The sequence below is a fragment of the Diorhabda sublineata genome, chromosome 3 (genome assembly GCF_026230105.1).
Source record: "Diorhabda sublineata isolate icDioSubl1.1 chromosome 3, icDioSubl1.1, whole genome shotgun sequence".
Classification (NCBI taxonomy): Eukaryota; Metazoa; Arthropoda; class Insecta; order Coleoptera; family Chrysomelidae; genus Diorhabda; species Diorhabda sublineata.
The window spans coordinates 792,302-936,480 of record NC_079476.1 but is presented as its reverse complement, the minus strand read 5'-3'; the positions used below and the strand labels follow the sequence as shown (position 1 = coordinate 936,480).

The 144,179-nt window shown below is 32.7% G+C and overlaps 4 protein-coding genes across 6 annotated transcripts; all 4 read left to right on the top strand.

Moving 5' to 3' along the window:
• Positions 1–51,253: 51,253 nt before the first annotated feature.
• LOC130442143 (general odorant-binding protein 83a) lies at positions 51,254–73,595 on the top strand. Of its 2 annotated transcripts, none has more exons than XM_056776223.1 (7): positions 51,254–51,390; positions 63,106–63,175; positions 65,346–65,474; positions 65,543–65,578; positions 67,612–67,726; positions 67,880–67,947; positions 71,627–73,595. In XM_056776223.1, the coding sequence occupies exons 2-7, from the start codon at positions 63,110–63,112 to the stop codon at positions 71,642–71,644; spliced, it is 432 nt and encodes a 143-aa protein (XP_056632201.1). In that variant the 5' UTR covers positions 51,254–51,390; positions 63,106–63,109; the 3' UTR covers positions 71,645–73,595. The 2 variants fall into 2 exon arrangements, with proteins under 2 accessions (XP_056632201.1, XP_056632200.1); XM_056776222.1 differs by having other exon boundaries at positions 67,877–67,947; positions 71,627–71,761.
• A 1,725-nt stretch (positions 73,596–75,320) lies between these two features.
• LOC130442141 (uncharacterized) lies at positions 75,321–86,680 on the top strand. 2 transcript variants are annotated; one of them, XM_056776221.1, is made up of 8 exons: positions 75,321–75,424; positions 80,871–80,940; positions 82,343–82,471; positions 82,533–82,568; positions 85,442–85,556; positions 85,714–85,727; positions 85,762–85,784; positions 86,517–86,674. In XM_056776221.1, the coding sequence occupies exons 1-8, from the start codon at positions 75,351–75,353 to the stop codon at positions 86,551–86,553; spliced, it is 498 nt and encodes a 165-aa protein (XP_056632199.1). In that variant the 5' UTR covers positions 75,321–75,350; the 3' UTR covers positions 86,554–86,674. The 2 variants fall into 2 exon arrangements, with proteins under 2 accessions (XP_056632199.1, XP_056632198.1); XM_056776220.1 differs by having other exon boundaries at positions 75,336–75,424; positions 85,714–85,784; positions 86,517–86,680.
• A 1,075-nt stretch (positions 86,681–87,755) lies between these two features.
• LOC130442139 (juvenile hormone esterase-like) lies at positions 87,756–107,407 on the top strand. The gene is made up of 10 exons (XM_056776218.1): positions 87,756–87,927; positions 88,928–89,050; positions 89,969–90,097; positions 92,535–92,865; positions 94,730–94,911; positions 96,650–96,860; positions 100,028–100,197; positions 102,258–102,384; positions 104,626–104,743; positions 107,189–107,407. The coding sequence occupies exons 1-10, from the start codon at positions 87,859–87,861 to the stop codon at positions 107,379–107,381; spliced, it is 1,653 nt and encodes a 550-aa protein (XP_056632196.1). The 5' UTR covers positions 87,756–87,858; the 3' UTR covers positions 107,382–107,407.
• A 1,677-nt stretch (positions 107,408–109,084) lies between these two features.
• LOC130442140 (uncharacterized) lies at positions 109,085–116,715 on the top strand. The gene is made up of 6 exons (XM_056776219.1): positions 109,085–109,214; positions 113,114–113,245; positions 115,321–115,356; positions 116,217–116,328; positions 116,387–116,457; positions 116,546–116,715. The coding sequence occupies exons 1-6, from the start codon at positions 109,146–109,148 to the stop codon at positions 116,561–116,563; spliced, it is 438 nt and encodes a 145-aa protein (XP_056632197.1). The 5' UTR covers positions 109,085–109,145; the 3' UTR covers positions 116,564–116,715.
• Positions 116,716–144,179: the final 27,464 nt, after the last annotated feature.

The following is a 144,179-nucleotide window of genomic DNA, read 5'->3' as shown; positions in this document are numbered from 1 at the left end:
TTGATTTGAATCATTGGTATCAATGATAATGCTTAGAAATTATCATACTATCAATTTCAAGCTGAAGATATGATTGAAATTATAAACAGATTCAAATGAAACTGGTATGGAAATCGGAAAAACCTTTTTATGAGCTTGTTAACTAGCCGCCACATATATAGAAATATGGAGACTCGATAAGTAAAACTTCGAAAATTGACTAACAACTTTTCTTAACGCTGTGAGTATTAGAATTTGCTCGAAGTAGAATAATCAAACAATGACGGTCGGATCTTATTCTGAAGTACACTTTTGTTTCCCAAAGACACATCGGCAATATCCCCTCAGTTGAGATATTGTTCCCGAGGGACTTGATCCCATATAAGATATCAAAGAAAAGTATATTTCAACGAAAAATTGAAACTAACCAATATTTACGAGAGTACGTGATTAGGGAATCTCAACTTTATGGTAGTATAATATTGTATTGTCAAGAGATATAATTCAAATCTGGCTCAGTCCAAGAGGCAACTCGATAATAAATTAGGGAGACCTTCACATTGATCTGTACTGTGTATAAAGAAAATTCGTCACAAACTTAACTACACAATAATCAAATTAAATATATTGAATTCAAATATACTCTAGAATTTTTCAATTTTTTCAATTTACACACTTCGGCATTGTTGACATTCAAGCGTCAGTCGGCGTTGTGCTACAGTCACGTAAGTATGTCCGCCATTATTGATGCATGTGTATGGAGAAAACTTGATGAATGATGGTGTTGTGGGTGAATGGTGTCGAAAATTTGAAGATGGTGGTAATGATGTGCATGTTGAAGGGGACCGAGGACGCAAATCTGTCGTTTCAGATGACCTGGTTCAACCTGGTCGACAGAATTATGTTCGGAATTTCCACAAGTTTCAAGGTGTTACTGAACGGTTAGGCTACATTGACGGCAACTTTCTTTGAAGAGGGTATTAAAAAGCTTGTCCAGGGATATGATGTCTTAATCTCTTCGTTGATTATGTCGAAAAGTCTACCAATCTTTCGGTAATAAAATTATTGTTTTATGTGTACTTGTCTTTTATTTATAGGCTATCGGAGGCTGAGAAAAAAAAAACGGCCCTCGTATGATCAAGATTATGTGAGGGCAATGGGATATACTTTTCCATTTTAACTTTATAGAATATATCAATGGACGCAGCAACCTATCCATATGATGTTTAATGGGGATGAGAGAACAAAACAGTGTTCATATTAAATTATGCATACAGATCAAGCACGCGTGACTGCATCTGCACAATGCGTAATCAATCGAGTATAATCCAACAAGCCAATAATGATGGGCAGAGATGAAGTATCTAATATTAATGGAGAATTTCTTTCGAGGAGAAAAAAGGAAAAAGCCATTTATCAGTTTGAAAAAATAGTGGTGTTTATCAGAGTTTGAAATTTCTAAATGATGTAAATATTTATACGAATTATTCCGCATTAATTTTTTTTATTTGATAATTCGTTTCGACTTATATGAGTCTGAGAGCGTTCAAAAAACATGCACATGAGGATATTAGAAGGTGTGATAGTTCACCAGAAGGTATTTCGTTACAGTAGCTACTTTACGCCTTCGATCTAATGATACCTGAGACTTAGACAGTATTTGCAACTATGGATTAATAGATATTCTATTATCACCAGAAATTTCGATAAAACAGCCAACCTACACCTAATAACTACCCTACAAATCAGATCCCATGATTATTGGGTCACAGCAAAAATAAAATCTAGAGACTAGAATCTCATCAAAGATGTCCTTATTACCATTGAAATATTCCTTTAAGAAGAGAAACTAGGAAATGAAAGTGTCAACGTGAACGATCCTCAGTAACTGAATGTATAGTCAAAAATATTGACCTTTCGAAAACTGAGATCATGGGTAGAAATAAGTCTAACAATTAGTGGGTATATGGATGGAGAATTTTCGAAAATCATATCAAATAGCGAGAAGCTACGAATTAAGCAAACGATAAAACAAAATTTTTAACGGCATTCCAACAGGAATCACAATATCAGAGAAACCTAACCCTAGCTAACCTAACCTAACCTAACCTAACCTAACCTAACCTAACCTAACCTAACCTAACTAATTTCCAATTCATTTGCTATTACTAATTCAATAAGCAGGATTCGTACAAATGTCATTCATATATAAGATGTTGGTGGAAAATATCACATGCGAATGATTTCAAAGTTCTCAGGTGAAAAATATAAATGCCTTAAGTTCACCCCGCTTAATTTTACTGCGACGATATCCCAATCTTTATTACTTGTCACTATTGTTTCATCTGCCGTTTTATTCATAATATTCTGATAAACCGAAACGAAATCAATAAAATGTCATGTTATTCTAGAATTTCGACGCATCCGGATGTGCCTCGGCGGTAAGCTGAAGTCACCAGAGTCATGTTGTTCATGTCACGTGACCATTTTCCATATTGGACACGTAAAGGTGGGATCAACATAAATCAATCATTGGCAAAATTGGTTATTAAATACGACGGCCCGACGCCGAATGGTTAATTAGCTGAATTAATACTATTTAACTGATGCGATGGTAACCTAATCAATTAAATTCACTGTTCAGTTCAATGGAAAACAATTATTAATTTGACATTCGGTTTATTAGTGCACCAGTAGAGATAATCGGAACTGAAAATAAATTCAATTTGAGATTAACGTTACCTTAGCTCCCTAGTCGAAATGTTGATTCAACTGATTTTGATTAGTTGTTTATTTGATTACTTGTTTATATATAAACACTGAGTGCATATGTCTATACGTATATATCAAAGTTAACTAATATTTCTGAGGCAAATTAAAGTTTATTCCATAATCGACAATTGATTCATCTGGTGCGCAAAGCAGTACTTCGAGTGCGTTGAACTTATAACTGATTGAGACCAATAAATGAGGCATCGAAAAAGTGAAATGAACAATGTCACTCATGTCAAGAAGCCTAATGTGGAACATATCACAAAATCGATCTGCTCTTCATGGATCTATCGTTATAAAAAATCGCGTTCTTCGAATGCAGAAATACTTTAGATTATCTGGATAAACATTTTTTGGAAACAGTCTATATTTTTTTAGTTCAGAATGCACGAAATTATGCAGAGAAAAATTTCATTCAATGCAGAACTCCAATGAGAATTTTTCGAAAATCATATTAAATAGCGAGAAGCTACGAATTAATCAACCGATAAAACAAAATTTTTAACAGCATTCCAACAGGAATCACAATATCGGAAAAACCTAACCTAACCTAACCTAACCTAACCTAACCTAACCTAACCTAACCTATTCTAACCTAACCTAACCTAACCTAACCTAACCTAACCTAACCTAACCTAAGCTAACCTAACCTAACCTAACCTAACCTAACCTAACCTAACCTAACCTAACCTAACCTAACCTAACCTAACCTAACCTAACCTAACCTAACCTAACCTAACCTAACCTAACCTAACCTAACCTAACCTAACCTAACCTAAGCTAACCTAACCTAACCTAACCTATTCTAACCTAACCTAACCTAATGATGTTGTAATGTAAAAAAAACAAAAATACTCGTAATACAGCTGATTCGACGTAGGAGACACGTGATGATAAAAAGTCATCGCCTTATCAGTTGTGCTGACAGCAGAAATTACTAATTTTTGTTCAAGTTATATTGGAATTCGTAACATAAGTGTATAAAGATAAGGACACTTGTTGGATTCAGTATTTCAAACTCTAGAATGTACATTTTGATTTTGGTGGTGCTGATCTTCTATTCAAAATTTGTCTGATTCTTATTTCACTGCATCTTCAGACAAGGTCTTGTGATAAAGTGATAATAATAAACTCTCTCCACTGTTATTTGATTATCGACTTTCCACATTTTAGAAACGAAATAAAAAAGACGTCGCGGAGCAATAGAAGCCAAGAAACAGCTGGTCGTGGAGTCCATGGAACCTTTATGGAAGTTCAAAACTCTGTCACGCTTAACGCGCAGTGACAAAGTATTTTGTGATATCTGGACTCAACTTTTTGAAACTTTTTGAGTATATCAAATAATTAACGATTCAATACTTCATTTGAGGTCTGCTCAGGTGGAATCAACACCAAGCCGATGATCATCGTTATCATTTTTTTTTTGGTCTTGGATAAATTTGTTATAGCAAATTATATAGCAATTCTCATTCTGAAAACTGTCATCACATATTGCTTTCTGCTAAGATTCCTACCTACACCTACAAGATATTTTGTACATTTCATTGTTCTATTTTCAAAATATATAGACTCCTTCTAAAGGAGGCAATTTTTGAGATTCCTTTTTAGATATTATTACCATTCCTTCAAGGTATTCAAGTCTTTAAGCAAAATAAGCAGGACATTCGCAGAGTAGATGGTTTGTTATTTTTATGGCTTACTTGCAAAATCTGAGTCGTCGTCTTCTCAGAAACCTATCATCTTAAAGTGATTTTTGACGAGGCAGTGACCTATCAGAAGACGGACCCCCAGTTTATTTTCATTTATGGTAATCACGAGAAGTTCTTTAGACTTCTTAACTAATATGGTTATGAATCTTTGAACGAATGAATTTTTGGTGAAAAATGTGTTTTCCTTAGTTAGTCGCACGACTTATTAAGTGATATGTTATCATGACATATTCACAATAATGGATCATCTTTTTTTCTGGCAATAATGCATGAAACGTCTGAATATTTAATCATATTTTGCTTGGAATTATTCAGAAATACTTTTAAGATGACTCGATGGCGTGATGAATTTCTCATTCTTGTAATAACAATAAAAAATGGTGCTTCCTAGGCTTCAATTTAATTTGTTTTCCATAGATACAGATTTTCAAATTTGATATCAAATTTCTCATCAGATTCATATTCCAATTCGTTAATTAACGCAGAAAACCTTTTAAAGCTGAAAAATAATTCAAAATTACGATAGTGAAGCAGAATGTTTTCATTAATTATATACCCTTAAATTAATAAACATTCAGGAAACTTTCCACTTCCGATTATATTAACAGCGTTCCCTCATGGAAAGTATCTAAGAATTCAGAAAGTAATATTTTATAATACAACAATTTTCAAGCTGAATATACTCAAACAAAATAAACGTATGAACATTTTCCTTCTCGATATAATTACCTGTAATATGAATTACAAACGAACTAGTATGTAGCTTCATCTATACAACTTATTCATCAACTTTGTGGTTGAATGGATTGCGAGTGTTTCCATTAGATGACACATAACTATTCAGATCTTATCATTTTTTTCCTACACACCTCGAAACCTTCTGGCATTATCTTTATATGAAGACTTTTTTGGAATATGTGGATACCAACTTTAACCGGAGGAATCAAAGCTAATGATTCCATAATAGTTAGCTCTATCAGAATTTTTTAAAATAAAACTTCATGTAACTGTTACAAAAAGAAATGAAAATCTGTATTTTATTCAATATTTTATAAGTCAACTTTGATGTTCTAGACTTTGGAGATGATTTATCAATTGATATTTCAGTAACCAATATCCGTGTAAGATAGCCAAAGGAAAAACTAGCATCGACGAGTATTATGCGAACTTATTGCAACTCCCCCTCAAATTTATGACTGGTTTGAGGATCTTGTCGGAATTTATACGTTTCCTTTGTTGAACTAGATACTTCTAGGACCATCCTCGTATTTATACTCAAAACTTGTCACGCAAATACGTCGGTTATACAAAGAGCGTTGAAGGAAACAAATTTTTTACGATTTCGCCGCAACTACTGGCAACATTGCATTGAAATTTTATACTCATATGTTTTGGAAGCTCATACATTCCATGAATTTGTTTTTATATCTGAATCTCATAGAAGGCGGTGGTTACACGGTTCGTTCCAAGTAGTATTGAACATAAGTTTTCCAATATTAGATTCATTGAGCAGAATTTGCACATCATGTATCTATCGAGGACAATTCGATAGCTAAATGTTTCTCGTATTTCAAACCAGCATTGTTATATTTTTAAATGACTGAAAATATGTCAAAAAGTTCTCACTTACTTCGGAGGCGCAACATTGTGATTTGAAACAAAAACTTTGTACAAAACTCCAAACATTGACTTTCTTAGCTCCGCTCTTTAACGTGCTGTGTTTCGTTCACTCTCTTTAACTACGCCTTTGATTGTATGCTCAGCTCGTTGCCAGTGTTGGAAATTAATTACAATTTATGCATTAATTAAAATTCTGGAGCGTCGGAAGCACATAGAAATTGCTAAGCAGAATATTTTAAAGATTGGATTTGCATGTAAATTAATATATTGTCATAATTCAGCTACCGTTGGAATTGCAAAAAGTACTACTCATATTGAAAAATATATTATTAGAAATTGAGCTCAGCTAAATCACTTGATTCATACAAAAATCACAATAATAAAATTCTTCCCAAATATAATCAATGTGGAAGAAATTTCCAGGAAAAAATCAGCAATTAAGGGGAAAATTTTCATAATCAAAATAGTTCTCAAATTTTATTACGACGATTGCTATTCATATTTTTAGCTTTGGAAACACTGATATTTCCGTTTTTTGAGAACAACGGATATAATATGCAAAACATTTTGACATCAGTGAATTTGAGAGACGTCAATTATCTCCAGATACATCAACGATTTCAAAAAATTATACCAATTTACCCATATCTCAATTTCTTCATGATTTACAAACATTTTTTTCCAAATAAAGTTATCAGCATTATCCGATTTGAAAGGTTGCGATATGACCCATTCTCATATTTTTGTTCCAAATTCTGAAGCTTGTTTATATTGAATTATGAATATATTTTTCAAAAAGGGATGATTCTGACTTCATTTATTCTACAAAAAGCACATTATACGAGACATTTATTCAATTGGAGGCTTTTATTCATCTTGCTTTATTCACCAGCATACAATTGTATTATTAAATTTGACATGGTGGTTTTTTATAGAAAAATCTGTTATCAGTTTATTATAGTTATCAGGTTTCGTCTTTTTCTTATACTTCTATAAACATCTGTTAGATTACTTCAAGTAATTTCGAACAACAATTAAGTAACCAAATATTATTGAATTTGTTAGCAGCACTGAGTTTTTTATTGCGGATACTATTTGATTTATATAATATTTTTATAACTTAATTTGTTTGATCTGATAAGAGATGGCGTAACTTATTATAATATTACATCGTTCCAATAATTCGAACCTGCGTTGGAAAGCTATTGTTACAACAATAATTTTTTTTCAATTTCAATTTTTTTTTCACAATATGTCGAACTCTGTTCCTGAAAAAGTGTTTTTGCATTACTTTAATATGAAGAAAAATGCTGCCGAAAGTCGTCGTATTTCGGTGGAAGCTTATGGTGAACATGCTATAGCTGAGCGAACGTGCCAAAAGTGGTGATTTTAGCTTGAAAGACGATGAACGTCCTGGGCAGCCAAAAAAGTTTGATGATGGAGAACTGGAAGCATTACTCGATGAAGATTGTTGTTAAACACAAGAAGAGCTCGAAGAATCTTTGGGTGTCACTCAAGCAGTTATTTAAAAACGTTTAAAAGCAGCTGGATATATTCAAAAGCAAGTAAATTGGGTTATACATGAACTCAAGCCGAGAAATGTCGAAAAGCGGTTTTGCATGTCCGAAATACTGCTGGCGCGCCACAAAATGAAGTCATTTTTGCATCGGATTGTTATTGGTGATGAAAAATGGATTACGACAACCCCAAGCGTTTGCTGTATTATGAAATCCGAATACAATTAATCCGTTTGAAGTTAGCAGTATCCGAAAAAACACCCAGGGAGGGGCAATCATTTTCCATCATGAAAACGCTTGGCTCCACGTTGCTATTCCGGAGCTATTTGGAAAATAGCGACCCCTCGCTGGAATACGGTTCACATCAGAGCAAGATATCAGAAATAGGCTTGATTAATTCTTGACTGCCAAGCCAGCGCAGTTCTTTTGGGATGGGATTCACAAATTACCAGAAAGATGAAAACAGTCATATTTTCAGATGGGCAATATTTTGAATAATACTATTGTACATGTTTTTCTTAAAGAAACTTTCAAATTTTAAGAAAAAACCGCACGAATCAAGTTGTAGACCACAATAATATACCAAAAACATCTAGCTTTGAGACAATCCACTTGATTACTTAGGTGTAGAATCAAAACATTATACAAGAAATGAACATAAACAAACATTTTCCAAGCGGAAATTTGTGCGATTGAGAAATGTGTCCATTTTAATCTAAATAGGAATTATAGCTAACAGGAAATGATTATTTTGTCAGACAGCTAAAGTGCCATTAGAGCTCCAATATCAAGAAATCCTCACCAGTTTGACATGCTGAAGTGGAGAGAACCTGAATAGCAAACTCACCAAAGTACTTCAATGGTAACAGTTACCGAATACTAGAGAAAGCATTGGAGAAGGCGAGGAATAAGGGAAAATCTAATTATTGGTGCAACCTACAGGACCTGAGGAAGGCAAAGAGACTGTTGGGAAGCTATAACCAGATAAGGTTTACTGAATGTATCAGTCAATGGGAACACTTAAAAACACTAGACTCATCAAATAACGCACAGAGAACGAAACCTCTATTCACATTCTCTCGAATAGAACTCCAGAGCACCACACCTGGAATTGTTGAAATAACATGATGAGGATCGTTGACAATAGAAGTCATCAGATATTCTGAACTGTAGACACTAGAATCCTCAGTATAGTAGAAGAAAAAGGGAACACCATAGATCCTTCGTTTCGTGGTATATATAGTACCACAATATACACATACCTACATGTAGAGGAGAATCTAGGTGGAATACACCTTGTGTGGAAGTGAGATTCAGGATTTCCTCGACCACTTCACAATTAAATGCATATCCTATTTCGACGTTGCAGCAATTAATCGATAGAATCCTTGATTGTAATGTCCTGTGCTCACAAATCATTTAAACTTACTTTGGAATCATGGATCTTCAGGGAATCCTATATTTTCTAAAATTCGGGATTGACGGTTTTAGTATTTCAATATTTTTCAGGTTTCTTAGATTTATTAAGCGGCCGCTGCCCTACAGATTCCTTTACATCTGCTGGTCGTGGAAAAAAAGTTGTTAATGAATGCGGACACCTTCTCAAAGTACCAAAAGTAATAAAAATGGAAATAATGAATAAATGGCAGATATTGTGGCATATTTGGACAGAAAGACTGATTGATGATTTAAGAATGTGGGAGAACTGTGGATTCAGAAAATCTAACCACACCATTACCCAGTTCCTTACAGGCCACGGGAGTTTTGAAGTGTATACTAAACGTATAGGCGAAAGGAAAAACGACAGCTGTATGTATGGATACGAAAGAGACGACGTAGATTACACCATGTTCCATTGGATGAGATTCCAGAATGCAAGGGCAGGACCTAGGGTACTGTTGAATGGATTGATGATTGAACCGGGTAACATAATCCTGTAAGGATAGATACGAATATGTGAACGATATGATAGTATAAATTATGAGGAGCAAGGAGATAGATGAGAAAAGAGAAATATCGAGAGAAGAGTGATAAAATAAATAATAACAATGTTGAAAATGATAAAACAAAAATAAATGAATAAAGAAGGAAACAATGAAGCGGAGACAATAAAGCAATTATACAATTTTAGCTGGTAGGCGCTCAAGCGGTGGTCTCAGAAAGACGAAGTGACTCTTCATACTTATCCTGAAGGGAGCATTATAACCCATAATGAGTTTGCAGCTAGGGACTACTTCGCTGGGTCTCTATGAAAATTTTCTCACAACCCAAAACAAGGTTATTACATAGAATCCGTATAGTTTTGATCAGAATTAAAATATGATATATCTTCATGTGGATTGAAGATATACGAAGTAGGAATGAAATAGCTCAAAATGTTATTGAGGAACAAGAATAAATGATGTCAATGATACAATCAGAAAAGTTTATTTATGTATATGTTACTGGCAAATCATGTAATTCAGGCATTCTATAAAATGTCGGGTCTTTTTACGCGAAGTATGGAATCGAGCATTCATTCCATGGCTCGACTAAACATTTTTTTAAATGTCTAGGCATCACATGAAATTCCGGAGTGAACTTAGGTCATGTATATGATATTCATATTAACTACGTGAGTTTGTATTAAAATAATTCAAATGTTGTGATAAAATGGGCTTCACAACTAGTCTTTTTCTTTTACTACTTCTGTTCTACTGAAAAGATTCACATAAATTTAGAATTAATTGTATTTCTTTTCTAACCTCACCTAACCTAACTTATCCTAATCTAACTAAACCTAACCTAACCTAACTTAACCTAATCTAACCTAACCAAACTTCTTAGAGCGACGATGCATTTCTGTTAACATTCTATCCCTGCCATCATTACCAATAAAAATATGACTATAGTACAAAATATCAAAGAAATCTTCAGTCGAGCAATAATATTTTACTTTTCTCTCGTTTTCAATCACAGGTGCAATAATCTTTCCACTCCTGAATATTTAATACGTCATAATGCTGTAGTAGCCAATAATCTTGAGGTTTCTTTTTGAAAAATAGACTAGTAACGTCAATTATCAGAAAAAACCTGGCATTTCTTAGAATTGGCTTCACAACTAATCTTTTTCTTTTACTACTTCTGTTCTGCTGAAAAGATTCACACAAATTTAGAAATAATTGTATTTCTTTTCTAACCTTACCTAACCTAACTTATCCTAATCTAACTAAACCTAACCTAACCTAACTAAACCTAACCTAACCTAACCAAACTTCTTATAGCGACGATGCCTTTCTTTTAAAATTCTATCCCTGCCATCATTACCAATAAAAATATGACTATAGTACAAAATATCAAAGAAATCTTCAGTCGAGCAATAATATTTTACTTTTCTCTCGTTTTCAATCACAGGTGCAATAATCTTTCCACTCCTGAATATTTAATACGTCATAATGCTGTAGTAGCCAATAATCTTGAGGTTTCTTTTTGAAAAATAGACTAGTAACGTCAATTATCAGAAAAAACCTGGCATTTCTTAGAATTGGCTTCACAACTAATCTTTTTCTTTTACTACTTCTGTTCTGCTGAAAAGATTCACACAAATTTAGAAATAATTGTATTTCTTTTCTAACCTTACCTAACCTAACTTATCCTAATCTAACTAAACCTAACCTAACCTAACTAAACCTAACCTAACCTAACCAAACTTCTTATAGCGACGATGCCTTTCTTTTAAAATTCTATCCCTGCCATCATTACCAATAAAAATATGACTATAGTACAAAATATCAAAGAAATCTTCAGTCGAGCAATAATATTTTACTTTTCTCTCGTTTTCAATCACAGGTGCAATAATCTTTCCACTCCTGAATATTTAATACGTCATAATGCTGTAGTAGCCAGTAATCTTGAGGTTTCTTTTTGAAAAATAGACTAGTAACGTCAATTATCAGAAAAAACCTGGCATTTCTTAGAATTGGCTTCACAACTAATCTTTTTCTTTTACTACTTCTGTTCTGCTGAAAAGATTCACACAAATTTAGAAATAATTGTATTTCTTTTCTAACCTTACCTAACCTAACTTATCCTAATCTAACTAAACCTAACCTAACCTAACTAAACCTAACCTAACCTAACCAAACTTCTTATAGCGACGATGCCTTTCTTTTAAAATTCTATCCCTGCCATCATTACCAATAAAAATATGACTATAGTACAAAATATCAAAGAAATCTTCAGTCGAGCAATAATATTTTACTTTTCTCTCGTTTTCAATCACAGGTGCAATAATCTTTCCACTCCTGAATATTTAATACGTCATAATGCTGTAGTAGCCAGTAATCTTGAGGTTTCTTTTTGAAAAATAGACTAGTAACGTCAATTATCAGAAAAAACCTGGCATTTCTTAGAATTGGCTTCACAACTAATCTTTTTCTTTTACTACTTCTGTTCTGCTGAAAAGATTCACACAAATTTAGAAATAATTGTATTTCTTTTCTAACCTTACCTAACCTAACTTATCCTAATCTAACTAAACCTAACCTAACCTAACTAAACCTAACCTAACCTAACCAAACTTCTTATAGCGACGATGCCTTTCTTTTAAAATTCTATCCCTGCCATCATTACCAATAAAAATATGACTATAGTACAAAATATCAAAGAAATCTTCAGTCGAGCAATAATATTTTACTTTTCTCTCGTTTTCAATCACAGGTGCAATAATCTTTCCACTCCTGAATATTTAATACGTCATAATGCTGTAGTAGCCAATAATCTTGAGGTTTCTTTTTGAAAAATAGACTAGTAACGTCAATTATCAGAAAAAACCTGGCATTTCTTAGAATTTCTGAAATACACGATTTGCCGGTAACATATATATTTACATCGGCGAGGTCATATTGAAAAAAAAACAACGTAACAAATACCTTTTTGAAAAGTTTGAGATCGTATTATATTACCTCGTCTTTTTCGTATCTTTCATCTCTTTGTACCGTTAGTTTAATCGTTTGTAAGTGATAATATTTATTTTGTTAATTCAATATTTGAACTTTCTTTCAGTCAGTAATGTATACCATCTTTTATTGTTTCTGGCAAATCATCTATGATAACTGTCTCAATTTGTTTCATATACTTCTTTCTATACTTTCGTTAGATCATCTTTATGTCGTTTTCTAAACATGAATTTTCTTGGTATTCAATTTTTTCAAATGATTTATTTCGAACCGAATATTTTCAACTGCCATGTATTACTCTTTAGGATTATTTTACTTCTCGCTCAATTTCTGCAAAGTTTTCTAGAAATATATCATTTAAAATAGAGAATGACATGAACGAAACCATTTTTCACGATCTGAAAACATCAGATCGATCAGATTCAACAATAACGGAATGTTAGGAAAGGTTGAAAGTAAATTAGAGAGAATTTTTCAACAATTGAAAGTGTATTAGTGATTCATTTTTTCACGGTTAACAATTTTCATATTCATCTTTATTGTATAATATCGTCTAATTTTTTATGCTAAGTATCATCTCCGCAATACGTGATTTATTCAATAAATAGTAAAAAATTGGATGTCTGAAGAAATAATTGGCACAATCGAAGTCAAGAGTCTCGACGGTAGTTATGAAACAAATTTATTTCACGGAGGGTTTCCGAAGAATCTCAGGACGTTTTTCGTGCTTGTTATTTCTCAATATCTCTGAAAACGTGAGCTTTGTTCAGTAATGAAGCAGTAAATATCTCAAGTTATAAGATCGGAAAATATGAACAGGATATATAGTTTGTACTCAAGTTTTGCAGTTGAACGTATCTACTTATTCATAAAACAAGCGATGATACTATAAGCGAGCAGCAACCACCCCTAAAAATGCACAGTATGAAAAATATAACGCTTGCTTTTAATTAATTAATATATCTATTTGTTTAAAGGGGATTAAGGGATGGAATTTTCTGAAAAACTTCCTCAAAATATGTACTCTAAGACTGTATTTGTAGTGATGAATAATTAAAAGCTTTGTCACTCAATTTTTTCATTTCAATTTGCAAAGTCATGATACCAATTTTCCAAAATTTCACGTTAGGCCGGAAAATGCTTTTTTTGACAGCATTGGATACTTTACAAAATAGTTGAATAATATAATATTAAAGATTCATAACGAAATATTGATTAGACATTAGTACCAATCTGGTCACATTTCGAGTTTATAATTGTCTTTTTGGGGGTTTGCCTCTCACCTACAAGACTAGAGGATGTAGACGTTTTATTTTGGAAATCAAATCAAAATTAGTTGATTCATTCCATGCCGTTGAAAAGTATTAGTGAAGAATCGAAGTTATAATAATATTGATACTATTTACTCACGATATTTCAACTTCTCAAAACCAAAAAATTGGTTATACTTCATATGAAATCATAACGACACAATTTTATCACTAAAAATAACTAAAAGAAATTAATATTGAAAGCTTAAAGCTTTATTGGACAGAATATAATGTTTATTTTGGCACAAAACAAATATCGGTTTAATCACCATTGATTATGCCGAAACTATTTTGCCATAACAAATATGAATTAATTTTTTCATCCCCCAACAGGCATTGCTTAATAATGTTGACTAATCAAAGAGTTGAAGATGCATTTTGGTTTTTAAGCTCAGATACCACGGATAACAATCGTTTCAGTTGTTAAGAAATATTGCTCAAAATCTTTTTTATCTAAGCCGAGACACTAATAACTTAAGTTGATTGGAAAATTTCTGTCTCTGTAGTCGATAGCACATTGAATTTATACCTTGTATTTTTCTAAAGAAACTTATATAATGAATGGGGTTTCATGTTTCATTTTATATTAAATTCTACCTAAAAAGCATCAGAACTTCTTTTACAAATTATGGATGGTATATGAGAAGACACGTGCTTGAATGGACAAGATTCGTAGAGGGGTATAAATTAGTGAAAAACTTTCCTCGTGGAAGAGATTGCATTACCACTGGAACAACTCCACTTTAAGGACACGCGGTACACATCCAATCGGCGCCTAACTATTCCTCCGTGATATTTAGCAAGCTAATTTGAGTATCTTCTACCTTTTTTCAAAGATAGTGTCAAAACCAAAAAACTAACTAATGCAAAACGTCTACTGCGATAAGTTTTTTCTCGCATTCAAAACCTCATAGTTTATGTGGGCACGAGTTTTCCTCATTGATATAAAAGAACATTGAGAACGATGCCTTAATATAATAGAAGAATCCACATCTTAAAGGAGATAAAATCGTTGATTCCGTAGATAAAATCAATCTTGTTTCAAATTTTAGATTATTATTGATGATGCTTCGAATAATGGGGGTGACTTGTAGAAATTTATTTGCGAAATCAAGTCACAGATTAATATTAACCTGGAAAAACTTTGATATAGAGAAAGTAAGTATGAACTATGATTATTGAGGAATTATAAGTTTAATGTGAAAAGACAGAATAATAGAACAGAAGAGAAATATGGGAAGAGGGTATAAGAAAACTTTGGTTATACAAAAATAAGAAGGAGATTCATTAAATGGAAATAGTGAGCTTACAAGAGGCCGTAGCGATTCAACTATCAAAAATTGAGAAAAAAAACTCACTCTACTGAAAGGAAAGTTATTATGTCTTCTAGCTCCTTCCAACACTTCACAGTTTTATCTCATTTTACCCCAGGCTTACTGTTCTGATAAAAATTGTTTTCTCTCTGGTTTTTTGCACTAGTGACATTGGAAACTATCAGCTTATCAATATAATATGATTGATTGACTGTTAATACCACTTTATTAGCAGGAAGATGTTGCAAATTTTTGATAAGATAGAGCTTTGGATCAACATCAGCAGCTAGCTTTTCATATGTAGCCTTTCAATGCAATATAAAACATATCCATTCTATATATTAGCTACAAGTATCTTTATTCGATGATCTTTAAGTACAAAGTACAGTTTTAAAAGCAAATAACTACTCACAGATTATTCTAAGTGGTGAAGCACATTTCACATTGTTTCCAGCACTCAAAAAAAATTTATCCACCCAACAAAAAATACAGTTTTCCTCATATAAGTAAAAGAACTCATTTATCTGTTGAATCCTGACATATCACATCAGAAACATTGCTGAAATTACAATATAATTATCACAGTTGGAATCCGTTCTTAGTTTTGTTAAGGGAATTTTAGTTTCACAAACTCATTCCGTTAAAACTTGCTTTCATTAGTCAAAACTAGTGTTGACTAGTACCTTCGGTTGTTGTAACCAATTTTTTTAACTTATTTCATAAAGAAATATTAGAATTTACTAATTTCTCTGTCATTTGATAGAATTTTCAGTTAAAACTAGCGTCCATTGGGGAATTCTATTAATGGAAAACAGTGTTTATAGTTGAAAAATTCATTGTTTTGAAATTTCATTTATATTTTAATAAATTTTCAAAATAAACATCTTACGAACCTTGCCATCCACCTAAGCCGGTGGATGATATTTCAATAGCACTGCGAAGAGATTAAGTTATATCTTGAACACTATCCAATCCAATCCAGTGATTTTAGACAAAAAAAAACAATAATACTTCGAACTATGGAATTTTATTTCAATTGAACTCTAGTCATATTATTTCTAACTAGTTTGAGCTATAGAGGTTAATGAGAACTAGTTTATCCTAGTCAAAACTGAAATTATATGAAAACAGGTTTTAACTGTAACACACTGTTAACACCAACACTCACAAACACACTGTGTAACGCGCGTTTCGATAACTAAATTATCGTATTCAGAGACTCAAGTTTACCTTGTTTCCTGTACGTAAAAAAATTTTTTTAACTCAACAACGAACACAGTTTTCTTCATATAACTGAAAGAGCTCATCTATTTGTTAAATCTTGACAGATGACATCAGAAACATGGCTCAAATTACAATATAATCACCTTAGCGAAAGTGAGATGTCGTGTCAAACAACCCTCGTATCTGGAAACCACGGTAAGACCTCTAGGGAGGATTGATAAAGAATGATGTCAGTATCTATCGTATTAAATCAATCGATATCAATTTCTTATGAAATTCTACCAACTATTTAAGTATATTGATGATCATATTGGTATGTTTTCAAAATAAAACTCACATAAATATACGCTGCTTTCTAGTCTACCGTCACATCCAATAATTCAAGAGACAGTGAATGAAAATCGTTGCGATAAATCCAGGGACATTGTCAAAACAAATAATAGAAACGAGTTGAAACTATGAGCTAACTTTTGATCAAATAATAAATATAGTACTTATACTAAATACTAGAAAATTTACGATGAAATTTAACGATATTCTACATAAATTTGGGATTCGTTTGTTGATAAAATCATGTATCATTAGATTATTCAAATTGTTTCATTGGCATATTATTAATGATATAAAATATTCATATTTATCTGTTTCCCACGCGTATTGTTTTGAAATAAACTCAAAACTCTTCAGGTTCAAGGTATTCAATTCAGTGAAAAAACGTATTATATATCAATTGCAATTTACATTACTCCACTTTGTGTAAATGAATGAATTACTTACATTCACTTGATCAGCGAAAACAGAAAAATAATTCATATTATGTGACAATCTGGAAAGATTATGTTGTCAAATTGACATCCCTTGTAGTTAGATAGATATATAATTTATATATGTCGACACTCATAGTATTATTTCCGATTATTTGATGTGAGTAATAGATAAAACTATGTAGTCAATTAAGCTAGAATTTCTGATACCGTTGGTGATATTCATATGAACACACTGTTTACACTAAGACCACACAAACACTCACAATAACTTACAAGTTATCGTTTTCAGAAACTTAAGTTTGCTGCACATAAAAAAATTTTATTCGCCAACAACTAACACAGTTAGTACATTAGGATACATTAGGAACATGGTTGAAATTACAATGTAATCACCGCAGCGAATATGAAAAATTCACCTTCAGTCTCTGAAGATGATAAATTGTTTACCGAAACACGCGTCAGACAGTGTAATTGTGAATGTTGTTGTAGTGGTAGTATGAACAGTGTGTTTGTTCAGTATGTTATTTGTTGTAATAAGAAGGAACGAGTGGATGAATAGAAATTTAAACTTATTCCAATTATTAATGAATCCCCATGGGCTATTCTGATCACACAATCTTGTATGAATTTCAATCAGCAGCTGAGAGCGCATAATAAGAAATTCGAACTACAAGTTTCTACAACAATGTTTACTTTATGTTCGATTGTTCATTTTGTGGATACGTTGGTATTCAAGAGCTCCAGTATTATTATTGAACGATTCCTCATTAACAATCTAGAATTGTTAGTCCAGTCATTTAAGGTAGTTCAACTAGGAAAATCGAAATACTTAGCTATGAAGTCGTTTAAACTTATTCATTTGACATTCTAAAGTTCCTCCTAAAACTCACACATAATTAGATGTGAGAAACTTTAAAAATCGGGCGTCAAAAGCCGAAAAAATCGATTTTTTGCACATTTTTTGCAAATAACTCGTTTCCTATGGGTTTATCGCTATTTGAATTTATTATCCATATTGTAAGGCACTAAATTCTCTACAACTTTTGTTTCGGAAATTTTTTCAGGCGGTGAATCGCTTCTGAGATAGAGGGCGGTTTGAAATCTGGTAGTCCCGATTAAAATAATAATTTTTTATTCAAGAATAATTACTATGAATAGAATTTGGATTATAACACGATTAAAATTTTCCTTTCCTCGATTTTGAAACTACACGGGCAGGTAAGTGATATCAAATCAATTTATAGTTTATTGGAAATGAATAATTAAGCAAAAAATATGATGTAATTGTTATGATAAAAAAAAGAAAATTATTTAAAAATAAATAATTCGCAATAATGTAGAGATTATTTTGACCGGTATTTCAAACGGGTTTCTAACCGCCCTCTATCTCAGAAATAATTCACCGTATGAAAAGATTTCCCAAACAAAAGTTGTAGAGAATTTAATCTACTATATTGATAAGGAATACAAATAGTATGAAACCCATAGCAAATGAGTTATTTGCAATAAATCGATTTTTTTCACTTTTGACCCGCGATTTTTAAAGTTGCTCACATCGAATCATATGTTAGTTTTGAATGAAGTTTTAGGATGTCAAATGAACAAGTTTAAACGACTTCATAGCTGGGTATCCCAATTTTCTAGAATTCTTGCCTAAATCTACCTAAAATGACCGGACTAAGTGAGAAATAACAAAGCTCGGTATATCATGAATTTCAACAAAGTAAATTTGATATTAATATTAAAGTTACGAAGTTAAACTAAGTTATAGTATTAAGATACACATCTTAAATCGTATAAGAAGCCACACATCGATTTCTAATTTATCATGGGAAGTTTATCGCAAAAAAAAACGTGAGTTTTTAGCCCCAGCCGTAGCACAAAATAACGCAAATGGTTCTGATCCTTAGAAAAAATTCTTGAAGAGGAAAATATTCATGTAGTCGTCCGCTTTGCCGGTGACATGAGAATAAATTCTGGTAATAAAGAGAAGGGTAGCTATTGAACGGTGACACTCGGGATAAAATATTTGAAAAATAATAGGAGCATATTGTAGGTCGAAGTCATCAACTGCAAACAATAAATATTTGATTAAACTCGACTATTTCTTTTAGTTAACCGGAAATTAATATACGAAAAGCGGAGAATATTCAAAAAATTCAACCATTTGATATGTAACGCCTCATCTAATATATTCGAAATGTGAAATGTGAAATGTGAATATGTTTTCAATACGTTTTCACGTGCTGTTGTAGTCAGTTGAAAATTAATGAAATAAATAACTTGCTATATATTTTTTCGTCATAATTTCAATAAGTACGAAGATGGTGACGGAAGTACCCAGCCTGACTCATAGATGGCGATAGTTGCTTGAGAAGTACCACTGTATTAGAAAGTACACAATGTGCAAAGCATATATTTCAAGTTTGGAGAGGTCAAGTTGTTAAATATTTGTCAATAGTGAACGTTTTCAGTGAATTTGTAAACATCGAAAAGGCCTTAGCCCAACTATTATAAAAGGTAAAATAGGTTTTACTTTGAGTGAGAATTCTCCTCAGTTATCAATAGACAAATATTGATAGCAGATTTTAAGCGAGTCCGTACGACCTGCGAAGTTGTCGACCAAAGGAAGTGAAGACTCCAGAAATGTTGAAGAAAATGTACAAAGCGGTGCGGGATGGACTAAAAAAGGAGAACCGGCTCCATAGAAGGCAAATTTGCAAGCAAGGTCAAGGCGTCGGTTTTTGGGTTACGCGTGGAATAATTTTCACTGTAAAAGAAGAAGTATCAAGTGCTAGTACTATGTGAATCTATTGCAACTTTAGAGCAACGAAATTTAGCGAAAACGGCTACATTTGGTTTACAAAAAAATTAAATAAAAGCCACTACCAAATATACACAGATGCATCAAAAATATATCAAATAGAAGCAGTAGTCGCAGCTTTCGTGGACGAAACATCCACCTATATTTAGCAGAATTGGTAGCAATCTCCAAAGCCCTGCATAACATATTACAACAATGCAAATCAAAGACAGTAATTTTTACTGATTCCTTAAGTGTAATTCAGGGTATCGAGGGTATTCCCAAACCACCTAATGTTATGCCAAATTACCTTGAAGCACTCCACAATATGAACAAATAAGTCCTGTTTGTGTGGATTCCATCACACGTCGGTATAATAGGAAATGAGAAAGCCGATCAGGAAGCTAAAGATGCCTGCAATATCAACAGAATAGAAAACGAAATTCTACATTCCGACATTAGAAGCTATATTAAACAACATTCTATTGAAATACGGCAAAAAAATTGGAAAAACTTGAAGACAAGAAACTTCAACGTATCAACTCAAATCTACTACCAAAAAGGAAAATATCACAAAGACGACGGGATCAACTGATACAGCATCGCATGAGAATAGGACACACCAAGTTAACCCATGAGTACCTATTGATTAAAGAGAAAAAAAAACCGTGCTTCTCCTGCGATATTCCTTTAACACTAGAACATATTATTGTCGAATGTCCACTCCACTATCAGGAACGACTAGAAAGTCACTATGTCAACAGTGATTAAATTGTTAAGTTTCTAAAATTGACTAGCCTGTATAAATTAATACGTTGAGCTCCGGTGCGGTCCATAGACCCGCAACTGCACTTTCCTCACTGAGCTGTCCTATGGACCGCACGACGTATTTTATTTCGAACATTCCCCGCTGCTCAAGGACTATATTTGAATGTTTTACAGTTTGGTTGAACTTGTTCCCTGAAACACTACCTTACACTTGGTCCTTTTGTTTTTTTTCAAGATATTTTTGCTGTATCCCACAGAATATTTCCTTACCTTGTGACTTGGACCTTCTTTCTTCACTAGGCAATGGGTTTTTTGGTTTAGGCGTTCTTCATCAGCAACAGACGTAGTTTCTTTCGTCAGTAACTTATTAGCTAGCAACACTGATTTGAGAATCAGTGATTGCTATATTCTCTTTTGTTATTCTTTTATGAAAATCATAGCTCAATAGCAATTTCTCAAAGAAGTGTTGTAGCTTGGCATTTGATCAGACAGATCTATAGAAGATTTGCCTTTGTTATAGTCGATCACGACTTAAGGCTTCACAACCGTTTCTGATCATCAGTCACGTTTATTGTCTCATCAGTATACTTTGTAGAAAGTATCAGTATCCTCCCATTTTAGTATTGTTATTCCTTTATCTTTTTCTTTGCTAGTAATTTCATCTCTTCAGCTTCTTTTGAACAGTGTCTATGGGTAGTCCTAGTTTTTCGCAATGTCCCCAATAAATGTGTTTGGTTTCCTTACAGCTATCTGGCTAACTCCAAACTTGTATAATACACACAAAAAACATCGTTTTTTGCAATTTTTATTCGAAATAAATCTTTTTATTATTTTACCGCATATGGGCCCTGGGAAAAGTTTAACAATTTTGGTTGGGGCTCAACGTGTTAATATAGTACTTAATTGTTTTGTCAACTTAGATTAAGACTTTACTCACATTGTCCCGCCGCCAATATCCTTTCATGGTTGACGCGGCTCTTTTTTTATTAAAAAAAAATGTTGTTTCTTTAAGACAATGCATGAATCGAAGTTTGAATTGCTACCTCATGCACCCTAATCGTCAGATTTAGCCTCCTCGAATTATTTTCTGTTTCCAGACTTCAAAAAATGGCTATTTGTATATTGGATATATGGATATTTTGAGGAGCTTGGCGATTCTTATTCTAAAAAGTTTATTTTGAAAGATTTGGATGGTGTGGAAGTGTATAGAGCCTGAATAGAATGAATTTAAAAACAATGAATAAACTTTTTCATCGAAAAATTAGTCTTTCGTGAAATGGTCATTCCAAATTTTCGATAATAAGCCATCAAATATTTGAAAATTATGATTATTACCGAGGAAACTTATAACTTTCGTAATGAATGAATTCATCATAAAATGAAAGCAAAAATGGTGAAAAACCAATTCTCTTTCAGTGATCGAATATCTATCTCACGGATTAGTTATACGAAGCTTTAACTACATACATAACACAACTCAATAGTCTCTATTTGTCTGAAAATTCCCCCAACAGCCATATTTACGGAATTCTGTGAACCTTGTCGGGCAACTGAAAGCATAAATCTAACCATTATCAACGTAGAATCGTCCACCTGCACAAGCCCTTCGGTCATATATCAGATAATCGGGTTATACTTCAAAAATGTAATCGGTATGCTGAATCGGTGTGCAACATACATTTCCCGTAACGCGACACACAGATAATTACCGTGTTGCGGTTACGTTACTTGTACATCGCTGAGCCAGCAAGATCAGTCAGTTGGACATATTTATCTATCCTATGTTATGAGCTTATGAATAAGTCCGTGACGTGCAGAGTGTCCTGTTTAGAAATAAAAACATCCACTGCATTTGTTACATCGTATTTAATACTATGTATCATGGAATTTGGATCCAGAATAGTGGAAAAATAACAATGGTTGTTATGTTAAGAAATGCGAAGCTTATTTTGGAAACTACGACAAGGATATTTACATAATTTTATTCCATGTCGAATTTCCAAGATAAAATATCCCAGAAATTCAATATGTGCTTATTGATTCTATGAATCTTTTAAGAGGGGAAATACGTGGGATGAAAATTTGATGAAAAATATTTTACCAAAAACCTAAGCATTCCTTAAAAATATGATATTATTAATGATACCATTTATGGAAGATAACTGCCCAAATATCGACTCCATAATGGATGCTACAAATTCAACTTTCAATAATCTACAACCCCAATCAATTTTGATTTACAAATACAAACTCAAATTTCAATGATTTCGTTCTTTATTAGGATCAAGACAAAGAAAACGATAACCAATACAAACTTGGTATTTTAAAAATGCCCATATTTACCATAAATAGCAGACCAATTCGGTTTTACTATTCGTGTCAAAGCTCTACTCTCGTAACCAGTGAGTCTTTTTGTATCACGAGTTGTCCAATTTTAGTAATTTCAAAATTAGAATTCTCGTTATACGATACTTTTATGATAATTAACTTAATTTTCCTTTCATGATTACAGCGTACAATATAAACAAGTAATTCTGGTTTTGTAGTATGAAATAGAAAACTTTTTTTCACAAAAAATAGTCTTCAATCAATCATGTACTTTCTATTTTGCTCAATGACTTTTGCCATATTTCTTTCAGCTTCACGAGTCCACTTTCTGGTTCTTATCGGCAAAAAACCAAACCAGATGTCATTGAAGGTCATTTGTGAAAGTTTGACTATTCAAAAAATTCTGCAAACTTTTCCTTCGATTAATGCATCCAGTTCCATTAATTGTTGAAGGTAAACCTTAGAATTGATCGTTTAGTTCCTTGGATGGAGCTCAATAAACACAAAACCTTTGTAATCTCACCAAAACTGATTGCATGAGTTCTTTTTATTGTTTTTAAGCTTTCAAAGTGATTTTTGCTGGTTCATCGTGTTTTTGAATTATGTTACTCTACAGAACCCATTTTCCATCACCATTGATGATTCTTTTTAAGAAATGGTCGCCATTTCATTCCGTTTAAGGTATATAACGCAAATGTTCATTCTTTGTGTTGAATGAATTTCTTTCAATTTGTGATGTACCCAAATTTCAAGCTTCTCAGCTTGCCCAAGACATTTTAAGTGTTTTTTAAATTGTTGTTTGCGATACATGTAGCCTCTTCGCAGTCTCTTCAATTATGACTTTAATTTGGTCATCATCAACTTTAGTAGGCCGACCAGAACGTTGGCCATATTTGAGGGAAAACTCTTTAAAACGGAATTTTTGATACCAATTCTGACCCGTTTGTTCTGTTAAGCACTAGCATGAGCTATCCAAAAATCAAAGCAACGCTCTCTATCAGTGAGAAGCGAAAGTACTTAGTTGCCAAACTTACAATGAAAAATTAATTTTGACTTTCAATTTCAAGAACAAATTAGGTAAAAATGGTTTTTTGAGGAGCTTTTATTCAACTATAATATATTTATATGTACCTATTTAATATATATTTTCCGATGTTAAGGAATGTTTTCGTTTTATTTTCCATAGAAAAAAACTAGAAAGTAACCGCTTTCCAAAGTTGGTTCGAGAAAAATCCAAAAAGGTTTGCCAATTAACGCCGGACGGAACTGAAGCTTTTACTTTTTTTCCTATAAAATAATTCATATTTTCTTTCTTCAATGTTTTGGAAAACGAGAGTGGTTCAAATAAAAAACGTAATTTTTGAATAAACGAGCGAGCAATTTAAAATTTAGTGTCGTCAAAGTTGCTGCACGGGATGTTAGGCAAATATAATGTAAAGGTCGGAGAAATTAATTCGAAATTATTTAAGAAATTCGGGGATAAGTATTTCTCCAAGACTCAAATATATGAATTGTGTTCCGCTTTTCAAAAAGACCGAGAAGTGATGGCAAACTTGATGGCCCCAAAACAAGTATTATCAATGAAAATGTCAGCGCTGTAGAAAAACTCATTTTGGGAGACCGACGCGATATAGCTGAATAATTGGGCATAAACGTGGTTAGTAACGAGAAAATAATTCATGAACGGCCTGGTTAACACGAAATTTCACATGGGAACCAATATTTCCGCATTTGGTGCATAAATTGACACGTTGGAAAGTTTGCACGCATCTTTCGCAGCGGTATAGAGAGTACGGAAAAATTTTATTACATCGTCTATTCACCACAGACAATTCTTGGATACACCACTAAATTCTGGAGAATCTATAGAATGTAGAAAGGCGCGCCAGTTGAAGCGAAGGATACACGTCAGCTGGACATAAGAAGAGTAATTTGGGTCGATTTTTTCACTAAATAACGCGCAGTATTATAATAACATCCTAAAAAACACGATGAAACCTGTCTAAACATCAAAATGTTATATTCCAATTCGTATCGCGATATTTCTACAAGACAAACCAGACCATATACAACTCGACTAACGATGTTAACGTTGACCGAATTAGTTTGTGAAACACCGGGATAGCCTCATTATACTCCCGATTTAACGGAAAAGGCACTTGATGGATTGCGATTCGAGACCAATACGAAAGATATGGAAAAAGCAAAATCAAGGACATTTAGAAACATAAACGTATAAAAAGGTCTAAGAAATAAAAAATTAAAGGTATTAATTAGTATATAACTCCACAGGTAGAATTAAGCCAGTATGCAGCTTGTTCGAAATTGGATATTATTGTAAGAATAGAAGTCGTTCTTAGAGTAGAAGGCACTTTCCGGTAAATATGCCCTCAAATTATTGCATAATGCGGGAAAAGATTATTTCAATTAGCAAGTGATTATGCATTTTTTTGCATTGTAAAGTATTGAGCCCTGAACTAATTCTGAACGTGGAGTGCAACGATCTTTCTGCGTGCTTACGAATTAGGCCAACGGATTCGAAAATAAATAAAGAATAAAGAGTCGGAATTTCTAATCTTTCAAAGAAGTCCTTGTAGTTAGCCCTGATGTTCAATCCGAGTAAATATCTAACATCTCTCTTTTGCAGTATGAAAATTCTTTCAAATTGAGTCGCACCACACGTACCTCAACAGGGAAAGGCAAATGGAGATGCGACTCAATAAGGGCATAATATACTGATAAGGAGGTGGTTAAGTTCAGTTTTTCGGTTACTGATGTTAGCGCAAAGCAAGAAGAACTTAATTTTTTTCAATGAATTGTCCACAGCAAGTTCTAAGAATTTTACAGATCCAACGATGTGTTATACAACCAATGGTGGTGTTATTTGATAAAACTTTGGTTTCAAAAACTTTGAGACAAAGAAGATTAGAATCGCACCATGATTTATGGGTGTTTAGGTCACTAGATATGAAGTGCTAGTATCGTCTGCAAATATTACAACTGATGTCTAGATAGACGATGTCGTTTATAAACAGAAGAAACAATATAAGGCCTGAGAGAGGTGATAGCTGCCTTTGGAACAGATCGCGACATATCCACGGACGGATTATAACCTAAAAAATGCGAGGAAAAAATCCTTTTTGATAAATTTGAATATTTTGGAACGATGCCAAATTTGATAATATAAAATGTGGATTCTCTTTGATTCTAAACTCTTGTTTTTATGTATGTGAGTGTGAAGTTAAAAAATTGTTACCGAATCAAAAATTTAATATATAATCTTAGATTCATTATTTTTCAATAAAAAAGTATAGAAATAAAAAAAACCAAAAAAAAATCGGATTTCTACCAGCGACCTATGAATATTTTTAACGTTTTCCCTACTGTTTAATGATAGAAATTTTCATAGCAAAATTACGGTTCAAATTTGAACCACCCTAATGTATTTTTCTTGAAGGAATAAAGATTTTTGATATTTTTTCACCCCAACAAATTGGGTATGTAGCTTTCCAATATAATTTTCAGACTAGCCATATTTTCCCTAATCCTTAATTGAAATTTCTATTGGTTTTCTCCATTTGTCCATAATATTTTGAAACAAATCACTGTTTTGTTTATTTTTCGAAAAATTTAAATCTGTAAAATAGATTATTTGATTTGATGCTCTAAATTAGTAACCATATAGATAATGGATGATATTTGTTGGTAAATATGATATCATATACATGCTGATATAAATTTGATTTTGTATGATGCACAAAAATATGTTCACCAATATACATGCCCAGGGATATATATTATTTGATTGAAGTTATTATTTGTATTGTAACAAAATTGAATATGTATGTACTCTTGTGAAAAAACAACGCTTCTGTCGATAGAAATTTGTTTTCATACATCATCGAATCTAAAAAATTATTTCATTACGAACCCTATCAATAACTTTTCAAACTAATGTGTTATTTAATTCAATCAGTGAATCAATTTGATCTATTCAATCTCATATTGAAGAAGTGCACTCGGTTTGATATTGTTTCAATTGAAAAATTAGTTTACATATCTATGTGATTGTTTATTACTGATTTATTCATTGATATCGATGATAACTTTTTCGAAATTATTCCTAAAAAACCAGAGACAGAAACATTCAGCAACTCTAGGTTTGTTAATCAGAGCTAACATTCAGCATCTTTATAACTGTCCTTTTATCATTAATTAGTATAGATGTCGTTTTCTTTCCTTATATAGCCTTTGTGGCTGTAGTATGTATGCATTTTATGATACTGCATCAGTTTTAGAATGATAATATTTCAATATTTCAAATATTTTCCATTGAGATCAATCGGCAGAATTCATGCTATATTGAATATGGGCGAGTAGAGATAATTCTCAATTATGCCTCAATCTGACATTAGACGCACAATAGCCAGTTCTGGACGACCTCGAAATTCATCCTGTAGTGAAGTCCGACCACTAGCAGCGGAGCAGTAGCTCCAGATGGTGCTTCATCGCCAAAAATCGAAGCGAATTGATTGGCATACTATTAATGATTTACTCCACGTCGAAATGCATCGAAAATCGATTTTTTGACCAAGTATTCGTCAACATCCCAAGATAACCAATTTTATCGCGCAGTATTAGAATTGTGCAATATTATTGACCGTTTATTTAGATTTATATAGATTTTGAAACTGTTTCAAGTGTAGTCGTACAAAATTTTTCAAGTCTGCTCCGTTAGATATCATCAAATCTTTTTAAAAAATTTCGTGAGTGTATTTATGCCTTTTTTTGTACCAATCTTTCGACGACCGACGTGTTCGTTGACGTTTACGTTCAGCCACAAGCAACACAATTAAAGCAGCAACTAAATCTTAAATATTGCGCTGCACTTCGTTTATTGTGCAAATTAATTGATCGTTTGGATTCTAAGCTCCTTTTTATTATACAATAAAAAATAATGTACAATGCCGTTGTAGGGCCGCCTTAAATAGAACTCATATGACACCACGTTCACCATTAAGAATGTCAAATTCATGATGGCATTGTCAGATTTGACATATTCACATCAGCATTGCCATATCTCAAAAATCAAATAACAACCCTTGTATTGTACTAAACTGATTATCTACCGTAATGGATAAAATATCAAAAAATGGAAAATATATCATTTTGGGGAATGAATATCTGGTGATCGGTAATTAAATTTGTCTATTGAGGAAAATATCGTGTTGCTTCGCTTTTTAACCAACAAGTTTTCATAACTTCAAAGTGACTTTTCTTCAGTAACATTCCAGTATAATAATCTATTCCCTTTGAAAATGATAATTGATATCACAAACTTTCATGTTACTAACATAAAGTTAGTAATGAAATAGTCAGACTTGTTGCAATGTATCCTTTTTGTCATAGTCTTCCTAAGGCCAACAAAGTAGTTTAAAATAAACCGAAACTTTCTGTTCTACTATTAAGAAGTTATTTGAAGTTTTGTGAACTGGAGATGTGTTTAAATGAAAATGGGAAACTCAAGGAGTTTCTACATTGATCACCTTGATATTTGCCAATGTGACCTCTGTATCAGCTGCTTTAATGAAGCAGACGGTATATTATAAAAGACAGTGAATACATTCATTTCTCTTAGACTACAAAATAAACTTATGAACGAAATATTTCAGCTAATCGAAACTGAATCCAAGTACATACACCAATGAAAGGATTACATCCAGTGTACAATCCATTGTATACATATTATGTATATACTCTAACTAGAAACTGCCCAATTTGTACTTGTTGAAACATACTCACAGTAAAAACCCAAATATGGAAACATTTTCTGCTCTCTCGAGACCAAAAAAGATTCATATAGATTAACCTTCACTATAATGTAGAATAGGAAGTGAAAATATATTTAACAATCGCTGAAATCATTCAAAATATATCCTACAATAGGTGAGATAAAGCTAAGCGTATTTTGGGATGCTTAAAGCTTAAACTCCAGGTGCAGCAACCTCGGATCGGTTGAGTATCCGCCGTATTCTCTAGATCTGGACCCCAGCGATTACTGGCTATTTTTAAAAAAAAATTGCTTGGTACACAGTTGAAGAAGTCATCTGTAAATCAAATTGACCGTGAAAGATATATTGAATAAATAGCTTAGATTCGAAGCGAAAGGATCAGTCCTAATTTTTCCCTAATTAGAAAAATGAACAAATCATTTCAGATCCTCACGAATGCAGAAAATTAGCGAGTCGCCACATATTTAGAACTAAATAAATCATTTTATAATATAAAATGACACTTCCAGAAACCTGCAGACCTTACCAAAATATAACTTTTTCTTTTATCTTTCTGTTGAGAAGAGGCAGTAGAGAATTGTTTGAGTAGTGTCTATCAGTAACCTGATTTTAATTGGAAGAAATAGTATCAAAGAGCAAATCTTTGCCCAAGTTACATATATATGTAAGTCCCGTCCTTGATCCACGCAATAATATGTAGTCGAAAAGGATAGACTTTGAACGAATAGCGATAACTGGTTTTTAGTCTGGAAGCATCTCTATTTTTCAATGATTGTTGACCTCAAAATGGATCATTAACCGATGACTGGTAGATATCGCCGCTTCTAGTTATAAGAGAGATTAGAAGATTTGTATCTGGGGTACAAATTTTATGCAAAAATCATTTGTAGTTGTCGCAAAAAAATTATCCATCCAAATGATGTTAATACTGAAGTTATAGAAATTATTGACACGCTTCAACTGGCAAAGTTCACAAGGAGGAAAATACATACATTCATTATTTGCTTAAACATAAAAATTTTTTCAATTTTCTTTCTAATAATTTCTTAATATGGGGAGATATTGTGGATAATATATAAAAAAAAACAAAAACCGTAAGCAGCAAGCTTAAAAATACTGGTGCTGGAAGTTTATAAACTAATTTGAACTTTAGATAGTTCTTTGAACTTAATCGTAGAAACTACTATAATGATTAAATACGCTTGCTTTCGATATCATATAGGAAATATTTTGGACTTGATCCCAGCAGCGAGAAAATATAATTCTATCAACAATTTTGTGATGGCTTGAATAGAATCCCTCATATCGTCTTAATCTTTTAGTAGATAACTCCAAATTATTCTAAGGACAAGAAAGTATTCTTTTGAGTCTTGTTGAGCCTGTTATTTTAAAAATGCAACTTTTTCTTTCTTTTTTATGACTTTCCGAAGTGATCGAACGAGTACTTTTCTCTACATTTCAGCTATTCGATTCAAAGTACCATTTTCTATAGAAGATAAAGTATGATCACTTATTTTGAGGTTAGTTTTCAGTTACGACTTGTCTAGACTACTGTATTTATGTGGATATTTATTCATTCATTCAAATAATCTGTTCTAATTCACATGATTCATATAAACAGAAGACACAACTGACTCAACCACTTCACCCTACCATACTAAACTACTGGATGAGTCTGAATCAGACATAAGACTGTATTGCAAGTTAATTTAAATGCCTTTCGAATGAATGTGTTGTACCGAATTGTTTAATTCGTTATGTTTCCAGTCCGAACAATACAGCACTTATCAATATAATTTGGGAGACATATTCATGTAGGTAGATTCTTATTGGAATTATAGTCATTTTGGACACAGCACGAAGACTGTGCACCATCATTAATGACCATAAATTTTTGTCATGTAAATTCAAACGTAGTTGTATCCGTTTGAGTATATCATCGAGAAAACTTACCAAATTGTGTGTGGTGGTTGCTAATTTTAGACCAAAAGCTTAATTTAAATAACATTTCCAAAGTTCAATTCACGCGGTATGAGCAGCATGTTTAATTCTTTGAGTGAAATCTTAACTGTAAATGAAACCTGCACCATTGCACTTCTGGAACTAAAAAACCGTTGTGGATTGCATAGGGTGCACCTGCTCCATAAAAGCAAAGACGGTTTCATCGGCTGGAAAAGTGATGTCTACCGTTTTCTGGGGAAATAATAGAATTATATTTATGTAGTAGCTTCAAAAATTAGATGAACAGAAGGTTACGTACTTGCTTGGAAATGTGACAGAAAAGAAACTGCTTCTCCATAAATTTTCGGCAATCACTATGACTAAAAAACACAAAACGCATGTCGAATTGATTGGCTAACTACTATATTCAATAGATATGACCTCTAGCTACTTTTTCTGTTTCCTCATCCTCAAGATTCACTTGATGGAGAGATATTTTGATAAGATGAAGACGTTATCACATATATACAAGGACTTTCCCAAGGTCACTACCTACCACACTACCCAAATATTTCACTGAACTGAAATCTGAAACACTAAAAAATAAAAAACGCTATCTACATAGGACAGATATCTTAGTATTTAGAAAATAGACTAAGAGTTCATCAATAGGATAAAAACCTAGAACTGCATTAAAGAACCATGAAATATAAAATGAATTTCTAATTTCAGATTGATATTAAAACTCTCAGGTAATATGTATAAAAGCTTTGACATTGAAATATATACTGCAACTGATATGAGACTAGGTGAATCCAAGATCCATGTATAAGACTTGGATGGATGTCTCTGAAAAGTCTTATTTGATTCACATCATGTATGTTGTATTTCCAGAACCATCTCATTCACGAAAAAACCACAAAATGCATGTCGAATTGATTTGCTAACTACCATATTCAACAGAGATAATCCTTAGCTACTTTTTCTGTTTCCTTATCCTCAAGTTGATGGAAAAAGATTTTGATAAGATGAAGACGTTACCGCGTTGCTGGACAAAGTGTCTAGACGAAAAATTAAAATGATAATGAAAAAAATTCTTGTCAGAAACTTATCAAACCAACCTCATAAGATATTGAATATGATAGTGAATCTATTTTCGTATCCATCACACCAACAAATGAATTATTGTCCGAATGAGAATCACCATAATCTTTCCAAATCACGTCCAACAAAGTCATTCGCCTTCTTTGTTCGAAACGTCCATACATAATTCAATAAATTCAGATATTTGTAAATTAGTAGGATTCCAAAGACATTCTCGTATAATATAAAATGATGTTCGTCAGTGAATTCAATCATTGTAAATAGAACTAGAACGTTTACTGAACGAGTTAAATTGATTAGTTAACAAACATAGCGATCATGATTCCAATATAATAATAAACTCAACTTCGCTGTGAATTCTGGCATGTTTAATTCGAATACATACAACTACTAGGAGCTATGTGATATTATTGATAATCCAAAGTATATAATTTACACATAACATAGCTGTTATTAGAACATATGATAGATAGAGAGCGGATTCGTTAAAAGCATACTAATCGCCAAATGAAATTTGCATATAATCGAATGAACATTCACCCTCCTGTATATTGAAATTCAAAGCATCTGTTCAAAACTACGTTTTATTATGAATTCCATCGATAATAAAAACTTTACATTGATGCATTGCTTTGTTTTGGCTCTACCTCATTGAAGTGGACTCTTTATATTTCAATATTTCATCGCATATTTTTACCTAACTAAATTTTCCAGAACTACGTGGATAAAAATTTTGTTCTGCACTATAAGGGGTTTCTTGGACTCATTTCAGTTTCTATATTTTTGATATTATTATCATTGAACGTATTTATTATTGTTTCTGCATAATATGATACTCACAATAAAGAAAAAACTGGGAAATTATAAACATGGAACCAAAAATAGGGGAGTATCAAATATCAAATAGGTTTAAGACAACGAAAATCAGCAGTAGATGCCATAATACAAAGTCTATCCATCGATTTCAAACAAGCATTTGAATTAGTTACGAATATATGATAAACTAAATCTTCTCTCTTTACATAATTTCATGAATTGTTTTCAAAAGGATCATAAACGTGAAAAATCGCTTGTTTCTTACCTTGGAACTATTTCGAAGCAATTCGTTTTCTGAGAAACTACACTATAGCAACAGACATTGTTGAAACCACTACAACTTAAAGGTTGAGCATCGTCTCCAAGCCTCTCAAGGTAATACTGTCCAATAGTTTTTCAACGTCTCTATTGTCTTTTTATCAGAAATTTTAGTTTGGAAAACGTCATTAGTCGCTGGTGGCAAGATATGATAAATATGGTGGGTTTGTAAGCAATCTGAAGTTCCTTTTATTGAATTTTTTTCTTTTCGTTGATGGTGACTGTATTCCCAAGGTCATACCAGTAGTCCAAAGCTCTCTAAACATCTCTATTGCCTTTTTTTGGATATTTTAATTTGAAAACGGCCATCAGTCACCGATGGGAAGATAATGATAAATATTCGTTATTAGTAATTGTCTAAAGCCGAAAAATTCAGCACCTATCAATATAATTTGGGAAACATATTCACGTAGATAGCTTCTTATTGGAATTATAGTCATTTTGGGCACAGCACGAAAACTGTGCACCATCATTCACGACCATAAATTTTTGACATGTAAATTCAAACGTAGTTTTATCCGTTTGAGTATATCATCGAAAAAATTTACCAAATCCGCGTATTATGTGTGGTGTTTGCTAATTTTAGTCCAAAAGCTCAATCTAAATAACATTTCCAAGGTCAAATCATCTTGCTAAGTGCAACAATTTTTACTCTTCACATGAAATCATAACTGTAAGTGAAACCTGCATCATTGCATTCTTAGAACAAATATTTTTGGTTGGTTAACTACTATATTCAATAGAGACGACCCACACTATAGCAATATACATTGTTGAAACCACTAAAACATCTTAGGTGTTGAAAAGCGTCTTCAAACCTCTCAAGGTAATATTGTCCAATATTTTCTCTACGTTTCTATTGCATTTTCGTCATAAATTCCAGTTTGGAAAACGTCATTAGTCGCTGATGGCAAGATATGATGAATATGGTAGGTTTGAAAACAATCTGAAAATTCTTTTATTGAATTTTCTCTTTTCGTTGATGGTGAATGTATCCCCAAGGTCATACCATTAGTCCAAAGCTCTTTCATCATTTCTATTGTCTTTTTGTGTGTGTTGATAGTGTATTTACAAATACAGAGGCCATAAACTTACCAGTCAATCGTTGCGTTTTTCATATGTTTCATATGATTAGATATGAATAGATGTATATAAATTTATGAAACATCTTTTCATTCTACGAAAGCAGCTCCGAACAGTGTTCTAATCATCAAATAATTGTTCAAATTCAATAAAATTCATTGGAAAAAAGCTTATTATCGTCTTTCCTTTCCATCTTCCATATCATTTGGACGTTTTGGAAGCTGAGTATCAACGTATAACCACCAACCACTCAACGATAGTTGATTTTCTTCTAGACGAGTCAACATAATGCTTTTTCTTTTGAATGTTTTATTTATCATTTTAGAGCAATCTACAATTGTTTACTTCGAGAAACTCTCACAAATTATTGACGAGAATAAAACAAGAATTTGATAGCTCCAATGACGATACTTCAAGAGAAAATGATGGAGTATTAGTTAATAGTTAGATAAATTTCAAGAGTGGGAATTGAGACACAGGATAACTGTTCTAGCAACTCTTAACAGACGACCAAGTTGTTATAGCTTGCGACGAAGACGATGCAGATCATATGCTGAGAAAATTGAACGATGTCTATGCAAAATGTGGTTTAAATATGAATGAATATTACAAAAATAGAATATCTGCCGGTAGAAAAGACACAAAGAGATCCCGAATCGCAAATGAATGAGGCTATACGATGTAGACATAAGGAGATATATAAGTATTCGAAAGCTCGGAATATATTAGTGTTTGTACACTTTTTGTTTCATTTTGCCACAATTCCAGTACGAAAACGCTTTGGAATCTTACTAACCAGGTTAAAATTCTCGACGTTTCGCTCCCACTTAAAAGCAATTATTAAGAGAGGGCTGTGGATAGGGTGGTAATTCGTTAATTGGTAAGAAGTGATCGTCTCAATCTGCTTACCCGACACAACGAATCACCCACTGTTTTTGATTGATTTCAAAGCCACAATCTGTCTACTCCTTGGAATGATATATAAAGTCAATATTTAGATCACCAAAATCCATTATTTTCTGCATATCCAAATAATATTTGAGTTATATCTGAGAGAACGTATTCAGAAGAAAATATTAATACCGATATTAAGGAAGCGTGCATGTTAAAGGGGTCCTGTTTTATTTGACAAATCATATATCTAAACTTTATCCAAATATCTCCAACCCAAACTTGGATGACAAATGATTTTATTATTATAGTGGACAGTTGAGTAAATTCAGCATCAAGAGGAATTTTAAGAATCTGTTTGAGTAACTTCCTACGCAATTTTCTTTTACTTCATTAGCATACATTTGTGATGATATGATTTTGTTCTTTTATCATATATTGCGAGCTCTTTAGTCGAATTATTTATATTAATAGATGTGATTACAGACACCAACCGTTTACAAAATTATAAACTTATTATATCATTTTCATCATTTTTTTAATATTAATTAATGACCAGAGGCAATTGATGATTTTCATTGCATTAGATTGAAAAAGTTTGAGATAAACATTTGCCTACAAGGTTTGTCCAAACAAGAAAGTGAATGAATCTCAATAGCCAGACTAATAGAAGCTTCTCTACAAGAGTTCTCAATATATATATATATATATATATATATATATATATATATATATATATATAAAGCCCAAATGTGGAATAAGATTTTTCTGAACATACAAAAAGACTTCAGCGACCACAAGCTCATGAATCAAACAATACATGGCACCTTGTCATTAATAAACGTGCTTATTTCCAAATTTTTCCTTTGTACTTGATTTTGTAAGCTTTCTAATAGCCCCTTTGTGGAATCAAGAGTTTTAGAACGAATATAAATTTTATGGGCGACTTAACGAATTAACTTTTATATTCAGTGAGAATGTTGATGAAAAAACAACTCGTCTTCTGTTTTTCAGACTCGAAATAAATTTGGAACTCATCTACAATCATGAAATGTCTTCTATTTTTGAGGTCAATTGACATCCCGATCATTCTCCATTAATAACATACTCATTTTATTCATCAAAATATATTTTTATGAAGACTGAAATAGATCAATATGTAAGTATTTTTCCTCTGTTAAAAAATGAATTTTCAATCAGAAGAGACCTAAATTTAAGATCATAAAATTTGATCGCTGTTTTCGAACAAGTCATTTCACATTTTGTATTCATTGTTCATGAAATGCCAAGGAATAGCATTGATGTAGAGCTTCTATTTCACGTAACTTTTACCTTGCAACGGAAAAATTGTTTTGAGTAGTACACGGTTTTAATTTGTCAACTGTCAATATCACTAATGGAATTTATCGGTATTTGATATAAAGCTCCAAAAATTGCAGTGTGGCGATCGATCATCTCACGTATAACATGATTAAAATTCCACTATTTTTAAGCAGGTTAAAATAAAATGAACGATTAATCAAACTCTGTGGTTAATTATGATTAACGTTAATCAAGTAAATGTGTCTTTGATACCTAATTGTGCAGTAAAACCTCATTATATATACCAATTTATTTTAATATTTCCAAATCGTCTTGATTTTAAGTCTCTTCTTTATGCGAATATAAAAAATAACAAATTTGAGATTCCTAAGTCAACGGGAAGACGAAAATTTGGTTTAGCTATTTTATTGATCATAGGACTAGAGCTAGTTGAAGATTTTGAAATTTTCGTTGCTTCAAACTGAAATATTTCCAGATAAGGAACATCTGCTTACAAAGTGAGAAATTTGAAACGTTTTTTTTATGGAAGCTGTCTTTGATAGCGTTCTCGATGCCAAAAATCTTCTTCTTCCTGCTGTGTATAGGCATCATTGCCTGTTTTTCTTCACATCATTGCCTCTGCTCAGCCACCTGGGAGGCTGTCACTCCATCTTTTCCTAGGCCTTCCAAGGCTTTTTTGTCCTGCTGGTGATTTGTCCCTTGATATTTTCACAATTCGTTCTTCCGTCATGCGATCAATGTGCTCAGTCCATTTTATCTTTCTATCCAGTACCCAGTCATTGATGTTATCTATCCCGCATGTTCGTCTTATGTTTTAACTCCTTTCTCTATCCATTAGTGTTCTTCCCGCTATTCTTCGAACTATTTTCATTTCTGTAGTCTCCAATATCCGTTTCGTTTTAGAGGTCTCAGGTCGGGTCTCTGCTGCATAGGATAATATAGGTCTGATTGCGGTCTTATATATGCGGGCTTTTGCTTCAGTTCGAATGTATTTATTTCGCCAGATTGTGTCATTTAGGTATGCTGCTGCTCTTGAGGCTCTTGTAGCTTGGTTTCTTACTTCCGTCTCCACGTGCCCGTGTCCAGATATTTCGATTCCCAGATATTTAAATTTCATTTCCTGGTGTATTATTTTGTTATCCACCACAAGCTTACATCTGATCGGTGTCTTGGAAGTAACCATTGATTTTGTCTTTGCCGCTGATATTATCATATTGAACTTTTTTGCTGTTTTGTTAAATTGGTACAGTAGCCTTTGCAGATCGTCCTCGTTCTCCGCCAACAGTACCGCATCGTCTGCATAGCACAGGATTTTGACTTCTTTATTTCCCATTTTGTATCCTATTAAATTGCGTACTTGTTTTATGATTTCATCCATCACTATGTTAAATCGGAGCGGACTGAGAAAGTCCCCTTGCCTAATGCCCCTATTTGCAGGTAACTGTTCAGTTAGGTCATCATTTATTTTTGCTTGGATCGTATTTTTTGAGCATATATTTTCGATTATTTGAATGACATTATATAGATAGCTCATGGACCCACAAATTTGCCTCGGAATGCCAAAAATACTGCCAGAAAAGTTAAACGCAGCATCTTGAAAAATTTAGTGAGCGGAATGGTTTTGGTATATCACCTTGTCATGAATAAAGATCACGATGGTTAATATGGCTTTTGTGTGACTGTCATTCACATCCTAGGTGACATAGACTCAACTTTTTCAGTACTATTTACAAATTATAGCAAATTTTCTTTTTTTTTTCCAGATTTAGAAGCTGATTGGTATCTTGATCATTTTCCGTCCTCAATTAATTAATTTCCACTTTTAAGGCTCTCATATCACACGCGAACAAATTACTACAATATCATCTGACAATTTATCAGTTTCTTCAGTAAATGGGTTGTTCAAAATTCATGTTTCACCACCTAAACTTGAACAGTTATAGTAGGAAGGTGACAAGCCACATCAGCACAAATTTGTTAGTTGCTCCAGTAAAAATTCGTGTTTTCTACTACACCTCGTACATATAGAAAAAGCTGTGATCGATATGATTTGAAAAATGTGAGAGAAGCTAAGAAAAAAATTGTCTTATCGAAATCAGTTATCAAACTTTACAATTTTAAAGTGGAAAGTTAACACGTCAAAGCTTTTGAGACACGTTCATTTCCAGTTTCTCGTATGGAAAATCTTGGATCTTGGATTCACTTGGTCTCATATCAGCTGTAGCATATATTTCAATGTCATAGCTATGATTAATATCATCTAAGAGTTTTGAATTATAATATAAAAAAATTAATTGGTAAAATTTCTTCAATTTCTTATTACTTAGACCTTTTAAACATGTTTTCAAATCGTCTCGATTTCAGGTATTAGTCTTCAGTTATGAAATTTTTTTTTTGATAATTTTTGAAAAATAGGTGAAAATTTTGATGACTATCGACTACTTTTAGTCTTTATCAAAATATGATATTGACACTGACATATTAGCAATCATCTACGACGTGAATCTTAAATTAAAAATGAAATCAAAAAAGAAACTTATTCTTTTTCTAAGTTTTCCATCTCCAAAATATGTTGCAGTCATCATTTAAATCATTTTTAGTTGTATTAGAATTTATATAATAGATCTATAAATATTCAAACTTCGTTCACCCCTTTATCTAATTATTTGGAAAATAATTTGATAAAAATTTTGTACTAAAACAAATACTGTATCAATGGGATTTCGGAAAGAAAAAGAAAATATGAATATTATATTTTTTTCCGTTATGTAGATGATTGTATTATTGCCATACTAAAAATTTCTTTGGTAATCTTAAAATGTGTGAGAAGATTTGACATCACCAAACATTTCGTACTAAACAATTTTACTATAATAATTTTGTAATTTCAATCAAAAATTTATCATAACTTAATCATCCAATAAACTTGAGCTCAGTTTCAGAAAAAAAAAATTGTGATTGTCAGCTCCAACGCACGACTGGAGTTTACTCCTTAAGTTCGACAGACGCAAAAAGAATTTATTTAACTTCTGGAGTTTTTGGAGATTTAGATTTTTCCTAGTCAAAAAGTATAAAAAAAAATTAGAAAATTTATAAATGCATAATTAGAAAAATTTTAACCGACTTTAAGAAAATTGATAAAAAAAGGTTTTTATAAACATTTTTTCAAATTATTATAATTAATTTTTTATTTAAAATATAATATTATCTTAATAATTAACAAAAATGGTTATAAAAAGATAATTATGTCACTAAATCTTTTACATACAATAATAAATAGTACATGAAAATTATTTAAATAAGCTAAAAAATAACTTTTCGAAAGAAAATTATATAAAAACATTATAATGAAAAAATATTGTCGATTTTCCTGATAATATTATCGAATTATTGACCACAGTTGTTAATATTTAAAAATTATTTATAAAATGAATCATAATAACGTGGAAGAATTTATAGACATCGACAAAAAAATTAATTTTTGGTTAGGTTAGAAATTTTCTATTTTATGTGGATGCGCTCGATAATCCATATTGGGTTGATTATCTAATTTTATGTGTTGTTTTCAAATATATATTTTTATGAACTACATCGATAATTATTAAAATATTTAATAAATACAAATTGCACATGCTCATACATATAATACATGAATTATAACGTACCTTGCAACCACGTGTTTGTTAGATGTTCCGGCAATATCATCTACACCTCTTTCTGCCATAGTTATTTGAAAATACTTTCAGTTCACTTCAGCGGAACACAATGATAAAAATTAAAACGTCACAATAACAATATTAATTATTGACATTTATGATAAAAACAGATAGAACAAATAAATACTCCTCACATTTTTCTCATACCGGGCTCCTTATATATGCAAATCGATTCTTAAGAAGTAAACTCCAAAAATATATTTTTTTCTCACAATACCAAAAATATCTATTCCGACAAACTATTATGATATAGTTGTGATTTATTCCAGGTTTTATTTTCACATATAATCCCCAATTTCTTCTGAATGAGAAACTTATTTGAAAATAAAAGGCTTGAGTAGTTTATTCTCAAACATAAATGCAAACGACGTAGCTAGCGCCATCTATCAAATGTTTCCATCACTCTTTTTTGTAATTCTACCATAAAACTTAGTGGAACAAAATCTAGAAATTTCTTATAAGGTTCAAACATGTTATGGAAAAATAATGAATTGATTTATATAAAAAAATCGTGAAATTATACCTACATTTCCTCAATTGTCTAAAAAAATCACTCTAATTGTATTATAATTTGACTTCCCACACATCTTGATTAGTATTCACAGCCACCATATGTTTCGGAAGCCAAAGATAATTTTACAAAAAATTTCTACTGTGTACCAAAGAATCAAATTGAAAAATTCAATTCTTATCATGAGAAACTTCAATTCATAATCAAACAAAATAATTAAATTATAATAAAATTATCAGATCCTGAATTTCGAAGCTTAGCTGTTCAAAAATCAAAAATTGCATTAAAAAAAATAATTACCCGGAAAAATTGGGAAAAAAACTTTCCCAATACATTATTCAAATTTGTCATTAAACTAAAATCAAAAACCAAAAACCAAAAGAAGTAATATTATATATCAAGTACCTTGTATTAATTGTGACGCAGTCTACATAGGACAGACATCACAGTGTTTAGAAAATAGACTAAGAGGTCATCAATACGATAAATTCATTTATAAAGATTGAAAAATTCTTGGAAGTGAATCTAATATACGAAAAAGATAATTTTTAGAAATAGTTTACATTCAAAAGTAAGAAAAAGTGACAAAAAAGACCCAAATAATTTAAGTACAATTGTTGTAAATTCTAGTATAACTACAATTTAATTGATGACTGCTACGTATTCGTCAGATGAAAAAATAAGGGAAAAATAAATCTCCAATTTCATATTGATATTAAAACTCTCAGATGATATTTATCATAGCTTTGACTTTGAAAAATATACTACAGATATGTGTCTAGGTGAATTCAAGATCCAACTTTCCATACGAGAAATTGGAAATGGATGTCTCTGAAAAGTTTTATTTGAATCACGTCTGTTATGTTTTATTTCCAGAACCATCCCATTCGCCAAATTCACCACGCTTTTCGTGACAGCATTTCCAAAGAAGCTTACACCATTAGGTATTGATATTCAAATTTTCAGTCTGAAGAAACGAATCGATTTCAAAATCATCTATTCCCTCTAGTCCAATGATAAATAAAATTTTCGTATTATGATGTCTTCCCGTTGACCAAAGGAACTCAAATTTATCATTTTTCAAATTTCCCGTGGTTTTACTTTTGATTTCTCCAATACGATTTTCTTTATTCGGCTTCATGATTTGTTCTTCATAGTTATCCTGTTACTTCATCTGAAGCTTTCCAATCTACCATAATTTTAAGGTTTTGCTTTTTTATATAAATCAATTTTTCATCTCAATATGTTTTTTCTGAAAAGGTTTTCTATGACTTGATTAAATAGTCTGAGGAACTGATATTTTCTTGTCCAGCTTTCCACGCAGTGCAAGTTATAGTGTCCAAGTATCTTTATAGGGCATTTGAAATAATTCATTGTAATGAGAAAATACTCATCGCAAAAGAGAAATGGATGAAACATTGTACACGATGACAATAAATGATAATTATTCATCAATACAAGGTGAAATTATAGTGACATCATAATTAATTAATATTTATCGTACTCAATTGTCAAATTAAAACTACCCTATCCAATACTGTAGGAATTCAATTGAATAGAACGGTTCAACAGCGAGTAAAAGGAAGCTATTGATGTCCCTAACTCCGCAAATTTAATCAAAATATCCATTTTGCGGCTGAAAATTACTTACGCTTTACTTCGTACTTCCATATAAATTTTAGATTCCATATAACGTTAATTACAACGGAAAACTAATTGTTTGCCAGTTACATCCCGCTTTCATTTATTGTTATCATTGATCATTATTTAATCTTTGTTTAAAGCCAGCTTCCAGCTTCAGAGAGAAAGAGCGTCGTACATTATAAGGCAAATGTGTTCTAAGAGTAAAGCGAGAGATACTAATGTTTGCAATTTGTGAGCTTGAGACTGTTTCACTTGCTCCATTGTTTTTGATAGAAGAGCCTACATATTCGAGTATTTAATAAGATGAGTAGTCCCTCTAAAAATAGAGCATATATAGAAAGAGGTTATTAATTTAGGGATGCTTTTTCATTCTCAGATTTATCGTAATCGCATTAGATCATTAATTATTAATTTCTATCATATTCTGTAGATTAAACAGTACATACAGGATATTCGTATAAGTTTCCACGGAGCATTTCCTCTAAGGTTTCTAGACCAACATAGCAATTACTTCGGAAGTAACCCGATTTCTTTGACTTGTTTGACTAGTTAGAAGTTGTCAGACATAAACATTTTGCAAGATGCTTATCTCCTTTGAATTGGTCTTACAATACAATAAATTATCATGAACTTTTTGTATTGGTTCAATGTACAGTCGTTAGTTTCATTTTTTTCTATAGAAACTGGTTATTATAGACAGTTCACTAGCGTGAAGGGTCAAGTTTGTTTTATCTTATAATCAGTGATTTTTTAAGAGGTATAGGTATTTTCGATAGAACACTCAGAATGATTTGATGTTTGAAGATGATTTCCTACAAATGTTGGCCGCGGCTCCGCTTTAGATAGCCCATGCGAAAGGTCCAATTTTGGCCCACACTCTCCAACATATCGGCCGATATTTAACAAATAAATACTTCAATATTGACTTCCAGTGCGTCATTGGTTGCTGGTTTATCCCTGTAGATATTACCCTTAGCATGGCTCCATAAGAAATAGTCCAAAGGCGTTAAATCACACGATCAAACGTGAGATGAACTGTTCGCCGAAGGCTGCTCTCATTTTGGTCATTTTTTCGCGTACCGTCTAGCACGTACCACAGTCTTGTTGAAACGACATGTCTGGCATGTCCAATTCTCCCATTTTGGGCAAAATAATCGTTAATCATCACACGTTGACGCTCGCCATTCAATGTAACGTTCCAACCAACGTCGCAGTGACTTGTTTGGAATTCATTGGTAGCTCTCGTAATGCTTATGTCTGATCTTCACTCCAAATGCGACAGTTTTGCTTATTGATGTATCCATTCAACAAGCGATAAGCTTCCTTGCTAAATGCAATTTTTGGATATAAAAATGGATCTCCAACTTTGCCAGTGACAATTCACCAAATGTTAGACGCTGTGCAATTCTTGCACCAGCCGTATCTCTTATGGTTTTACATTCAAGTCTTTTCGCAAAATTTTCGACGTAGCGAAGTAACACAGGCCAAATTGCGCGATGCACTTTTTTAACCGAACATGAATTTTCATAGTAAAATTCCATAATTTGCAAGCGTTGCTGCTTCGTATGTCGAAGCATGATTAAATTATAGACAAAACTGAACAATTTTGACGATGACACAATGTTTCTTGTGTCATTGCGATCTGTCAAAAACAGTTTTACCAAAAAGATACCAGCAAAAAAATTACTCTTTTCAATCTAATTATTTGATATCACTAATTCCAAAAAGTTATTGTTCGAATGGATCTTCTGGAATAGACATGTTCATCGTCAATGCATTCTTTTTATATTGGTGCATTATTAATCATATTATACTTGATCTTCCGTGTCAAGAAGAAAAAATGCAGCGACTCCGTTTCTCATACCCGTAAAATTTTCTGCTTCCTTTATGGCTTCCTCACGTTCATAGCAAAAAAATTTCTCATAAAGTGAAAAATATCTACTACTAACTGACCTCACAGACTTCATGCTGCCTCAATCAAAATATAAACCCAGACTTTTGTATAAAATAATGTTTTTATTAAAACTAATAAAAAAATTCTCACAAGTTTTGATATTTTTTGTTTTATTTCGTGATGCGAACGCGCGATGTATAATTTTCTATTAGCGATTAACAGAGAAACTCCTAGTTGATTCCACAATATTCCATCGACTGGCTTTGCGATCTATTTTTGGTCATCGCAAAGTCCAGACGTATCGGAAATTGTAAACGTAAAATAAGCCAAATCGGTCCAGTCGTTCTCTAGTTTTAGCGAGAATAACGAACAGCAATAAAACATTTACGTTGTTTACATAACAAAATGACCAAACAGTCTTCTTCTAGTAATCCATCCTGAAGGTGGTGACGACTACTTCATCGCCACAAACAGCACTCTTTCATCTGTATGTTTTCTAATCTATCGTAGTTTTTCGTTTCCGAAACAGTCACCAGCCAAACTGTCTTAATAGAAATGTGACCTGAAATTCTACCTATAAAATGTGCATCAAACTATTATGAATCCTTTCTTCTGATTTCTACATATAATTAAGTTTCTACAATTTCCTTTCTTAATTACCACACTTTCTAGAAAGTGATCCGATTGAACAACATTCTTCTGATGATAGTTTCCTCGATTCTGATCCATATCAAATTTAATTGACTTGACGCGTTCAAGGTAAATAACTTTGAATCAATATTTCTGGCCACATCAACAAATACCATTGAACATGAAATTAAAAATATATATGGATAACAGAATTATTTGTAGTTCTAGACTGATTACGCTAGTTCAGTTAATGGTTGAAATTTATCAAGTATCTCTCTAATAGTCAAACGTATTAAATTCCCATTAACTGAAATTATATGACTATAAATTTGATATCGTAATTATTCGAAGACTTCGCATTTCTAAAATTCGTTTCAATAATATATTTTCACTATTTCTTCATACAGTCAACAAGTAAAAGTGTAGATATAAGAGTGTATGAAGAGCTTCAATGACAGATCAATTAACTTATTCATGCACGTGTACAGAATTTTAGTTTTAAATTGCTCACAACTCACAACAAAAAAGTAACAGAAAATCAGAATCCACCCAATAGCTTTGTTGATGTCTGATTCTGAATCAGTCTAGGGACTTTCAGAATTGCCGATGATTTCTCTTTCCCGCGAACGACATTCATGCGCATGCGATCAATCCCTGAACTGATTCAGAATGAGATCCGCGAACAAAGCTTATATTTTCTAGCTTAATGATTTGAATGATGAATCTTCAAACGAATCTACCATCAGCACTGTAATGTTTGCTGAAAAAGAAAACACATTTTGGAAAAAAATATATTAAAAATTTGAGCTATTCTTCTTTGAACTTCCATACACTTTTCGCAGCGATGTTCAATAAGTTCGATACCCTTTTTATAATAAGAATCGTCAACATCCTGAAAATATAGGAACATAAAATAGTCCGAGGGAGCTAAATCGGGCGAAAAGGTTACATGAGATAGCAATTCAGACTAATTTTGGCCAATGCATTAACGGATTTGTGAACTGGTGCATGTCTTGATGAAACAACTTTTTCCTCTTAGCCAGATGCGGCCGTTTTTGCTTGCTTTCTTCGCACAAACACTCAACCTAATCCTCACCATCGATAGTTTTTTCTTTTGTCATACTAAATGAAAATAATTCAGCGCGCATTTTGAAGAACCGACGCCATGACCTTGGCTGCGAATGGAACGGCCTTCTTTGGAGCCGGTTTTCCCTTTTTAGTCCATCCTGTACGGCTTTGTGGATTTTATTCAACAATTCTGGATTCGTCACCTCATTTGGTCGACCACTGTGATGCTGGTTTTTGCAGGTCTTACAGCCTCGTTAAAACCCCGCTACCCAATATTTTACAGTCGATAACGACGGATCAGTATAATCCAGAGTAGAATCCAACGTTGATCATTAATGACTGCCAATCAAATACTTATCAACGTGATGTCTTCAAACTTGAAACATATGTTGTATGTATTCTGTACTTTCTAATACACCGCTATTTTTCAAGCAACTTTCGTCATGTCCAGATCAAGCCAGGTACCTCTGGGACCATCTTCGTAAGCTCTTGGCGATGAAAAAATATTCGAAATAACTGACTTTTGATATAACTTTACGCAGGAAATTTTTGGATTTAAGAAGATACAAGAAATATACACGTGGAACACGAATATGAACTTGAACATAGTTTAGATACATAATTCGTTTTAAATTGATAATTTAAATAGTCATTAATGGTCTCTCTTATATTTTAATTCATTTAGTATCGCTAGAGTCTCAGATAAACAAGACCTCGTTAACGTGTAAGTACCCATTAGCTTATATTCAATAATAATCAATCATAGACCGGTTTTAGAACTACACATATGGTGTGTGGTGATTTTATCCAAATAACCATTACTCACGAATAGAATAGTACACTTTATATTAAATATTACTAATTTCTCTTAACTTTATCATTATTTTTATATTTTCATTTATTTTTACAGTTGTAAATTACAGAATGTTGAAGTTAATTTATACACACGATTAATTTAACTTATACACTAACACTTACACTAAACTATTCACTGATACTAATTTATTTAAATACGCCGTTTTGTTTACTTTTCACTATCCCGATGTGTTCACTATGACATCAAATTCTTTACTTATCCTGGCTGATAAGGATTCTTGAGATCTCTAGAATACCGTAAACAAACAATAAGGTCATCTTAAATATTGTCTTTATAAAGACAGTTTTTGAATTATGTAAATTGGTAACAATAACCTGGTAATAAGAACTAATCACAGATTCCATAATAAGTTGTTCTTTGAACTCTTGTTGATCTCTTTCTGTTCCTCTGCTAATATGTTATTCTCCTCTACGTGCCTATAAATTCTGTTAGTGTTACAAACTGTAAGTATCTTATATGAAGTGGAAGCTCTTTGGAAGCAAATGACTGGAACCCGGTGGTAAAACCGATGGGATATCTTCTGGGTTTTGTAAGAGGTGAGAAAATTGCTTCGCTAATTTCCTGTGTAGACTCGGGAATTTCTTATACCAGAAGTTTTGGATTTTATCAACTCCGGTGCTTTCTAGTTGTTGGTAGTTTGGATTACGTCAATGATTTCTTTTACTGGGAAATCATTAAATTACATCGAAATTAGCATAATTATAATTATTATTATTATTTCTGATCTAGTTGGTCGACTTGTAAATACGGATTCCTCTTGATGTGTGTTTCAAATTCTGATACCAAACTAATCTGATCTGTTATTCTTTGCAGTCATGACTGTCATAATTTTATAAGTTTTCCCCATTTAATCAGATATTTCCATATCATTTGCAGTACTATCTGAACCTTAACTAGATGCTGTTCAAACTAATTGTTTGTAATTAAATTTCGCGTTTCCTTATTAGTCGATGATTCAATCAAAGTGTATCTTTTATTATCATCCAAGACATTGCCATTAGTCAAACATGCATTCATTTCAAGCATGATTCAGCTGTAAGGTCAGGTTATCAAAAAATTGGTTCCATTTAATACTGACAACAATAAAATTATTCAAATAGCTCCAAATATTTTGTAACATTTTCTAAATAGAAATATGAATAAACCAAATTTCTATTGTTTTAATTTTGATTTTAGCTTTTACATGCATACATAACAAAAAAACAATAGATAGTATTTACCTAAATCCTAATTCTGGTAACCTAAATTAACTACATGCTGTTAAGAAACTACGGGTAATGGAAGAAATGAGGAGAAATGAGTCAATTAAAACATACTAAAGAGATAAAGATGATTAACTAATTTAATTATCAACTTTTCTACGTGGTTTTGGACTTAAGCTTTTGAATGCACTATGTATCGAAAAGCACTGAATAACTTTTGAATTAAGTGCACGTTGAGAAGTCGTGAAAGATCATCATTTTTAATATTTTCCACGAGAATGTTTTCAGGAGTACCTGGCCTCTCCTAAAGATGGCAGTAGTTGCTTGAAAAAAACCACAAGTTTGAAGACCCCACGTTGTTTAGTATTTAGTTGGCCGCCATCAATATTGAACGTTTTCAATGAATTGAATATCGTTATGTGATGAAAACGAAAACTTTCATTTGAGAGGCTTAAGCCCAACCAATATAATAAATTTTGACTTCCTTTCTTCCTCAGAAAATAATAGGCAATAAAACTTTTGGAATTTGGATTTTTTGTAAATACTGCAATCACAAGGAGGACCCACTTTCCTTGATTCTTTCTAAATTTTGTTATATTTATTACGTTCCTAGCTGAAGCTATTCACGTTTTTTCCTTTGGATCTTTAACGTTTTGGAGCAACAGTTTGATTTATCTTATTTTGATCATTTTCTGAGAAACTTTCAGATTTAGAAGAGCTTAGAACCCGCTCAATATGTTAAATAACATACTCAGAACCACTGTCACTAGATTAGTTATTAGAATTATGAATCTCCAAGTCAGACCTGGTGTTCAAGTCGATGATTAATAAGGATTCCTCCAAAGGTGATGTTGGCACTGTGGAAGTAGGCGTCACGCTTTTACTAATATCAGTTATATCATCATCTTTATTTCTTTAAGAACAAGGAATATTACCGAATGATACTTGTTTCTCAGTGATATTGTTCAATATTCAAATCATCACCGATGATAAAGCTACTACGGGCTCTTAAATCTGTCACCAGATTTTGATCCTGAACTTTGCAGAAATCATCTTGAGTTTTATCCTTTCTATTCATTAACTTCAACAATATTTTGTTAAAGGTGAAACTCACGATATATTTACCAAGACTATCATGGTTATGTGACATAACTATTTGATTTGATGAACGTTTAGGGCACAAAAACAAACCTTGAGTTAGCTTAACGCGAAGTGATTTTTGGCGCGATTCTAAACTCACTTTAATTTTTCATTAAAAATATACTCAAATGTCAAAACCTCTTAAGTCTACTAAAGAGGTTTCTCATTTTATATATTTTTCATATCAATCTCGCTAGCTTTTGAAAGATGTCACTACAAGTATTAAAAACTGTTCATGAACTTAGGAGATTCTGCAGTTTAAAGAAATGATAATAAAATAAATGATAGAAATTGATTCTAGTCTGGATAAGACTGCTCCTTGCTCCGTTTCATAACCATGAATGGAACGTCCATCACTTTATACCCAAAATAGAAGAACCATCAAAACAATGGATTGAACAGAGAGAACCAGCTCCAGAGAAAACGGCCGCAGAACTATTTCCTGTTCCCAGAATTGAAAAAATTGCTCGGTGGTAAAAGATTTTCCAAATTAATTGACCCTGTAGTATCCTATATAATTATCTAGTATCACAAAATAACAAACATAACAAATAAAATGAATATAAGTGTATCAAAGTTGGTGGAATTTGTAGGTTAAACAATAACCGCAACCAATGACATTACTTAACAACAACTTGTAGTCAATTCAAAAGGCTGGAATCCAATAGTAACCATAGAGGACATCGAATAACTAGAGACTTCTGCCACATAAGATATATTAAAATGTGTTGGTGTTGTAGTACATGGTAAATCTTTTGAGTGGACAGGTCAGATAACAGGTTCTGATACTAGAGTCCTGCGTTGTTGATTGAGGTAAGGCTAGAGACTTCTATTGTACTTGTCATTGATCAGTTCAATTTGTTCTGTGAGGATTTGAGGATTTGTTATATCCTCAGAACTTTTGATTGAAATCTCACCTTATATCCAAACAGGTTTTAGTATTGTTCCACATATCAATAGCTCATTATCGAAATAGAGTTGTGATTTCTCCACAAGTATTTAATATAGTTGTCTAAGTTCAATCTTGAGCTGTTTTCTTTTCGTAAAGAAAGTAAGTCTCTTGTTTAATCTAACAGATGATTTCCTCGTTTGTTTTTGAAAGTAACATGAATGGATTTGGACTCGATCACTTGACTTTGCAATATTCTCAACAATTGCAACAGCCTGTCGATATTAGTTGGGAGGATTTGTGATGCATTTTGAGGATTATAATCATATGTTGAATTGTCTGATCGGCTGTGTGTAGATCATATAGATCTAAAACGCTTCCAGAGAACAACTGTTTCAATTGTTGAGTACACGTCTGGTTACTTAACCACGAAGTATCAATGTTCGAGGTATGATTTAACAATGGGGAAATAATTGAGCGGAAAAATTTATCTCATCATGTAAAGTGGATCCAAGCGCTAGACTTTATCAAGAACTTGACTTAAATCGATTTATTTACCATGACCATTAAGTTTTTCTGATGTTGGCCTTGTTCTAATGTTTTGGGAAAATCGAATATTGATTTGAATTGATTTCATTTTGTACGTTTTTTGTATAATGAGTGAACAGTGCACTATTTTCATAGATTCAAGTAGCTCACGATACTGTGAATAGAAATTATTTGCATCATTACGATTCCTAAGCTAATGAGTTTCACCAAAATGAAACTCGAACAAACAAAAATGAAGGTAAAGGCAAACCAAAGAATATTGCAATATTTCCAGATCAACACAGGATTGGAACAAGGAGATTCGTTATCTACAATGCTGTTGAAAATGTCCAGAAAAAAAGTGGAAGGCTCACATTCAGAGAATGCCAGATTTGAGTGCATAAAAAAATATGGATAAGGACAAACAAGACAAAGGAAAAACCGATGAAAAGGTCGTATGTAGAGTTGATGAAAGACCTGAGTAAGAGAGAGAGGTGGGGAATCAGGACTAGAAAACAAAAGCAAAAAATAAATAATAACTTCTAAGCTATAGGTCTAGAAAGTCTCCGCTTAAATTTCTCAGCTATTATATCGTGTGTACAATCGCTTCTATTATTATTTATCATTTTCAATGTGATAATTGTCCAAATAATCAACTAATATTTGAACTCAATTCACTTTCAAAGAAATAAAATATGAAAATGAAATTATATCATGGTATAACATAAATTTGTCACGTGTATAATTTACAATGTAAAACAGTTTTGGTACACAGTATGCAAATCAACTTGATCAAAATGGAAGACGGTGATTTTGTCGATGAAAAACAAGGAATACTTGATGTTTTTAGGTAACGATATTGTATAAATATACTGGAGGGATAGGAAGCTTTCAGTGCAGTTCAAAAGTGACCAAGAGTGAGGTTTTCAAGTGCTAGGAAAGAATTGATCGTTGCTTTTTATTAATCTAAAAACAGGTACATCAATCTTAGATTGTATTCAAATTGATATTTCGTTTAATTTCATTGAATCATTATCAACAGCTTTCCATTCATTCCAGTATCAAATTTAATTCATGAAATGATTTGAAACGTAAATTGTGTGAAATCGGGGTGAAAAAATCAAATGAAATCTCCAAAATTATAGGTTTTGATAATAAAAACAACTAAATTTTCTATTTGTTAGTTCATCTCAATTCTTGTACAATTTTTTCGTTAGTATGCAATCATCAACTCTTCCATTAAAATAGCGGAATGGAATTTTCCAGATAATTACTTATGTTACTCTTTAATATTTGACAAGTTTTGTGATGTTTAGCAAAAATTATTAGATAGAAACTTCATCAAATACTTCAGACCATCAACAGGAGTGTAATATGTGCTATTCCAAAAGTATATGAATGAAAATATTTTTTTTAAACAACACACTCTATATATCAAAATACAAAATATAATACGGTTCAATTTTTGGTCAACTTATACATTGTTGGCGAAAACATTACAAATATTTATAGATGTCCCGAGAAAAATAGTCAATCGAAAGATATAGCTGATCACTCTATTGGGCCCCTTTCTCCAATACATCTGTCTTTGGAATCTCCATTTTACTGATTTCGAACCACAATAAAATGTCATGATTATGCATCCATCTTGCTAATTTTCATTGTCATTTGTTACTATCTATATTTCTTCTGACGAGAAGTACAAGAACGCAATCAGACCTATATTATCCTATATAGTTCGAAGAATAGCGGGAACAACACTAACGGATAGAGAAAGGAGTGAAAACATAAGACAAACATAACATCAATGACTGGGTACTGGAGAGAAAGATAAAATGGAATGAGCACATTGACCGCATGACGGAAGAAGGAAATGTGAACATATCAAGGGACAAATCACCAGCAGGACAAAGAAGCCTTGGAAGACTTAGGAAAAGATGGAGTGACAATCTCCCAGGTGACTGAGAAGAGGCAATGACGTGAAGAAAAACAGGCAATTATGCCTATAAACAGCAGGAAGAAGAAGAAGAAGAGAAGTATGTGATTTCTCAACAGACCGAAATTCGAATTGTTCGAATAGCCTTTCATAAAATGATAACAATCATTCCCAAACAATAACCTTGGAAAAGATGGAGTGACAATCTCCCAGGTGACTGAGAAGAGGCAATGACGTGAAGAAAAACAGGCAATTATGCCTATAAACAGCAGGAAGAAGAAGAAGAAGAGAAGTATGTGATTTCTCAATAGACCGAAATTCGAATTGTTCGAATAGCCTTTCATAAAATGATAACAATCATTCCCAAACAATAACCTCGGAAAAGATGGAGTGACAATCTCCCAGGTGACTGAGAAGAGGCAATGACGTGAAGAAAAACAGGCAATTATGCCTATAAACAGCAGGAAGAAGAAGAAGAAGAGAAGTATGTGATTTCTCAACAGACCGAAATTCGAATTGTTCGAATAGCCTTTCATAAAATGATAACAATCATTCCCAAACAATAACCTCGGAAAAGATGGAGTGACAATCTCCCAGGTGACTGAGAAGAGGCAATGACGTGAAGAAAAACAGGCAATTATGCCTATAAACAGCAGGAAGAAGAAGAAGAAGAGAAGTATGTGATTTCTCAACAGACCGAAATTCGAATTGTTCGAATAGCCTTTCATAAAATGATAACAATCATTCCCAAACAATAACCTCGGAAAAGATGGAGTGACAATCTCCCAGGTGACTGAGAAGAGGCAATGACGTGAAGAAAAACAGGCAATTATGCCTATAAACAGCAGGAAGAAGAAGAAGAAGAAGAGAAGTATGTGATTTCTCAACAGACCGAAATTCGAATTGTTCGAATAGCCTTTCATAAAATGATAACAATCATTCCCAAACAATAACCTCGGAAAAGATGGAGTGACAATCTCCCAGGTGACTGAGAAGAGGCAATGACGTGAAGAAAAACAGGCAATGATGCCTATAAACAGCAGGAAGAAGAAGAAGAAGAGAAATATGTGATTTCTCAACAGACCTAAATTCGAATTGTTCGAATTGCCTTTCATAAAATGATAACAATCATTCCCAAACAATAACCTTGGAAAAGATGGAGTGACAATCTCCCAGGTGACTGAGAAGAGGCAATGACGTGAAGAAAAACAGGCAATTATGCCTATAAACAGCAGGAAGAAGAAGAAGAAGAGAAGTATGTGATTTATCAACAGACCGAAATTCGAATTGTTCGAATAGCCTTTCATAACATGATAACAATCATTCCCAAACAATAACCTCGGAAAAGATGGAGTGACAATCTCCCAGGTGACTGAGAAGAGGCAATGACGTGAAGAAAAACAGGCAATTATGCCTATAAACAGCAGGAAGAAGAAGAAGAAGAGAAGTATGTGATTTCTTAACAGACCGAAATTCGAATTCTTCGAATAGTCTTTCATAAAATGATAACAATCATTCCCAAACAATAACCTCGGAAAAGATGGAGTGACAATCTCCCAGGTGACTGAGAAGAGGCAATGACGTGAAGAAAAACAGGCAATGATGCCTATAAACAGCAGGAAGAAGAAGAAGAAGAGAAGTATGTGATTTCTCAACAGACCGAAATTCGAATTGTTCGAATTGCCTTTCATAAAATGATAACAATCATTCCCAAACAATAACCTCGGAAAAGATGGAGTGACAACCTCCCAGGTGACTGAGCAGAGGCAATGATGTAAAGAAAAACAGGCAATGATGCCTATAAACAGCAGGAAGGAGAAGAAGAAGAAGAGAAGTATGTGATTTCTCAATAGACCGAAATTCGAATTGTTCGAATAGCCTTTCATAAAATGATAACAATCATTCCCAAACAATAACCTCGGAAAAGATGGAGTGACAATCTCCCAGGTGACTGAGAAGAGGCAATGACGTGAAGAAAAACAGGCAATTATGCCTATAAACAGCAGGAAGAAGAAGAAGAAGAGAAGTATGTGATTTCTCAACAGACCGAAATTCGAATTGTTCGAATAGCCTTTCATAAAATGATAACAATCATTCCCAAACAATAACCTCGGAAAAGATGGAGTGACAATCTCCCAGGTGACTGAGAAGAGGCAATGACGTGAAGAAAAACAGGCAATTATGCCTATAAACAGCAGGAAGAAGAAGAAGAAGAAGAGAAGTATGTGATTTCTCAACAGACCGAAATTCGAATTGTTCGAATAGCCTTTCATAAAATGATAACAATCATTCCCAAACAATAACCTCGGAAAAGATGGAGTGACAATCTCCCAGGTGACTGAGAAGAGGCAATGACGTGAAGAAAAACAGGCAATGATGCCTATAAACAGCAGGAAGAAGAAGAAGAAGAGAAATATGTGATTTCTCAACAGACCTAAATTCGAATTGTTCGAATTGCCTTTCATAAAATGATAACAATCATTCCCAAACAATAACCTTGGAAAAGATGGAGTGACAATCTCCCAGGTGACTGAGAAGAGGCAATGACGTGAAGAAAAACAGGCAATGATGCCTATAAACAGCAGGAAGAAGAAGAAGAAGAGAAGTATGTGATTTCTCAACAGACCGAAATTCGAATTGTTCGAATAGCCTTTCATAAAATGATAACAATCATTCCCAAACAATAACCTCGGAAAAGATGGAGTGACAACCTCCCAGGTGACTGAGCAGAGGCAATGATGTAAAGAAAAACAGGCAATGATGCCTATAAACAGCAGGAAGGAGAAGAAGAAGAAGAGAAGTATGTGATTTCTCAACAGACCTAAATTCGAATTGTTCGAATTGCCTTTCATAAAATGATAACAATCATTCCCAAACAATAACCTTGGAAAAGATGGAGTGACAATCTCCCAGGTGACTGAGAAGAGGCAATGACGTGAAGAAAAACAGGCAATTATGCCTATAAACAGCAGGAAGAAGAAGAAGAAGAGAAGTATGTGATTTCTCAACAGACCGAAATTCGAATTGTTCGAATAGCCTTTCATAAAATGATAACAATCATTCCCAAACAATAACCTCGGAAAAGATGGAGTGACAATCTCCCAGGTGACTGAGAAGAGGCAATGACGTGAAGAAAAACAGGCAATTATGCCTATAAACAGCAGGAAGAAGAAGAAGAAGAGAAGTATGTGATTTCTCAATAGACCGAAATTCGAATTGTTCGAATAGCCTTTCATAAAATGATAACAATCATTCCCAAACAATAACCTCGGAAAAGATGGAGTGACAATCTCCCAGGTGACTGAGAAGAGGCAATGACGTGAAGAAAAACAGGCAATTATGCCTATAAACAGCAGGAAGAAGAAGAAGAAGAGAAGTATGTGATTTCTCAACAGACCGAAATTCGAATTGTTCGAATAGCCTTTCATAAAATGATAACAATCATTCCCAAACAATAACCTCGGAAAAGATGGAGTGACAATCTCCCAGGTGACTGAGAAGAGGCAATGACGTGAAGAAAAACAGGCAATTATGCCTATAAACAGCAGGAAGAAGAAGAAGAAGAAGAGAAGTATGTGATTTCTCAACAGACCGAAATTCGAATTGTTCGAATAGCCTTTCATAAAATGATAACAATCATTCCCAAACAATAACCTCGGAAAAGATGGAGTGACAATCTCCCAGGTGACTGAGAAGAGGCAATGACGTGAAGAAAAACAGGCAATGATGCCTATAAACAGCAGGAAGAAGAAGAAGAAGAGAAATATGTGATTTCTCAACAGACCTAAATTCGAATTGTTCGAATTGCCTTTCATAAAATGATAACAATCATTCCCAAACAATAACCTTGGAAAAGATGGAGTGACAATCTCCCAGGTGACTGAGAAGAGGCAATGACGTGAAGAAAAACAGGCAATGATGCCTATAAACAGCAGGAAGAAGAAGAAGAAGAGAAGTATGTGATTTCTCAACAGACCGAAATTCGAATTGTTCGAATAGCCTTTCATAAAATGATAACAATCATTCCCAAACAATAACCTCGGAAAAGATGGAGTGACAACCTCCCAGGTGACTGAGCAGAGGCAATGATGTAAAGAAAAACAGGCAATGATGCCTATAAACAGCAGGAAGGAGAAGAAGAAGAAGAGAAGTATGTGATTTCTCAACAGACCTAAATTCGAATTGTTCGAATTGCCTTTCATAAAATGATAACAATCATTCCCAAACAATAACCTTGGAAAAGATGGAGTGACAATCTCCCAGGTGACTGAGAAGAGGCAATGACGTGAAGAAAAACAGGCAATTATGCCTATAAACAGCAGGAAGAAGAAGAAGAAGAGAAGTATGTGATTTCTCAACAGACCGAAATTCGAATTGTTCGAATAGCCTTTCATAAAATGATAACAATCATTCCCAAACAATAACCTCGGAAAAGATGGAGTGACAATCTCCCAGGTGACTGAGAAGAGGCAATGACGTGAAGAAAAACAGGCAATTATGCCTATAAACAGCAGGAAGAAGAAGAAGAAGAGAAGTATGTGATTTCTCAATAGACCGAAATTCGAATTGTTCGAATAGCCTTTCATAAAATGATAACAATCATTCCCAAACAATAACCTCGGAAAAGATGGAGTGACAATCTCCCAGGTGACTGAGAAGAGGCAATGACGTGAAGAAAAACAGGCAATTATGCCTATAAACAGCAGGAAGAAGAAGAAGAAGAGAAGTATGTGATTTCTCAACAGACCGAAATTCGAATTGTTCGAATAGCCTTTCATAAAATGATAACAATCATTCCCAAACAATAACCTCGGAAAAGATGGAGTGACAATCTCCCAGGTGACTGAGAAGAGGCAATGACGTGAAGAAAAACAGGCAATTATGCCTATAAACAGCAGGAAGAAGAAGAAGAAGAAGAGAAGTATGTGATTTCTCAACAGACCGAAATTCGAATTGTTCGAATAGCCTTTCATAAAATGATAACAATCATTCCCAAACAATAACCTCGGAAAAGATGGAGTGACAATCTCCCAGGTGACTGAGAAGAGGCAATGACGTGAAGAAAAACAGGCAATGATGCCTATAAACAGCAGGAAGAAGAAGAAGAAGAGAAATATGTGATTTCTCATCAGACCTAAATTCGAATTGTTCGAATTGCCTTTCATAAAATGATAACAATCATTCCCAAACAATAACCTTGGAAAAGATGGAGTGACAATCTCCCAGGTGACTGAGAAGAGGCAATGACGTGAAGAAAAACAGGCAATTATGCCTATAAACAGCAGGAAGAAGAAGAAGAAGAGAAGTATGTGATTTCTCAACAGACCGAAATTCGAATTGTTCGAATAGCCTTTCATAAAATGATAACAATCATTCCCAAACAATAACCTCGGAAAAGATGGAGTGACAATCTCCCAGGTGACTGAGAAGAGGCAATGACGTGAAGAAAAACAGGCAATTATGCCTATAAACAGCAGGAAGAAGAAGAAGAAGAGAAGTATGTGATTTCTCAACAGACCGAAATTCGAATTGTTCGAATAGCCTTTCATAAAATGATAACAATCATTCCCAAACAATAACCTCGGAAAAGATGGAGTGACAATCTCCCAGGTGACTGAGAAGAGGCAATGACGTGAAGAAAAACAGGCAATTATGCCTATAAACAGCAGGAAGAAGAAGAAGAAGAGAAGTATGTGATTTCTCAACAGACCGAAATTCGAATTGTTCGAATAGCCTTTCATAAAATGATAACAATCATTCCCAAACAATAACCTCGGAAAAGATGGAGTGACAATCTCCCAGGTGACTGAGAAGAGGCAATGACGTGAAGAAAAACAGGCAATTATGCCTATAAACAGCAGGAAGAAGAAGAAGAAGAGAAGTATGTGATTTCTCAACAGACCGAAATTCGAATTGTTCGAATAGCCTTTCATAAAATGATAACAATCATTCCCAAACAATAACCTCGGAAAAGATGGAGTGACAATCTCCCAGGTGACTGAGAAGAGGCAATGACGTGAAGAAAAACAGGCAATTATGCCTATAAACAGCAGGAAGAAGAAGAAGAAGAGAAGTATGTGATTTCTCAACAGACCGAAATTCGAATTGTTCGAATAGCCTTTCATAAAATGATAACAATCATTCCCAAACAATAACCTTGGAAAAGATGGAGTGACAATCTCCCAGGTGACTGAGAAGAGGCAATGACGTGAAGAAAAACAGGCAATTATGCCTATAAACAGCAGGAAGAAGAAGAAGAAGAGAAGTATGTGATTTCTCAACAGACCGAAATTCGAATTGTTCGAATAGCCTTTCATAAAATGATAACAATCATTCCCAAACAATAACCTCGGAAAAGATGGAGTGACAATCTCCCAGGTGACTGAGAAGAGGCAATGACGTGAAGAAAAACAGGCAATTATGCCTATAAACAGCAGGAAGAAGAAGAAGAAGAGAAGTATGTGATTTCTCAACAGACCGAAATTCGAATTGTTCGAATAGCCTTTCATAAAATGATAACAATCATTCCCAAACAATAACCTCGGAAAAGATGGAGTGACAATCTCCCAGGTGACTGAGAAGAGGCAATGACGTGAAGAAAAACAGGCAATTATGCCTATAAACAGCAGGAAGAAGAAGAAGAAGAGAAGTATGTGATTTCTCAACAGACCGAAATTCGAATTGTTCGAATAGCCTTTCATAAAATGATAACAATCATTCCCAAACAATAACCTCGGAAAAGATGGAGTGACAATCTCCCAGGTGACTGAGAAGAGGCAATGACGTGAAGAAAAACAGGCAATGATGCCTATAAACAGCAGGAAGAAGAAGAAGAAGAGAAATATGTGATTTCTCAACAGACCTAAATTCGAATTGTTCGAATTGCCTTTCATAAAATGATAACAATCATTCCCAAACAATAACCTTGGAAAAGATGGAGTGACAATCTCCCAGGTGACTGAGAAGAGGCAATGACGTGAAGAAAAACAGGCAATTATGCCTATAAACAGCAGGAAGAAGAAGAAGAAGAAGAGAAGTATGTGATTTCTCAACAGACCGAAATTCGAATTGTTCGAATTGCCTTTCATAAAATGATAACAATCATTCCCAAACAATAACCTCGGAAAAGATGGAGTGACAACCTCCCAGGTGACTGAGCAGAGGCAATGATGTAAAGAAAAACAGGCAATGATGCCTATAAACAGCAGGAAGGAGAAGAAGAAGAAGAGAAGTATGTGATTTCTCAACAGACCTAAATTCGAATTGTTCGAATTGCCTTTCATAAAATGATAACAATCATTCCCAAACAATAACCTTGCCTTCTATGTTCTCTTTTGGCGGATATTCACTTTGAGGCAAATAACAGATACAGAAAGTGAGGTTTATATTGTAGCAGCTGAGTTAGAGAGAGCCTTCGATAAGTATATTGTATAAACAGAGAAAATGTGTGGGAAATAATAAGGAATGGAAAAGTTAGTGAACAACTGATAAACATAGCTTAGAATATATATGAGAAAATTAAGTGTACAAAGAAAAAACACACATAGGATTCAATAGATTGAGACCAATCTACAGACGGACTGCAGATGAATATGCAAAAGACAGAAATACTGAAAATATCAAACAAACCAGAATAAATAGCTGTGAAACTACAAGGAATAGAGAGGAAGAATGTTAACAGTATCTAGGGACATCATAAAACCAGATAGAAGAGTTGCCGAAGAGCCAATATAGTAAATGCTGATCTATGATCTATAACCAATAAATTGAGGCAAAAATAAACATGTGGAATGGAGATACGGGGGTGCAGAGACTGGATAAATGAGGAACGATATAATTAGATGGAAATTGAACGTAGTGAATGCAGTGCAAAAAATGAAACAACAACAATTGAGATGGGTTTGCCACATAGTGAGAATAAAGGAGAACAGAGCAGCAGAAGTGATTGGAAAACTGGAACGAACAAAAAGAAGAGAAGAAGCAGGCCCAGAAATATATGGAATGGAGAAAAAAGAGCATTGAACTCGAGACGAGCTGAACGGCAAAATATAGAGTTAAATGTAGAAGAAATATCATATATGATAGAAGAAGTTGCAGATAAGTAAGTGGTGATTAACATAAACGTTGCTTCACTATTTCACTAATGAAATGAGGGTCTGCATCTACTTTTTGCTCTGCGGTTTTACAAAATATCTTTGTACGATTTCTAACATGTTGCAATGCAGATCTCATAATGTTTTTCCTCAAAATTTTACATACGTCCGAGAATTTTCATCATTAATTATAGTCAGATTTAAATTCCTTCAAACTGTAGTTGTTTGATTCGCTTGTGATATAAATGAACTTTGAAAGAATCTAATTACACTAAACACCTCCCATTAGTGTCAAATAATTCATCAACAAAGATAATTATCTACAGAAAAACCCAATAGTTCTTTAAAATAAACAATTTTTTGATAATTTTGTTTTAATGGACTTGGGAAATGAGAAAATTAGAATTATACGGTCCGACGGTTGCATTTTTAATTCAATAAATTTTGAAAAACTGAAAATAAGCGTATTATTTGATCCGATATGTGAATTTAGCACTAATAATATACTTCTGCAGATTGTCCAATTTATTTGCATAATTTTTTATTCAACAAAATGGATATCCTCCAGTAATAATAGTTGTTATCAATAATTTGACCTTATATGACTTGATTTTGCATTCAAAAATACCGATTCATCGGTATTTGAATTTGAGTAATTTTTTTATGGTACTTATCATATCAAAAATTTCCATTGAAAATTTCTACGTCTCCAATATGACAATGTTTTGCAATATTCATAAAATTTATACGTTAATATGTTAATCTATTGCAAATACGAGACACAAAATGATTTAAAAGATATACATGGTATGTCCAAGTTGAATTTGCACCACAAATAAGGTTTATGATTGGAAAATCAACGAAAGAAAACGATTTTAACATGAAAGGGGATTTATTCTATAGGAGTCCCCAATAAAAAAATTTAAAAGTTTAAAGTCATGTACAATTTTGAAGCTGCTTTTATTATCTATTCAATTCTCATTTTTATTATTCTAAACGATTCCATTTCATGAAATTGCATGGATTATTGTGAGAAGAAACAGTTCAATTTGAAGTACTATCTGTCTCCAACTTTCATGCAATGGTACTGTTTTTAGTATTCTTCCAATATTTTTAATTTCATTAAACGACATTTCCTCACGATTCAAAGTACGCTTTGGACTTGATGTGGTACACAAAAAAACTTGAGAGAGTTGAAGAGGAGAACCTTGATGCTCCTTCCATAGAACCTTGAAGGATCTAAGAAATTATGAACGCTCCATCTTGTTACTAGCTCTTCCTCGGAATTCCTACTTTTCCCTCTCATTTTTTCTCTTGTCTTCTCCTTCCTCTTCTCTTTTTTCATACTTGTTTTCTCTTTTGCCTCCCCTTTCCTCTTCTAATTCTCTTGATTCCCCTTTGAATGTTTTATCTGCCTACTTGATCCTTCTTTGTTTTAGTGTTAGCTCTTTTCCATCCTAGCTCATGAAAGTTTCCTTAATTTGTCCGGTGTAATTTCTTCCTTATTATTTCCTACAAGTGTGGTCTTATCTGGCCAAGGTATAATACTCTGGGAGTTCGCCAGGTATCCCAGAGGCTGACTAACGAGTAGCAATTCATCCCTTAGCCTCGATGGCTGACAGCTGATAGTTTGCTCCTCTAGGTATTTGTGATTTGCGGGCAATTATTGGGGAGTACATCTGCTCCTTTATTCATCGCCTATCCGGTTGGTTAGTCAGTCGTGTTTCCTTTTACAATAATTCGAAAGATCCAAGACCGACCACTCCTTCCGGAAACACCCTATGAGCCATTAGGACCTGTCTAGAGACCTATTATGAATTTAGTGTCATTTCTGGGTATCACACTCTATCTAAATGATTATTTCTAGTGTTTATCCAGGATAATTGGTTTTCAATTGTGTTTAGGAACGTTCGCATATTGCTAGATATTTGACCTTCATTTTTGCAACTACCATCGACGTGGTTTGAGACTATGAATCTATGAATCTAGTGTTGCCCAGACTAGTAAAAACTTTGTCCACTATCAATGACCACGCTTCGCGAAATACCTTCCCCTGTAATAGTAGTGAAGATGCTTCCGTGCTTATTTTCCTATTCCTATTTCTTCTTGATTTATTAAATGGTGTTGTCAAAAGCGCCCTTTAAATAGGGACATTTCAATGTTGGATATGATATATTTTAGGAGCTTTTCTTTGGCTTAGCATTTTCTTTTTGTGTGCGTTCTTCTACAGTAAAACAAAAAATCTGGAAGAACCAAACAGCTTTGGAGAAGAATTAGTGGGTGCTGTGTGCACCACGACTTCACTTGGAAAACTGCAGATGATCTGGCGATACCGACATGAAAGTTTAGTTTAGAAAAATAATTTTCCGTGAATATGTGGAAACTAGAACATATGTATTGATAATTCTAAGATAGTCTATCTATTTCTTTTTCAGAAAATTTAGAAAAAAACATGTTGATAAGCTTGAAAATTGTGTGATGTTTTAAATAGAAATGCTTCATTAAAATAATTAAAATTTTATATACTATTCATAATATTAATAACAAAAAGTTTAAATTGGAATAAAATAGTTATATTAATGAGATTGGAAATGTCGGGAATTTATTCAACAGACAATTATTCAAGTGACTACTTCTTCATATTCAATTTTGATATTTTCAGGAAAATGAAAAAACTGAGTTTATTCGCAGTAATCTGCATTGGTGCTGCTAGTTGCTATTTAACCGAAGGGGTGAGTATATCGATTAGAAAAATATTAGTATCTAGTACTATCTAGTCCCATATGCACTCTAGTATGTGTGGATCGCACTTTCTATACTCAAAAAATTATTAGAAAATATTATTTCGTCAGAATATCGGAAATACGAAACGCGATTAATTTAGTTATTGAGAAAAGTTGTTTAAGGTTAATAATTAAGCCCATATCATTCCCAGCTCTTCTTCGTAATTGTCAAAAAGCTGCCTGTATTCCGTTTTCCAATATTTGTTTTACTTCCCTGCATAAAAAAATCCAGTTTACGGTTACGGTATTTAACAGAACAACCCATCACACTCATTTTCTAAACACATCTTTCACCAAACTGATTATGCATCTAATCAATAATCCATTGCGAAAAATAAGCAAGCAGCCGTCATGTTGTATGTACGTATGTTTGTATGGATTTGGTATACACTGCCACACTGGAGAACCCAATGTTTATAACTGATCCATCAATCCCACTTCTTTTAAAAAGTCTAGAATGAAAGATGGTTTTAATGGCCGTAGATCTTCATCTTCTTATACATACGCACCCAGATGTAGTGCTCTAGAGTTCCTTATTGTTTCAAACTCCAAGAGAATGTATGTAGAGGTTTCATCCTCTGTGTAACAAAATCTGTACGCCGCATTATCTGCTAGATCTAGCGTCTTCAGGTGTTTTTTGTTGGATTATTCTTACTTAGATGACAGCATAGAAATATCCAGTAACGACACTCAAGAAAAAATTGTTTATTGACTATATCGTTGTCACATTCGTGAGGAATTTGCACATGGGTCTCTAACTTTAGAAGGAAAGACTTTATATACTCATTTTAACCATTTGACATAGATACTGAGAATTTTGGAGGATTACTTTGACATAGTGATACTTGTATCATATATATTTCGAAACTAGAAGACATTTTCCAAGTTAATTTTGATAATATTCTAATTGAAAAACGAGTTACCCATAGATATACACAGCTATTGCAAGAGTGCCAGTTTAATCATCCATATGATCAGTTTCTACTTGAATTTATTCGTATAAGTTTATTTTTTCTTTAAAATTTATCAATAGAAATTTCTAAACGCAGAAAGGACGTCGCAAATCAATTATTTGTAACAAATTTATAGGTAAACTTCGATCACTAATAAATGTATATGAAAACGCAACCTCTTATTTAATTTTATTTGGTAAATATTTAGTTTCCAGCTCCTATTTTCTTCTGAATTATTATTTAATAATTTATCCCACATTTTCAATATATCAACGTATTTTTCGAATTGCACAATTCCTTTCAAATTTGGAATAACCATCTAGCTAAATTACCAAAAGTATTGTTTATCCAATTACGATTGTTTTATTCTTCAATTTCTATTGGAATACTTATGAATTTAACTTATTAAGTTATATTTCTTATTTAGTACCTGTGCGTTTAAATTTAGCTCTGAAAACAACCACGAACTTGAAGTATTGTCTGATGGGAAGTGTCGGTACTTGCTTATACTTATACTGTGCTTAGGTTGATATATCTACTCTGGTTATATGTCCCAGCCCTATGAGGTTGTCCAAATAATTGGTTCCTATCCATCTTTTTTCCAGTGTTTTCTCCATTGTTATAAAGCTGATACCATAGAAGAGTTTAAGTCCCATGAAGGGCTTATCTGCACCCGCTTTAGCTATTTCCTTTGGAAGGGATTTTATGAAGCTAAGAGCTGCTTGACTATCGGACAGGATGGTGATCTCCTGTTTGTCATAGCTCCTCTTCAGATTGACATATTTTTCAATTGCGTGAATTTCTGCTTGAAAAATGACCAGACTTTCAGAATGTTTGATGATTTCAGAGGAATGTACTTAGGAAAAAAATGTAATATTTGTAATTTATAGAAACGTAAGTGATGATTATACTGTTTACTACATTCATCATTCATTCTTACATTGTATTAAGAACGCTTCGATAACCACGTTATCATCTTCACAGACAATTCACCTTCAATCTTTGAATATGATTACGTCGTGTTGGTATAGTAGTATCGCGAAGACTGGGTGACATAAGGGTTGATGAATTTGATGAAAGAGAACAGAATTATAAGAAAAGTTATGCTATTGAATCAATTATCAGGTTTTTTTGAATAATAAATATGACTTTGTATATTGATTTAGGATTATGGTTATAAATTAAAAACTCTTGCCAAAAAAGCTCACGATTTTTGTGTTGAAAAGACTGGAGTTACACAAGCAGAAATAGAAAGAGTACAACAAGGAAAATTCGATGATGAAATAAAAATTAAGGTAAATTAATTATATCTTCACCGCATTGAATGTTTCGCCTAACGATTAATCATATGAAATTATTCCAGGAATATACCGGCTGTTTATGGACTCACACCAAAGCCGTAAGTTTTTCTAAATTAGAGAGAAATGTTTTTTTGTCAAAATATTGTTCAAATTTGTAAACAAAAGCTTGTAGAAAAAAATAAACAAATATACGAATAACTAATAAATAAAGCAAATAAAATGAAATCCTAATGAAGTATACACAAAAATCTAAAAATGGCAATCCCAAAATAGTTATTAATTTGTTTTGAAAATCAATAATAACATCAAAACAGTGTGCAGCATGCTTGGAATTAAATATTATTATTATCGATTTGATTTCAATTGGCAAATGACTTTGCATTTTTTTTAATTGTAAACTATTGAACTTCCAACTAATTCATGCTCCGCGTTTCTAATAATAATCTAAAACTTAAAATTGTCGAAGCGTGTAAACGAATTAGGCAAACGGATTCAGAGATAAATAAGGAAGAAAAAGTCAATATTAAGGATATTTCGAAGAATTGGGGTGTATTTGATACAAAAAGGCTATAATAGATTCGGATATGATGAAACTTTAGTTAAAGAAAAGTTTATTAGATTCCAATCAACATTTAAGGGTGATTAGATCACTAGATATTATTAGATATAGTTAAATGAAATCAGGATCGTTATTAAGCAGAAAATACACAAAAGGGTTTAGTACTGAGCTATGAGGCACTCCACATTCTATTAGCTTGCAATAAGACATCGTTGCATCAATCATTACAAACTGAGTTTTATTGAGATGACCCAAACCATGCGAGCTGTTAGATAATTGATAGATTCATTTTCAATGGATAGACAGTTGTAACAAATATGGTGGTTGAAATGTGCAATGATCACAAATTATCATTGTAGAAAAAAATGTTGAAAATATCAACCGTTTCGATACAACTAAACCGAGGAATCCTGTCTAATGGTACGAAAAAACTGTGAAAAGTAGACGTTAGAGATATTTGATATATTGTACATATAAAAGAAAGGAGACAAATAACGTTTGTAAGTTGATGTTTATCATCTATTTAGTGGTGAAGTTTGTCTGCATATCCATTACATCTTCAATTATTGTTGCAGATATATGGAGGCTAGAAAATAGCAATTTTTGTGACCTTGACAATAAACTTTACCAGAATATAATAAACTAAGCGATCGTATCTTGGCCAACTCTAAACAAACCATTGGAACAATTCGGAAATATTATTTTAGATCAATTATCAATAACGCTGAATCCAGAAAATTTTTGGAATATATTGATTTTGATTAAGTATTAGAATTTAGAGTATTAATTGCCTCAGTTATAACAAGCATCCATCCTGCGCACAGCTTTCTCGTGTCCAAATGTTCAGTTACTGTACGATGTTTACTAGCTCCTGCACTTTAACATTTCTGGAGTTTTTTCCTCATTTGGTCGACCATAGCGATGATGGGTCTTATGACCTCGCTTGAATTCTGCTTACCAATATTTTACTGCTGATACCGAAGGAGCAGTCTCATCCAGAGTAGAATCCAGTTCAGATTTTATATTGGTTGAGCTCAACCCTTCAAATAAAATTTTATCATTACGTAAGAGTTACCAATTTTGTCCATGTTTTCAAATCCACCTTAAACGTTGACTATTGATGGCTTCCAAACAACTTGAAACATATCTTGTATAGATTGTGTACTTTCTAATTAATTGTTAGTATTCAAGCAATTATCGCCATCTCTTAGTCAGACCAGGTACTTCTTTGGTTTTAACAAACTGTGGACTAACTTGAGTAATCGTGAAATGGATCAATTATTATCAGTAACTGAGTAAGATCGTATTTCTAATATAACACTCGGCCAAAACAAAGCTACCATCGAAATATTCCTCAACAAGTACATTTTTTCCTTATGATACAAGTGCGTGGTAAATGCTTTTAATAACATTTCCTCTTATCATTCTCAATTGTATATTTTGGCTTTGTTTTCAGTGCTATCTACAATTTTCTTATACTGAAGCGACTTCTAGCAAAACGAATTCGTATGCATGATACTCCAAATCTATTATACTGAAGCTATTGTCATATCGAATTTTTCTCATTTTCAGATGAATAGGAATTTTGAGCTTGATGAGGAGTTAATAAAAGACACGTTACCTGAGGCAATAAAAGACGTGCAGTTTAAAGTTATAACGGATTGCCGTGCAGAAATCATGAGGACAGGTGAAGACATTTTTGAAATATAAATACATAATCTGATCTCTTATTAATTTGTTTCTTAGCTTAACGTTATTTCAGTTTAATTAATCGGACATTTCTTAAATCACATTGATAATTTGATATTTTTGAAATGAAAATGATTTTCTGTTGCAGCAGGAGCCGATATGAATTTTGCAGATAAAGCTTACTCATTAGCGAAATGTATCCATGATAGGAACCCAGAGGTGAGAAGTTATGAGAACCTCAAGCATCTCACAACACACATACACACACACACACAATATAATCACACACATCTCATCAATATAATTAGTAAATAGTTTCATCTGTCGATACAGCATTTCACTATTTCTATCAGAAATTACATTATTGTGATATTCATGATGAACACACTGTTCACACCAATACTCACAATACACGCGTTTCGTTAACCAAGTTATCGTCTTCAGACAGACAGAAGGTAAACTAAAACTTAATAACTTAAATTACCTGTTTTATGTTAAATGTTCCTACCAATAAACATTTTCCCGCGAAAATTAATTCCAGCTATAGACTGAGCTGTAAGGAATTGGACCTTTGAACCTAATTAAGCTCTTCTTACATTAAGCAATTTCAATGCTTTCAAATGCATCCAACAATTTATTATTGGATACATGTTTTAACAATTTTATATAATCGATTTCACGATCCGATCATATTTTAAATATGCTCTTTAAATCGGACAATAGCGGAGCTTTTAGTCTGCCCAATATACTTTCCGTCACAATCACCACAGCTAATTTTATCTGTACTAATCTTTTCCAAATTTGATAAGGATGAAATACCAAAATATAAATATATAATGTAAGATTGTTAAAGAATGTCTCGAATTATAAATTGTTGAATGTATTTGAAAGGGACAGTTGGCCAATTTCTCCACTCCATAGTTTAGAAGTCAAGGAGTAAATGAGAAGATTCCCGCCAAGGAAGTTTTCCCGCTGGAATCAATTTTCGCGGGTGAATAATTATTGGTGAGAAAATTTAGTATAAAACAGGTAATTCAAGTTATTAAGTTTCATTCTACCTTCAGTCTCTAAAGATAATAACTTAGTTATCGAAACGCGCCTCAGACAATGTAATTGTGAGTGTTGGTGTAGTGTAGGTGTAAACAGTGTGTTTAGTAGAAAATACATGAGTCTGCAGATGGTATTCCTCACTAATAATGAATTGATTAGAAGAGAAAATACAGATTTTACAGAATAACGTGCTTTATTTTGGTTTTTGTGGTACTATACGTTGAAAATATGTCATCTAATTATTTAAATCCACTTAAAATTGTATTCTATACTAACGAAATATGATTTCATTATTTCCTCATCATGAATTTTGTCAATAACAGTTTTCGACTTATTCGTTGATAGCAGTATTCATATAAGGAAAATGATATTTTCAATATACTATTTCTAGTACTCAGACCAGTGCTATGAATAGAGAACAGCTCCTTAAAATGAATTGCATTGTCTCTATGATTAACTCAAAAAAATAGAAACGCTTTACAGCCGGTGAATTCAGTTGTTTATCAAGAATGTGACATCCCAAATATGTTTATTCATAATGATAAATAATATATTATATATGGAAAATGTTGAAATACTCAAAGTTCCAGGTCTCCATCTGATGAAAAAATTGGTGGTATCCAATATTATTATGAAAATATATGAAGACTTTTCTATTAGTTAGAATCTTAGTCGTGTTATAAATTTGAAAAAAACTCCTTTTAACCAACTCTGCCGTGTCCACAAACTACTACTTTCTTCGTATTGGTTCAATATTGCCAATTTTTCATTATAACCGAACAGTACTGGCTTCACGGTCCATGTCATGAACCATGAACGTGTTGATAACAATATTCACAAGAAAAACAAAAAATATGTAGTTCATCCACACTTTGTGGAGCAAATTATCAATGATCAAATCATATTCAAACGGAAAAGTGTATCATCTCGAAAAATAACATGAACAAAATGAAATTTTCATAAGCGATGCATCAGATGAGAAATAGTTGATGGTTAAAGTTTCAACTATTTTTGGATTATATGAAGCCTGTAGACGTGAAGAATTTTGTAATTTATCAGTGCGTAAATCCCAAAAGTAACCCCCTGTTTATATGAATCAAATCAGATGCATTTCCGGTAGGAGGGTTATAATCGGTATTTTTTTAAAAAATAATCCCTAAAAAATGCTAAAAATTAGTACAGAAGATAAATAATAATACAAAGGAAATGTTTAAAATAATTAATTCTGAAATTAAACTAAAAGCAATTTTCACTTATCGTAATATTTGCAAGTTGGCGCCATCTTTGAACGAAAAAAGAATTTAGCATACAACTAACGAAATTAAAAATTTAAATTAAAACAGTTCAAAAATTATAGGAGATAATATGAAATTCTCCTTTTTTTATAGCAAAAATTGTAAGGGGGGTATATTCGAGATACTAAAATGATTTCAATTTCGGTGAGAAAAGGGGGAGGGTTATATTCGAGGGAAGGGCTATTTTCGGGATTTTGCGGTTGAACATATATGAAAATAACAAATGAATCATTGATTTCACTACTTCCAAACACAAGAAAGAAATTCGGTTGTTCTTTCTGTAATATTAGAAAGTATGTTAACTACTTTCGCATGTACATAGCACTGCGTTCTTTTGTTATCAAACACCGTCATGTTTTCTTGAAAAACACGACTAAAAAATGCACTACCAACTTAGGTGATATGCCGAATTTTTCAAAGCGATATACAGTCCACTGTTTTCGTGGATCTTCCGCTTCTTTGCTCGCAGAATCAGAAGTCTCTGGTAGCGTTGGTGATATTGGGTCTCCCTGTTTGACTCCTTTATTTGTGTGTGTCTTTTCTGTTGTTCCTTGGATTCTCACTAATGTCACTGTTATTTTGTATTATTCATGTATTATTATACATGTATTTCTCTTTTATATTCCACTGTCTTTTCTATTATTTGGTCTAGAGGATTGCGTCCATAGTTTATCTTCTTCCCCTAGTTCTGGCTCTTTAATTCTCATAAGCCTGTGCTCTACTCGTCTAGGATTTTGTTTTGTTTCCATATCTGCTCTATTAGTTAATGAATATGTTTATTTGGTTTTTTTATCCAACGTATTTAAGAAGTTACGGTTCTATTATATCTTCTGTTGGGGCTTTATCATTCTGGAGTTTTCTTATTTCGTCTTGCACCTCATTTTATGTCCATGCGTCGTCATCTTCTTCCTCTGTTAACATTATTACTTTATTTTCTTTGATTTTTCTTTCTCGTTAAGTTTTTCTCTATCTCTCTATCATCTTATCAAGCCAATCATTCTTTTTTCTTTTATAAATTGAATTCGTTCTATTCCTTTTCTATTTCTTTTGTGTCTATTTGGTAATTTCTATTTTCACATATTTTATAAAGAACGATGACGAACAACTCCCATGATAAAATCAGAGGCTAAATGACGTTTTTTAATAAACATAAAGTATAGTAAAGACGTAAATTACTTTTTGGTGATTCATAATCTTGTACATTTCCGACATTTCACCATTTCAGTACTGGAAAAGCTTCAAATCAATGGAAATTTGACAAAATTGACAAATTTTTAACAAGGTTTTTTTGAAAATATCGCTAAACTTTTTTTCCACGAGCCGAATTTTTCTACTACACTACAATGCTACAATACTACATCCTGGAGATATCAGGAGATAAAAAAAACATGGAAGATTACGACGGTAGCTGCAGGCTAAGCTGATGATTCCATAATATCAATGTTCATATGTAAAGATTGTTAAATATTAATAATGAAAATTTCCACTTGTCCACTGTCAGCTGTCATCACTTTAAATGACAGTTATACTATAACGAAATGTTTTTTTTTCAGAGCTGGTTTTTCTTCTAATTGCGACAAAGCTGATGATTGCAACAATGTTAACCAAATATTTTCATTTATACACATTCGTTTCTGAGTGTTAAGTTCTTTTATCCACAATAAATATGAATTTATTGATACCAATAAGTGTTTTTCTGTCATTGTCCTAACTAGAAAAAGAGAATTTGGTGGCTAGATCTATCTATCTAGCTTTCGTGTGGTCTAAACTGCTGTTAAAATCGATATCTGATTGATCGGTTCCGATCGGATCGGCCCTGCAGAGGAAAAATTCCTATATCAGGGCCCACTTCAACAAATCTTCCTCCTATTAAAATTTTCCTTATCTAGCAAATTCTTTCCAACGAATCTCTCTCTCTCTCTTTCGGTTCAGATCAGAATATTTTCTTCATAGTTCAATATAGTTTCCTGTGGTAAATGATTCAGCGATCTATAGAAAGAGGGAATCATTGAATACGCACATTTTTTATGTAAGATATGGTTAATTTCAGGGCACTTTTCCTCTACAAAGCTATGAATATGGTGACTTTTATGGGGGGTTTTATAGTTTGATATCATTTATCAATTCATTGTTAATGTGTCCGCCTACCATTGCGTTAAGGAATGAAAAAATAAAATAATGAGGGCAAAAAATGAAGCGAACAGCTTTTGAAGTTATTTGATGTGTTAATTACACGGGTAATGTTATGAAGAAGAGGGTACAACTGTGAGTCACAACTCCCCATCCCTATGATGAAGTGGTTCACCAGGTTATGAGAATAATACAGAAAACCTGCAACACATTCTATGCTATCCATCTCTTCTTCATCGGATGATTTGAGGAAACAAATTTTTTACTTCACGTAGCTATAAGTTCATTAAGAATGGTACCTGGTTGACTGAGCTTTGCTCGGTATTTTGTGTTTTCTTGAGATTTCATCTAGACACGAATCACGTACTGATGAAATATGAATAATATTTTCTGATCCTGCCGACAAATTAATAAAAACATATGACATTATAATAACAATATGACAAAAATAACTAGGATAACTAGTTTAATGTTTCTGTTATCACAGATTTTGGAATTGGGTCTTAATATCATACATCCTTCCATACTATATTGCCGGTATATCAAGGATTTCCATTTGGAAGATAGAATTCTAACGTAATCGGTTGCTTAGCACCAACAGATTCGGATGTTTACTTCTGGAATTTGTGAACAGTCATGGTAAATGTAGATGCAAAGAGAAATTGGTGACGAAGTAAAAGGTTATCAATACACAGACTTATTAATATTAATCTTACTCCATTCAATAGTCATTCGGATACATCTAAATTACATAACAACATCAATAACTTTTTTATTGATTTCAATTCGTGGTGAAATGTCGACAAATATCGATGAATTGCGTTGTAAAATCAACTGCTACTCCAGGTTTATATGTCATTGAGTCGTGATTATAGTGAATTTTGTTTTCTCCGGGTGATTAAGCAATCAGATAAACAATAATTTTTTTAGAATCTTTGTTAAGATGAGCGAGTATTGCTCTGTCTTTCACCCACTTATTATTTTCATTAGTAGTTACCAAATGAATCAATCAAAAGATTGATGCTTGAAATGATATTCTGTGGCAATTCAATTTTGTTCATAGTATTCATTGTCAGTAAGTCGTAGCCTAATTTTAGTAAATAATCAGCAAAATTTGGTCTCTCTATATCAATCAACGCGCATATTATCTCCTAGTTTTTTTAAGTCTTAAAAACTACCCAAAAGGAGCATTGATTGAAAGGAAGTTTTATCTGCACGTGGATTAGGACTATCCAAATGCCAACTTTTTTTGTTATTTCACGTTTAATCACTTCATCTTTCTTATTTGCGTGTAATAAAACGATCGATTTATCGCCCCCGAAACCCTTGCTTCCAACATTTAGATTATATATGTATAAATTTCTTCAATAGTTTTTCTGATTTGAAATTAGTTTCTTTTATAATTGACAGATGAAAATTCAACGTTTTGACATTATTAATTTGATAAGCATATATAAATTTGCTCGTTCAAATATAACGGATTATAAGGTCGAGTTGTTCTTTTTCTGTTTGTAAATTATTTCGAGACCTTGACTGAGAACAACCAGAAACAACTACTTTGTGAAAAATAAATATAAGAGAAGATGGAATATTTCTGTATACTCAAATAATAAATGTATGAATTTTATCGTGATAAAATATGAAAAACATTGGATATTAATAAACGTGATAAAATATAAAAACATTTGATATTAATAAAACTTGAGATAACTCAATTATCCAGTTACTTATTAGGGAAATTATACCAGCACTTGAACAAAAAGTGATTAATGTTTGAATACAATCGTAAAAACCAGTGAAAAATTTTGTCTGATGAGTCAATAGTTCAAAATAAACATTTGATAAGAGGTTTTTCGTTTTCTTTCAGAATTACCATTTGTATTTAGAAAACATCCAATGCACCCAAACAGAAAATTATCTTTTATATCCTATCTAAAAACTGTATATGAACAACTAAAAACTACTACATTTATTAGCCAAATCTTCCACCAAATAATATTAATATAAATTTTAGCGCTAGAAACCACTGTTAACGATTTCATGCTCCTTCAGAAAATTACAAAATTGGAGAAATGACACGACAGAATATTTTTTTAGTACTGTCTAAACTAAATTTAGTAGGAGTCTTCAGGTTATATTGTTGGTATTACATAACTAAGACGGATGACTCTTGGAAAATAAGTGGAGTGGAGGAAAATGGGGGTTAGTTGGGGATAAGTGGCTACATGTTTTTCTGTTTCAACTGTGATTGCTACATTAAAGATGTGCTATGTTACCCTGAGTTAAACAGATTAGTGAGAGTGAGTTTTTTTTAAACAAGAACGGGCTTTCCTATCGTCCGGAATCAGCGCTACTCAATGTCGTTAGAGGTACACTCAAAACATCGATTCGGTTAATGTTAATGTCATCTTCTTGTTCGTAATCACAGATGTGGATTTTAGCTTTGTTTCTTCTTCTTTCTATATTTAGTTGTGGAAAATGTATAAGTATAAAGATTAGGGAAAATATTTTCTCTGTTATTTCTCTCCTTTGAGGGACTTCGAGAACATGGAAAATCTTAAAGCTGTGAAACGATGTTCTAGAGAACCCCTTTTTGATTTCAAGTTTTACTGTCAAATTTGTGAAAATACCGTTGCCCAAGAAAGCCCCACTGTTGTGAGGTTTATAGTGAAAATTGACTTATCCGCCGTTATTGTGAAAAGGGCAGGCAAGAGATGATTTTCAAGACTTTTTTATTGACTGAATGACTAATGCGTAATATTTCAGCGCGATGGAAACAAAAGCGTATTCCAAAGAACAATTCCCAGTCCTTATGAACACTGTTCAAAATTTTCACCTCTAAATTCTCAAACATTAATAAAAAATCAAAAAAGTGGATTACAAGTAGGGAATCACGTGCGACTCAGCGTTGAGAAATGGGAAAAATTATGGAAAGAAATATCTGGATTCTTTGTTAGATCGGTAAATTTTCAGACAATCCTCGTATATATCACATGTATTATTTGCAATGTAAATAGGTTTAATGTAATGTATGCAAATCATATTGATCGAAATGGAATACAGCAGTTTCAATAAAGGAAAACAAGATATACTTTATTTCTTTTTTAAATTCACCACAAAGTATAAATATTGTTTGGAATTTCACTGATGTCCAATTCAGTACTGATTAAGGTTGAAGTCTTCAAGTGGTTATTGGAAAGTCATCAGTTAATAATATTTAGGTACGTTATATTGTTGATTTATTATATTTCAACTGATAATTTGCGACGAAATTTGATCGATAATGTAATTAAATACCAATGAATTGAAATAAAAAATTGAAACCAATTTCTAGCCTAATCTCAATACCGAATAGTCCAGTTTTAGATTGATACCTTGGTAAATTTGTTCTCAATATTTAATATACAGAGTGAGTTATATATAAGGAACCCCGCAATTATATCGGAAACAACTTGTACGTTTTTTATAAAATTTTGTGTATAAGGGTGGTATTTATATTGTTGTCAAATCTTTCCTTCTTCCGGAAAAATAATGAACTTTGTTATTTCAAAAAATCACCCTATATATTTTTTTGGAATCCTTAAAAAATACTCATCATTTTTTATCAGATGTTTCCTATACCTGAAGGTCATAATTTCGGAGTTACAGCTACAACAATTTCACGATCCAATAAATTATTATTGTTGAAGATTATTGAATGTTACAATGGATCGTTTATATGAAAAAGAACGAATAGTGATAGACGTGGTGAACAAGAAACGTTTAATATCTTCAATAATTTATATCCTAACCGAAATCCCATTACAAGTTCTACCTGTCAGTAAATTATTAAAAACTGGTTCGGTAGAAGATTTATCCAAATGAGAAAAACTGCATCAACTGAAAACAAATCGTTAGATGTTTATGTCCTGTTAGAAAACGATTCACACTTGAGAGTAATAGACAAATATCCAGGGAACTTGATATTTCTTGAACATCCTTAATGAAAATTTCACGTGATAATAAATTCCATCAATAAAAAGTAACGTTGATTCAAGAGTTGTCAGATGACGATGGACGTGAAGAGTTTGATGGAGAAATGTTACAATCAAAACGATCCAATGCGTGTATGGTGAAGTAACACCTAAATAATGCGTTTGTCAGAAGATGTATTGGCATGGTTTTATCGAATTGCCCCCGCAATCACCCGAAATGAATCCTTTAGACTATTTCTCGTGGAGTTAGATAAAAAAAAACTCGTTTATAAAAGAAAATCTGTCAATAAACAGGAATAAAAAGATAGGATTACCACAGAGATAAGGAGAATTGACCAGTCAGGGATATTGCACAAGCCGTTACCGAAATAATTGAGGCGTTTCATACATTAAACTCACTCTGTAGATTTCAATAATGAATTAAATTGTTGTAAAAACTCATACCTAAGGAACTGAAGCATAATACTTAATGATTAATAACAAATTCGAAGTAGGTTTAAAGCTTAAAGTTTTATCTACTATTTTATGATTATACCTTTGTGAGAACGGCAAACAAATTAGGCAATAAAATACCTGTGGCAACTGGTATCAGACAAGGGGATAGCCTAAGCCCAATCCTGTTCAATATTATAATGGACGAAATCATCAACGAAGTAAAGCAAGCCGGGAGAGGATACCGAATGGGAGACAAAGAGATAAAAATAATATGTTATGCTGATGACGCAGTAATCATCTAGGAAGACGAAGATAACCTACAGAAGCTCCTATATAAATTCCAACAAATAGCGAACACGTACAACATGCAAATATCCACAAAAAAACAAAATCTCTGACAATATCTAAAGAACCGAAAAGATGTAAACTAGGGACAAACATAACAAGCGATAGAAATCTAAAGAAAGAAGTAAAAGCACAAACAACGAAGGCAGCATTAATATCAGGATACCCTAGAGATTTAATTAATGTAAAATTAGAATATATAAAACTTGCGTAAGGCCGGTCATGACATATGCAATAGAAACTAGAGCGGAGAACACAACCACTAAACGGCTCCTAAGAACAACAGAAATGCGGACTCTGAGATCGATAACAGGACATCGTTACTCGATCGAAAGAAAAATGACGAAATAAGGGACATGTGCGATATTCAGGATGTATTAAGATGGACAAGGAGCCGCAGAAGAGAATGGAGAGACCATGTTGACAAAATGCCAAATGAACGGTTAGCAAAAATTGAAAAGGAAAAGAAACCAGACAAAACTCGACCTCCTGGACGACCACCTATAAGGTGGTATGAAAGCTGGTCCTCAGCATCCTAACTACTCCTGGCAAACCCTTGATGAAAATACAGGACCTAGTCCTAACGTAAGAAGAAGAAGAAGATTTTATGATTCATCTAATACGATTCTATTTTTTCTCTTCAACAAAGATTTTTGTTGGCGAAACAACATGTGGATCAGAATTTGAACCAGGTATCTTCTAAGAACTATTTGAATCAATCCATCTATTTGTAACCATTGTATTTTCGAAGAGACTAAATCTGTATAATTCCAGGATAAATATTTTGATATAGCGTTATCATCTATTCTAATTAATTAAAAGTTATTTTTTTCAAACATTGGAAGCCGTTGAGACTGTAGAATGTGTTGTTTTCTATTTCCATTGTAGGTATTTTTTACTTGAACATAATCGTTTATAAATTACGAAGGCTGCTACTGAAGTTCTGAGATATGATGAAGCACTATCTCGGGTTAAAGTTTTATCTACTATTTGCTGATTTTCCGGACTCAATCCCAGAAAAAATCGATGATATACGTAAACAAATGTTTATGTGACATTCCGTGAGGTTGGGCATTAGTTCTACTCGCATAAATTCAATATTGCATGAACTCTCAATAATATTGGTTCCCGTTTAATTTGACAATTACTCAAAAAAGCTCGTGTCGATGGGTGCAAAGAAATGCTAGAATAATTTATTCTCAATGCTTGAAAAGAAGTCTATGAAATCGTGACAGGTGAAAAATCATGAATCTGTGTATTTGATCCCAAAACCAAACAATAATCGACTTTAAGGGTCTTTCAGAAGAGCCAAATCCAACAAAAATTGTTCGCGCTCAAAGTAGTTCAAAGTAAATTGTCGCCTGTTTTATGGAATAACTTGACATTTGGAAATTGTTCCATCAGAGCAACGAAAAATGTTCAATTCTGAAATATACACCAGAATTTCCTTCCCAGAAAAAATCAGGAAAATCAAATTGATGGGTCAATGTTTTTCTACACCTCAAGTTTGAATCACATGTTTTAGAGATACCTAGATGGAAAATATTTTTTGGAAAACATTGAAGGAATATCCAATTATGAACAATGGTTTTCATTTGTCCCAAAACTTGAGTGGAAATCTTTGTATTTATGAATACACTTATTTGAAAACTATTTTTTCACGTGTAATTTTGAGCGCACTCCATTTGCTATATTATAAATATAGCTAGTTAAATTGGACACTCAGAATATGTGCTACTTAGAAGTAGTACAAACAAAAAATTATCAATTTAGAATTTTTTCTTGAATCGAAGAGGTTTGAATCTCAAATTTTGAAGTTGATTTTAATCGAAATATATCAGTGTTATCTTCATAAAATTTGATCTTACAGTTCTTAAATTGGATCCGGAGTAGTATGCATGTGTTTGAAGTTTCAATTTAAGAAAAATGGAAAAGTTTTGGAAATGTTTGAATAATTCTAAATATGTTATTGCAGTAAGATAGTGAAATGGAAATTGGATTGGGAAATTCGATGTTTAACGTCTCAAAAGTGCAGATTTATGCATATTCATTTAAAATAATCTTAAATACATTCGCTAACTTATCAAAGTGTAGATATTTCTGCTTGAAAAAATTTATAATTGCTATATTTTAAACAAAGTTGTTATAAGTTCTAGATTATTATTGTTTACCCAGATACTGAAATCAATTGATGTATTCGATGCTAATAAAATGTATTTCCATCCTGTTAGATGCAAACTTTCGTGTTTTATTAGCACAACTTCGAAGGCATGTCATCTGTAAGCCGTAAAGCCGTGTAAAATGAGAAAACATTCTTTTAAAAACAAAATATGCTAGTGAAAACCTGATATCGCTAGGGTACCATCAATTCTGGATGACTTTTTATCAAGATTATATTAGTATTGGTGTGAATTTCAAAATTTACCACACTTATAACTTAGAATAAATATTTGTTGGCACTTATGTTATCAAGTGAAACTGTGACATAAAGTACTGTTACGAACAAGTCGACAATATAGGCCGTGGAGCCGGTCGTTTACGGCTTTGATGGAATTCTAAAATTCAGCGAAAGCACGGCACGGCACTATTCATATAGGCTGGTCCAGAAGTTCTGAAAATTTTAGTATATATAGTAATAATAAAAAACTAAACATAATCCACATACAATTTTTTATTTTATTTGAAATATACATCTGGGAAATCCGGTGGTGTTAGGTGCGGACTTTTAGGCGGCCATGTAATGTCACCTTAGCGAGATATCAGTTTCCCAGAAATCATCTAGTTTACGACCGCCATAGCGGCGTTAGAAGTAAGTTAGGTCACACCATCTTATTGAAACCATAGTACGATTATAGGCTTCAAATTGCTGCAGTTGCGGAAAGAAATATCCCTTAATATTGATATGTATCGTTCAGATTTTACAGTAACATATTGCCCCTGTTGATTTTGAGAGGAATAGAGACCGATAATTCCGTGCGCTGATTTGGCAGCCGAAACGGTTAGTTTCGGCGAATGAAGAGGCTTTTGATATTTTGTATGTGGGTTCTCTGGAGTCCAGTGAGTGAAAATGGGCTTCATCGGAGAACAGAATATTGTTGAAACTTTGAAAGCGTTCAAACAATATTCCAACAGAATCTCGTCTAGAAATTTTCATCATTTGGCTGTACTTTCTGCACAAGTGGAATTTTATACGGGTGTAATTTCAGATCCTTGGACAAAATGCCATGCAAAGATGTTCTGAATACCACAAGTTCTACTGATCGCTTGCAAGTCGATAGACCAGGATTACGTTGAACCGAAGCTCTAACTTGTTAAATTCTGTCTTCGGTTCTTGTTGATCTTGGGCGAGCTACTCATCCCTTCTACCCGCGCAGCTCTCTCTCATAACGTTTTAACGTAAGAGAGTTTATAAAATCGTATGCTTTCCTGGCCCACCCTATATATCTCGGAATTTATTTTGATGCGTATTTTCATCAAAGCAGGCGATCTTTTTAGATATATATACGAATTCATTTAATGGGGCTAGTTAGTTTATAATAATTAGTCTTAGTGGACACCAAAAATGGAAAAGTGACCGAAGAATTTGAATAAATTATATAAGTTAGTTAAGTGTAGTGTAAATTGCTTAAATAAATTAGATAAGTGAGAGACAGAGTGCATAATCTCACGGCACCCATAGGAATAGTGTAAAAATGAATAAGAAAAACATTAGAGTACCTATAATTCAGGCAATTGTTGAGCTGTGATCATTATATTGAAACGTATAGGTCGTAAATTTCCACATCGAAACTGCTCTATTTCAATTCAATAAACGATATTGTATGATAAGAAAAATTGAGCTGTTTCAAGCGAAACTACTCATATGGAAAAGGATATGTTTCAACGATTTTCACACGTATTTTCATCTTTCCAGAAAAATGAACAGAATTATTCTATTCGCAGCTCTCAGTATTGGTATTGCTAATTGTTATATTGCCGAAGCGGTAAGTGTATTCAATAGAATATTATATAATCGATCAATTAGACAAGGATCTAATGGATAGAGGTCACTACATTTTTCTAACGAAAACAACTGTCAAATTCTCATCATTTTAATTTCATTTTCATCATCATCACCATTTTCTATTGAATAGATTTTATTAAAATTTTTTTAATCAAATAAAAGTTGTATTTTACGCAACGGGAAAAATATTCCAATGGGTTGATTGAGTCTCATTTTTTCAGCTATTGAGGTGAAGGGTTGGCTTGATATATGACGCATTTTCAGGAAAACAAATATTACTGCGCATTATGATGAAACCACCTTGATGACCAAGGAGCATGCACGTTACTTTCAAATCACCACATAACATCCAATCATGTTCAAAATAACCTATTTTATTTAACACTATTTCCAGATTTTCGCAGCTCTCTTTCATTTGTACAGAATTACCAACAGGTACAGAAGCATACACTTTACCGTTGTGTAGTAAAACAGCCTTCAAACTATTTTTAGATGAATCAACTCACTCATTAGACCAGGAATGTCTGAGCAGTACACAAAATCACCCTCTTGTTCAAAATACTTTCAAAATTGCTGTTCTCTCTTCCTATAGACATGAAAGCTAGTTCCAGCCGCCAACAAGTTCTTTTCTTTTAGCCTAGAGCCAAGCAGTTCAACTTTTTCTTTCGTTAAGCCCAAATCCCTAGCTTAGTCGTTAAGCTCGACCTCAGTAAATGATATTCTGTAATCCATTCAAATTCTTCAGCGTGTTCGTCTAACTTCGACTGTATATCAGAAAATTCTTCTGTTACAATAGAATTTGAGTCCTCTGGTGGTTCAGGGACCAGCAAATCCTCCACACCGTGCCCTACTGGTCGGATAACGGACGGAAGGTTAGGGTAGCTTATTACCCTCTTGTTTTTAGAGTTATGACCAGTAATATCAACACTGCAAAAGTAACAGTCATCGGAATGATTTCTTGGTTACCTCCATATCAAAGGAACAGCAAATTTGAACTGTTTTTCCTCTTTTTTGGCCATTTTCCAAGGTCATACATAATAAATCTTATGCGGAGCCCAAGATTTATCCTGATCTCCAAGTTTAGTTCCAAAGTATGCTATATAAATCTTTTTTGCAAAGTTTGTAATGTTTCTTTGGTGTTTTTTAATAACAAACTCACCACAAATATAACAAAAACTGTCGTTTCGATAACCAAGTTATAGTCTTTAGAGACTGAAGGTGAACTGTCTCTGAAGGCGATAACTTGGTCATCGAAACGCTGTGAGTGTTGGTGTAGTGGTGGTGTAATTCAGTTTAATAAATGGTTGTCACCAAAAAACAAAAACCATTCATATAATTTGGACAAAATCAATCAATGAGTATAATCAAATATTCTTAATTAGGATTATGGTCCTAAACTGCAAAAGTTGGCCAAAGAAACTCATGAAAATTGCTCTGAAAAGACTGGTGCTACACGAGCAGATATAGAAAGAGTTCAGCAAGGAAAATTTGATGATGATTTGAAAATTAAGGTGAAATATTTTTACTGCGTCGATGTTTGCATCTTGATTATTCATATCAACAATGTTTTAGGAATACACCAGATGTTTGTGGTTGTACACCAAAGCGGTAAGTTTATTTTACCACAGCCTCAGGTACGTACTTACATATTGAAAGCTTTTGATCAGAAATAACTAATGTAGTGATCAGAATATACTTTCATTAGGTACGCATAATCTGATTTTATCCATCAGAGCAAAGATAGTATATGAGTTATTGAAATAACAGCTGCAAGGAAGATTTTAATGAACCATGTTATGGGTTAACAGCCACACGCCATCTATCGACAAAGATAATAATTTAAAGTATTATGAACTATGAAGTGGTCGAAATAGTTTTTTATTAGGTAGCCGTGAACTAAATTTCAGAAATATATAGAAAGAAGGTTATTTTAGAAGCATATATAAGACAGAAGTTCTCAGTAGAACATTTAAATTGATAAAAAAACAATAAAAAAGATTCGAAAAATCGAAAAGAAAAAACAAACAGAAAAACAAAAACGAGAATAGTTGTTTTTGCTTACATAAGCGCTCTATTTTGTCGTTTTCTATTCCTCCCACTAGCCAATAAGACAACCACCACAACCACAACCCTGCAGAGGAGCAGTTCTTATATCAGGGCTAACTCCAACAAATCTCCTTCACATAAAAAATTTCCCATATCCTATATATATTTATTATACTAGAATAAAAATTAAAATTCGACCTAAAATCTTGAAAATTCGATAGGAAAGGCTGTATAAATCTTTCAATATCAATTGCAGAAGACCGTTATGCATATATTATGCACATCGATACGCACGGCACTCATACCAAATTAAGAAATGAAAAATACTGTTTAAATTTCAATAAATATCTAAAAAACCTTAATCCTTCTATTCACCAAAGCTGTCGGAAGGCGTACGTACACAAATTCTTTGAAATATTCCTGCCAGAAAATCTGCGATAAGCACTGGCGGGATTTGGTGCGATTAATTTGATTCATACATTTCTTTTATTAAATAGAAATATGGCGTTCTTTAGACTATGGGCGAATGAATACAATAAAATTGCAAAGTGTAGTGAAAATGAAAACATTTTAGGTACACAAGCCCAGCAAGTTATTTTAAATGTATTCGAATGTTCAAAACATGGTCCAATCAACAAAAAATTGCTTACTGTTATTGAAAGTCTGAAGTTAGATGAAATTTATTATATTGACAAGCTGTGGAAAAAACAGAGTCATACTCTTCTCAGATAGCCACCCTAATATTGCATATTTAACCCTATGGAATTGGGATATGGGCAAACGTGAAATGTAAAGTAAAGAGGTTGTAGAAGTCGTCAAGAAAGTTTCAGCAGCAGACCGCCAAAAACTTTGGAAAAACTGTGTCGAACATGTTACCAAAGAAGAAGATGAGAATGTTGTATCACCCTCTTTACCACCCTTCATAGTTCAATCAAAGAATCTATTTTCCATTGTGATTTTTGCTTTGAAATTTCGTTTATCAGAATGGGGTACAAAAAGAGATCAGTTCACGTCTGTTGCTTTTGCCTTTTAACTGATACTTTCTGCCATATATTTTTAAAAGTATTTATGGGAATAATAAATCAATAAATGAGGTATCTACCCCTATGATAGATCGAACTAAACTGTCGAGAAGGATTTTTATAATATGCAATTAATATTGAAAGAACAATAATAGGAAAATAACAAATCAACCACGCCAAGGAATCTAAAGATGAGTTTACCAAATAATAATGTTCATTATGGAGCATTATTTGGCGTATTTAAATGTTTGTGATCGAACTCTAATCAACTTTGTGAAAAAATTTGTTTATTTGGTCGTATTTCTGCTCAACTAAACTGAAAATCGATATATAATATACAATCAAACAAAAAATTAGGTTTGAAACTACATTTGGTAGACACTAACTATTATTTTTTACTTTTACTCCTAATAAATCCAGTTTTTCAGACTTATTTTTGTAAACAATGATTTTTACGATAAACCATCTCTATTTTGAATTGTTTCACAATCCAATAATTCAATCTAATACCGTTACTAAACTATAAGCGGATTAGTACTACTACATAAGTTTGTCTCACAATAAACAGCCAAGAATGTAGATAAACCTAGATAACCTTATAGCCTCACGTCTTCTTGGACGGAGGACGGAAATCTCGGAGGTTGGAATGCTGTGGACACGTGGAAAACAGAATTCAATCCTTCCTTCTTTAATTCTTTGATTAAAAAAGTAGAACATTGGAGATTAATAGTGTGTAGAATAGAAGATCAAGAGTAAGATAAGACGACCAAGCTAGACCCCACATAGATCAACATAAGTTGAGAATGAACTAGCGCAAGAAACTAAAAACCATAAAACTTTAAGGAAAGAATGATCATCCGAAGTTGTGCAACCTCAACAGAAGAATCGAAGAGCTTTAAGGAGCTGCTCAGTTCCTCTGGGAATCTATAGTTACTCTTGATATAGGGTTGTACATGAAACTATATTTTTTTGATATTTACAAAATTTCAAATCATCAAAACACGGATTTTTTGCCTTCACAAGTGCACTAAATTTGAAATTAATGATAATAGATTTCAAGGATTGGGTTCAGGGGAAATTATGAAGAATGATAGTTTGAATTGTTGTTTTATCACCGTTCCTTAATAAGTGTACAAAATTACCAATCAATCCGTCATTTTGAAGTTCTCTAAAATTGAGTTTAGAGCGTGGAAATAATAAAATTCAAGTTGAAAATAGTTATTTCCTGGGTATCCTCTTAAATAAATGCATTTAATATAGTCAGTACATTTTTGTTCTAATAGAGTGTGTATTTGGCAATATTTCCGATATAATACTGTCATCTCGATTTGTTTTTGTATCAGATAAAGCCAGAACCTCTCAAATCCTTTTTAAGGATTATATCGCTATGATTAGTGATTTTTTCATTTTCAGATCAATGAAAACTTTGAACTCAATGAGAAATTATTGGATGAGACTTTACCTGAGCAAATCAAAGACGAGCAACTCAATGTTATAAAGGAATGTCGTGAAGAAATTATATCAAAAGGTGAAATAATATTTGAATAATAAATATACACGCGTTAGTTGCCTCTAATAAATGCCCTATGGATGATTTGTAATTGATATTTCAATTCCTTTTTTCCAATAGGACTTTTGAGAATCGCATTTTAAGATTCTCCTACAAAATCAATATTTTGTTGCAGCCTCAACCGATCTTAGTCTAATAGATAAAACGTACGCATTAACGAAATGTCTTTATGATAAAAAACCTGAGGTGAGTAATTATGAGTTTTTTTAAACATTCCATTATCACACACCTAAATTCAATGAGCTATTTTCCTATCAATGTTAGATTAATTACGAAATGAATCGTTGAAGTTCATTCTTCATGACTTTGAGGAAGGTACGTCTCACAAACAATGAGCTTGATAATCTGATTGAATTTTTATGTTACTAGATCATCAATTTCACCTCAAATTCTGCTCAACTTACTAAGAATTCCAATCAGTTGGTTTACATCTCCTCTCTAGTCCCCTCTAATCTCTAAGTCAGTTATCTAAACTATTTTTGTTGAATGGACCGATGCCAGTCTCTAGTTCAAATAAATTACTACAATAACTAGATACTTCTAAAAGTATATTGTGATCAATTCCAATATAAAAAAAGATACTATTGTGTGTTAATGATGGTTAATTTCAAACTAAAATCACAATAACCTCACATATTTGCACTCCATTTTTCATAAATTGTGTTTTAAATAAATTAGTGAAGTGTGTTTACTTGCGATGATTTTTATACATCCCGCCAATAAATTCATGATTATCTGTAAGAATCATCTGAGAATTTAATTTATGTCCAAAATTCTTCGGGAAGTTTTGTACATTTATTTTCCAAAAGATCCTTGTTTTTCTACTTTGTCTATTTTATAAGGAATAGAAACGATTCATTTTGAAATTTGATCAGATATTCAGTATAAAAATATTTTAAGAGATTTTATCGTTTTCAGAATTGGTTCTTCTTCTAATTTCGTCAGATGGAGGTAGTTATACAAATTTGAACGTCAACCTGGGCTACCCATATTTTTACATGATTTCTTATACTTATAAGATGAATAAATCAAACTTTTGTAATTTCAATTCCCTTACAAATAAATGACTTGAATAATCGCGAGAGATGTTTTTCTAAGCTATCTAAAAAGAAGAATCGGAATAGAAGATGATAAAAGTTTCCTTTCCCATCTTCGCTTCATCTTTTTCAAGTATCTAGGATAAGAGATCAAAAACAGGAATTAAAAAAAACATTAAAAATACACAAAAACCAAAAAGAAACAAAAATCTCTCAAAAAGCAGAATATAAGTGTCGTGAAAACTCACAACAGGACACCTCCCTACAGGTACTTCATAAGCAAACGACGACATATACATTGATGAGAGCTATAAAAAAGACGAAGGGGTTTTTCATGCCGAAAAAACATAATGAACACACACATACACCACTAGTAGTGGTAATAGTTGCAAAGCACTTGGAGGAGATCAATTTTACTTTTGATACGGTTCTTGAGAAGATTCGTAGATTGATGGAATCAGCCTGATACTAGCAGAGCACAAAACAACGCGGTTCTAATTACAAACAAGAAACACGTGGACACAATCGAGCTGCAAATTGGGGAGTTTGGGATCATATCCCAAGTGCTCAAATGTTACTTGGTAGTGATGATCGATGCCAGACTGAAATTCAAGCAGCAAGCAATTTCGTATACATAACGAATTTCTTATCTCGACTTATTTTAAATGTAGGAGATCCAAAAAAGAAAGGGAGAACTTTGTTGTCGTCAGTGATCAAATCGGTGACCGCATGAAGCATTGGTCCTACAAATCTTTTGTCAGAAGAAAACCTACATTTTTATCTCAATACTTTTATACGTATCTTTTATTATTTTTGAGATATTATGAAAAAAAAGTGGTTTTTTTGAATTTTCGAATTTGTTTTCTCTTAAAATCGTGATTTTTTTGAGAAATATGTGTCCCAAAGCAGCCAAACCGCTATAATCCATCAAACTCTTTATATTAAAGTTGATTCTAAACTGAATACGATTAATTTTAATTTTGTTGGAAATGGCACTTATGAAATCCAGGTTTCTGATCCTGTCCATGAAATTTTTGCTTTTTGCTTTTAATTAAACTTCAATCATTTTCAACGTAAGCCGGTTCTGGATTACTATTTCAACATTTTGGATAACATTCACAGAAATTTGATTATGTTATCTCTGGTAAGAGGATATTACGTATTTTGTGAATGCCAAAACTTTTTGAGGTATCTGTATCATATACAGAAGCTAATAATATAATATGCACGCTCTTAATCTATTTCTATTTATATGCATTCTAAAAAGTGTTATTTTGACCGCGAAAGGAGGGGTGAGTTTAATTAATGTTAAATATTAAAGATTCTTTAAAGTACCCACTTCAACACTTCACATTATTAGTTGTCAAATTGTTACAGAACGAATAGTGAAGTGTGGCAAAAATATTTTTTTCTTTTTGACATTACTTATTAACATTAAAAATGATATCAAAATTCTTGGTCATTATTTTCATTGACTAGCTTGTTTTAAAGGGTCATACTTGAATCAGCATCGGGATATTCTTTTTTTTTTTCCACGACTAGTTGGTTACGAATTGTGCCTTTATGTGATTCTCTAATTTCTTCAAACAATGGACACCTCAATTTTAACCAGACCTGATGAATTGATGAAACCAGTTTTGAACCTTGTTCCAAGTGTGGGTGAATCCTAGGAACGGCTGGCCAAAATTAGGGGACACAGCTTTGGTCACATTTGTCGATATCCACTCTAAAAATACAAGACGTTTCAATCAAATAATGATGATGGTATAAGTGACTGAAAAATGTATCAGTAATGACGGGAAACAGGTTATTTCAGCAATGAGCTAGAAATCGTTAAATATTTTTCACTGAATACTACAAGAAGTTTCGGATGGAAAGGAATCATAACCATCTAATTTATTTAATTATTATTAAATGTATGACCAGATTGTGGTAATTAAATAAGTGCTGGTATTGGCAGCTAAAAATGTCTAATTCCTCGCAACCAAGAGGTAACAAAGCATGATCCAATCTAGGCAGCTGTGGACCAGTCCTGGTAACAAACCATGATCCTCTAGTAAGTAGTAATTGAACCAAACTTGGTTCTGATGTACTTTTCTTTATGAGTGTTTGTTAATTTTATGTATTTGCACTAAAGAAAACCTGCAAAATTCGTGAAGGTATCTATGTTCTATAAACCTGAATGTTTATTCCAATGATTGAACTAACAAATGACCTTCAGCTGGTTATTTTCGTCAATATATTTCTATTATATTATACAACAGAGGATTTATCTATCGCTTTTCTTTTCAGTATATTCAAATTTCTATTAGAGAAGGATCTATCATAGGAAAAACAGGTATCACTCATAATTTGAATAAAAAATATTACGCATTTCAAGGAATACCTTATGCAGAACCACCTGAAAGATTTGAAGTAAGTCTTGCATAAATATAACCAAACTTCATCCTCAGTGTTGGTCAGAGTCATTTTTTACGAAATTACAATTGTTTTCGATAGCTGTATTGCTTCGAGGCAGAAATTTCGAGTTTTACTTTTCAAGTTTGCTGTTGGTTAAGTTATAAAAAACATGTTTGTAATAATGAATCGCAGTAAATCTTTTAGCCAGTTGACAAAATAAACAGGAATATCAAAGATGTTTTCGATATCCACCGGTTTGAGTTTGGTTTTAGTGCCTTAATACATTGAAAGATTGGAAATGTTACATGATTAATCATTAACTGAAAATTTGGTCACGAGAAAACACAGCATTTGCTACGTTTGCTTACAGTGGAACTAAAACAGCCTCTTGAAGAATGTATCCATCGATTTTTGCGCAGTTTTATAACCATGGAGGAAACTTGAAATAAAATAACAATCAAAACATTGGAGTGAGAATGGAAAAGAGTCTCCAAAGAAGGCAAACACCGTTCTAACTGCAAACAAGGTCACGGCGTCGGTTTTTGGGAAATCGCGAGGGATAATATCCATTGACAACCTTGAAAGATGAGAAAACATCAAGTGGAAAAATAAGTATATTTTTTCCCAAAGTTTCTATGTAATTTTTGTTGGGCCAGGTACTTCTCGTATAAATGTGCACCCAATTTGGTACTCCTAAGTACTAAATGAATTGATCCAGAAAACATCTCACTTACATTAGTTCTGGTTTGGCTATTTTGTAAAATAAGCATTTATGAAGAATATTGAAATATCTTTAAAAAATTATTGATCAGTATTCAAATTCAAATAATTTGTTTTATCAGATCGTGAAGGATTTCTCATTTGAAGGTAAACTAAAAACTTCTGTAGTATAAAATCTGGTACTTTATGTTACAACAGATTATCAAATTCCAGGTGGCAGTTCCTAAGAAACCATGGAAAGATGTCTTGAATTGTACATACGATAAATCAGAATGTGTACAAGGCGTAGAAGAAATAACCGGCTCGGAAGATTGTTTATTTTTGAGTGTTTATACAACAAATGTGAGATTTTTTGTTTTTAATTTAGGGTAATTCCGGAGGAGATGGCCTTAAGGGAGGGATAGTGGATAAAAAAAACCGTGGCATAAACAGATCGATGGCACTACTCAATTTAATTCGTTTCAGAACATGTAAAAGGTGTTGTCGATTTTATTTTTTCGTAAAAATGATTTGAAAGTAGGTAATTTCACTTATTTTAACTGGTTACAGGTAGAGATAGTCATAGTGTTCACGGGAGATATAATTAAAGAATTTGATGTGCTAATTTGTATTGATTTTTCTTTTTCAATGGTTTCCATAGATGCCTAACCAATCCAAACGGAATGCGACTACTAGTCGAGGTGCCAGGAGTAAACACAATTTGAAAAAAGGCCATGGAAGAAGTACAAAACGGCCGTATGACTATTTACAGTCACGAGGTTTTTATTTGACTTTCAATTATTTAAGAACTGATGCATTCAAATAAAGCAGAAGTAAGTACCTACTTTGAAATGCTTGAGAGGACTTGTATTTGTAACATGGTCGAATCTGGGATTGCAATTGAATAATCGAACAGGTCATATTTTGGCTGAAAATGGTTCCAAAGCTGTAGCTATGTCTACCTCCACAGATAAGATGGAACAATCACTGTAAATGATCATTTTCATGCTGAAGGTAATTTTATGCCTCCCGCATGCGTTATAAAAGAATGAACCTGAATTCGAAGATGTACTGCCTCAAAGCCCAATTATTTATATCTCTTGAAAATTTGCCTGAATAACCTCGGATATATTTCTTGAATAACTGAAATACAATTCCGAAGACCAGATAGCAAAATGTTTTCTGGGCGGCCTTTCTACAAACTGTAATTTAGTTAATATGCTGGAGTTTGCTTATTATAATGACATCATCTTACTGACGATGCCGGCAAACACATCCCATCATCTTCAGCCACTGGATGTTGCAGCAACCAGCACCGTCTATATAGACAACAATTTGGCTTCTTATTAAACAGCGACGATATCAAGATTCAAGACAGAAGCAGTTTTTCCACTAAATTCAGGACCAATTCCGGAGTACGCTTTTTGTGAAAAATACTCTGCAATCTATTGAAAGAAATATTGCAGTTTCAGATCCAGGATCAAATAGATCCAGTCAAAAGGTGGACCAACCAATACTGACAAAAGTATTAAGCACTACATGTAAAATTAAATCAAGTCTTTCTTTTTAAATCTGAGAACATATCGAGAAACATGAAATTAGAGAAAATTAAAAAGAAAAATCGAAAATAGAGAGAGAAATTGAGACTAATAGAATCTTAAGAAACTAAGGGTAGTTCGTAGGTTGACTGATAGCAATTACGACCAAATTCACATCGTTTTCAATGATACTTCTGAAAGTGGAACTAAAAATAGAGAAAAAGATAACTGCGGAAGTTGTAGTTATAATTATAATGGGCACAAAACGGTGTAATATGCACGGAGCAATAATTGCACTAAGGAGAAAAAGGAAAAGGCAAAGTAAATAGTGGCTATCTCTCCCAGACCGCGATGGCAATTACTCTTAGACACCCTGGAAGAAATGTCCAGATCTATTCCTTTCAAAGGCTCTAATTATTTTTTTTAAATTCATTGAAGTCATTGTTGCTGCTTAATTGATGATTATTCTTCCCCGGAATTACCCCACACATTGCGCGGTTTCAATTTAATACCTACCAACATAATATTTCTCAATTTCGCTTAAAAATATTTATTACATATAATTCAATCAGTGATAGATAGGGTGGAATTACTAAAATGTTCCTGGAATTAATTTAAACAGTTAAACATCACATCTTATTTGTTTAATTTATTCATAGAACACCGAACAATTCTCTATTAACCAACACTTATCACTACACTATTCACTAATACTTAACAAACTAATTTATTTTAATATACAGTTTGCTTCATTTATCATTATCCTGAATTATTAACTATGACATCAAATTATTCACTGATTACGAGACTCGCTTATATACACTATCACGCTTTCCAGAATATTATAATTCCTAGAAATCTCTAGTTTCTTGAGCAATACAAAGAGTTTTTGTTGTATAATATGAATTGACCTACAAAGTGAAATTGGCGTATCCTAAATACTTTGGATTGTATTAACCTAATAGAACAGGACCGGCTTCATGGTTTTTGCTCAGTAAATGAGATCGTAACAAAAAATCGGTTCGACAAAAAACACTTTCATTATTCTTATATCATAAATTATTCCAAAATTTGCCTTTGTTTTCAACTCAACAGCATAATGTTAATGGGAAAATTAAACTTTCCTCATTTTAGTAAGTTTAGGTCCCAGTTCTGTTCAATAATTTCTATGGTACATAAGTTTTCATTCTTTTAATATCATGTGTTATGATAAGAACATGATAAAAACTACTCATTTGATATAAAACGACAATAACTTACAGCTGACTAGTACATCAGCAGTAATCATTTGGATACATGGTGGTAGATTTTTCAGTGGAAACGCTTCTTATGAATACGCCAATCCCGAAAACTTCTTAGATGAAGATTTGGTGGTGGTTTCAATTCAATATAGACTAGGTGTTTTCGGATTTCTGAGTACTGAAGATCTCAACTGTCCTGGTAATTTTGGACTCAAGGATCAAGTATTGGCACTTGAATGGGTGCAGAAAAACATTCGACATTTTGGTGGAGATAAGAAAAATGTTACCATTTTTGGTCAAAGTGCAGGTGCTATATCAGTTGCTCTTCATTCAACTTCCGAGAAATCAAAAGGTAAATAATTTAATGGAGGACTTAGTATTTATAGTACATCTCAATAGATGAATTAGTTGATTCAAAAATAATGAAAGAAGATATTCATGATGCATTGGATTAGGACCATGGTATTATATCATGGAAATATAAATGATTAGTTACAGTATTGTCAATTGGTTATGGTGTTGAGCCCATGTAAAAATGTAAAAGGTTTTTAATCGAACAAAAAATATGATCCAACTTCATATAATGAAAATATAGAAAACATATTTAGTAAATTATCAGTTAGCCCGTTCTAACGGATATGACACACACAGTTTTCATTCTAGACGAAACATATTACAGTATCTACTGAAGAAATATGGAACTCAACTAAACTAAAAGATCTTCTGTGTACTGTATAACTCAGATACGATTTCGTTGGACAATTTTTAGGCAAGCAAAAAAATGACGCTCTCTCTATAGACATAAAACAAATAGAGGAAATTGTCTAGCTCCACTATACGATAGATATACTGATGAATATCATGAACTGTCCTTACATTACAGTGAAATAGATTACATCTTCTTCATTTCCATAAATGCCCAATAGGTTATGAACGATCCGCCATCAAAATCATAATCATAAGTCTAACACGCCTCCCTAAATTATCTCACAAACGCTCTATGGGATTAATATCACGAGATTGTGCAGGTCAGTCCAGAACTGTGATTTCCACTTGCTTCAGGTATGCATTATGTAGACGTTATCCTGCATCAAAATGAATTGCTCGCCAATAAATGGAGTAAATGGGATCACAGTCTCTAGGAGGACTTCCTACCTCCGAGCAAATAGAGCCCCATTATTTATGTTCACCCAAAACAATAACTGATCTTCTAGGCCGCGATTCACGAATGGTAGATTGAGCAAATCCCTGGTCGTCTCCATACTCTGTCTCTATATTCTGAGACTAAATCGAAGCTCATTCGTGAACAAAACAGTTCCACATTGCTGCACAGTCCTCAATCCCTTTCCAGGAGTTGCGGCCCAGTGTATTTGAGCCACTTCAAGTCTTTCCTGAACCTCAGGAACCGTTAAATGTGACTGCGTAATTAATCGATCCTCTACCACCGTTATTGCCCTTGGTCGCCCACTAAAGGTCCTCCTATCGTAGCTACCGGTCCCCGAAGATGCCGGAGTGCATCGTGAATGGTAGACTTCGCTACCCCAAGCGTTTCGGCAATGTACCGTAATCTCCGGCTTTCTCTGGCGAAGGCATCAGATAGGGCTGTGACAACATTTGAAAGAATCATTATTTTGGACCAAAATGGAAAAAACATTTCTATTAATCACAGGAAAGGCTTGGTTAATAAATTGACGATGTATAAACGTGCAAAAAACTACTTAGAGTTTAGAATAGCTCCGACAGGTGAATCAATTTCAAGACAGATAGTTCAAATCTGAGTTTTATCTAATTGTTTACTAATCCTTAAAGGATTATTTTAATGAACTTAAAACATACATTCTCTGTAATAACTAGAATACCCACAAAAACAAACACATTGCTGAAAATCAGTTTTTAATAAAAAAAATATGGAATGTACGATTTTTTTGCATAATTGGTTTGGAAAAAGGAGTACAGTTTTGTGATTTAGAATATCACAATGACAAGTTAATATACCCTTTTGTATAAAGTTGTCCATCCATAATTTATTGTCCAATTTCACTAACTGCATTTGATTGATCTCCTAAAATAAATAGAAAAACGAATCGTCCTCAATGGACACTTGGGGCTTTGATTATAAATGAAAAGCCCTATAATATTTTGATCAATGTTACGTAATCTTAGGATTGATTTGGTACCTATCTATATCTAATGAATTTAGCTGTAATTTTTCTAAGGGTTATTCAAAGGAGCAATCATGAATAGCGGAGTATCCATATCTTCATTAGCACTCACAAGAAACGCGCTTAAAACTGCGTATACTATTGGTAGCTCACCAACCTCGACGAAGTTATTGGTACAACGATTGAAAACGATGGATTATAGAAGTTTACAACTGGAATCAAATTCTGTTGTGATGGTAAATACATTGTTATATAATTTAATTAATAATTAGAAATTGATCATATTTTTCTTCACCAACTCAAGTTATTGGTTATATTCTCAACAAGAACGTACTTTTCACAAAAGATTTTGGAATATTGATAACTTGATAACATGAATATTTATTGATTCTATGAATCTCATTGTTTGATAATAAGGTAAACGAATGGGTTGTCCTATCAAACAATATGGTACACATGGTTCGTCTTTCAATATCTAATCACACCAAAACAACTAAACTATGAGCGTGCCCATAACAGAGCTCACCAAGTGATTGAACGGGTGGAAAAAATTTTCATCATCAGAGTTCGCGGAAAAAGAAAAAATCGTAACGATCGACCAGCTGTTTATTGAAAAACTTTTCCGATGGAAGAAAAATGTGATGAATGAATGTGTTCCTATATTATCTATTTTTTAATACGATGTTACATTGAGTGTTACTTTCGAACTAAACTTACTCAGTGCAGCAGGTTTCCAGTTTTTCTCATCCATCCAAAAAATGATCTATTTTATATGATGTAATTGCTACATCAGATGAATATGGTAAATGAAGACTGAATCTCAGTCCAGCTAGACCAATATTTCTATAAAGAAAGGGGTAGAATGGTCAGGCGCATTTTTCTTTTTTCTTAATCAACAAATGACGATAACACCCATCAAATTCCAAAGCACCGTATCCATGATCTTATTGTATAGAAGAACTATTTTTTCCTTTCTTGTGAGCAGTTTCCTCGCATTGAGTTGATTGTTTCGAGTGCAATTTTTGTTTTTGGGGTATAATTGTAAACCCCAGTTTCATCCACTGTGACATATTGATAAAAAAATTGATGACATCCAGAAATTTGATTTAATTTTCGCGCAATCGCGATAATTATCTCGCGGTTATCGTTTTCATATGTTTCCATTCCTGTTCATATAGCCACTTTTACAAGCAGTGAATCAATGTCAGTTCAGTACATGAGTTTTAAACCTGATGTACGACGATGGTAATAAGAATTGTCATGGTACTCAAAATATCCATTAACTGCCGATATTACCTCCCCATTTTTGGGAAATCATTAACCATCCAGCCATTTTTTAAGTCTGAGAAGACAGGATAATCCAAGGGATATAAATCAGGATGATAGATTGCTTGCGTTAGCAATTCAAACTTTAATTCATCAATTTTTGCCAATGGAATAACGGATGTGAGGCCGTTTTTGCTTAATTTCCTTACTCAAACGTTGCAATAAGTTCGCATAATACTCGCTGCTGGATTTTTTTTATTATCTCAAACGCATCCCAAAGAACTGACGCCATGACCTTGTCTGCAGATAAACGATCTTTGCGTTGTTTGTAGCCAGTTCTTCCTTTTCTTGCCATTCTTTTGATTTTTCTTTATTTGTCGGATGTGAAGTAATGAATCCACGTGTCATTCGTGGGTATGAAACAGCGCAAAGTTTCGACTTTACTTTTGTAAAACTTTGTCAAACACCCGATGAAAACATCTTCATGATGCTTACGCTAAGCTTTCTCATGTCCAAATTTTCAGTTAATATCCGATTTACCGCATTTTTTAAAATACTACCATGTCTTCTGTGTACTTTCTAATACAAGCAACTACCTCCATCTCTAGTTCATGCCAGTTACACACTGTTGTATTCCCTGAATGAAGAAAATAAAATCACACCATACATTTCATTTTTCTGGTCAAACTATTAAATCGAATATTTTAGTCAAATCCAGGTTTGTTCGAGCTACCTTTTGGACCTGTAATAGAACCTCCTCACCCAACTGCTTTTTTGACCAAAAGAAGTGATGAATTATTGGTAATCGGTAATTTTAGCAAAGTTCCAATGCTGTTGGGATTCACTTCCAACGAAATGATGATATGGCAAAGTGTTAAAATTCCAATAACAAAAGACGGAATTGAAGAACAGATACCTTGTAAGTAATATAATTATGATTAATTATCTAAAGGAATGAGAACGCAATACCCTTAAGAGTTTTCGATTCAAATCCAACCAAATATTTTGAACGGATCCAAACACATTGACTGGATTTAGTTTTTTGTTTTGTTTTATAGGAGTGGGTGGTCGCGATAACAATAATTCACAATGTGAATTATTGTTATCACGTATCACATAAATAATTATTCTTAGATTTTTGAATTGTATACTGAAGATATTGGAACAAATCGGAATTATTTTCATATTAGAGAAGGGATTACGACTTCACTACTTTCGATATGAAGGATTAAATTTCAGTATAAATGTAGTGAAAAATTCACTTTCCATAAAAGTTTAACTTGCTTCTGAAATAACGGTGCTTTGTTTTTAGTACAGAAAATATCATTTTTTACGAGATATGATGTATTTCTGATATAATCTGTCTTCACCGGAGTTGATGTAGACTTTCTGACATGTGTTAAAAAATTCAAGCAATTTCACAGATGGAACTTCTGATAACATGAAACAAAACATTCAAAATATATATTTCGTCTATTTTCTGCGATATACAGGGTGCTTGCGTCAAAATACAAAAAGAGATTGCTTGTATGAATTTAAGAAGGCTCTGTCCTCAGTCCATCCTACTTTTGAAAAATGGTGATTGAATTTGAGTTCTCATTTTTTTCCCAAAATTTCAGTAAAGCTGGAAACTTGAAATTTTGTAAAAACCCCTTTAATTATACGGGGGCGCAACAAATATTTTTCATTTTCAATGTTTTCTCAAAACCAATAGCCGCAGAGAATTTTTTTTAAATTAAGTGGGAAACAATAGAGATTGAAAATGTAATATGATTCAAAAAAATACTGGAGAAAGCTACATCTAGCCAAAATACATGAATTTAGTCTACGTATCATGGATTGCCTTCCACTTTTTAACATTTTAGTTGTATTTTTTATGGTGTCAAACGCTATTTCAAAACGCTATTTGAATACGATTCTTCAAATCGTTGATATCAACTATGGGCGTCGTGTGAGGTTGCTAATTTCACCCCAGTGTAATGTAACATGAATATTGAGAAAACACCCTTATTTAGTCCTTCGCGAGTGCACAAAAATTTACAAAAGTTTCTGGCTTTACTGAAATTTTAGAGAAAAAAATAAAAACTCAATTCTAGTGACCACCTTTTAAGGGTGATATCTCAGTAGAGGGTGAACCGAGGAAATTTGATTGTATGAATGACTCAACTTAATCTTATAGGAGCAATACCTCCTGAATATTTGAAAATGCTGGTCAAATCTTGAGTCACATTATATTCACGATTGCTGAATGGAGAATTTTCAATTTTGCTTTTGTCAGAAATGGCTTTCCACCGTTTTCAAATTTGGGAACAAAATCTGATCAGAAGGAACCTGATCAAGTGAATATAATGGATGAGGAAATAAATAAAAAACGCAGTTTTGCTACAATTTCTCTTTACTTTGTCGTGATTTTCATTCCTTCTTATCAATTATCGTCTCTTTTTCTCACTTAAAAAATATTCAGAGGTTTCTTCTTTACGTTGCTCGGATGAAGTCAATTTTTTCGATAGCATTTTTGCTTTCACGTTCCAGATAGCTTTTCCATAGCAAATAGACCATACTGATTCCGAACTTCCAGCACAATCTATATTTGTATGGCCAATTTTGAAAGGTAATAATCAATTACAAACTATTTTGAAGGAGAGACCACTTTCAAGATTATATCCATTATTTTTTCACGTATGGAATGATGTTCAATTTATTTTTGAATGACGAAAACAGTTTTTTTATAAGTAACGAATGCCGAAAACTGGATATAAATCACTGAGGCACTCTTCCTTGAAATCTCCCTAGAATTAGAATAATTCTTGTAACATTTAGATAGTGTACGCTATATGGATCCTAGAAGTACGCTGGAAATACTCAGAATCTGTTTGTTGTTTATTTTGTATGAGTTTTTATTATAGCAGGCGGTTTATTTACATTGTTTCTTTTGAATAATTTCTAGGAAGGTTTATTTATTTATTTACGTATGCTCCTAAATGATTTAGGTCTCAAATAATAATTTGTTTTAACAATAAAGATCAATTTTTTTAGTGTTTACATCTCAAATACGCAGCAGTAGTTAATTAAATTATTTGTAATTGTATTAGAATATATAAAATACCATTTAACTTGAATTATTAAGGTCTCTTTAATTTAATTTAATTTTTTTTTATTTTTATTTTAATCTTCTTTTGAATCAATAAAGAACATAGAGAAGATAAACATAATAAAAGATCTAAGAAATGAAGAATGTTTGATTTGTTTTGTTTCTTCATTTACTAGAACTTTTTTGAACTCTCCTTAAGCGCAGTTAGTCCAGTTCATAATAAATAGTCGTAGTGAAATCGACCGAAATAGAAAGTAATGAAAGAATTTAAATAAATTATTTAAGTTAATTGAATATTAGTGATAAGTGAATTATTATAAGTTAGTTAAGTGTATAGTATAGTGTTTAAATTAATCAACAACGTAAGAGACAGTGTTTATTAATTGACCGCACGAATAAAAATCCTAAAAATAAATAAGAAGAATATTACAATAGTTTCTTATTTAGAAAGAGGTTTTTCTTCTTGAAGAATACGAATTGATTCTTTTTTTGAACAGTTACAACTCATGGAGGGAGGATTCTTGTCACTTTATCTGATTCCTTGTTGTTTCTATTGTCTAATGCAGTAAACTTGTTGTGACCTATACTTTGATTACATTAAAAGTAATATAGTTTCTAATCTACTTGCGATTTTGTGAAATTTTGTTGTTTAACGTTATCAAAAATCAGTGAATAGGAAAGATTAATTCATTGAATGTTCTGTTGCTAGCCAATGCAGGAGTACTTCCAAAATATCTAAACAGTTTCTACTCTAAAATTGAAACAACCATAAAACGAAGCTAGTATTTCAAACAAGTTGATCTCAGAACTTATGACCCGAACAGAATGAAATAAATTCCTATTTCTCTCATGAAACAATGGTTGATAAAGTCTACTGTATTTGAAGTAGTTTCACAAAGAGATTTAGTATATAAAGAAAAACAGGAATTTTCATGTTTTTGTTCCAAAATTCTTAGATGACAACAACAAGAATTAAAAATTGTTTTTAATTTCAGTACTTTCATATCTGCATAGTCAAACTGGACCAATTTATGATTCGAATCTTAGTTTACTGGTACCCACTGGTATTCACTCCAATAGAAACCTAACAGAAGCAGGTTTTAAAATAAAATCCAAATTTTGGGTGAATAAATCGATCAGTTCGTCAGTAGAGGATTTGATACAGGTAAAATCCATCCAAAATTTTCACTTATTGCTATAACAAATGATCATAAAAATTTCTTTGATATCCACTCTGTTACCAAACCTCAATTAATTTTATTGTCGTTTGGGCTTCAAAACTTTTTGCGACACCCCTTAAATACTTCTGTTTAATGAAAAATATTCATTTTTAATTATAAACAACACGTGCCTCTACACGATCCTACTCAAATTGATATAAATAACAAAACTTGATTAAAATAACAATAAATAGAAATCTAACCTCAAAAATTTTCCCAATAGATTTAGTCTATTAAGAAGGCATGTATTGTTTCGATTTGAAATAAATTTCCTGGGTGTTATTTAATAAAAAAGAATCTTTTTAGTGGGAGACGGAAAAAATTAATTTTTAACAACAACCCTATTTTATTTTATGATGGTGGCGATTGGATACGTTTTTACGAATTTGAGTTCATTTACTTCACTTCACCTCTTACTTATTTTCTCTAGAATTCACTCGTAATAAAAATAGAACAAAATTTTGGTTTATTCTGATACTTCACAACATCAAAATCCACCCGCAACTGAATTGATGGCGTCTCTTGACATCCCAAATCCAACAGAACCTTAGTAAAGATGCAAAGTTAGATGCTAAGTGTATTTTTACGGAATCAAAGAATTTAAGGAATGTTGAACGTACCTGAAACAAAAAAACGTAGTGATAAAATTTTAGTTCTTTTGAAAAGAATGTCTTTAATATCATTTTAGAAAATTCCTCTTATTCACTTTTTGTCAACACCATCATTGAGAATAGATAAATTACAGACTACATTCGGTCAACATAGTACTTTCGGAATGTTTTTTCAAGTTATTAAATTTGGAAAAAACAAATTCCGAAGCTACTTCATGTTCTTAATACAAAAACTGTGAATTCTTTGGTTTGCTTCGCAAACAACGCACAACTGTGATGTAAGATCCTTCTTAGAAAACAACGTTATTGAGTCAAAACACAATTATGATCTTCTTTCTTGTGAGAAATCAAAAGTATTTGTATTAACATGATTACTACGAATGTATCAGAGAAATTCACATGATTAAAAAACTACCCTTTTCATTCAAATACATGTCCACGTTATTTTGGGTGATGGGAACTGAAGCTTCGCTGCAATTAGAACTAAATAATTCGAAATTCCAAATGAAGCACTTATGTCTGCAGTTTTCAGTTTCCTTGCCATAAAACCATTTTACGAAGGTGCTACTTGGAAAGTACCTTATTGGTCTTGACGTTCCTCAACTTCATCAGACATATTTATTCGCCAAACCTGGTATTCCTCATTGATTTGACTTCTACAAGTCCCGCTAACTTTGAGTGTTTTTCCACTTCTTCCACTCTTCCACTCTTCAACGTCCCCCGAGGTGACAGAGGCTTCTAGCTCCAATATTTTGAATGCAGTTTCTCTACTTGTGGAGTGGAGACCGATACCTCCTCCATCTTGTTTTTCATTGCGTTTTGGGGGTTTTTGTTTGGTCCTCGCCCTTTAGTCGAGTAATGATATCATCCATCCCCCTTGGTTTTCTTCACCTTATTTATATGTAACCATGACGTTAGCCTTCGTATCCTTAAAGACTTCTGCTTACGGACGATTCCCGGTCATAAACAATACCGTCTCTCCCTCTTATATTCATCTGGATTTCTGTGCCCTGGATTGCGCTATTGTATAACTCCCCTCTTTAGCCACAAACTCTAATATTTTTCTTAGGGTTACGTTAACCATTTCTCCCTTGTTCCCATCCACCACCTGATTCAGTATCTCAATGTATACTTTCCCCCCTCAATTCTAGCCAAAAAGATTTTGGATGTTCTGGGCGACCGTTTTCACGTTTTCCACCAAATCCCATTCCTCCCCTTCAATGGATTCTGCAAGTTTCTCAATTTTCAAGTACATGCCTGTTCTTGCTCTTTTGGTACAATAATACAACGCAATTCTTTATCTCCAGGGTCCCTTCCACACCCTTGGGGGCCTCGTCTTTGAACTGCGTTTTTATTCTGAATATTTGTTGATTGATAGTTTTCTATGATTTCAGTTTAGAAATGTAGATCAGTATGTGAGACCTATCAACAGATTCGTGAAAAATGTGTGCAAATATGATCCACAGATCTATTACTATATTTTCAGCTACCAAGGAAAACTTCCAGGAGTAAGTTCAGAAGGTGAGTATTCCTCACAATCATACAAACAGGTTTGTTAGAGAACATTCCAATAATACGGAGCGGCTAAATAAATCTCGAATTTCAATATTTTGTTGAAGAAATATATGAATTTGGTCTTAAATCACGAGAAGCTTTGGTGTGCTGAAAATAGAGAATCAGTTATGGTATTGTTATTTCAGAGCAAATACTGAATATGCCTATGAACTTATTAAGCGTTTTTGCTTTCTTGGGAAGCAGGTTCTTCGGATAAACTTCATTGTTTCAATGGTGCACAAAATCTTTATTTACTGTGACATAACGATGTAAAATATCCCAGGAATCATCCTGAAATATACCAAAACATTCGTTAAATTACTTATTGGAGCAAAATTTCGTGCGGCAATAATTAATGGTGGCGCCCATCAGTTAACTTAATTGACTTGTCATCTTCGAAAAGATTCCACGAAGTTTATTGATAGATTGATAAAATATCATTCTACCGATTAATTTTTTTTAATATACGAGATAAGTTTCGAAAGTGGTTCAATCAAATTCAGTAATACATTACTAACTATCACTAGGAAGAAAAGGCTCAATCTCGATCCCATCTAGTCTAAAGCCACTGAATAATAAACTTATGGAAAATATCTGAGACTGTAGATAATAAGCTTCCCAGGAATAAAGACTGAATATGTTAAATATAAGTGAATCCACAAAAGCGCTGATCAAGATATATGGGACAGCAATTTGAGGCATTAGAACTAGTCTCAACACCACGAGAAATAATTTATCGAAGGTACAAATAATGTTCTGCATGTGTACAACCAGTGCCATGAGAACATACCCAAAGACAGAACGAAGAGTTATAATCATAAAGTTACCACCTTACCATATAAAATGGCGGACAAACCTTATTTGGTATGCTACGGGTAGAAATACCAAAAAAGTACCTCAAAACAGGTACAGGAATGGCTCCAAAACTGCAGACAGAACTGGAATAGAAGTGTATTGGCACAAAACTCTGAAATTTTGAGCAATAAATCAAATATTTTATGAGCAGAAATGAAGATCCAATCTGTTGTATCAGCTAGGAAAAAAGAGCAGAGGTATATGACAATGGTATGGGAAAGAAATGAAACAGCGGATCAAATTGTCAAAATAGGACCAAATACCATTTCTGTGAAATACATTACAGAAAAATAGGAATAATCTGCAAGAGTCTAGACAGATATAGAATGTATCAACCTTAGTAAAGCGATTTGCCAATATCAAGATGAGTCTTGTCGAGTTCGCCTTCATCTAAAGCTTTATCCACATTCTCTTCAAGCGCGAAAGAAGTTCCGAGCATTACACCTAGAAGCCATAAAATAGAAGATGAAGATCTTTGTCAGTTGGATCCATAGTTAATCTTAACTGTCTGAAAGGAGTATCCCCAGGGCTGTGGCAAGAAAATACGACACGATAGATCCTGTGGGTCGTACATATGACAACTTACTTACACACTATACACTAATTATAATAATTCACTTATAAATTTCACTTAAATAATTACCACGATTATCAATTCATTCTTTTCACTGAGTCTAATTATTTAACTAACTAACTTACTACGCTTAAGACGCGTCCGCTATTTATAAAAATCAGATTAAAGGCGTCGTGCGAATTCTCCGAATGTTAAAGTTCTGTGAGTCGTACATATGACAAGATATATGTACACACATTTTCTTATTTGCAACAGACAAGTGACACTGCAGCAGTATTTTCAATCTGGAAGATCCAAAAACAAAGAATCAAAATTATCAATTCAATCAAACTTCAATTTGTTCGTGAATATTTACTGTTAACGACTATACTTCATAGTATTAGCCTCGGTTATTTCAGAATCAACCTCGTAATCATTTTTGATATCAAATTGATTCCTCGCTATCCAAAAAATTTGATGAACCAACTCATTCTCTCATCAATCTTCGAATTAGAAGATATTCCATATTCCTGGAACCGAATCGCGAATCCTAATTGTGATTATACGAATGAAAACAGCAAAAATAAAATCAAAATATGCTTCAAAACATGCTCAGTCGCCAAGCATCCAAGCAGGTTCATGATACTTTTGAAAGAAGAATCTGCTCGTGAAGATATAACCTGATAATCAATCTCACTTATTTTTGCCTTATGAATTGAATGCTATTCCCCGAGAATAAATAAATATCCAATTTTTTCTCATAATCATCCCATATTAAGATGGAATATGGTTTTTTATAGGTGTAGCACATTGCGACGATATTCTCTATTTTTTCAATTCGGACACAAACCACTCCAAAGAAGATGATGAAATGATAAAAAAAGTAGTCAAGATGTGGGCAAACTTTTGCAAATTTGGGTAAGCTATATATTCTATAAGACTCTAATTTTCCTCATTACATTACATACAGATTACATTGTTGGCAATAACCATAATAACCATAAATCATTGTAAACCTTGTGGTTGTGAAACATTTTTATTTTGGTTCCCGTTGGAGTTATCAGCAAAAGATACACAAGGGCTCTGACATCTAAAGTTATGGTAATGGGAAAAATATATGGAGTAATTCCTCCTGCAGACAATCTAAATCAAATAGTTGAGATAAGCCTCTTAGACTAGGATGGAAAAGATTCTGGTAGGCGTATCACAAGGCATGCGCAAACCGACTATCACAGATACAACACTGGTAGTTCCTCCAAATTGCGAAGAAATTTTAATAAATTGGAACTATCAAGGTTTTTATAGCATACTGAAAAAAATCTCAGGTTGTACCTAATGAAAAAGCTTTGCTTCCGGGGGATTTACCAATTTTGAAGAACCTCCATGGGTTCTACGGCAAGAGCAACCAAGGGAACTTTATTATTCACTCTTCTTCAGTTTTCTAATCATAGATCCTATAAGACAATCGAAGGTTACTTTTTATTGACTATTATATTCTAGCTAGTTTGAACACCGAATCCAATACAAGAAAATTCTTTGTTTCTGCTTATTGCTTCTGCTTTCCACAGTTCACACACGAATTGTTTTCTTTTGATAATGATGTATGAATGAATAGCAAATATACTTCAACTCTAAATCTGATTTGAATCAATTAATTTCGAAAACTCGCTGGTATATTATCAAATTTATTTCTAATTTCATATATTTATCAAAGAGTGGATGAAATTCTTATATATAAAATAGTGTGATATCTGAATAAAGTATCTTGTTTTTAATAGTGTGTAGTTGGATTATAAATACTCAAAATTCCTTTTATTAGGTGAGGAACAATGATAATTACAGTTGTATGAGATGTTCAGAATCAATTAATTCAAGTATTAAACAGAAATTACGGAATTAGTTGGCACTAGTGTGAATAACTGCTGCGAATTCTTCATAAATATTGTTGTAGATCCGTAGGCTTCAGAAAGCTATGAATGTTCAGCTCAGTAGAATCAACGAAAGTCATTCATACTGAGTTATATAATACTGACTCTCAATATCAACAGATTACTTAAGCATTCTTTTCTAATAGTTGTTGTCTTCATCAAATTAAATCAGATTCACAACTTGAGGAGATTGATTATCAGAGAGGAAAGGATGATATCTGCCACTATATGCCGATCGTCTCCAGTATAAATTTGGTTCTTTTGATTTATGAGTTTCAGGATAGTTGGATCACAATTCACAAATTTTTCATTTCTATCACTATCACCTTTCACCACTTTGGCTATTCCTGTTTAGTGACAATGAATATATGGAAGGATTGTACCGACAATTTGGTAGTTTCTAGGAGTGAGTTTATCATTTTAGTGGACGTATTTTTCTTCAGTAATGTACAAGGATGGTTCCAGAAGAGATTGCGTTAGTTGGTTGCTTAGTATTAGAAAGTACACAATCTCAACAGCATACGTTTGAAATTTGAAGACGCCACGTCGTTTAATATTTATTCGGCAGCCATCAATAGTGAACGTTTTCATTGAGTTTGGTAATCGTTATGTGGTACAGTACTTTCACTTGAAAGGCATTAATTTAACCAATAAAGAAGCTGAACTTTATTTTACTCTGGGTGAGACTGCTCCAGTAAAATATTGGACAGTAGAGTTCAAACGACGCCGTACGAACTGCGAAGATCAGCATCGCAGTGGTCGACCAAATGCGATAACGACTGCAGAAATATTGAAAAAAAAGTGTGTTGGATGATCGTCGATTGAATGTGGGCAAGCTAGCAGACGTAGTAAGCATTAGTCCAACCAATATGGAAGCGAAACTAAATTTCACTCTTGGTGAGACTGCTCCTTGTGTTGTTCAATCAAAACAATAGACCAATTCACATATCCGTTATAGCAATTGCTAAAATTAATGAATTAAAGTTTGAACCGCGACCTCATGCCAGATTTAGCACTCTCGGACTATTTTTTCTTCGCAAATTTGAAAAAATAGCTTAGTGGTCAAAGATTTTCCAAAAATGAAGTGATTTCGGTAGTTTCTAAATTACGTCACACAAATTTTGAGATATTTAAACGCCTTCCCCGTCCTTGTCATACGTTGTGACATTTTTATGATCCTCCTCTTGATATGACATCACACATCTCTCAAATTTATCCATGTTATTAAAAATAATTGAGAGGAAGCAGCTATTTTCAATTTTTTACTTAAACTTTCAATAAATACTCTGATCAAATCAACATCCGATATTCCAGATAACAGAAAATCGTCCCCTTAAAATATATGAGATAGATAATATGGTTTTTCTGAATTGCGATGATTGAATTGATTATTGTTTATCTCGTTGTCAAATTCATTACGGATTGTTTGTTGCAGGAAACCAATTCCTTACCGTGATCTGTTTCTCGAAAATGCCAACTGGGAATCTGCTTGTAGTACACAAGTTCCATATTTATTCAATATCAACTCTACAATGTCAAAAATCGACAATCCATATCAAGAACTACTGGATTTTTATGAAAATGAAATATTTGATGTATATGGGCAAGGTGTATATGATACTTATTGAAATTAAAAAACAAAAACATTACAAATATTGTGTTTCATTTATTGTCCTAGTGATTTGAGTATATCCGGAAAGTTTCTATTCAGATACAAAAAAAACTTAGAAATAAGATTTGAAATAAAACAGCAACCAAGTGTGTGGATTTTTCAAGACCAGCCAAATTCAATACAAGTTATAAATCTCTAGAATTATTGAACATGAAAAATATAGCAACTCAAGGCACTTAGCGCTTATTTGTACAAATAAGCATTTTTTTATAAAAATTGTTTGCAAAAATTCAGCAAACATCAAAAAACATGAGTTTTTCATCATGGTAATATGAGAAATCACATCGGTGGTCAACAAAGGATTCGATTAGATGGTAGATCAACCTTACACCTCTGGTTTTTGGACTTCATGTTCGTATGTATTAGAAAAAGGAAGCTCGTTTAGCGTTTTTTTGCACCAGGAGAAACCATATTGTGCACATTTTAGAGCTACCTTAGTCGAAATAGTTATATTGATCTGAATAGAACTCCTTCCATTCCCATATTCTCATTTTCTTAATTCTAGAGCCAAAAATGTACAAAGCATTCAGAAATCAAATAATATTATATGGAATAAATAACAAATTTAATTATACAGCACGTAAAAACAAAATGTGAATTAGTTATATATTACATCATGGTAAATATTTTTAAAACTGATATTAAATTGAGCACAGTTTTTCAATAAAACTATTAACTTCAATCCAAATATCTTCTGAGAGCGTTTCGAGAATTATAAGTGATTCGAAAAAACATATTATTTTCAATATATTGTGATAAATTAGAATGTTTCTTCTGGTACGATAATCTCACATCTGATTGTAACAAGAAGGAAATCGAACATTTGATAACATTCAGGATAAGATATCCTTGAGTTCAATAGCAGATAATGAAACCAACGTTATCTGCATTCGGTAATTTCTGTTGACGACCAAAAAAAATTATAATTTTCAATTAAAACACTGTCATAAAGAAATATAGTAAATTGTGGTTTCAACTCATCAATTATTAAAAATTAGTTATTTATGTTTCCATATGATATTTGGCACTTATTTTTCATCAATTATCTGAAGGAAAATACCAGTAGTGAGTCTGTTTATCTAAAAAAAAACTAATTGGATATTAGAAAATGTAAATTAGACCCATAGCGAGTACTATCGGGAGTTAATTGCAAAGCTTAAAGCTGACAATGTAACTGTTCTCTTGTTATGGGATTTCGGTTAGGATATAAATTATTAAAGATATTACACGTTTATTGTTGACTTCTACGCCTATTACCTCCTAAATGTATTATGCTTCGTCCGATATAAGGAAAATAGTTTTTAAGGATTTTGAAAAGCAAAAAAATAAACATTGTGATCTATTAGGAAGAACAAAGTTCATTATTTTTCCGATAAAAGGAAATATCTGACAACGATGTAATTACCACTATACCGGCCGTATCACAAGACGTTTCCGAGATGATTGAGGAGTTTATATACATAAAATTCACTCTCTATGATATTCTTAATAATTCATTATTCTCAATGAAAAAACGGTTATAGAATATATCATCAGTAACTTTTCATATTTCCAAAATAGAATGTGGACTTGAAAAATCAAATTATCGTGTTTGTCAAGTAGGGAAATAATTAAATAACTAGGAAGTTTGATAAGAGATATTGAAACCATTTAAATGGCAGAAGTAACCACAGAAGTACCATACGTACTCTTTGTGTATAAGAAAACATAAAACTAAAAAATGTATAAACTAATACCAGTCATATTTATATTATCTGCTCTGCAGTTTACGAGTTGCATTGATATAACAGTAAGTACTACAAAATACAAATCTGACTTTTTTTGCTTTTAATAATAAGTATCGAGACATATAACTTGATTTTTGTCTTTTTCATACTGTTATTTTTCATTTTTTGCTCAATTCATAGATCAAAATAACATGATATATACTATAATTCACCAATTACTTATTTAAAAAGCGCCTACAAAAGATTATTTTTCCTAAAAGGCAGGTCTATCGTGAATTAAACTATTTTTTGATGAAAGGCAACACTTGACAATTCTATGATAATTATCCAAAAATAAGAACATCCAATTTGTTTTAGATTACCTCTTAATTATGGGGGTTAACTATAAGGTTATTAGATACGATTTTCTTTAAAAACAGAATAGCCACAACGAAATCATTTGGATTTTGACATTTTATACCGATAAATCAAAATTGTTAAAACTATACTATGCATCAAAAATATATAAATATGATATAGGTAACTAGTCATCGATTAAACAAAAAGAAAAACCATAAAGTGTATTGAAAGCACAATATTAATGGCGCCTTGTGAGCGTGCTTACCTGTAAAATATCTCACACATAAAATCGATTTCATTGAACTTATACAAGGTCTCTCAAAATGCGAGTTATATCACTGCATTAACCCTTTAACGGTAAGGTGGGGGTTACATCCGACCTACTTCCTTCCATATTGAGTGTCTCATCCCTCTACCAACTATTTGTAGTACGAGAACCCAAGGAACCCTGTCAGTCTGCATCGAGGGACCCTCAGAACTAGATACACTGTTCTGCTAGGTAAGGTGATTTGCCAATTCCTGCTCAATATGTTTCAAAATTCACCTCAACAATAACAGGGACTAATAGGAATGTAACCACTGATAACTGGTTCATTTCCTATGGCAGAAGTCCTTTCAGAACGAAAGCTGACAATCGTTGATATACTTCGTAAAAATAAACCACAGATACCGCCTTCATTATTATCTGCTATTCCACACGGTTCTACCAAATACCTGTACCAAGATAACAAAATTATTTTTGCTCATGTACCAAAACCTAAGAAAAAGGTTCTGCTTCTGTCAACGATGCACCAAATGGGGAAAGAGAACGGGGACTCAGGAAAATCGAAGAAATTGAATTTTATAACTTAACAAAAAGTGGTGGTAGGTGTAAATACATTTGTAATATTCAAATGGAACTTAGATAGTGAGGAATTCTCAGTACACGCACGTGCAGATTTCCTCAAAAACCTTGCTTTTGGACTGGCTGAACCATATATGAATCAACGTCTGGAGAACCAACGTATTTCTACAGAATTGCGATTGGCAATGGGAGCCATTTTCCACCACAATCGTTAACTACTATTGCACCAACAAATCTAGAGCAGAAAAGAAGAAGGTGCGGTTATTGTAATCCTTCAAAGAGCAGGAAGGGCAACAATTTTTGTGCAAAATGCAACAGCAGTTTGTGTGATAGATACAAAATGATTTCGTGTCCCAAATTTGCTACTAATGATGAACTTTCTGATTAGTACCTTATTAGTAATTTTTTTATTGGTTCATTTTCAATCATTTTTATAGATTGTGATTCATCAAACATGTTTTTGAAACCGAAAAAGTACTAGCCGTATAACTAGTTAGAAAAGTGGTTCGAAAAGTACTTCACTTTGTTATTTGATAAGACTGAATAATAATTTTGCTTCAATGTAAAGTTAAACTTTCAATGTGGTTTTCTAAATGAAATAATTATTTTATTGATATAAATTATGAAACTAAATGTGATTGTTCATAGGTAGAATAAAAACTGTTATCACAAACTACCAAGTGACGAGAGTTGCTTCTAAAATAGTCATTTTGCTTTGGAAAAAAGTTGCAAAATGTGTTCCTGATTTTTTGAGTTATCAGATTGGTAGTGAAAAATGAATATGAATGTGGTTATTCGACTGATGTTTTGATCTATAGAAAATAAAATTGTTTTCTTGATTCTAAACTATTTAAAAAAAAACTAGATGGTTAAGCGAGAAAAATCGATCAGAAATCATCAATCTCATGTCTATAACGCAAAGATTAGTCGCAAATTACCAATAAGGTTTAGCCAATCAAAGCTTTTGGAACGTTTAAGTTCCTCCCTATCGAGCGCTAGAGAGACATTATTTAATGTAAATACTTGGAATAAATTTTTTAAATAAAAGGGTTTTCAAATAAATTTGTCATAGAGATTATTTTATTATTTTTCATTTCATACTGAATTGCCATTTTCATCGTCGTTTAGTTATTTCGTTACGACTTTTGCCACTATTCGTGCGCAGCAGTTCAACGATCGATAATAATATGCGCCGAAAAACTTTCGAGTACGTTTTAGAAATAAAGGTAAGTTCAAAAATGCGGCAGCAGCTAAATACTTTTATGGATCTCTCGACCGCTCGATTAGGACGAACTTGAACGTTCCACAAGCTTTGATCAGCTAAACCTTATTGTTAATTTTCGTTATAGACATGTGATTGTTTGGTGGTTTTCAATCGATTTTTTTCGCTTAATGCAATGATATAACTCGCATACGAACGTTTTGAAAGACCCTGTATATATGTTACTGGAAATGTATGTTGTATAAAATCCTAGGATACTTATATAATTCCAAAATCATATTAGGAAATGTAAAAAAATAATTATTTCTGTCATAAAACACGTTGTTAAAATGTAATTAGTAATTTTGATTAAAGCATTCGTTGAGACAACAACGTTCAGGTAACAAATATAAAAATTTTCATATTATCTCACTAATAAAAGCTTCGAAAATAAAGTATTTAAGAAATTTTGAAATGTATTTATCACAAAACCGATTTATTTTATTCTTATAAAGTCGAACTTCCGTTTGGTATGTAATAAATCTGTTAATTAAGTTATAAATGTCACAATATTAAAGTTAGTACACAATAATTTATTTTTATAGCAGAGACATCTTGTTGTAGTACAGTTTTTCTTGCAAAGGTACTTTTTAAATATCTGGCCGGTTCCAGTGGATTGTGGATTAGCAACTAACCATCTCCGTACTCGGACATACTCTGCATCAAGAAGAACTCACATTAATATGAGATAGAGAATATAATTGATTTTTTGATTTCGTTCTTGGTACCAATTTGTTAAAGCTCATCGTTGGTTTTAGCCAAAACTACACCTGTAATATTTCGGGCATCACCACTATCTACATTTCCGATTGCCATTTTGACAATGTATAGATTTTCTGGGAAGTGCGTCTAATATAATTTATTTTACACATTTCCGTGCGATTCTAGGGATTACATACATTTCCTAGGAATTGTATTTCGATGACGGATATGATATACATTTTCAGTAACATATTCAGCTTGTTTCTAAATTCAGGACGTGATTGCTCTTATGAAATTGAATTAAATTGAGTCTTTATCCTTTTTTCTAAACGTGTACGGTAATCCATAACACCTAGAGGTGATTTTTTCCAGGATTTATTAAAAATCGTATCAAATTTCACATTTTTACAGTTTTCCACTGAATTTTTTCATTAAATCATAAATTATGGTATTTTCTTTCTCTGCCAATAATTTTGGATGAAAAAAATGTTAACTTATAGTTTCAATCCATGGAACTTCATTTTGAAAAAAAGTTTTTATATGGAATGAAATGAGGGTTGCTAATTTCATCCCCGTTTAATGTAACAGGAATATTGAAAAAATAACCTTTGTGAGTGCACGAAAATAATTTCAAGATACTGACTTTACTAAAATTTAAAAAAAAAATGAAAAGTCATGTTTAGTAATATCTCGGAAAGGGGTGATCTTTAGACGTTTTGTAATACGAAAAACACATTTTAATTTTATATGAGCAATAACCTCCTGAATTTCGTGGTAAGAATTCAAAAGAAAGTTTATTTAATTCAAATTTAAAGGATTTTGGGCCAAATTTGATGAAGGATTATAAAAGGATACATGATAATTGTGTTGCATTAACCGGAGCTACGGATGGAATGATAGGAGAAGTTAAAGATGGAGTTTTCAACGATGAGAACGATATCATTAAGGTATTATTCTAATATGCATTAGCTTTTATTCATATGAAAGACTCAATAATCTGATATTATGAATTTTTCTTCTCATAGGTATTATGTCATCATAAAAAGAAAGCAATATATATATATTTATTTGTTATAAAAATCATTCATTATATTATTTGTATTAGTTGAAGATTTATCATTATCTGTGTAGAGGTTTTATTTTAGTTTTTCTAATTCAATTGTGTATTGTTTAACCGAGATGTCGTGAAAATTTGATTGGTTACATAATAATTTTTTTCCTTAGTAATTTAAAGAAATACTTCAAATGATAACACACACAAACGCGATAAATTGCAAAAAATGAGGCACGGTTCTATATTTATTTCGTTGATAAAAAGGACTATGAAATAATCTAAAGCGTTGCCAATTGTTTGATGGCTCAAAATCCATTTTGTATTATTTTATCACACTTGAATCAATTTTAATTATTTTGGAAGAATTTGAAATGATTCTTATTCTGTTTTCGTTTCTGTTTGTTTTGATTGAATTAGAAATAGAAGGAGAATTCACGATCTAGAATCGTTTTTTGTTCCAAATATCTCTAGTGGTTCACGTTAATCGTAATAGATTGAATTTTTTTATGGAATATCGAGCTAAATATAATTGATTCAATTTCTCATTCAATCCTATATGGAGTTTTCAATCGACCTAACCCATTTAAAAATTTTCTCCATGAAAATAACGTTATTTATTCAAGTCGAACTTTTGAAGTTCTTAGGAATGAAAAGGTGAGGGATTAAACATCGACTAAAATGAATCAATTGCATCAATTTCACAGTGCAGATCCAGAATGGCCCGATTTTATATATTCAAATTTGATACACGATTCAATATCTGCCTTAATATGGTTCTCCATTCCAACTAATGTGGCTGAAAGGGGAGGAATGAGTCTTTCGAAACGTTTATAATAATATCACAAACAATAATGTTTGTAAATCCTTGTAAATCAATGATGTAACACGATATGATTAGGCCCAATTCTATCTATAAATATCTTAGTGAGAATATCATTTAAAAACTCTTACATGCAGATTCCAGTGCATTCAGATACCGTCCTGCCAATACAGTTATTTGAATCTGTTTCTGAATGAATTCTGATTGTTTTCTATGATATCAAGATTTGTTATTTTCGTAACATTGTTCTTAGCAAATAAAATAACTTCATTTTTTGTGTTATTGCACATTTGCACAGTCCTCGAAGCATTATGCGTAATATAAAATCTTCACCAACAGGTTTTGGTTGAAGTCATAAAACTAAACACGTCGTTCTTTGAAATCTTTGATAATTTGATTCGTGCGGTTTCAAATCAAACGCAAAACAATCCAGATAGATAATGGAGGACTATCAATTTCACTTCTAGCTCGTCGAGTGGATTTTTTAGGGTAAGAGGCGATGCAGTCCGGGACAGCTAAATTCATTAGACAGTCGGTGATGATCTAATGATTTGCCATTACGATGGTATCTGTAAATTGCTCATACTATCTTACTATGCTCTGGTTTGTAGTGATATTAATACCATATGTGGTACTGACAGAAGCGCGTCATTAATACCAAGAGGAAGCTTTAAACTCCAGAGGTTCCTCTTTGTAACAGTTTATTGTTCACATTGGATTTATATGTAGCTATGATTTTTATGAATTGTATGAATTATCTATCAAATTTTTGACAAAAGCGCCTCTACATTGCCTTAATAAATCTGTAGGTATTCCATCGACAAATATTTGAATTTTCAACAATAAGATTTGAACAGAAAAACGAAAATTCAAATCAATATTATCCAAAATGATATAAAAAAATAATTTCTCCATTTTTTTATTCCTTGAACCTTTCGATATATTTATGCTTCTAAATGTTTTTCATTTAAGGTCTCTTCTCTTTTGGAATTAGTTATTTTTTAATAATTTTTGAAAAAATATAAAATTTAACTTTTCGAAAAAATAATATGACATGCGAGATGATTCCGTTTAATTCTTTGTTATTGTTTGTATTTACATGATGTCATGCGAAGGATTTTTCTTTATTTTCAAAATATCTTTTACAGGAATATACAGCTTGCATTTGGTTGAACGTGGGAGTGGTAAGTAAAAGCATAAATTCAATATTTCACATTTGCCCTTATTGAAAATGGACAATTTCATTTGATCAGTATAATATTGCGTTTTTTTTTATGAACGGAAGCTGAATTTATTTACTGTATTGTCTTGGTTTTACCATGATCTTGCCTGCAGAAGAAACGGTCTTTGCCTCCTTTGGAGCCGATTCTCCTTACTTAGTTGAACGATTGTTCTTTTGCTTCGAGTGTAAAGTGATGGACCCACGTTTGACTTAATTTTTGTGAAATATTGCCAAACATTCGATGGAAAAATCTTCACGACGTTGTTTTTGTTCCATTTGGTCGACCACTGAGATGCTGGTCGACCAAATGCTGTTCATAATGAAGGAGCAGTCTCGCCAAGATTAGAATATAGGTTAGCTTTCTCTTCGGTTGAGCTAATGCCTTCCAAATAACAACATTTTTACAGATTCATGAAAAACGTTCACTATTGATGGCTAACAAACAAATTTTGAACAACGCGGTGTCTTTGAACTTGAAATATATGCTGTACACTTTGTGTTTTTTCTGCAATTTGCATTTTACTCACTATTAGAGAAACCTAAAAGGAATTAAGTAATTCGTTAGGTTAATTATCGTGAATTACATGTTGTTTGTTTGTCCATGGATACCAATAATTGCTCAACAGTATATAAACTGATGAGAGTAGATTGAGTGCAATTTGAGTGTTTTATAACCAGTTTTATAGTTTCCATAAAAGCGAGTGGAACCCTTTCTTTCTAATTATTTATTGTTAAATTTTGTCATTGTATTTTAATCGATGTACATTTTTATATAAAGAGATATTTGATATGTATTCAGATTTGAGATATATTTTATTTTAGATCGACAGTAAACTGAATATGAACTTAGAGAAAATGGCGTACTACTGGCCATCAAAAATTTCCCCAGATCAAATTTCCATCTACGCTTCTTGTATCAAAAATGCAAGAGAAGGTAATAGCTAAATAATAATACAACGTATTATTTTCTAAGTATGTTTTTCATTTTACAGAGACCAAATTAACAACAACTGTAGAAAAGATATGGGGGATTGCCAAATGTATTGAAGATGAAATTCCAGAGGTAAATATCGACTCACAGTTCAATTAGAAATTGGTAGATCAAATCGTACTGCGAAAATGTAGCATAACGATAAATTTTTTCGTTGTAGGATCACATATTTTTTTAAACTGTTGAAAAGGAGATTATGCAAGATGAAGATATGCAGCAACAACTCGAATGGCTCAAATACTATCCACCAACTTTCTAACATTCAATCATAAAATGAAATGCGATTATTATAAATTGAATATTTGAAATAAAAGTTTTAAAATTCATAAAGGTGTATCATTTATCTTCATCTAGTACACTTATTAATTAGCAAGACAAGGAAACCTCCTATCAACGGTATGATTCAATCTAGTTTCGGAAGGCATAAAGCTTAAAGAAACTACAATACAACTAATAACAGTAGCAGAAAAGACACGCCTGAATTACAATAATGACAAAACTAAGTTTATGGAAATAAAGAATGTGGTAGTAAGACAGAAAACATAATCGAGAGCTAATAGAATTTGAGGAAGTAGATAATTTCATGTATTTGGATGTACTACTAGATAATAAATGTCAAGAAGGAAAGGAAATCAAACTAAGAAATGCCAAAAGTAACAGAATTCTCAGAAGAATATTAACATCGAAAGAGATATCCAAATCTACGAAATATAATGCCCCCACATACGCCTGTGAAACTTGGATAATGACGAATAAAACTAAACAGAAATTGGAAATCTGAGAGAAAGAAATATGAAGGAGAATTTTTGGAGAAAAGCAGACGGAGTTAAATTTACACACTTATGAAGACAAAAAGATTACTAAGTCACTTAAAACTAATAGACAGTGTAAGACATTGTTCGTTTCATCAAACCTCGAAATATTGAACATAAGACATCCGAATAAAAAAAAATTTTTTGAATGCCAACAACGACAGAATATTAATGAGAAGGCTGAAGCCCACACAAGGCTGCAATACCGCGTGGTTTGATGTAATTTCAAATCATTCATTCTTATCATAAACTGAACGAGCTGAATCATTCCAATATTAGAATCCATGCAGAAGTTGAAGAGCCAGAAGTCCAGAAGAAGAGAAAGGAACAATATCGTCTCTTCAGGTTGTTACTTCTTAGAGATAATTTATCATTGACAAGGCAATAGTGATTTGTAGAATACAAAATGATTCTTGGAATGCCTGCTAATAAACAAAAAAGAATTACTTGAATTACTTCTAAACCGACTTGACAATGGAATTGACTCGATGTCAATGGTCTCGACAACATACGCATGTGGGCGAGAAAAAGACAAAGCGAATTTCGTAACTTCCAATTTTGAGATGTTGTATGGCTAACTATTGTTTATGGTCACCTTTTCTCTTAATAAGAAGTTATGTGAATGAAATGAACTACTCCTCTGACCTCTTACCTCAAGATACTTCAAAATATAGCTGGTACAACCTTAGAGTACTTCCACTATATGTAAGTTATCTTCTACTTTTTTTCTTTTGAGCCTATGTGAAATACGAGGTATATTTTTTAAGTATGGAATTAAACAAAGGAGTGCAGAGATATCTACTTTTCTACATAATTTCCGTGAATATTGAGGCACTTGTCATAACGTGGCACCAGTTTTTGAATACCCTCCTCATAAAATTCTACCGCCTGACTTCTTGTTGACCACCGTATATCACAACTGTGTTGACTTCGATATCGTCTTTAAGATGCTGACCGCCCAGGTGTTTCTTCAAATGCAGGAACAAATGGTAGTCGCTGGGCGCCATATCAGGGCTGTAGGGAGGATGATGTAGAGTTTCCCATTGAAAAGATTTGAGGAGATCTTTGGTACGATTAGCCACATGTGGACGGGCATCGTCATGCAGCAAAACGATACCCTTACTCAACTTGCCACGTCTTTTGTTCTGGATTGCACGACGCAGATTGTTCAATGTCTCACAATAAGACGCTGCATTGATTGTCTCATTACGAGGCCGGCACATAATTTTACGGGCAGAAATTGTTTGCTTAAACTTCACTTTTTTGGGTGATGATGAATGTCGCCTTTCCTAGGATTGTTGTTTCTTCTTCTTCACAAATCTCACAATGAATATCCGTCGATTTTACGCCTTTACCACTAAGAAATCGTATAACAGCCCGTACTTTACAATGGGCGGGACTCACGATTGTCGGAGGCATCTTAAACACTCAGTAAACAACGTACACAATAAAGAATCAGACTGTAATGGCGTCAGGTACTTACTTAAAAAATATGCTCGTATAATCACGAAGTTGAGACATTTATAGGTTCTTCCACAAACTGTGATATCCTGCTATCAATTGATTGATTGGCAAATGCAAAACCAAGATCGAGACCAGCATAGTCTTAATCTTGGTTTTGATCTTGAACACTTGATCTTGGTCTTAGTCTTGCAAACCTTTAGCTGGTCTCGGTCTTCGTCTTGAAAAATGCAAGACCAAAACATAGACTAGCTAAAGACTTGAAAGACTGCAAGACCAAAACCAGTCTCGTTCAGTACTATTACTCACATGATTAGTGGAATACCTTAAAACGGGCTGCTTGGAAGATACTAGAAGGAAAGAAGAAAAGAGGTAGATCAAAAAAAAAAACGCTGGAGGGTAGTAGTAGAAGAAGACCTTAGAGAGGAAAAGCAAAGGAACCGAAAGAAGTGGAAAGAAATTACGAGGCTATTGACCTAAATATTCTGCTTAAGAGCCTATAAATATACACTTATTAATAGATTTTAGAATCACATTTTGCGATTTTTATTAAAGCTGATCTTGAACTTGATGAGTCTCTAGTTATAATAGAACTTACCAAGTCCTATTGATAATTTCTCTACACGTTTAACGTTAGGATTCAGAAGATATTGATTCCGATTAAGGAACAAATAGAAACAAAGAGAAGTTGAAAATATTTCAATGAGTTACATCATTTTTTTTTTCAATTCCGGTTATAATTACAATCAAATCAAAGTAGGATATCATTTAATCCAGTTGATTTTAATAGACATGCAGTGAAGAAACCCTTTAGAGAGAATATAAGGATGTGCACTCACACGATCACTGTACCAGTTGGTACAACTTTTAATTACTTCCTTTACTGAAGGCACTCGAAGGTCTTTCTCTAAATATGCGTTATGTAATATACCGTGGGGTATTTACTGTAGCTCTTAACACCTTATTCAGAAACCTCTGCGGTATGTCTAAGGTGGAATTGCTTGAAGTCCCCCACATCTGGATTCCGTGAATCCAAATTGGTCTAAATATAGCCTTGTACAACAGCAGTTTGTTTTCTTGTGTAACTGGGTTAATTGTGTACCAATAAGTGTAACTGGATTCATTGTGTAAGTTATGATGAGTGGACTTGACTTCGTCCGCTTCAATCCCCCATTTTTTAGGCATTCATCTATTTTTTTTAATTGTCTCTATGCAATTTTTGTATTATGACGAAAAATTAATATTGAGGTATCTTAGAGAGTGTGACAACTTCGGTATGATTGGTCGCTGAAAGATTGGAGGTACAAAAGAGATATAAGAAGGGCCCCAGTAGACATCCTTGAGAGACCCCAGCTTCTATCGAATACAATACTGTGAATTCATCTTGCTGTTTCACCAAACAATGTCTATCTGTTGAATAGGATCTTAAGATAGGTGAAAAGGAATGTGGTGACTGTTTTTTAAGTTCATATATAATGCCTTCATGCCAACCTCCATCAAATGCTTGACTAACATCCAAAGAAAATGCTGAAAGATAGGAGACTACTCTATGTACCTCTTCAATAGTGTTATGGGCAGAAAATTGGAAAGTTAATGTAGACAGATCGCAAACCAATTTAAAGATAATTTCTCATTATTGATATTGTTAAATGAAAAAAAAATAAATTTGATAATATACTCCTTCTCTAATAATTAGAGATTTCAAGAGTATGAAGCTAAATTTTACTCGACCTACATTTTCATAATTAATTGTTGGAGCGATTTTATCCTAGCGTTCAAACGAAAACTTCAAACAACTTTATTTCAAATGGAGAACCCCGTTTTCCATTCGATTCAAAACTTTCCTCCGGATTTAAACATTTCAAACTAAGTGAACTTTTGCTGGTATATAATATAATGAGGTGTTAAATGTTTTGTTTTTGTTGAAACATGAGATCACGAGCAATGTTAGTCCTTGCGCGAGGATAATATGAACAGGAGAACTGCAATACAGTTTAGAACAATTCAGTCTTAAGCCTTTTGTCTTTGTAATTTCAATAAATGCAGTGTAGTGTAGTCTCAATGATTATATTCATAATTAAATAGATTTTAAAGAACTGAAAGTAACTAGATAACTGGAAAAATATGTTAATCAGTTATTTTAGAGGTGTACTGTGTATACTCATTTCGATCTCCTTTGGTTTAGCCAGTTAATGCAATTATCACATGCATTAACCAGTACACCTTCTTATCTGGATGGAAAATATAAAATTATCATAATTTAGAAATAACTAGAACCATATCACATACAAACAGAATGTTACAACGTTCTTAGTGTATATCAGCCAAAACTAAAAAATGAGTAAACACATCTGCCAAGTGGTTATACAGCTGCTGAAGAAGATGCCATCATGAATCCCTAGAGGGTTGTATAAGCTTAAGAATTATTCGCAAGAGTTCGCCATCGTAAACACCCCCTATTTGCAATAATTGGAATGGTGCCTAGCCCTACTTTCATTATACCTTCATAAATGTACTTGTTTGGTATGCGAATGGATACAGATAGAGAGGTTTCCAATTCAGAATCTCCGTTCTAGAGTAGTCTTGAGGATTTGGGATATGTGTGTCCTTGTTTCCTGCTTTTACTACAAAGGTTACTTTGGCCCTTCTCCAAGGCTTTATACTGCTTCTAATGAGGCGGATCAAGTATGGCTGGATTTCGTCCTGTCCTCTTTGAAGGAGGGCTGGAAAGATTCCGTCCACTCCTTCAACGGTTGAAAGGTGTTTCAAGCACATTTTATTCGTTCACTGCTACATACTTAATCTGCAATTGTTGCAGTTTCTCTCGTAGCTTTGCTATGTTTTACCATTTATAAAAAAATTCAGCCTGCACGAAGAGCTGATGATTCAATGGTTGTAGACCTTCGAGCTGCACTGTATACTTCAAATTCTGTTATATCTAAAACCGATAATTGGAGAGGTTATCCACAATCAATGTTTCGATTCCCATTATTATCTTCATAATTCAAATTTGATAGAAATTTAAACTGGTATTTCAAGCTGATAGTCATTCATGTCTTGATGTCCTCGCTTACTCTCTTATCGATAATTATCTATCTCTTCACTAGTTTTGTTGAAAAGTTTATATTTTCATACTTATAAAAGGAAATTTTATATTCGTGGAATCTTTTCATTGTATCCTAAAGAATCAGCTAAGTTCACGAGACAAACTATTGTGATAACTTTGAGATTAATGATTATAATATTAAAGTGAAGCTGATTATCCCCTACCAATATCATTTTTTAGTCTTGATATACCATCTAACTTACTTGTTTGGAAAGCAATTTCTCATATTCAACGTAAATTTTGGAAAATAAAAGTTTTGACGTAATATATATTAGTTTGTTTGAAAAAGATGGTATATAGATTGTGATTGTTTCTTATTCAAGTAAATATTATACTGTAGAAGATGAAATTTGATGTTTTTCTAATTTAAAATCTGTGTTATTGGTGATTTTTTTTATAAGCGACATAAAAAAACTGCATGTATAGAGCTGAGATGAATAACATGATGAAATTTAGAAATCCGTAGCAAAAAAATAAAGCATAACAGCCTATTTACTTCCCGGTATTTCAAAATTTGTTTTTAATAATATAAGGACTTGCCTTATTATCCAGAAATAAGTTAATCCAAGAACACACTGTCACAAAAGTGTTCCAAATTAACTACTTCAAACCAAACATAAATTGTTGTGTTTTAGTATACACAAAATCCGGTAATAACAAAAAATAAATGGTATTATCGACACTACAATCAGTTTATTTCCAAATAAACAGCATAAAAGGACTTGAAAATATTTTTATCCATTTAAAGAATTCTGCTCATAGACGCGAATCGTCAAAATTTCCTAGCGATGTACCGTTCCGCCGTGGGAAAATGGAAAATTCGGACTGGGAAAGTTCGGCACATAGACATAATCTCTACGATTCTGCGACGAAGCGCTAGTGGAGGGAATGCGTATGGAAAAGGTGGGGAGGGGATATCATTATTTTGCAGCATCTGATCTTTTCCCGGCTCGAACCCTTGCATTTACTGGAAAATCGGTTCAATTTTCATACATTTTTTCTACCTTATTGAAGATACAATAATTTTTGGGATTTATATCCGCGACAGGAGAATTTTATGGACGGTAGCCAGAAAAATGTGAACGTAAGTGAAATATACACTCTGAGTATAAAGCTCTGGAAACGTTTTCCAGAAGTTATCAATAACATCGAATCTGAATAAATTTCTCACATCAATAAAGCGAGTCATTTCTAAGAAAATAGTGGCCAAACTAGAGAATCCGTATGCTTAATATTTCTATTAAGCGTCAATTTGAATATTGAATTTTGAAGTTCAGGAATCCAAAGTTTTTTTTTTTGAGATACCACAAAATTGATCACATCGCAATTCTTAACTAATTGATTCCCGGGCGATGAATACTCAAATGTTTGAAAGCTCGAAATATATCAGAGTTAGTACACTTGGGTGTTCAATTCTACTTCTACTTCTACTTCTACTTCCCTCTCCCTATATTTGTGCTTTCTTGGTAATTCTATTTTCATCCATTCTGCACACATGACTTTTTGGGCTTTGGCAATTAATACTGGACTCGTTATTTATTTCTTTCCTCGTGACTTATTGTTTATTTTCACACCGCCAGTGTTCTCATACACTTTTTTTATCAGCTCTTTTCTTTATCGACACCCAGGACTCATATCCATACAGTAAAGTCGGTCTGTTCATAGTTTTATAAAATCTTATCTTTGTTGCTTTGAAGATTGCTTTTGCTCTAAGAATAATATCCAAGAATCCCTTCATTTTACTATCTTCCGCTTTCAAATTTTCTATTTCTTCCGTCTCATCTTCTATATTAGTAATCAGTACACCTGTATTGTCGAATGTTGTCAATTTAATATTCCTCGTTTTTGGTCCTGAAAGGTTTGTTTTACACCTGTTCTTACTTTTGCCGTTGCACTTCCATTTATTTATTTTATTTTCATACATTCATCGTGAGGTCAAATATTTTTTATTCTTTTTCCATTATACTACAGATTTTCTCCAGTTTTCCGTGGAGAAAATCTATGGGAAGCAAATTGATTACTAAATCAGTTTCTCCCGTTGTATTTCACTTACTTATATGATTCATTTCAAAACTTTTGAGTTTGTATGTTCCAGTCGAATCCTCCAATCGAAATTGTAGTAGACTTTTCCACTTGACAGCGCGACATTGGTTGAATTTCTCCAAAGTTTGCTTATGTCAAACTAATACGAATATAGAAACACCCTGTATGTATCCGATGATAAATATACTGGGAGAAAAACGAAGCTCTGTAATTGTACGTGGTTTCCACTGCATTTTCGTCAAAATTCAACACATTGTAATTTCTGTGCAACATGAGTTTCTTACCATATATGGTGTTAAAACTTCTGAAGAACTTTTCCGGAAGGAATATTCTGTATTACCATTTCCTTCTCCATTTTTTTTCTCGTAGTTCTACAGCTAGGAGTTCAATCACACTCAAAGGACTCAAGGACTCATCCGGTACACGATAAACGTCCAAATTCAACTCAACTCCCAGCAATTGGGAATTTAGTTGAGGGCTGGAACCAACAAAAATAAGGATAGAAACGGGAACATAGATGTATATAACCAAAGAAGGAACGAGTAGGTCGAACAAATTCTTATAAAAAGTGGCTGATACTCTAGCATATATTTTTTCCACAAGATAATGAAATATGAATCTGTTTTATTCTATTAGTTCTGTTCCAAATAAAAAACAGAAAATACGAATTCACATGGAAATTATTATATAAAATTGGGTTGAAATGAAAGGAAATTGATAAAGATAACTGGAATTTTTGTAAACACTATAATACAAAGCTGAAAATATATAAGAAAAACTTATCAGCCAATATATACGCTAATAACACCACAAATTTCATTAAATGTACTTTCATTCAAACACTTTAAGACAGAAGGTACGTAGAGGTCGATTTAGCCAATTTTATCGAGTTCGTCGTATGGAGTGCGAGGTCAATTTCTTCAAAATGTTGGATTAAATAAATCAGAAGTGACTAATTTGGTAAAAACTGTCCTAATTGTAGATCGCTAAAAATATTTTTCAATTCCGATTTCCAATTTACTTAATGTTACCTATAATATAAGAAGCTTTCTCTTGAACATACATTATTTAATTGAGAAATTCTCGTTTTTGTCAGAACCCATTTATATTTTGAGATGTAGCATGAATACTTCAAAAGAAAACAATTCCTAAGAGGACGGGTAATGATTGAGTTGGAACTTTGGGCAAATAACCTTCTTTTTTTGGAAAGTATTCAAATGAACTTTCAAGTTTAAAACTCGAAAATGCTACGACAAATAATATTGAATACATAAATTTGAAATGAAAATGCAACAATCATTTTATGGATAAGATAAAAATTCATGAGATCTCACATTCCCAGCACTCACTTATAGTAGTATCAATAGCTCATTCAACCAAAAAAATTCCATGTATATGTGTCGCCTCAATTTTATTGTTTCCAAACTTTTAAAAGTAGATCTGAGTTGTAAGAATAATATACGTGGATATACATGAAACTAAGAATTTTTTCAACTTTCACTTGATATAATCGATTATATCAATAGATATAATTGACTGAAATAGAATCATTTCTAGAGTTACTATTAATGATTTGGTAAAAAAGATTGAGGAAACTACTGCTATAGAAGATTTTTCAAGTCATCAACTGAAGATATATATCTGCATATACATGTAATATCAAAAACGTTTCCAAAAAATGATGTTCCAAGGTATTTCATGAAGAACTCGAATATACCTTTCAATTGTTGACTATTTTCATATATATTAAAAATGGATGTACTAATGTCTGTTGCGCAACGCATATTTATTCTTTTTATGGTCAAAAATGATATAAAACCCGCAAAAATTCCAAAAATAATGGCGACCTTACCACATGCGCGGTGGTACCTCAAAACAAATATTACCGAAGAGGACGTCAGTACTGCAGAAAAACTCATGGAAGACCATCGCAGTACTGTAAGAGATAGACACACGCGCCTCCTGTATCAGTATGAAGAGGGAGAAAATTATTGGACCGAATATTCATCACAGGCAAGAATTGGGCGCACAACTATTTTCCACGGAGTAAACACGAGTCTGTGGAGTGGAGGAGAGAAAATAAAATTGCTCCACTTCAAGCGAAGGCTACAATGTCAGCGGGGGGAAGGTTGTGTAGTGTTTTGGTACACGAGAGGGGTGATACATAAATTCTCCACCAAAATTTTTGTGTTTTTATATTGGGACAGATACATCTGAGATCATCCTCGTAACTCCACCTTTTTATATGGAACCAATGCATCACTCAAGTTTCTTGATTTGGAAATAGGACCTTTCTGCATTCTGCCAATAATCTCATCTAATATTGTGATCTTGGGAATCTCCAACGCACGTGCAAATTCAATGGAAAATCATGTAAAATGAAATAAATAAAGATATTAGTATATACAATTTTTATCTAAATCGAATCTCGTCCGCAAAGACACTGCTCCCTTCAACCAAATATCATTTTTCTACGACCGTGCCTTTTAGCCCACTTTCCCGCACGCATTTTAGTCTTGAATGTGTCACTTTCCCGCACTAATGCGGGAAAGTAAAATTATGCAAATTTTGACCTTATTAGATAGTTTTTTACTTCTGAGATTATAACTATTGTTACTACAGGTAAATAAATATTTACGAAATAGTCCATCAAATAAAATTTAAATATTTTCTAGCTTTTTGAAGCATTTTTAATTTTTTGAAAATATGAAATAATACAGATATTTTTTATATAACCTTGTAATTGTTACTAAAACGTCAAAGTTGTTCAAAACGTATTGAAAGTGACCGAATATGTGGAATCTTCTTTTAAATTGAACCACATTAAACCGAATCCGATACAATAATATTAATTCATCATCATCCGACGAAAAACTTCCCTAAGTCATTTTGAAGGCTGCAAATGAAGCTAATTCCGAGCTGTTACCTGCCAAATCCAGACTAAGGTATGAGAAGCAATACGACCATTTTGTTACTTATAAGGAAGAGGTATTTCTGGCGTATTTTTCAGACCTAAGTAAGGTTTTGAAATCTAATACATTATGGTCCCGCTATTCGATGGTAAAAAGTTTAACAAAAATAAAACAAAATTTGGATATAGGAAACTTCCATAAACTAACGTCGTTTCTTAAACAAAAAAATATTGATTTTCAAGCACAGAAAGCTTTAACCAAAGAAGATATATCCAGGGTTATGCTAGCTCCCGATGAGTACCCGATGAGTACCATTTTTGCACTGGCTGGCGCTCTCCGCAGATCCGAGCTTGTAAATATCACTGTCGACGACAATCAAGATAAAGGCAACCTAATTGTTGTGAAAATTTCTGATTCCAAAAATCATTCGTCAAGATCATTTGTTTTATCTGAAGAAATAAATGATGGAACCTATTTGACGCTGTACAGAAAGTACGCAGATTTACGATCACCTACCACTTCACACCGCCGATTTTTTATTCATTATAAAAATGGAAAATGCTCAGTTCAATGCTCAACACTATTGGTAAGATGCCAGCAGAGATTGTTGCATATTTACGCCTACTTAATCCGGAACGTTATACGGGACACAGTTTCAGACCTTCTTCGGCAACATTCCTAGCAGACTCCGGCGAAGAAATAACCAACCTAAAGCGCCTCGGTGGCTGGAAGTCTACTACTGTCGCTGTGGGCTATTTGGAGGACTCCGAGAATCAGCCAGACCTACAACCGATGCCATCCTTCCAGTTGAAACCAAATAACTCCACTGGACCGGCAATTCTTACTAGTCTACAGAATACAACAAATTGTGTTTTCAATATTAATATTTATAATAATTAGTAGTTTTTAGTTAAAGTTATGTATATTATTATGTTTGTTGGAATAAACTAATTTTTGAAAAATGGGTTGGTATACTTTTTTTGTATAGAAAAATAATGTTTCTCATGTCATGCGTAAAGTGTCTTTCTCGCACTTGACCGCTTCCGGTTAGGAAAATAACTATTTTAGGTTATGTTCTTACTTGAAAAGTCGAAAAAGACATTGAAAAATTTCTAGATTATATTGTTTATAATAGAATGGTCGATTGATGGACAGTTACACAGTTACTTTAGTGATGTTATCATTATTAATATAATTTCATCAAAGAATATAATAATTAATTTTACAAAAATTTCCTCAATGTTTGATATATTCTAATTTCATGGATCGTAATATCACGTAGTATATCATTCCATTATTTTTGGTGTCAAACGAATGTAACGTTTCTATCTATGGAAAAAAAACGAATTACAGGTTTTCAGGTGATTCGTCAATAAAACATTTCTAGTGTCTCCAATTTCTATCAAACGAGACTATCTATTTTGATTTATTGTGGACAAAAAAATCGTTTCGAGCAACGACACCCAAACGGAACAACAAATCAAGTAACCTCTTAAAAGATTGAAACATACCGTGATTGATGTTTTCACTTGAGCCGGTAAAATCCGCATCAATGACATATGGCTGTAATTTAACAGTTGGTTTGATTATTTCTCTATACAAAGATGACTACAAGCTTAGGATACGTGAATATCCTTTAATTGAATTGAAACAAATATAGTTTCAACGACCCTTTTCAGTGGATTATGAATTTCGAATAATTAATGTGGATAATTCTTCAATATCACTTTTCATCTGAAAATTTGAAACTGCAACTGTCGGTCAGAGGCAATTGAAAAATGATGTATTTCATTTTGTATTAAATATGGCACATGTAATCCAAAACCGTCACGATGCAAAAATTATTTAGACCCATAGCATGGAATTGATTCCCTTCCACTCTTTCCTATTTTTTGCTTTCGTTGTTCAGTCCTGAATTCCTTTCTCTTATTTAAAGCCTTTCATCATATCTGCGTACCATCTTTTACTTGCTCTTCCTCTTTTTCTTGATCCTCCTTGTTCTATGTCCATCAATTTTCTGTTTTTCTGAAAACTGACATTCTCTATATGTGATTCAGGAACTCCATTCTTTTGGATCTTACTATTTTGCTCCTCCAAGTAGATTTCATATTTCATTACTTGTTCGCCTTGGCCATAAATCTCCCTCCTTTCTACCGCCTAGAGTCCTTTCAAGTATTTTTTTTTTATATTCCTCTAATTTATTAAGTCATCCTCGCTTCTAGATTTTCTCCTTCGTTACCAAGATATACAAAACTTTGACCTTATTTTAACCTTTTTGCCTTTTCTTCGATCAGTTGTATTGACAAATTTCCCATTGCTCTTTTCCTTTGTGGTGTTGTCATTATCATGAACTTCGATTTATCTTCGTTGACCCTAGATTCACCGTCTCTGCCATTTCTATGAAGGTTCTGCAGGTTTCCTTAAGTTAATTTTCCGATGTTTAAAGGATTTCTACATCGTCTGCGTGAGCCAGTAGTTGCGATGCTCTTATTTTTAGTGTCTCTGTTCTGTTCAAACCGATTTCACTTTTTATATATTCTAATACTATATTGAACAGCGTAGTGGATAAAGAATCTTCCTGTTTTAGTTCTGTCTAGGTATGGAAACATTTAGAGATTTTTTGATTTGCCTTCGATTAATTCTGGGTCTATTTCAACACCAACGGAGATATTTTTTTATTTTTAAGTTTTTTAAGTAAAACTGCGAACCTAACCTAAATGTAGAAAGTTTTTATTGAATAACACGAATAAATAAATGATACAAACAAAATGAGTGAAAGGTAAAGGATAATCAGGAACTAAGGAACAAATTTGAAAGAAAATTGAAGCTTATAAATAATAGAAAATAAGAAACTGATATCTAGGAAAAAAATCGGAGCTGGAGTTTTTACCAGATACTCATATCACACACTAAATGATTATTTTTAAAAGAATTTTTCGCGTGTCGTGAGGAAAGGAGATGAAAAAAAGCTGCTAACCTATCGTAACAAAGAAACTCCGCAATTTCCTCCCACCAGCATTGTCATATTCTTCTTGTGCTTTTTGCAATATCTTCTTTAGGTAAAAATAGTCAATATCAACTCTTAAGACTAATCTAACGAATAAGGTCCATGAGGTATCAATTCAAACTTTACTTCATTAATTTTGGCTATTGAAATAACACTATCTTCTTACCCAAATGCGGCAGTTTTTGCTTGATTTATACGCTCAAACGTTACAATAATACTCGCCGTTGATATTTTTTTCTTTTTCAAGTTGGTAGATGGAAATTATCCCAGGCGCATTGCAAAAAACCAACACCATAACCTTGCATTCAAATTGAATAGCCCTTGCCTTCTTTGGAGCTAGTTTTTCCTTTTCAGTCCATTGTTTTGATAGTTCTTTTGTTTCGTATGTAATGTGATGGAAGTTTCATCCATGGTTATGAAACTGCGCAGAAATTTGGATGTATTTCTTAGAAACATTACCAAACATTCGATAGAAACATCTTGACGACGCTGTTTTGGTTCCATTTTGAGCAAACGCGGCACCCATCTTGACACTCAAATTTTCAGTTGATATTCGATGGACTGCATTTTCTGAAATGCCTATCATGTCTCCTAGGTCGCGCACTTTCAGTCTACGCTTTTCTTCAACTATTATGAAGTCCTCACCTCATTCGGTCGACCTCTACGATGCTGGTCTTCGCAGGTCGTACTGAGTCGTTCAAAATCTTCTACCCAATATTTTACTAATGCTTACGAAGGAGCAGTTTCATCCAGAGTATAATATAGTTTAGCTTCTATATTGATTGAGCTAATGCTTTTCAAATAAAAGTATTGTATCACAAATCGATGACCAATTTTTTTCATGTTCACAAACTCACAGAAAACGTTCAGTATATTTTTTACTAAACAACGTGTCGTCTTCAAACCAGAAGCATATGCTGTATATATTGTGTACATTCTAATTGAGTGGTTTTTTTAAGCAAATACCGCCATCTCTAGATCAAACCATCCTTATAATGACAATTCCAGTTAAATTGTAAGAATATTCCACAGAAATAATCACGAGATCGACATGAATGGAAGATTATTCAATTCCATGGATTTAGAAAGTGAATAATCGATTACGATTTTCTTTAATGGAACTAAAAATTTATAAAACATAGTTCAAAATACTGTATGATAACTTGAATTGCGAATAAACATATTTTTGTTAGTTATAATAATATTGAAATAACAATTCCATTTCCAAATACATATCAAAAGAGATAAACAACTTTTTGGAAATCAGGGAGATATAACAGAATCTCATTTTCTCTTAGAAATATATATTTTATGTTTGTAGTAAACCTGTTGCTCCATTTTGATAACAAATTTTATTACACATTCTTTAGTAAAGCTAAGTAATGTATTTACCAAAAAACTGTAGGCGTTATCCTTCTAGTGGTTATGTGATGAATTCAGTTCCTTTTGAATTCTCTTGAAATTCGAGCGGAATAACAGCCAAGTCAAAGTTTTCTCTGGAAATTTCACGCGTATAGAGAACCTTCAAAGCGCAAAGGATTGAAGTTTAAACCCCCTAAATTCCTCCCTTCTCTATTATAACTCAAGCTGACATCCCGACTACCCAATATATTCGGAGTTTAATGTTACTTGAAATTCTATGTAGTTGGAAAACATTGTCAAGAATTAAATTAAAATGTTCAAAGTTCAGTAAATTATGGTTGAGTATTATAATAAAAGCCCGGGAACAGTGATCCCCGCTGTCTCTTACAAGTTGTGCACTCTAACTTACCTTGGTCTACTAGTAAGTTATAACTGTCTTATATGAGGTTAACTTCTTGTACAGTTACATGCACTGGTAAACACCTTCATTCAAGATAGTATGGATAATATATCGCTTCATCAACTCCAAGAACTCACTGGATATCTTTCTATCCGATTATATGATGAAACTATGCTGGAAAATCGATAATTTTCTATTGGAAAAATTCGATATATTTAAGAAGATGTCGATGAGCGAATAAACACCAGTAGAATAACGAAATTTCTAATTTTATTATACTTAATTATGAGTTATGGAGTGCTAAAAAAGTTTGTTAAGGCTATTAAACATTAAAAATTTGGAGGTAGTAGTTTTTAGAAACTTCTCAAAGTGCCTATCCAAACTATCAGAAGTTGTATTCACTAACGCTCTCTCATTTTTTCTAGACAACTATGGGCTATATATAACATGGTTGTGCCCTAAGGACCATGCTTCTGAGAATGTTTCAAATCATTCCACATGCTTTTCGTTTTCGATAACTTTCGAATGTTTTAATCTACATTACCCCTTCACTTACGTCGGAAAACTTGATTTTGCAAATAAATCACTAATTTGGTTGATATTTATCTCACCATATGCTAGAATGTCCATGTGATTAACTCCTCCAATGTTGTCCAGATTTCTTCTTTTGTTATTTTTATGGTCTTTTTTGTCACCTCTCCGTTTTACTTTTTCCGATTACTACGTTGCTTACTCTTTTCCTAATTACCTCCTCAACGCTCTGTATCTCCCATTCCGTTATGTTATAATCTTCCCATTCCTCCGTTCCCAGTACTAACCATTCTTTATATCCTTTCTCCTTATTTATATCCTTTTTGATATTCTTTTTCCTGCCTCTGATTCCTTACTTCTTGGCACTCTATGCACTATGGCGCCACCTCCCTATAGTTCTCATCCACCATCTTTTTCACTTCGTTGATTTTGTTCAAAATTTTTTATCTTTTTTCTTATTTCTTCCCTGCACAAGTAGAAAAAGGTAAAGAAGAAATACAAAAAATTATAGAACCAAATACAGAGCTATCAGAAACCATTGAAACGAATCCATTACATGGGAGGTGTACTATCAACGGAATGTAATAATTCGTGAAAAAAAAAAGGAACAAGACATATATAATATTATTTCTCAACTGAAGAAAAAAATTACACGTGAAAAACTCCAATAAAGTGATGAAAATAGATATCATAGTTCAAATTTCATCATAAAATCATTATTTACTCATTAAATTAGTTCTCTAATGTACAAAATGGATATTAAAGAGTGAAAAACTCAAATTTACAAAACACCTCATTATTAGTCGTGATGTCAAATGACACGTCCTTATTGAAGTCCAAACAGGGTGTTGGTTGTGTTTGGAACAAAAATCCTGTTTATTTTTTGTTCCTGGAGCGTTTTCATATCCTGATTATTACTCTAACATTTTAGAATCCATGATGACTGCATAATTTGCATCTAATATTTTACATTGTCTGAGGTCAAAACATTGAAATTATTTTTGTAATAATACAAACATTTAGTTTCCTTCTAGTACAGTTTTCACATTCAGGTACAATACAATAACTATAAAACGGTTATTTAACTTTCACTCTCGATGACTTTTATCGATATTATAACCTATAAAGTGACACATTTAAGGGAAACAAACATTGGACGTGGCAATTAACGTTATTCAAAGCCCGCAAAGAGTAACGGCATTGTTTACTTTTTGTATTACTGGAAACGTTAATCGGCATAATTGTAGATGCTGGTCACGTAACAATCCTCTTTAGATGCGTGAATCAATATCCCGAAAAACTGAATGTATGAGCTGAAATAAAATATTTGCTCCCTTTTTTATCGAAGGTACCTTAAATAGTCCGGCGTAATTAGACTTATTGCAAAATAGTATTTTACCTGAGTTGGCTCGGACATTTCCAAATTCGAGTAAGTATGTCAATTACATTGAAAAAAATTTGAGGAAGTTCGGTCGCGGTGGGTGGAAGTTGATGGTTGTGGGTGGCGTAAATGTGAAGATATATATTTCTGTCCTTTTCTAACGCATGAGGATTTCTAAAAAGATCTCAAAGTTTCTAGACTGAATTCTAGAATGTGTTCAACTGTTATAAAATTGGAATGTTTCAGAAAGTTATAAAAATCTCTGTAAATATCTGGAAAGTTCTAAAATGAGTGCCAACTATTGTAAACAATTTACAATGGTCTAGAAAATTCTAGAAATTGCCCAATTGATCTGGAAAGTTACGAAATGATTACAATTTATCATGTTTCATTAGTAATATTCTATAAAGTTATGGAAATTTCTAGGAATGGATTAGAGAGTTCTAGAAAGATCTAGAAATTACCTGATTGATCTGGAAACTTCCAACATGAATGCAATTTCTCATGATCTACTTAGAATGTTCGAAAAATTTATAGACATCTCTATGAATGATCTAGAACATTCTAAAATGATTGTTTTTTATTATAAGCGATTTAGAATATTCTAGGAAGCTCTAGAAATTTCCCAAATGATGTAGAAAGTTCCTGAATGAGTGCAATTCGTCATGATTGATTAGAAATAATCAAGAAAAATCCAGAAATTCCTAGAATTATCTAGAAAGTTCTGGAAATCTCTAGAATGACTTAAGAATGTTATAGAAAGTTTCTGTAATTCCCTAAATGATTTTGAAAGTTCCAGAATGAATGCAATTTCTGATGATCGCTTTAGAATCTTCGAGAAAGTTATAGACATGAATCCTTTAGACTATTTCTCGTGAGGTTACATAAGAAACATTGTTTATTAAATTAAACCTGTCAATATTCAGAAATTAAAAGGAATGGACAACATTTTGAGCATCTGCAGTAGTCGTCTATACTGTATGTTCACTAAAATTCGTAATTTTTCATAGACTTGATGGCATCAAGGTATAAAAAATATCACATAATAAATAATCAGTAAGGGTTTCTAGGATATGAAATATATAGGATGATCCATTTCAAATAACAAATTTCATTATTTTTCTGGAAAAATCAAAGATATGACAACAATGTGGTATTATTGAGATGTTATATATAAAAACTCATATTTTCTATTGAGTTTTAGCCATCTAAAGAGTAAATTAAAAATATTAAAAGATACATACATATTTCGTATTGAGAAAATATTTTTCAATTTCAATAAATAGCATTTAATAATAATATTGCAATTAATATTTCATCATATCAGGAAATAAATCTCAGCATATTTGAACTTGAAATGATCCCACCAAATTTGCTGAACGAAGTTTTGAAACAGTAATCTATAATAATGTAGTTGTGTGCCTCAAACTTAGTATAGATAAGCTTGCGATTCTCCGATGCGAAACAAGAGGCATTCATTCCACGAAACCTCCAAGCACAACAGCTTCAATCGACGTTCGTAGATCAGCGAACCATGCAAATAGAAAAGCTAATAGAAATAAAAGGAGTTCGATAGAGACGAACTTCTCTCTATTACCTTCGAATTTCAAACTCAGTTAAATTCAATACATTGATATTGTACACAAAGTGAAATGTGTAGGCCTGAATTACTATGATTGTTGGAATCAAATTTCATTGTGAGGAGATTTTAGTGCGACGAGGAATTATCATCATTTGAAAATATCTATTCTGTAGGCCGGTGTTAAAAATATACTAGAATATAGAATTTTTGACTACGTAGTTCTTGGATACCCGAATTTATCTCTTATTATCTCTTGAGTATCCTTAACGAAGTCAATATTTCACTGGAATATATTGAATATATAACTTTTTCCAAAGAAAAAAGTTAGCAAGCTAGTTGTGCGATTATGAGGATAAAGTACATTGGTTATCATGACTACATTTTTAGAAAAATCACTAATTTTCTTTGGAAAACCCAATTCAACTAACAAAAATAAAAAAACAAAACAACTCCTAAATTAATATACTTGTCATATTATGAGATATCTCATCCTTCTCTTGTAAAACTCCACATACTGGTTTAGTGGAATCAGCTTGTGATGAATGTTTCCATCTTTTGGTGGTTGTTCAAACGCTCAACGAAGGACAGGAATTTTTCGACGTGCAAGCTTAATTATGGCAGTAGGGTGGATGATCAAACACTTCATGGTTATATTTAATCATAATATCTGCTGCGCGTCGATCCGTATAAGGACGAGACCAATATCTGCAATAAGCATTCCTCGCCTCTTGTTTTAAATAGCAAATTCCAATGCAATGCAAGATCTTTATCATTTGAAATATCATTATCATTATCAAGAACATTATCATTTATTTTCGTACCCAGTCAACTTGAATGAATTTTTTAGCCGGAAGCATTACATAGTTTCATAAAAATGGATAGACAAATAATGCAGTTGAAACTATTGAATAACTTTTCAATCAGATACAGATAATTCGAATAAAATCAGAAATTTTTTAATCAAATCTCGTTTTAAATTCATTCAATCGACATAATTTCAAATTTATAATCTATATGCAATGTGCTTTGTTAGTAAGTAAAGACACGGTTTTCATTAACACCACCTGCACTACCTTTTGGGGTGGTGAGTAATCCTAGGTCTATAGGTGGCGTAAATGTGAAGATATATATTTCTGTCCTTTTCTAACGCATGAGGACTTCTGAAAAGATCTCAAAGTTTCTAGACTGATCTAGAGAATTCTAGAATGTGTTCAACTATTGAAATCGAATTAGAGTGTTTCTGAAAGTTACGAAAATCTCTGGAATGACCTGGAAAGTTCTAAAATGAATGCCAGCTATTATAATCAATTTAGAATGGTCTAGAAATTGCCCGATTGATCTGGAAAGTTACAAAATGATTGCAATTTATCATGATTAGTGATATTCGAGAAAGTTTAGAAATTTCTAGAATGATCTGAAAATTACCAGAATAGTTTAGAGAGTTTCAAAAATTTCCTAAATTATCTGGAAAGTTTCAACATGAGTACAATTTCTCAGGATCGAGAAGTTTCTAGAATGATCTAGAAAATTATAAAATGATTGCTTTTCATTATAAGTGATTTAGAGTGTTCTGGAAAGTTCTATAAATTTCTCGAATGATGTGGAAAATTCCTAAATGATTAAGAATATTTAAGAAAAATCTGGAATGATCCAGAAGGTTCTGGAAATTTCTAGAATGGTTCAGAGAGTTCTAGAAAATTCTTGTAATGACCTGCATGATCTGGAAAGGTCCAAAACGAGGGCAATTTCTTATAATCGATTTAGAATGTTTGAGAAAGTTCCCCAAATTAGCCGAATGATGTGAAAAGTTTCAAAATGAGTGCAATTCATCATGATTAATTAGGAATATTCAAAAAAATCTAGAAATTCCTAGAATGATCTAGAAAATTTTGGAAATTTCTAGAATGATTCAGACAGCTCTACAAAGTTCTTGTAATTCCCTGAGTGATCTTGAAAGTTCCAATATGCGTTCAATTTCTCATGATCGACTTATAATGTTTAAAATATTTATAGAAATCTCTAGAATGATCTAGAAAATTCTAGAATGATTGCTTTCTATTATAAGCTATCTAGACTGTTCCGGAAAGTTCTAGAAATTTCCCGGATGATGTGGAAAGTTCCTAAATGAGTGCAATTCATCATGATTAATCAGGAATATTTGAGAAAGCTCAAGAAATTTCTAGAATGATTCAGAAAGTTGTAGAAATTTCTAGAATTAATTAGGAAGATCTAGAAATTTCTAGAAAGTTCCAGAAACTCCCTGAATGATCTGGTAAGTTTTAAAATGAGTGCAATTTATTATTTAGAATGTTCAAAAAAGATCTAGAAATTTCTCAAATATGTACGAGTGTTCATAGTGATCTAAGCGAACCAAATCGAAGTGATGTACATCTAAATATTCCGGAGTGTTCTGGTACTAGAAATTTCGGTGTCTTATGATATATAAACCAATTGGAATCAAGAGTGAACAGGAACAGAAAAAATTCAAGTGATTTCCATGAGCGGAAAAGGAATTATTTTATATGATCTAGAGGTTTTCGATATTAGAAGTTTCGGTGAGAAAATCTAAGCTATTTGAATGTTCTGGATTATTCTAATTGTAACAATCGAGATATAATATGATTTTCTAGAACATAAAGAAACAAAACAATAAATAAAAAGACCTTTCCATAAACACGGATATGAAAAACCAATATCAAACGGATTCCGCTATAATAAATAAGTCAAAGGTACAGCGGGCACCTTCGCCGAATTTTAGAATTTCAATACATCTAGGCAGGACCGTCTTTATATCATTAAACATACAACCCAAGCAACGGTCGAATTGTCAAACATTGTATTTAAATTATTCATTGAGATGAAAGTTTCTGAAGTGATATTATTTAATAATTAATCGTATTATTATAATGATACTGAATCTCAGTTAACAATTAGCTCGCGTAGCATCATTTCCTCAACAAACGATGAAAGCGTTAGTGACGGCCCTATTGAAAAGCTTCCTTTGAGTATTAAGCAACAGCTGCAAACCTAATACAACATATGGAGTACATTAACCGTGTCTTTATTAAATATTATATCAGCAGATGATATTTCTAATATCAAAGCGACTCGGCAAGCGCGGGTTACCATCTAAATGCACAATATCTCACTGATCATGTAATTTTGTCTACGTTACGTCTGTACCGTATTAGAATTTACTAGAGTGTCTGTCATCTGATTGATTATTACACGCCGAACCAACAATCCTCTGAGTATAATTGAATTTTATTTCACGTATAGTTATACTGAAAAGGTCTCCTCAACTCGCTCATTGATTGGTGCATTATAATCGATACAAATTATTACACTATTAATTTCCTGCTTAAGGATCATAATTCGTTCTGAATTATACTGCAGCTGAATATTTCATATTGAATATTGCTGAAATTAACAAAGAAAATCTTCGGTAAAACAGTATCTACGAACATTTTATTGGTAAATCGAAGGAACCATGAATTAAGACATAATCACGAAGGTTTCTTATTCATAAGAATCAAGTTCACAAGGTAGGACACTTCTAAAGCTTCAAAAATGTATTTCTATAAGAAAAATTGGAGTTTTAATGCTCGTCCAGCTGGAATGATAAAAAAGTTAGGATAGAAGGTTGAAAATCTTATTAAAAATTCATAAGGGTCTTGTACATTCATAATGAAACATTACCTTGAACAAGTTGTACCAAGTTTACAATGTAGGACACTTCTATATTGACTTTATAGGATGCTAGGTGAGGATAATAATTTTTTTCTACTTCGAGGATAAAGTATGTATCTCTTCACCCATCTATTTCTTCGCCCCATGTAATGTACTGGTAGCTTTCATACGAATGCAGAGGCGTCTCAGCAGCAAACGTACAAGGCATGGTTATTTTTTCTTTTGGAAACTCTCCAGTCTGGGGCTTTGGCTTCTAAGTTAAATGCTAGAATTTTGTCTGGTATCGGTTTCCAATATAAACCAGACTCATCCTCATCATAGATTTGTTCTGCAAATCTGAATCTTCTTTTATTGATTATATCTTTATATATAACTTCTCGCCGGTTAGTTTGAATTGACGAATTCTTATCTCTTCTCAAATTTCTCCAACAAACCTTTACTGGCAGTAAGCTTACCTTATATTCCTTCAATCTCATGAATTTAAACTCATTTTGCTTTAGTTATGAAGTTGATATCTTTGAGTTTTTATTCATAACATTGGGTTTCATGAGATTCGATTCTAATTACTTAAAGTATTCTTTCAGAATGCATATTTTTTTCAATTTTGATTTATCTATATGAAAATATATTTCAAAACAATCTACGATTAATTAACATGGATTTTCCATTATTGAATTCTTTGAGTATGAGTGTTCATAGCTGTTGATTTATTCATCTCACTCCTTCTAGAAAGTTAGGCACGTGGAATGGTTCTAGCTACTAAAGATCTTTATTTTTTACGCCTCTAAATGGAATGCTCTGAAGTTTCTTAGTCTTTCGCAATCTGAAAAAATGTGGATAGAGGTTTCATCTTCTTCGTAGCAAAATCTATGATATCCCCTGCTAAACCTAGCGTACTCACGTACCCATTAAACTCTCAAGACGTTGTTCTTGGTACTTCAGGAACTGATTTTTTCATCTATCTTCATCCTTAGCCAGTATTTTCTCTATTGATCAATCTTCAAGATATTTAACTTCAAAAATGCTTGAAAAATATTTTTTTATATTTACCTTTTCGTAGTTTCTCATGAGGTTACACAAAATCTTTCACCAGATTCAGTGCTTCGAGTTTTTTCCAGTTTTTAGAGTATTTAAACTGAACATATTTTGTCATTAGATAGAGTACCTATTCCTTTTTGAAAACCCTTCACTAGTTGAGACACTATACATTTTAAAAATGACTCACACAATTTATGAATTTGTTCTTGTTTCCTTAATTTTTGCTTGTTAAAAATTAAAAATCTGCATCTTCCTCTCCTCTATATATTTATATAACGGCGTGGCGTTCACGTTAAGCCGACTCAATGGCTCTAACATTCTAAGTGATTTTATGTTATGTTATATTGAACGATCTATAGAGAAACTTAATTTGAACCGCGACTAAGTCGCACGTAAGGTATGCCAGCCGAACGGATGAAGGATTCTAAGTCTAACGTAATTCTCCACCGGTTGAAGGCAGCTCCACTTTTGTAAAAGAAAAATCTCTTCTATAAAAACTAGAGTTATTTGAAATTGAATCCTTTGAAAACAAAGTTTCCCACTACATAGGGCGGTATTATCTTAAATCGGAGGTATACGGAAAACGGAATAGAAGATTGAAATTTTTCATACTCACAATTTTCTATATGGAATATTTGGTATACAAGAAATATATGATATAGCTGCTGAAAGATGTTTAGAGATGTTTATTTTCTAAATCTAACGCATAATGAGTTGATATATTTAGTATTTTGTATCATACAGTCAGTTAACAGATAGCACACACTTCCAATAGTGGAAACATTTGAAACGAACTTCTTTTTAGTTGGAAGTAATTTTTTTTTACTGCAGTTTAAGTATTTATAACTATAATATTTGGTCTGGAAATAATAAGAAACATCATGAGCTTGTATTCGGTGGAGAATCTTTTGATATAAAATAAGTGCAAAATTCAAAATGTAATAAGTTCGTTTAATTATTCAAGTTAAACTTTTGGCAAATATTTTAGTTGAAGAATAAAACCAAATAGAAAGAAAACTCATCCAGTTATCAGCATTTCATAAATTGCAGCAAGATATTTTAAGAACTTTCATAAACTTTTAATTTCTAGCATAAATCATCATTTTTTAAAAGAATTTTCACTAAGTTTTGGAATATAGTTATCAAGTTTAATCTCTGAGAATATGAGAAAGAAAAAATTGCATATTTGTGGAAATAAAAGTACAATTAATGATTTTCTATGTATAAACTATATACTGCTGAATTTGGTGTGATTATAACAATTATTCATAACAGATTGGCAACAAAAATTTGACGTATCTCATTTTAAAGCTCCAGCTCTTCAAATTTTGATCAATGCACGTCATTCGTAGCAACCAGTGAGAGCATTCAATACAAAATTCAGTACATATCTTGAAAATTCCCCTGGTTCCTTTTCAATGTGATTGAACTCCTCTGCTTTTTTCTAACGTGATTTCCGGGCACTATACCAACGAATTTCTATAGTGGTACCTGGCCCAACAAAGAAAACACGAAATTGAAAAAATGTGTGATCTGGTGCATCATCTTTCTACTTAGCCAAATGCGGCCGTTTTTCTTTATTTCTTTGCTCATTCTTCATTGCAATAAGTTTGCATAATACTATCCGTTGATGGTTTTTCCTTTTTCAAGATATTCAATGGAAATTATTCCACGCGCATCCCAAAAAACCGACACCATGACCTAGCGTGCAGGAACGGGCTCTGCCTTTTTTGGAGCCAGTTCTTTCTTTTTAGTTCACTGTTTTGATTGTTTTTTTGTTTCTAGATGTTTCTGTTCCATTGTCAGCAAACAATGCTTCTAATTTTATCATGTCCAAACTTGGAATGTCTACTGTATCTACTGGCTCACGCATTTCAGTCGACGATCATTAATACATCTTTGTGGAGTTTCTTCAACATTTCTGGAGTCGTCTTCTCATTTGGTCTACCATCGCAATGTTGGTCTTCGCAGGTCATACGGCCTCGTTTGAAATCTGCTAATCAAAATTTCTCTACTGATAACGAAGGAGTAGTCTTAAAGAAACTAACGAAAGAAAAATCAATGAAATCGAAAGTCCTCCAATACAAGATAAACTTACTGAAGGAGAAACAACACTCAAAGAGTTTGATACAAAAAAAAAACCTAAGAAAATTGGACTGGATAAAACAATGAAAATGTTGAAACCAGCGAAAAATTTCATTCGGGAGCACAGAAATTCTCATTGTTGTCAACATTTACTGTTGATGACTGCCGAACAAATATTAAACAACGTGCCGTCTTCAAACTTGAAATATATACTGTATAGAGTATGTACTTTCTAATACAATGGTATTTTCCAAACAACTTCCGCCATCTCTAGGTTTGGCCAGGTATTTCTGGGACCATCCTCGTAGATGAGTTCAATACACAATTATATCTCAAAATTGAGAGGTTCGTGGGGTTTGCAGCTAGACGACTCATTTACATAGTTTGCTAAAGGTTTGAAAACAATAGTTTCATGATTTGGGTTATGGAATATAATTTCATCATAGTATTCAGCTAAGGCAGTGATAATACGCGGAAAACTATATTTCGAAATTTGAATACTAAAATCATTATTACCCTGGTCTATTATCTCAAATAGCGACTCCGTTTTTGAGAAAACAAACCCTAAAAGGCAAAAATCGAATTATGTAAATTTTTTTGAGAAGCCACTGACAAACAAAAACACTTATACATGCTGATTATCGAGATGCCTTTAGACGTGACGAATTGATAAAAATGGTTTCTGAAGATCTTGAAGACAAAGAATCTCTTTCAACCCTTAAACTGCGTATATTTTTTCAAGTTGCTGATTTTGCGGAACGCATTGATTGAAAATTGAAAACCGCTAATTCGATTTCGTTAATTTTTTCTTATAATATCATCTTGTAGGTATTTTTGGAGTAAGTTGAGATTAGTTATTTCTAATTGAATAGAAAATATCACTCCAAAATTATTAACACTATCAAAGAATTTTGAATTGGAAACGTAAGCATATTATTTTTCATTTTATGTGGTAATTATTTGTAAATGCACGAAAATTACAGAATTTGTAATTTCTAGCTGAAATTTTAGGGAAAAATTCAATTTTACTTACCACCTTTTAAGGATGATACCTCGGAAAGGGAGAGGGATGAGTAAATTTTATCATAGGAAAGACTAATCTAAATATTATACAAGCAATCATGAATTTAGAAACGCCCTGTATATGAGGTTTGATGATAACAGTAAAATTCATTTGGAATTAGAAAGCAGGACTATATCCTGCTCTAATGACAAGGTGGGTTAAGAAGTTTCAAGAGATGATAAAGAAATATTTGCTATGACTGGCGAAACGTATATTGAGCAAATCGTTTCACTCATTGTCTTTGATCACTTGAGTGATATAGATCACAGCGAGAATCATCTGTGAATAAAACTGTTTTCCATTAATGTATGAAAATGCTGTAAAATAAATAATCTCCATCGTCTACGATGTCGTTGAAGGAGTTGGTACTTTCTACAACTCTACGCTACCACAGTCTCCGCTGTATTATATCTATCAGCCTAACACGCATAACTTATCCAAAACTTCAGGAAAAAGTTGATCGCAGTCTTTCCGAAAAGCCAGAGTCAGAATAATAATGTAAACGGTGCTTCTCGTGCCAATTTATCAGCTGGAACTGAAGAAAACAACACGGTTGATAATGATATCAAAGGTATTGTTGATGAATCAACAAATTGAAATAGATCCCATCCGACTATCTGAGTGAGCCTTATCTCATCCTCTACCTTTTTATTAGAGGATGAGATCAGTATTGGATAAATTTTGTTAAACTCTGCCTTTTTTAAAATAAACAGATGGCCCACAAAACAGGCACAGCACATATACAGATACAGTACATTTTTTGATATTAATTATTCAAGGAAGAGAGAAGATAATTTGAGAGGATCGATAAAAACAAGTACAATGAGATACAACGAACAATGAGAAAGAAAATTATAGAGACAAAAGAGGAATACCTGAGAAATGTGAAGAGATTGAAAAATTAGAACGGAAATATGACAATTTCAACATACAAATAGTGGGAATCAGAATGCAAACATCTAATTAGTGGATAAAGATGGCAAAATAATCATAGACATTCAAAGGAAATTAGAAAGACGGACAGAAAATACACAACTTTCTGATGATGACGGAATAGCAAGATCAACATCAGAAACAAGGAATTTGGAAAACGGATCACAGATTACAGAATAACAAGGCACCTGGACCTGATAACTACCGGTAGAATTACTTAAGATGTTTGGGAGAGACTAATTACAAAACCTGGCAAATAATTTCAATATTATTTTTTACAACAGACACTATCCCATCAGACTGGCTAACATCCGTTTTAATATCAGTCACACGCTCAAGACATTCTCGAAATATTGTTGTCTATAACTTGATTCGTGCGGTTTTTTTT

What these genes read in the sequence shown, in the direction of transcription:
- LOC130442143 (XM_056776222.1), top strand. Translation starts at nt 63,110, where the DNA reads ATGAAAAAACTGAGTTTATTCGCAGTAATCTGCATTGGTGCTGCTAGT. An exon ending in TATGGACTCACACCAAAGCC is followed by an intron (nt 65,579 to 67,611) that starts GTAAGTTTTTCT and finishes TCTCATTTTCAG; the next exon opens with ATGAATAGGAATTTTGAGCT. An exon ending in TGCAGAAATCATGAGGACAG is followed by an intron (nt 67,727 to 67,876) that starts GTGAAGACATTT and finishes TTTCTGTTGCAG; the next exon opens with CAGGAGCCGATATGAATTTT.
- LOC130442141 (XM_056776220.1), top strand. Translation starts at nt 75,351, where the DNA reads ATGTCCAATTCAGTACTGATTAAGGTTGAAGTCTTCAAGTGGTTATTG. An exon ending in CATCAGTTAATAATATTTAG is followed by an intron (nt 75,425 to 80,870) that starts GTACGTTATATT and finishes TCATCTTTCCAG; the next exon opens with AAAAATGAACAGAATTATTC. An exon ending in ATTGTTATATTGCCGAAGCG is followed by an intron (nt 80,941 to 82,342) that starts GTAAGTGTATTC and finishes ATTCTTAATTAG; the next exon opens with GATTATGGTCCTAAACTGCA.
- LOC130442139 (XM_056776218.1), top strand. Translation starts at nt 87,859, where the DNA reads ATGCACGCTCTTAATCTATTTCTATTTATATGCATTCTAAAAAGTGTT. An exon ending in TGAGTGTTTATACAACAAAT is followed by an intron (nt 90,098 to 92,534) that starts GTGAGATTTTTT and finishes AATAACTTACAG; the next exon opens with CTGACTAGTACATCAGCAGT. An exon ending in AACTTCCGAGAAATCAAAAG is followed by an intron (nt 92,866 to 94,729) that starts GTAAATAATTTA and finishes AATTTTTCTAAG; the next exon opens with GGTTATTCAAAGGAGCAATC.
- LOC130442140 (XM_056776219.1), top strand. Translation starts at nt 109,146, where the DNA reads ATGTATAAACTAATACCAGTCATATTTATATTATCTGCTCTGCAGTTT. An exon ending in ATGAGAACGATATCATTAAG is followed by an intron (nt 113,246 to 115,320) that starts GTATTATTCTAA and finishes TATCTTTTACAG; the next exon opens with GAATATACAGCTTGCATTTG. An exon ending in TTTGGTTGAACGTGGGAGTG is followed by an intron (nt 115,357 to 116,216) that starts GTAAGTAAAAGC and finishes ATTTTATTTTAG; the next exon opens with ATCGACAGTAAACTGAATAT.